The sequence below is a fragment of the Talpa europaea genome, assembly GCF_964194135.1.
Source record: "Talpa europaea genome assembly, chromosome: 1".
Classification (NCBI taxonomy): Eukaryota; Metazoa; Chordata; class Mammalia; order Eulipotyphla; family Talpidae; genus Talpa; species Talpa europaea.
This window is the reverse complement of record NC_140073.1, coordinates 2,929,763-3,061,624: the sequence shown is the minus strand read 5'-3', so window position 1 is coordinate 3,061,624 and position 131,862 is coordinate 2,929,763. Positions and strand designations below refer to the sequence as shown.

Sequence of the window (131,862 nt, the reverse complement as noted above, 5' to 3'; positions counted from 1 at the left end):
CTGTGAGCCCCAGTGACCCGCTCTCCCCACAGGGCTCAGGAGGTGAAGGAGAGCCCCTTCTTCCGCTCCCTGGACTGGCAGATGGTTTTCTTGCAGAAGGTAAAAGCTGGGGTCAGGGCTGGGGGTGAGGGTGTGGCCTGTAGGCGGCCCCGTGCTGATGCCCAGTCCCCACTCTGCTGCAGTACCCTCCCCCGCTCATCCCCCCACGAGGGGAGGTGAACGCGGCCGACGCCTTCGACATCGGCTCCTTTGATGAGGAGGACACCAAAGGAATCAAGGTACTGGACCCGCCTGGCCTCTTGCACCAGAGCCCCGAGCTCTGCCCTGCGGCCTCCTCAGCCTCCGGGACCACCCCCAGCCCGGTGCGCCAGCCTGTTGGGCCTTAGGTGGCTTCTCTGTATCCCCTGGAGGTGGGGGGTGGGCCTGCCTGCCCTGCCCCGGGCCTCCTCTGGCTGGGCCTGCCCGGGGCTGATGGACATCGCTGCCCCGTCCACTCGGCAGTTACTGGACAGTGACCAGGAGCTCTACCGCAACTTCCCCCTCACCATCTCGGAGCGGTGGCAGCAGGAGGTGGCCGAGACCGTGTTCGACGCCATCAACACTGAGACGGACCGGCTAGAGACGCGAAAGAAAACCAAAAATAAGCAGCTGGGCCACGAGGAAGGTGAGGCGTCCGGGCTGCGGGGCAGGTGCCGCCTGCTCTAGAGACGGGAAACGGGGTGGGGGGGGGGGTTTCAGGACCCCGCCCCAGATGACGGTGCGGAGCCCGGACCCCAGCCTGGGCGGCGGGCGCTAAGCCCCCCTCCGCTCTCTCGCCGCAGACTATGCCCTGGGCAAGGACTGCATCATGCACGGCTACATGTCCAAGATGGGCAACCCCTTCCTGACGCAGTGGCAGCGGCGCTACTTCTACCTGTTCCCCAACCGGCTGGAGTGGCGGGGCGAGGGCGAGGCCCCGGTAAGGAGTGTTGCTGGGGCCAGGCGTGGGGGCCGGGCGGCCGCCCTCCCGTGGCTCACGGCCCCCCCGCCCCTCCCGCCCGCAGCAGAGCCTGCTGACCATGGAGGAGATCCAGTCAGTGGAGGAGACGCAGATCAAGGAGCGCAAGTGCCTCCTGCTCAAGATCCGCGGCGGGAAGCAGTTCGTCCTGCAGTGCGACGTGAGTTGGGGCCGGGGGCCCGCTGGTCGGGGTGGGCTGGCCACAGCGGCCGACTGACCGCCCCGGGGCGTGCGCAGAGCGACCCCGAGCTGGTGCAGTGGAAGAAGGAGCTGCGCGACGCCTACCGGGAGGCCCAGCAGCTGGTGCAGAGGGTGCCCAAGATGAAGAACAAGCCCCGCTCGCCCGTGGTGGAACTGAGCAAGGTGCCGCTGATCCAGCGAGGCAGTGCCAACGGCCTCTGACCCCGCCTGCCGCCGCCCACCGCCGCCTTTTATAAACCTCTAATTTATTTTGTCGGATTTTTATTATTTGTTTTCCCGCCAAGCGGAAAAAGTTTTATTTTGTAATTATTGTGATCTCCTGTGGCCCCAGCCTGGCCCAGCCCCAAGGGAGGGGTCTGCTTGCCTTGGCTCCCGCTGCCGCCCCCCCAGCCACCACCCAGCACCCTCAGCCCCGACCCCGGGAGCCGGCCGCTCCCAGCGTCTTCCTGTGGGGGAGCAGCAGCCCCGGCCGCCCTCCGCCCTGCCCGGGGGATGCTGCCCCAGCTGTGCCACCTCAGGCTGCGTGGGCGGCGTCCCTGCCCACGGCGCCGCGGGCCACCAGCGTCCCCTGCCCCAGGGGAGGCCGCAGCCCAGGGAGACCACTTGAATTTCCCCACCGCGGCCCACCTGCCACAGGGACCAGCCCTGCACTGTCCCGCCCCCGCCAGTGGGGTGGAGGGAGCCGCTGTCTCCCGGGTCACTGGCCATCTCCCTTCCCACCTGCCCTGACGCCACGGGCTCCACAGGGAAGGCGGCTCAGTGGCGGGTGCTGCTGCCCTCGCTGTCGCCCCTCCTCCCAGTACCGGGTTCAGGGCCCACGGAGAGGAGACGGGGGACGCCACACTGGCCTCCCGGGTCTGAGGTCCCCAGGCCTCCCCGGGGGGTGAGGCCTCCTCTGCCCTGGGCCACAGGACCCGCCCCAGGCCAGCCAGTGTGTCCGGCTGCCCCACAGCCCACGCCCTGTGGCGCCCCTGCCCGCAGGGCGCCGCCCCACCCGCGCATGCCCCTCGTGCCAGTCGCTGCGTGTGTGGTGTCCGCCCTCTCCCGGCCGGTGGGCGAGCCCTCCCTCCCCTCCACTCACCTCGGGGCGTTTCTTTGCCGATATCTGAATGTGATTTTACAGAGTGGAAAATGAGATTGCATTTTTATAAAAAATGGTGCCTGACTCCTTCGCGTGCCGCTCTTTTCTGCCTGGTGACCCTTCGCAGCCTCCACTGGGCGGCCACCGTAGGGCGAGGGTCTGGGTGGCACCAGGCCCCCCGTACCCCAGGGCAGTCATCCGGGAATGGCGGGGCAGGGGTCTCCCACCCACTCACACACTCAGAAGCCTTGTCTGGCCCCCAGGAGAGAGGAGTGTTCGGTGCCCACCCTCCTGGGAAGCCAGTGCGGGTCCTGCAGATCAGTGGCTGGTGTTGCCGGCTCGCCAGGCCCTGTGTGCCCTCATGACAGCCGGACGCCGCCCTGCACTCTGGGCCCTGGGCCCTCTCCGGCTTTGGCCTCCCCTTTGGCCCCACTGTGCAGCCCCACTAGGGGACCTGAAGCTGTGGGACTCTTAGCACCAGGCCCCTGGTGTACCCAGAGGCTTCTGGTTTACTTCTCTCCCCCATGTCCCCACCCATAGGCCCTGCAGCGATGCCCACTCCCTGTGGGGCTCTGCTGGGCAAAGCTGAGGGGCTTGCAGCCCCAACAGCATGGCAGGTGAGCCAGGAAGGCTGTGGTAATGGGATGTCCTGGGGAGACCACAGAGCCTTGGAGGAAACGAACTTTGGACCTCTGGCATGGGGTGGGGAGGCCGGGCTGGGCCAGGTAGGCAAGCAGGGCGCAGGCTGGGACCCCCAGACACCAGAGAACCTGGCCGGCAGCCTGGCAGGACAAAGCTGGGAATGGACATAGAGCCCCTGAAGGCTCGGGACCAGGCCGGGAGGCGAGGGCTACCGTAGAACCAGCCTCTGACGATGGGGTGCAGGACTGACGTGTGGAGGGAGGTGGACAGGAGGCAGGGGACAAGTCGCGCGCCGGGGAGCGGAGCTGGCCGAGGGGAAGGGAGCTGACACAGCCGGCTCTGCAGAGGGTGTCGCACAGAACAGCTGCCGGAGGTGACCCAGAGGGAGCTGAAACAGGGTCAGGCTTTCACTCCAAGAGGCCCTTTAGAGGCCCTTTTTTCTCTTGGAGAAAAAAGGGCTGCGGAGACAATGGAAGTAGGAATGAAGGGCCAGGGGCAGGAATCGGGACAGGCTGGCCCGGGAGAGTCTTGGGATGTGCGGCGAAGGGGGCTGGTGGAGGCTGGAGGGGGCGCAGCCGTGGGGCGGGGTGTGCTTGAGTTCCGGGCATTCAGAGGCCTTTGAGTTGCTGTAGATCTGAGGGCGTGACAATGACCTGGTGCCACCCACCATAGCGTGGGGGAGCAGAGTGACCCCAGATAGCACAGGAGCCACCTGCCTACACTGACAGCACCGGGTAAGAGTGGCAACCAGGGGCCTCCCAGCCAGAGACAGATCAAACTCATTTTCCAAGCAGCACAGCGGGCCCAGCCGGCCGCCACTGCGCCTAGCGGTTGCCTCACACCAAAACACCAGGACTGAGCCCGGGTTCCAGTTGGGGTGACAACAGCAGAGCTCAGCCCACTGAGGCCTGCACCGGTTCCGGTTCCGGTGTGGGTGGGGGCCCGGCCCTGACTTCCAGGCTCCTTCCTCAGCCGATCCTGACACTAAGAGCAGCCTCTGCAGTGAAGCCCCAGTGGATGGAGGCAGAGAGGGGCTGGGGCTGACGGCGGCTCCCCCAACCCCATTCCTGACTCCAGTACCTGGGGGGGCTGCTTCCCCGAGTCGCCGGGGCCAGTCCGGCCCAGGTCCCGGGGGGCGCAGCCTTCAGCGGCCTCTCCGAGACGGCCGGGCGGGCCGCCAGCACCTCCCGTCTCGCCCGCACACAGCGGCGCGGGGGGCGCGGGGCGGGAAGGGCAGGGCTGCGGGAGAACGCGGGGCGCCCGGGAGCCGCGGCACGGCCAGCGGGGCGCCCGCTCGCGCACCCCCGGGCCCAGCCCCCGCCCCTCGCCGGGCGGCCCCGCCCCGAGGGAGCCCCTCCCGCCGCTTCCGGGCCGCCGGAGGGGGTCCCCTGGCCTGGCGCGCCCCCTGCAGGCCGCTGGCGGAGCTGCAGCCGGGCCTGGCGCGCGCGGGCCCGCGGCGGTTGCCATGGCTGCGGGAGGCGGGGGGGGGCGCGCCCGACGCCCCGCCCCGCGCCGCCCCGCCCTCCGCCGGCCCCCCTCGCCGGCCCCCCTCGCCGCCCGCGCCGCCGCCACTGCAGCCGCCGCCGCGGGGACCGGGGGCTGCGGGGGGCGCAGCGCCGGCGCGGGCGGACCGGAGCCGAGGGGGCTGCGCCAGGCCCAGGCCCAGGCGGGCCGGGCCGCCCCCGCCCGCCCGCCGCCCGCCCGCCCGCCCGGGATGCGGCGCTGAGGCCCAGCATGGCCGGCCCGGGCCCCACCTTCCCGCTGCACCGGCTCGTCTGGGCGAACCGGCACCGCGAACTGGAGGCCGCGCTGCACAGCCACCAGGTAGGGCCCGCCGGGCCCCCGGGCGCGCTCGGGCCTCCTCCCGGAGCTGCGGTGCCCGTCCCGGAGGCCGCGCGCCCCTGCCCGCCTCCGACCCGGAGCCCGGGTCACCTGCAGCTCGCGGACCCCCGGCCTGGGCCCCCTGCGCCGGCCGCGCCCCGGCCATGCAGTCGCGGGGCTCGCGTCTCAGCACCGCTGAGCCGAGCGAGCCCCGTCCTGGGCCCCCAACTCTCGACACGTAGCGCTGCACCCCGGCCTGACCGCCCCCCTTCCTCCCTGCACCTTGCCTGACCAGCCCCCTCCTCCCAGGCCCCTGCTCAGCCCCTGGCAGAGGCAGGAAAGGCGGCCGGGCCCTTCCCACCGGACCCCACCCCTGCTGGGGCTCGCGGCCACCCTCTGCGGCCCCGCCTGCCTGCCCTCCTGACTCCCCGCTGGGACTCCCTGCCCTGTTCCACCCAGCGGCCTTCCTGCCTCTCCTCTCCTGTGCTAAGAGTCCCATCTCCCTCAGCACGATATTGAACAGGAGGACCCCCGGGGGCGCACCCCCCTGGAGCTGGCAGTGTCCCTGGGGAACCTGGAGTCCGTGAGAGTCCTCCTTCGACACAATGCCAATGTGGGCAAAGAGAGCTGCCAGGGCTGGGCAGGTACGGCACACCAGGGGCTCCCCTGAGGCTGGCAGCGGGCTGGGTGGGTGGGACTAAGCAGCCAGGCCCCGGGCCATCAAGAGAGGTCCCTGCAGCAGCCTGGTGTCCCCCAGTCCTGCAGGAGGCAGTCAGCACCGGGGACCCTGAGATGGTGCAGCTGGTGCTGCAGTACCGAGACTACCAGAGGGCCACCCAGAGGCTGGCTGGCATTCCGGAACTGCTGGACAAGCTCCGTCAGGTATAGCAGGGCGCAGAGGGACGGCCGGCCGCGGCGGGTGGGTGGTGCCTTGAGGGGGCTGTGGCGAACTGTGCAGGGTCTCCCTGGTCAGCCATGCCAGGACTGGCCTCAGAAGGCCCCCTCGGCCCGTGCAGCCTGCTTCTCCCACACGTCGGTGAGGTCTGGCTCTCCTGGCCCAGTCCAGGGCCATGTAAGAGGCACTCAGGCCCTCGTGGATGACGTTGGGTCGATCAGCATCGAGGTTCCCCCAGTCCCAGAATTCCCAGCAGAGCTTTTGGCCATGGGCCTCCTAGGGAGTGCAGATTGCCTGAAGGGAGGATTTCACCCTACTGGGTGCATGTGGCCCGGGCCCCGGGAATTCCTGTCCACCCTTCTCAAAGCACACAAGGGCACCTGCTGGGAGAGCACACGACCTTGTGTCCCCTACCCTGGCCACTTGTCCCCTTGGCAGATGAGGACTCCGGGACCTGAAGGGGGACAGGCTGAGACTGGCCCCCAGGCCTTGGGCTTGTAACCCCGTCAGGTGGACCATTTTAGGACCCACTGGGCCTACTCTCTCCTGGGCAGGGTGGCTGGGGTAGGGGTATCGTGGGCCCCAGCAGCATTGGGACTTGCTGAAGGGCTGGGGCCCAGGAGTGGGCTGCAGACAGGAGCTCCTGGCCCACTGGCCCCCAGCTACAGGCCTGTCCCTGATGGGCACTCTGGTCTCTCTCAGGCCCCCGATTTCTATGTGGAGATGAAGTGGGAGTTCACCAGCTGGGGTGAGTGTGGACCCCTGGCTCCCACGTCTGTAGGGTGGGGTCTGTAGGCGGGGCCTTGGGGCAGAGCCCCCATGACCTGGCGCCCCTGCAGTGCCCCTCGTGTCCAAGATGTGCCCGAGTGATGTGTACCGCGTGTGGAAGCGGGGCGAGAGCCTGCGGGTGGACACCAGCCTCCTGGGCTTTGAGCACATGACCTGGCAGCGTGGCCGGCGGAGCTTCATCTTCAAGGGCCAGGGTGAGTGCTGGGGGGCCCGACTGGGCCGTTCTCGCTCCAGACACGCAGCTGGTGGTGAGGACGGAGGGGCACCCCGGGCTGAGGCCACACCCACTTGGCCATGGAGGCCGAGGACGCCTTGATGGCCCCGTCCCTGCTGCCTGGGCCGGGCACCCACTCGTCCCCCTTCCTCCCCGCCGGCAGAGGAAGGCGCCCTGGTCATGGAGGTGGATCACGACCGGCAGGTGGTGCACACGGAGACGCTGGGGCTTGCCCTGCACGAGCCGGAGGCGCTGCTGGCCGCCATGCGGCCCAGTGAGGAGCACGTGGCCAGTCGCCTCACCTCTCCTATTGTCTCCACCCACCTGGACACTCGCAACGTCGCCTTCGAGAGGTCAGTTGGGGCCTGGCCCTGAGGGCCCTTGCGGCTCCTGGTTCCGCCCCCGGGGCCGGCCCCTGTGCTGGTGTGCAGAAGGGGCGGCCGGCTGCAGGCCCAGTGTCTCAGCAAGGCCACTGCGTGAGGGCGGTGTCCCCGCGTAACCTCCGAGCCTCCTGCGCCCATCTGTCCCGGCAGCCGTCTCCCTGGGGAGGGGCTGGGCCAGGTGTCCCGTTTCTTGACTGCTGACGCCGAACGCTTGCCCATAGAAACCAGGATTTAGGCTGTAGTCAGGGCAGCTGTTTGCATCGTGCTGGCTTCTCAGAGTCCTTTAGGGGTGCCCTGGGAGCCTGACCCTGTGGGCTGGGGTGCTGTTTCTCAGATAACACACCCAGCCCCAACAATCGACTTCCAGAGCACGGAAACAGCTTTAACTGAGGTATGGTTCAGCCCGCCGCACAGGCCCGCGGCCACGGTTCGCGGCGCTCCAGCCACTGTGGAACAATCTCGCCCCCCATCCCGGGTGCCCCTGCCCTGAGCAGCCCTAACATGCTTTCTGTCTCTAGATTTCTCTCCTCTGGGCTTTCCCGTGAACCACCTGCTACAGCCCGTGGGCATCTGTTCTCGGCGCCCTCCGAGCAGCGTGCTCAGGGCCCGGGCAGGACCGCCTCCCTCGCGCCAGCCGAGGCTGGATGTTCACGTGTCCACTAGTGGGCATTTGAGGCGTTTCCACCCTTTGACGAGTTGTGCAGTGTTTGTTGCCATACAGCCGGTGGGCTGTGGTGTGTGGACATGTCCGTGCCCGGAAGTGGACTGACCGGCTCTGGTCCCTGGGTGGGGCTATCTGAAGGCCTACCAGGCTGGGCAGCACCAGATGCAGCGTCTTCCATTCTCACTGGCGGTGACGGAGGCTCAGCCTCTCCACCCTGCCCAGCGCCTGCCCGGGAGCCCTTCCCGGCCGCCCTCGCGGGTGTGCAGGGGCGCCCCGCTGTAGCTGGGTTTGCGTTTCCCTCAGGGCTGACAGTGTCTTGTCATTGCTCCTTGGCCGCTGTGGGTATCCTTTGAAGAAATGTCTGTTCATTTAAAAAGTTGGGATTGCTTTTTATTATTGAGTTGTGATAGCTCTTTATATTTTTTAGATATAAGCCCCTTATCAAAGCAGTGATTTGCAAATACTTTCTCCTGCCGTGTAGGTTAGCTTTCACTTTCTTTTTTTTTTTTTTTTAAGGATTTATTTATTTATGATACAAGAACCGGGATACAGGCCAGAGGTAGGGGCAGTGAGAGGACTCACCAGAGACAGAGTGGGGAGCAGAACAGGCAGACGGACTGAAATACACTGCTGAGGGGAGCAGCGGGGAGACAGGAGAGGTCTGCTGCGCCATGTGGGTAACTCCCTGGCCGGGGTTCGAACCCAGGCCATAGAGGTGATAGCCCTGAGACTTAACCCCACTCATACTTTTTTTTTTTTTAATTTTCTAGAGGCATGTCTTATTTATTTATTTGTTTGTTTGTTTGTTTTTTGTTTATACATGCACTGGGTACACTCAGAAGCGCGGGAGGGTGAGAGAATTCACCAGAGCCAGAGCGGGGAGCAGAGCAGGCAGAAGGACCAAAGGACACTGCTGAGGGGAGCAGCGGGCGGCAGGAGAGGTCTGCGCGCCATGTGGGACCCTCCTCTGGTGGCCGGGGAGCAGCCGGGGATCGAACCGGCGCTGCAGAGGCCGCGGGCAGCTTCGCAACCCAGCGCTCAACCGCTGCGCCACCGGGGAGGCCCACCCCACTCATACTTTTATGATGTGATTATCATGGCTAATAATACTTTGCTAAATCCAAGATCATTAGTAGTTTTCCCTGTTTTCTTGGGGAAGTTTCATAGTTTTAGCACCTATATGTTGGTCTTTGATCCCTTTTGAGTTAATGGAGAGAGACAGGACTCCAGCTTCATCCTTCAGCATGTGACTGTCTAGCTGCCCAGCACCATTCATTGAGAAGACTGTTCTTTGCCTGTTGAATGGGCTTAGCTCCCCTGTGGACAGTCAGTTGGCCATAGGTGTATGGGTTTATTTCTGGGCTCTCCATTCGATGGCATTGATTTGTATGTCTGTTTTGGAGCCAGCACTGCACTCCTGATCACTGTTGCTTTGTAGTAAAATTTACAATCAGAAAGTCTGAGTCTTCCTACTTTGTTCTTCTCAGGATTATGCCAGGTCCCTTGTGATTTCATAGGAACTCCAGGTTCAGTTTATCAGTTTCCACAAAGAAGTCAGGAGGGGGATTCACTGACTCAGTAAATCAGTTGGGACGTACTGGCATCTTCCCAGTGCCGACTCCTCCGATCTGCAGGCAGGGCATATTTACTTAGCCTTTTCATTTCTTTCAATGATGGTTGTAGTTTTCAGAGTACAAGGTTGGTAGTACTTCTAAATTCATTCTAAGTGTTATCTGTGATGGTATTACGAATATAATTACTTTCTATTTATACTTTTTAATTGTTCATTGCAAATCTCTAAAAATTCAATTGATTTTTGTGTATTGAACTTAGAGCTGTATCCCTGCTAAATATATTTTTTTCAGTTCTAATTGATTTTAGTGGATTCCTTGTGATTTTTTTCCTAGGTAAGAACATCTGTCACTTGTTAATAGAGATAGTTTTACTTTTACCTTTCCAATCTGGATACCTTTTCTTTCCTTTTCTTGACCAATTGCTCAACTAGAACCTCCCAGTGGAATGGTGATAGCAGTGGTGCACATAGTCATTTTTATCTTGTTTCTGACCTTTGGGGGCAAAGTCAGAAGGCCAGAGGCACAGGAGGGTGAGAGAATTCACCAGAGACAGAGTGGGGAGCAGAACAGGCAGACTGACTGAAATACATTGCTGAGGGGAGCAGCGGGTGAGACAGGAGAGGTCTGCCGCGCCATGTGGGAATCTCCCTGTCTGGCCAGGGATCGAACCCACGCTGCAGAGGCTGCAGACAGCTTCACAGCGCTGCGCTCAACCCGCTGTGCCACTGGGGAGGCCCTTTAGTCTCTTGATGTGTATTGTATCAACTGATTTTCAAATGTTGAACCAACTGTGCATTCCTGGGATAAATTTCACTGGATCGTGATGTATAGTTTTCTTTACATGCTGCTAGATCTGGTTGGCTTGTATTTTTTTTGAGGATTTTGTGTCCATATTCATAAGATATATCAGCCTGTAATTTTCTTTTCCTGTGATTTCTTTGTCTAGTTTTAGTACCTGGCCAGTCCTCTGTAGAATAAAACAAGGCAGTGTCATTTCCTTGACTGAGTTTTGCAAGAGCTTGTGAGTGATTGCTGTGATTTCTATTAATGTTTGGTTGGATTCATTGGTAAAGCCACCTGGGCCTGGGTATTTCTTTGTGTTTTTTTTAAATTACAAATTTAGGGCCTCCCTGGTGGCGCAGGGGTTAAGATGCAAACTATGAAGCAATCCGCAACCACTGCAGCACGAGTTCGATTCCCAGCTGCCCAGGGAGAAACCCACATAACGGGACAGATCTCTCCTGTCTCGCCCGCTGCTCCCCTCAGCAGTGTACCTTGGTCTGTCTGCCTGTTCTGTTCCCCACTCTGTCTCTGGTGAATCCTCTCATCCCCCGCATCTCTGGCCTGTACCCCAATTCTTATATAAAAATAAATCTTTTTAAAAAATTACTAATTTAGTCTCTATATTTGTTACAGGTCTATTCAAATTATTGGTTACTTCTTGAGTTTGTTTTGGTAGTTTGTCCCTCTGGGATTTTTCTATTTCATCTAGTGATCTAATTTGTTGTGATACAATCATTTATCAAAGTCCTTTATAATCCTTTTCATTTGTGTAATATCAGTAATAATACCCCCTCTTTCATTTTTGATTCTAGTAATTTGAACCTTCTCTATTTTCTTGCTAGCCTTTCCGAAGGCTTGTCAATGTTGTTGATTTTTTCCCCAAAGAAACAGCTTTCTTTTTTTTTTTAAAGTGATTTTTGTTTTAATTTACTATGCAATTTTTTTTTAAAGCTTCATTTATTCATTCATACAAGAGCTGGGGTACAGGCCAGAGGCATGGGGGGTGAGAGGATTCACCAGAGACAGAGTGGGGAACAGAACAGGCAGACTGACCAAAATACACTGCTGAGGGGAGCAGCAGGCAAGACAGGAGAAGTCTGCTGCACTATGTGGGTTGCTCCCTGGCCGGCCAGGGATCGAACTCGTGCTGCAGAGTCTGCGGGTTGCTTCATAGCGCCGTGCTTAACCCCTTGCGCCACCAGGGAGGGCCCGGTATTTCTTTTCTTAATATAGTCATTAACACCTATTAAATTCTCTCTGCACACTGCTTTATATATTGCTCAATATTGATATATTGATATATTTTGATATATACGTGTATGTTTTGATATAGTGTTGCTCTTTCCCATTCATCTCAAGTACTTCCTGGCTTCTTTTGCTTTATTCTTGGATGATTGTGTCTTCAGAAGAGTGGTTGACTTTACAGATTTGTGAGTTTCCCAAATCCTTTTTCTGTTACTGATCAATCATTTCATTCCATTGTGGCTGGACAACACACTTGATGCAATTTCTGTCCTTTCGCTTTGCGTGAGGTTACTTTTATGGCCTAGAATACAGTCTGTGTGGAAGAATGTCCGTGTGCACTCGAGAAGAACGTGCATCCTGTTGGGTGGAGTGTTCTGAGGATGTCTGTTAACCCAGTTCATAATGTTGTTCAGGTTCCCGCTTTCCTCGTTGATCCCTACATATTCTTTCTCTCCACTACTGGAAAGTGGAATATGGATGTTTCCAGCTATCGAATCAGACATACTTTTGTTTTCAACCTTTTATTATGGAAAATGTCAAACCTGGCAGAAGAGAGAACAGGCAGAGAGCTGATCACCCAGCTCTAGCAGGCCCCACATTTTCCTTCTCATTGGGACTGTCCTTCCTCAGCCTTTGTCCTTTTGCTTTTTCCCTGGACTAGGCAGACACCGTATCATCCCCACAGCAAACGTGTTTTAAACTCAGGCCAAACACCATTCTCACACCTAACAGCATTAGTGACAGTTCCTCAGTGCCTCCTGGTCCCTGGTCTCGTCCCAGTGTCCCCAGCTGTGCGGGCGTCCTCTCCAGCAGGGGAGGGGTCCTTGGAAGGGAGGTCTTTGGCCAAGGTTCTCACCAGCTCCTCTTTGATCTGTTTCAGGAACAAATGTGGTATCTGGGGCTGGCGGTCTGAGAAGATGGAAACCGTTAGCGGCTACGAGGCCAAGGCAGGAGAGGCTAGTGGTGGGGGTGGGGGAAGGAGACGAGGCCCAGGACTGTACCCCCCTCACCCACCCCACCTCGAGACAGTAGCCTGTGAGCTCCAGAGGCACCGCGGCCATGGGAACCCGGGGGGCCCGAGCACCCAGCCCCTGCCGAGCACATGGGGATCACCCACAGCATGAATCCCCACCCAGGTACCAAGAAGGCACGAGGAGCACTTCCCCCTCACTAGCGACTCCCTGGGGTTCAGACCCCGCCACTCCTGCACTCTGGGGAACACAGCCTCCCCTGTCCCAGCGGTCGGGAGGACTTGGGGCCTGTGCCAGTGAGGCTAAGTATGGGGAACAGGCTCTGAGCCCCCAGCTCCCCCTATCTCCCCCTGTTCCCCAGGTGTACAGTGCCACCAACGTGGAGCTGGTGACACGCACACGCACGGAGCACCTCTCTGATCAGGACAAGTCGAGGAGCAAAGGTAAACCCAGGTGCGCCTGCCTGCTGCCTAGTCACACCTCGCGGGGTCCCTGGTCTGGGGTTGGGCCAGAGTGTCCTGGACCAGCTGGGGGCCCACATCTGACCGGAGGCTCACGGTGGGGGGGGGCGCTCTGGGGGCTGTCTGGGGTAGGCCCCTCATGGCTCCCACCCTTTTCCTCAGGGGGGAAGACTCCATTCCAGTCCTTCCTCGGAATGGCCCAGCAGCACTCCTCCCACAACGGGGTAAGCGGGGCTGGGCTCGGGGCGGCAGCTGGCTGCAGGGGACCCTGGGCCAGGTAGGCAGCGTCCTGAGCACTAAGCCCAGTCCTGCGGCCCACCCAGGTGCCTGCACAGCCGGCAGCCAGCCCCGCCAACCCCATGGCCATCTCCCCTGACGAGTACTTCGACCCCAACTTCAGCCTGGAGTCCCGCAACATCGGCCGTCCCATCGAGATGTCCAGTAAAGTACAGAGGTGAGGTCTGGGGGTCGGCGGGGGGCTCTCCTAGGGAGGGGGAACCCACTCACCCAGTGGAGTCCCTCTGGACGCTGCTCCTGGGGCCAGGAGCCGGGTCTGAACCGTAGTCCTCAGCCCCCAGTACCTGGGGCTGGGCACTCTCCCAGGGTGAACGGTGGGTGGGAGACGGCTGGCGGGGCAGCACCACACGCACATGGCTTTCTAGGAGACCGAACGGGTACCCGCTGGGCCGTGGGGCTGGCTTGTCGCAAGTGGGCAGAGTCCGAAGCGCTGGCGCGGTGATGGGGCACGGCCTTCCCCTCCGGCGTCTGGTCTCCTCGGTCACACTTGGTGCCTGCCCACGAGGCTCCTCATGGACACGGAGCCACCCGGTGTGGGGGCTGGGAGCGGGACCTGGCACACCCCGGCCGCACCGGCCACGGAAGCACGGCGGAGTGGGGGGTGCCGGCCGCGGTGGGCTGCGGAGGAGGCCCGGGCGGAAGCCAGCAGCCCGCCCAAGCCGGCCTGGGCCCACGGTCTGGGGGCGGCTCGGACGGCGGGGCCAGCAGGGGCTGCGTCCTTCACCCACACGCTGCGCTTGGCCCGGCAGGTTCAAGGCGACGCTGTGGCTGAGCGAGGAGCACCCGCTCTCCCTGGGCGACCAGGTGACGCCCATCATCGACCTCATGGCCATCAGCAACGCGCACTTCGCCAAGCTGCGAGACTTCATCACCCTGCGCCTCCCGCCCGGCTTCCCGGTCAAGATCGGTGAGAGGGTGGACCGGGCGGCAGAGGGGCCCCCGGCAGCCCCCGGGACGGCGCAGGTGTGGGGGCCGCGCACGGGTGGGTCTCGCTGGGGTACTCAGGCTCAGCTGTCTCCGCGCAGAGATCCCCCTTTTCCACGTGCTCAACGCCCGCATCACCTTCAGCAACCTGTGTGGCTGTGATGAGCCCCTGAGCTCCGTGTGGGTGCCGGCCCCCGGCTCTGCCATCACGGCTCCGGGTACCCCCGCCGGGGGCAGCCCTTTCCCCTGCGAGGTGGACCCCGCTGTGTTTGAGGTGCCTGAGGGGTACAGCGTGCTGGGTGCGGAGCGCAGCGAGCCCCTTCGTGACGAGGACGACGACCTGCTGCAGTTTGCCATCCAGCAGAGCCTGCTGGAGGCGGGCACGGAGGCCGAGCAGGTGGGGTGCAGGGGCGGGTGCTGGCCCCTGCTGCCATCGGACAGTGGAGGTGACAGGCCCCAACTCCGCCTGCCGCAGGTGACTGTCTGGGAAGCTCTGACCAACTCCCGGCCCGGCACCCACCCTCCTCCCCAGGCCGTGGCTTACGAGGAGCAGCTTCAGCTGGAGCGGTGAGGCCCCGGGCTGGTGTGGGTGGGCAGGCGCTGGTCCCAGGCCCAGACCCTCCGAGGGCTGCCCTTTGTCACCGCCCACCACCGGAGGAGGCATGGGGGGTGGGGGCGGGGCCTTGCTGCTTCTCTCAGGTCTCCCAGGCCCACCTGCCCTGTCTGTCCTCGCCCCTGAAGCCAGGCCCCAGCCGGCTCCTCACCGCTGTGCTCTCCCCTCTCACGCTGTGCCTGGAAGGGCCCTCCAGGAAAGCCTGCGAATATCCACAGAGCCTGGGGGCCCAGGATCCCCTCAGAGGACTCCCCCGGTCCCGGCCCCCCCAAGCTTTGAGGAGCAGCTTCGCCTGGCCCTGGAGTTGTCTTCACGGGAACAGGAGGAGCTGGAGCGGCGGGGGCAGCAGGAGGAGGAGGACTTCCAGCGGATCCTGCGCCTGTCGCTCACAGAGCACTGAGCGGCCCTGGCGGGCTGGGAGGGGGCCACCCCGCACCCACTTTTGTAACTTATTTATTTATAAACTGTCTGCTGCTGAGCTGGGGGCCTGGAGCTCTGGGTGGGGGGGCTTATGACGGAGACCAAGATGGCAATAAAGAGACCTTCGGCAGCAAGCTTGCTCTGCGCAGTGAGCGGGGGTGGCCGGGGCTGTCGGCCGTGACCCCAGACCTGGGTTGGAATCTGGGCCATGGCCCCTCAGCCGGGTCCTCCGCTAGGACAGGAGAGCTGGGCCCTCCGAGCGGGCGGTGCTCTGCCTAGACGGGCCGTCTGGCCTACAGGAGACCGCCTTTCTCCTGGCCCTGCGGCTGGTTTTGGGGAACCACCCCCGCACCTGTTGGGAGGAGAGTCCAGGCCCCCAGACCACTCCCAGGCGGCTGGGAGGAGCCCCGAGCCGCACCCCCAGGTCTGGGTTCAGCCTTGACCCCGCCAACTCACTTCCCGGTGCCACAACTGCCGCCGCCTCGGCCCTGCCCTCGCTGCAGGGTGAGCCGGGATCCCCGGGGCCGCTGGTGGGCTGGTCTCACCCCCGGCTCCCCTGGCGGTTCCCGGCTTCCCGGGGGTTGCTGGGGCGAGGTGGACTCGCAGGGACAGAGAAGTTCGGGGCCGCCCTCCCCCGACCTAAGGCCCACGGCGGCTGCACCTCTCCAACCCCGTCTCCAACCCCGTCTCCGGCCCCGCCTCCCCGCGCCCGGAGTCCGCCCCGACGCGGGTTGAAGCCCAAAGTCGAGCCCGGGCGGCCTGCGGGAGGGGCGGGAGGGGCGGGGCGGGGGGGCCCGGCAGCCACCCCGCCCGCGCTGCGACGACCACCTCGGCGACCGAACCGGCGCGTGCCCCGCGGCCGCCCCACCTGCGGCCCGCCCCGCCCCCCGCGCGCTCGGAGGCGGGGCGCGGCGCGGGGACGCGAAGGGCGGGGGGCGGCCGCGGGGAGCCGGCTCCGCAGGCCGGGCTGGCCGCGTCTGGCCCTTTAAGGGCCGCCCGCGAGGAGGTGCCTGGCGGCGGGCGCCCGGGTCCCCGAGTTTCTCCTTCCTGGTCTGGCGGGCCGGCGGGCAGGCGGGCAGCCGCCGCCGTCGTCCGTGAGGCTGGGGCGGGCGCGCATCCGGTGCCAACCCTGGTGGCCCCGCCTGGCCCCATGGCCCTGGTCACCGTCAGTCGCTCGCCCCCAGCAGCAGCCACGCCGATGGGGCCCTCGGTGAGTCCCGCTTTGCTGTGTCCTGTCCACGCAGTTAGCTGCCAGCTGGGTCTGGGGTGCCAGTCCTGCCCACGGGCAGCCTCCCCTCAGGCCCCGGGGTGTGGGGGGCCGAACCCCAGGGCGGGGAGATCTTGAGGCTCCCAGGAACTGGGACCAAGAAAGAGCCCCGGCTGGACTGTCCAGTCTGTGGAGGCCCCACCCCCTTTCCAGCCCAAATCTGGGGCAACCCTCCAGACACCTGCCGCGCCCCCAGTCACCCTGGCCTGGATGTCCTACCTCACTGCCCCTGGGGCCACTTTTTCGGCAGGATCAGGCGTCCAAGCAGAGAGGCCAACTCCAGCGAAGGTGAGCGCCAGGCTGGACAAGACACCCCACCTGCTGCTGGGCCTGACCCGGTGTTGGTCGTACCCCGCTAGGCCAGCTACTGAATATGCTCATGGGCATGGCTGGCTGGCCGGTTGCCCAGACCTTTTCTTTTCCTGTCCTGCCCCCCGGCCCCCCATGAGCTGCACCCCTCCACTCACTCCCCTGGAGTCTGGCTCAGCCAGGGGTCTCAAGCCAAAGGACAGGATGGGGTGACAGAGCCTGATGACTCCAGGATTCCCACCAAATTTACTGCCTCTCCTGAGTTAGGCAGGTGAATGGGAAAGGAGCAGGGCCTGCCCCCCTCGGGCAAGAATGGGGCCTTGGAGACTCTGAAGCAGGGGTTCTCAAGTATGGCGGCAGTATCCCTGGGAATGGGTTAGAAAAGCCCTCTGTCAGGCGATGCCCTCCGCCGACTCTCCAAGGAGGGGACCTGTTTCAGTCACCCCTCCTGGTCACCCTGACTCAGCCGGGTCCCAGGGCCCGGGAGGGGTCTTAACCATCCCCCCACCCCAGGCAGAGCTTCGCAGTGCTCCGTGGGGCTGTCCTGGGGCTTCAGGACGGAGGGGACAATGGAGATGCAGCTGAGGCCCGCTCAGAGCCGGAGGAGGAGCCGCCCGGTGAGGAGCCGCCTGGTGAGCAGCCGCCCGGTGAGAACAGGACAGATAATGGGCCGCAGAGTAAAGAGGAGCAGAAGCGCCACCTGCAGGTCATGGTGGAGCTGTTGAGGCCGCAGGACGACATCCGCCTGGTGAGTGGAGCTGGAGGGTGGAGCAAAGGCACTAGTGCGTATGAGTGTGCATGTGTGTGTTTGGGAGCAGTGGGGGGCCTGGGGGATGTTTCAGCTAGAGCTGTGTGGCCAGGGCGAGGACGTCTTCAGGTCTCTAGAGGGCTGGGGAGGACGGGGCCCACGGGGTCAGATGAGGCCCCCAGCTGAGGCGTGACACGACACAGCTTTCTGGTCAACCTGCCCTGCCAGGCGCGTGGTTCTGGCGTGGACTGGTGCCTGGGTGGGTGCTGCAGGAGGGCCCAGAGGCTGTGGAGACATCGCCACTTCTGTAGCAAAAAAGGGGCTAACAAGATGAGGGTCTTTCATAAGGCGGAACTTGCCCTCTGGAAGCAACGTCTTTGTGGTGAGATTGTGCCCCTCAGGCTTCTTTGGTGAGAGACGCTTTTGGCGGTGACAGGAGGAAGGGTCTTTTAAGAACTCCTTCCTAGGCAGAAATACAACATGGGTTGTGTACGTCGGGCCCCTTCCCCCTTTCACCCACTCATGTGCCCTTTCAGAAAAAGCTCTGGAAACACCTTGTGGGATCCTGAATCCCAAAGCTGGCAGCCACCAGCCTGCGAGCGCTGGTCTGGTACTCGGGGGAGGGGCTGGGGCGGAGGAGCGAGCAGTGGTGGGGTCTGATCTGGGCCGGGGTGTGTGCTCGAGGGGTGTGGGGAGTGGGGTCTTCTGGGCCACGGTGACCTGGGCTTCTCCCCTGCCCCTTCCCTAGGCAGCCCAGCTGGAGGCAGCACGGCCCCCCCGGCTCCGCTACCTGCTGGTGGTTTCCACAAGAGACCTTCTGAGCCAGGAGACTGTCCTCCTGGGGGTAGATTTCCCTGATAGCAGGTGGGACGAGGAGGCAGAGGGAGAGGAAGGGAAGGGGCAAGGAAGGGAGGTCCGGGGGGACAGTGACTCTCCTGTCTTCTGCCAGCTCTCCCAGCTGCACCCTGGGCCTGGTCTTGCCTCTCTGGAGCGACACTCAGGTGTACCTCGATGGCGATGGGTAAGCAGTGGCGGGCAGGAGGCTGGAATACCAGCGTGATGTATGGGCACCGGGGCAGGCCCTGGAAGGCAGCAGAACTCAGGCTGGGGCCTGGGTTTATTCAGCTCCACCTCAGGTTTGCTGTGTGATCCTGGGCGAGTGTCCTAACTTCTCTGGACCTCACTCCCCCCCATATCTAGCAAACAGGACTTATTTGAGCTCAGGTGATAGGTGCACATTCTGAGGTGCGGCCTCAGGAGGGGCTGGTGGGTGGGCTCTGTCGCAGAGGCTGGAGTTGGGCTCCACTGCACCGGTCCTCTGCAGGGGCTTCAGTGTGACGTCCGGGGGGCAGAGCCGCATCTTCAAGCCCATCTCCATCCAGAGCATGTGGTAAGGACCAGGGGGGCCCTGTCAGGTGGCCTGGGGTCTGGGTGGGGGGCAGCGGGGAGGACAGTGTGACTCAGCTGCCATTCTCCCCCAGGGCCACGCTCCAGGTGTTGCACCAGGCATGTGAGGCGGCCCTGGGCAGCGGCCTCGTGCCTGGGGGCAGTGCCCTCACCTGGGCCGGCTACTACCAGGGCAGACTGAGCTCTGACCAGAGCTGCCTCAGCGAGTGGATGGCCATGGCTGACCTGGAGTCTCTGCGGCCTCCCAGCCCCGAGCCCGACCGGTCAGTGCAGCGGGGGAGGAAGCGGGGGGTCGTGGTGGAACAGGGAAGGGGCCCCTGGGCTCACGGACTTGGCCCCCAGACCCTCAGAACAGGAGCAGATGGAGCAGGCAATCCGGGATGGGCTGTGGGAGGTGCTGGACACCAGTGACCTGGAGACCGTCACTTCCAAAGAGGTGGGCAGGGGGCGAGGGCTGGGAGGGAGCCGGGTGGGCCCCCCCCCCCCCCGCTGGGGGCTGGCGTTTTTTCCTCTCCCGGAGCCTTCCCACCTGGCTTTCCTCCTGGATGCCTCGCCTCAGCGGGGGTGGGAAGGGCACTGGCCCCACTGGCCCCAAAGGGAAGGGTGGGTGTGGGGCCCTTAGGAGGCGCCCCTGAGCCTCTCAGTGCCGCCCACCTGCAGATCCGCCAGGCCCTGGAGCTGCGCCTGGCGTGCCCCCTCCAGCAGTACCGCGACTTCATCGACAACCAGATGCTGCTGCTCATGGCCCAGCGAGACCGGGCCTCCCTCATCTTCCCGCACCTCTACCTGGTGAGCGCGGGCTGGCGGGTGGGCACCGCTGCCAGCAGGGCAGGCGCTGATGCTTCCCCGTCCACAGGGCTCGGAGTGGAACGCAGCGAACCTGGAGGAGCTGCAGAGAAACGGGTAGGCTTCCCAGCAGCCCTTTCTCTGAGCTCCCCCTCCCCCGCCAGGGACAACCTGGCCAGAAACACCATGCACCTGGCGCCTGGCACGGCCTTGCTTCCGGCTCAGCCGGGGCTGCTCCCCTTGTGGGTCTCAGGTGAGCCCAACCTGGCTGGCCTGCTGGGGCGCCCTGGCCCAGCTTCCCCCCTACCGTGAACCTCAAATCAGGCCCTCGACCTGCTGCAGTGGGCGAACCCCGCAGGTCTGCCCTGGCAGCCAAGCTCCTCTCCTCCTGGCTATAGCCCGGGGAGAAGGAAGTGCCCTCTCCAGAGAGGGACTATGCCCACACCCGTGGCTGCGGATCGCCCACCGTGGGCTTCTGGGAAACCTGCTCTGGCCCTCACCTGGCTGCTGCAGGGCCTCCAAGCTCAGCGCGGCTCAGAAGCTGCTCTCTCCCTAACTTGCGAGACAGCAGAGGGTCGGGGTTGCGCTCACCTCGGCAGCTGCGGGGGGGCCTCGAGCCCCACGGGTGACATGATCCACTCAGGGCCACAGGACAGGCATCTGCCACCGTGCCGCCCCCACCTGACTCGCAGAGGAACAGGACCCCCAGGTGGCCAGGGCTGCTGGAGCCGGGGCGGCACCCCAGCCACGCAGCCGGGCCTTCCCCTCTGCCGCAGGGTCAGCCACATCTTGAACATGGCCCGGGAGATCGACAACTTTTACCCCGAGCACTTCACCTACCACAACGTGCGCCTCTGGGATGAGGAGTCGGCCCAGCTGCTGCCCCACTGGAAGGAGACACACCGCTTCGTGGAGGCGGCCAGGTCCAGCGCCCGCCCCACCGCTCCCAGCGGCCCCGCGCCTCCCAGCCCTCTGCCCGGAGCTCCGGGACCTCTTCTGGCTCTGGGGCCCTGGCCCTCCCCCTTGGCTCTGGGTAGCTCCCCCCTATACTGCAGGGGCCCCGGGGAGGGGGAGCTGACCGGCTGTGCCTCCACAGAGCGCAGGGCACGCGGGTGCTGGTGCACTGCAAGATGGGCGTCAGCCGCTCGGCGGCCACGGTGGTGGCCTACGCCATGAAGCAGTACGGCTGGGGCCTGGAGCAGGCGCTGCGCCATGTGCAGGAGCTGCGGCCCATCGCCCGCCCCAACCCCGGCTTCCTGCGCCAGCTGCAGACCTACCAGGGCATCCTGACGGCCAGGCAAGGCGGCGAGCGAGCGGGGGCGGGCGGGCGTGGGGGTGGCCTGCGGGATACTCAGGCTGACTCAGCCCACCTCTTCACAGCCGGCAGAGCCAGGTCTGGGAGCAGAAAGCAGGGGGGACCTCCCCAGAGGAACCCCTGGCCCTCGAGGCCTCGACGCTGTTGCTGCCTCTTCTGCCGGAGCCAGGGGACAGTGAGGCGGTGGAGGTCACGGGACCGGAGGAGAGCCAGGCAGCCCCCAAGGAGGAGCCTGGGCCGCGGCCTCGCATCAACCTGCGTGGGGTCATGAGATCCATCAGCCTCCTGGAGCCCCCCATGGGGCTGGAAGGTGCCCCAGGGGCCAGTGACCTGCCAGAGGTGAGGGCCATACTCAGGAGGGGACCCAAGTGGAGGCGAGGGTGGGGGGGCGGGAGGGACAGAGAGACGCCAGGACTGGTGCTCCACCTTCAGTCCTGAGCAGGGGGCACCTCGCCTGGGCAGCCCCCTTCGGCCCCTCGGAGTAGCCCAGGAGGGCAGGCGGGGGCCTCGGGTGTGGGGGAGCAGCGCTGGGCCCGAGGCGTCTTCACGGGCTGCAGGCTGAGGGCGCTGGCAGCGCTGGGCCTGAAGGAAGGGTTGGCGGCCCAGCCTGGAGCGAGCATCCTCCCCAGGCCTGCAGCCGGAGCCCCAGCCTGAGTTGGGGTGGATAAGCTCTCTGCGGGGCAACGCTTCCCGGGAGGGGTGGGGGCCACGGTACCAGCCGAGCGGGCAGCATGCGGGAGGACTGGACGCCGGCCCTTGCTTAGGAAGCCAGGCCCTCAGGACGCCAGGCCGAGGCGCTGACCTGGAGGAGGGCGAGCACCGCGCGGAGGGAGAGGCTTTCTGCAGGCGGCGCTGGGCGCAGAGGACGGGAGGAGTGGACGGTGGTGGGTGGGCCTTCCTGAGGCGGGGTGTCCTCACTGGGCACCTGGACAGCCTCCCCCCTGTGGCTCTCGGGACCGAGGGTACAAGGCAAGGGGGCGGGAGGACAAGGAGAGGGCCTCAAGGGTGCAGCCGGCGCAGGGGTGCTCAGGAGGCTGCAGGCAGGTGAGGGCCGAGGAGCAGGGGCGCAGGGCTGAGGCGCTGCCTTCCCTCCTGGGGGAGGAGCCTCTGGAGCAGCTCAGCTTTTCTGTAGTCACCCCACAGACGCCCCGCACCGGCCTTTTCTAGGCTCGTGCTCCACCCCCCCGCCCTGCAAGGACGTGCCCTGACTCCCTCTCTCGATGCTCATCACCAGGTTTTCTCTTCGAGCGAGTCTCCAGGAGAAACCCCCCCACAGCCCTGTCCTCAGCTCTCAAAGGCCAAGGGCCGCAGGAAGGTCCAAAAGGGGCCTTGGCCTGCCCTCAAGTCCCGCCAGTCAGTGGTTGCCCTCAACAGCGCCGCCCTGGTGGCCTGCCGGACCAAGGCCTTCCAGGAGCAGGAGCCGGAGCCGGAGCCGGAGCAGAAGCAGTGGGAGCCGGCGGGCTCTTCCCCCACGCCCAGGACCCGGAAGGTGGTGAGGCAGGCCAGCATCCGTGGCAGTGGGGAGGAGGGTGAGGCCTGAGCCCGCACCCCCCCACCCCAGACACCAGATAGAGGTGCCGGAACCACGCTTCTGGGTCAGCCCCTCACTCCGCCAGCCTGCCGACACCCCACTGCTCCCCAGGAAGCACGACCCCCGCCCCCGCAACCCTACAGCCTCATCTCCTCCAGCCTCGGCCCGTGTCCCCCTGTGCAAGGACTCAACACCTTCTCTGTAAATGGGGCAGGGACACTGGAGATGTCTTTGGGGGCGGCGGCACCCTAGCATCATGCTCAGCTATGGCCGGAGACACTCCCTCCCAGATGCTAAAGGAAAGTGTCCCTGAGAGAAAGGCTCACGCTCCCTCCCCCACTTACTCCTGCCCTGCAGGCCAAAGACCAGTGGCCCCCAAGGCAGAAGGAGGGAACCCCAGTGCTCAGTCTCCGGCTCTCTGGGGCGCTGAGGGGCTGGCAGGGCTGCCCCTCTCAAGCACTCCCCAAAGGGCATGAGTCTGCCTGGGCCCTGTGCCCGGGTCCCCGCACTGCTCACGGCCGCGCGGGGAGTCTTCCTCGCACCCTTCTCCGCCTCGCGCTGGCCAGTTTTTCAGTCTTAGCAGTTTCTGGCTTTGTTCTTGGGAATAAAAACATTTCGTATTATTTTCAGTTCTGTGGTAAAGCTATCTGCCCATCACTCTGTCTTCGGTTACACAAGCGTGGCCTCTCCTCACCCCTCCCCGACTCCTCACCATTCCCAGGAGCCTCGTGACAGGCGTGTTTGAAGGAGTGGAGTGTTTGGGGTGCGGCGGGAGAGCGGGGAAGAGGGGAGGCCAGAGTTTCTCCCCCATCTCCTAGGGCAGGTGCCTCGCACTGCAGGGGCAGCCGGAGGGGGTTCCCCAGGAGGAAGGGGCAGCAGCCGACACCTACCTGGACCGGACCAAACCTGCCCCTGGAGCTAGGGCACCTTGGGGACACTCGATGCTGGTCCTTCAGCACTTTTCTTCCTGCCATGATTCAAGAGAGCCTGACTGCCCGAGCCAGCCCGGGATGGCACAGAGGAAGGCCCTCAGCACCCGCCCGCCGGCCTCAGGTCCTTTCCACTCCATCTGAGTGCTCAGCTGAGCAGGTAGCGCCATCTTTTCCACATCTGTCCCCTGTTCCCAAGATCATATCCTCTGGATCCAAACACATGACACTGTTAGGTTGGGGGAGGGGCCCAACCCCTTCCCCCAAAGCTGGCCTCGAATGTTCTGCCCAGTTTTTTTTGTTTTTTTTTTTTTAAATATTTATTTATTTATTTATTTATACACGCACTGGGTACAGTCAGAAGCGTGGGAGGGTGAGAGAATTCACCAGAGCCAGAGCGGGGAGCAGAGCAGGCAGAAGGACCGAAGGACACTGCTGAGGGGAACAGCGGGCGGCAGGAGGGGTCTGTGCGCCATGCGGGACCCGCCTCCGGTGTCCGGGGAGCAGCCGGGGATCGAACCGGCGCCGCAGAGGCTGCGGGCAGCTTCGCAACCCAGCGCTCAACCGCTGCGCCACCGGGGAGGCCCTCTGCCCAGTTTTTGAAGAACAGCTCTCACGGACCCCTGGTGGGGGTGCCAGCACAGCCCAAGGAGTGCCCATGGCAGGAGACTTGGCTTGCAGCCCAGGCTTAAGCACCTACAAATTCCTTCACCCTGAATCTTTGTTTCTTTCTGTAGCACAAAGGGATTAGACCAAGAAATCCCTAAGCATCCCCCTTTGATGTTTTAACAACACATGTCACCCATACATTGTGAGAATTCAGCCTGTCCATGCTCCCTAGGAAACACTCCTGTCCGTGGGTGATATGCCTAGAGTCACAGCGTCGGGTACTGCTGTGGAGCCACTTGGCTGGCCCGTTCTGCTGAGTAAGCCCGGGGGGCTGCTGCCATCCTACAGCCAGGAGCCCCACCAGACAGCCCTGAGGAGAGTCAGGCTGGGACCAGGGGCTCGTGGGTGACGGTGCAGAAGGGAAGCCAAGGCCAGGGCCTGCCCTCCTGCAGCGGGTGCAGCTGGGCAGGAAGGGTGCAATCATGAGCTCAGAGCTGGGGGTTTAGTGGGACCTGAAAAGAATTCATTTCCGGGGAGAGTGGCTGGGGGACAGATATTGGTGGTGAAACTATTTACAGCAAAAAGGCAGACACACTACTAAGAACGACTTTTTGAATACAAAACTCACACAAATTGGTAAAAGGGCGGTAAAAAAAAAAACACACACACCCCAAACCTTGAAAGATATAAAAAGGCATGTCTCCCTCCCATCCTGCCGCGCCCCTCCTCCACGGGCAGCCTTCCTTACCTGCTCCCTGAGTCCCTCCGAGGACATCCCAAGCTGATGTAATGAAACAGGATGTGTATTCGCGTAAAATAGAAATCGTAGCATAGTGACATACTACTCTGCACTTCGCAAACCATTTCACATCACAGACTTGCACATCAACACAGAACCGCTCTTATTTTAAAATCACTTTTTTAATAGCCTCCACCCGTGAACATAAGGTTGTTTATCTTTTCCCTTGCAAGTAAGCACATTGTGTATACTCTCTGGGGCACTCCCTGGCCACTCACCCTCCAGGACACATTTCTGGAATTGCTGCAGCAGACGGCGCCTTCACTTCTGACAGGCACTGCCTCGAGTCCTCCGGAGAAGCTCCCAGGGCCCGGCCCGCACCCCACGATCCTCCGCCCGCCAGGCACCCCGCGACAGCCAGCGAGGGCGAGAGCAGGCGCCACAGTCCCAGGGCTGTGGAAATAAGGAACCGGGGCGCAGGGGAGTAGCCGAGTCTCTGGGGGAGCCTGAATTCGGGCGGAGGCGTCCAGGTTCTCAGCCCGGGGGCGGATCGCGGGGCGAAGGCGCCCGGCAGGAGGCACTGACCCCACGGCTCTGCCCGGGCCCTTCCACCAACACGTGGCCTCTCAGGAGCCGGAGCGGCGCCCAGGCCCGCCGCGACGAGACACCGTGCGACGAGGCGCCAGGCACGGGGCAGCGGTCCCGCCTGGGCCGCCTCCCGCCTCCGGACGCTCTCGCTCAGTCGGGCCCGGCTCGGCCCGGGGTGGCCCGGGCCACACTGACCGAGCCGAAGAGTCGGCGCCCCCGCGCCGTCACGCGGCAGCCCAGCCGCCTCAGCCGACCTGCCTCCAGAAACTACCTTTCGGGCCTCCACGGCCTCTCCCACGCCGGCAGCGCGGAGAACCCGGCCGCCGGCGGAGCCCACAGACCGCGCCACTCGGGCGCCATCTTGCGTCCACTTCGCAGGCCGGCGGCCGGTGGGCCGGAAACCACATTTCCCAGAATGCCTAGCGCCACCGCGCGTGCGCAACGTGCCTTCTCTGGTTTCCATGGGAACACCCACCAGCACGCCCGCTAGCCCGGGCGGCTGGGCCCTGCCCCCACACCCAGGCGCGTGGAGGGGTGCGCCCGCCGTCGACCCGGCGAGACAGGGGGCTTGAGGAGAAGACGCCGGCGCGCCGGCTCCCCGGACCAGTGCCTCCGCTTCTCTTCGGCGTCCGCGCGCGCCCCGGGCCTCGGCGGTCTGGGGCGGAGGGGCCCAGGGGTGGCGAGACCAGGGGCCTGCCGTGGCCCCCGCGCCGGGTCGTCCCCGCCGAGGGCGGCGCACCGCCGACAGGTACTCCCCGGGCGCGGTGCGAGAGCAGGCCGCGCGGGGCAGGGAACTGGAGCGCCGGGGTCGGATCCGGCCCTGCCTCTGAGGGGGCCGCGACCCTGAGCTCAGCTCCCCGGGGCTCCGGTTCCCGCCTGGGTACGACCGGCTTGGGCCGGGATTCGAATGCCCTTTGCCAGTCCGCGCCAGGGCAGCCGGGTCTGTGTGACCCGGGGCAGTTCTCTTTATCTCTCCGAGTCCAAGTTGCATTCTCCGAGAACTAAGATGAGCCCGTGCACGTGGGAACTGTTGGCAGCGCAAGGAGGAGGGAACCCGGGTGGCCTGAGCCTCAGCAGAGCCAGCGGAACCTCGGGGTGTGACTTTGGGTGACCTGTTTACATCTCTTAAGCCTTAGTTTCCTCATTTGCAAAACCGGGCATGATGAGAGCACCACTTCTGGTTTTAGAAGATTACATGAGATGATGCATGAAAACTTGTAAGCCCGGCAGCCTGCTCATAGGAAGCTCCATGTCAAGACCCTGCCATCATTTCTGATACTTTTTAAAACACTCCTTAGCTACCGTGACACCTATTCCTAATTGCTTGAGTCACCTCCTCTGACACTGAGCAGATCCCTTCTCCTAGGCAGGAGGCTCCGGTGGGGAGGCCTGTGTCTTCTTAATTCCAGGCTGGCGCCTGCTGGCATCTCCTCCCTTCAGCTGTAGTCTGCATTCCCTGCTTGCCACACAGCCCCTAGGCAAGGTGCACAACCCACCATGGGTAGCACAGAAGATACTTCCCCTTCCTTCAGAATCATAGAGGAGACTACTGATTATCAAATTATATTTACATAATAAAACATTTACCTAAGCCTAGACACGCAGTTATAAGAAAGGCACTGGGGTTATTTGCATCCAGTTCAAGCTGTGTTAAGTGGGAAAATCCCAGCAAGGGGTTTTCAATTCATCATAAAAATGTTTTTTGACACCCAGACCTCTCAGTAGCTTCCCTCAGCCAATAGGCTCAAATTCCATGAGTGTTTTTGGAGCACCTGCTCTGTGCACAGTGCCATGTGGGGCACTCTGAGGCTATGACAGGCTAGGAGCTGGTGGCTGTGCTGGCCTGTGTGGAGCCTGACGGTGTGCAGGAGAGCACTGGTCACTGCGCGAACATGCAGAGGCGGGAGAGGCCGCGCCCCAGCAGCTGTGGAGTGGGGCTCAAGGAGACAGTGTTTGAGCTGGGCCTTGGAGGGTGTGGAGAAAGTGGCTATGCAGTAAGTGGGGTGTTCTATTATTTACATAAGCCTGGACATGCACCTCCCCTAGGCCATGAGACATGGAGTGGCAAGATGTCTGTAGCCCCGACTGCAGGGTGAGCCACTGGAAGGCAGGGCCCGGGTTGGTTTTTTTTTAGATTTACTTATTTATGCATACAAGAGCTGGGGTACAGGCCAGAGATGTGGGGGTGACAGGATTCACCAGAGACAGAGTGGGGAACAGAACAGGCAGACTGACTGAAACACACTGCTGAGGGGAGCAGCGGGTGAGACAGGAGAGGTCTGCTGGGCCATGTGGGTTTCTCCCTGGCTGGCCAGGGATCAAACTCGTGCTGCAGAGGCCACAGATTGCTTCATAGTGTGGCGCTTAACCCCTTGAGCCACCAGGGAGGCCCAGGGCCCTGGTTTTGGTCAATGTTTTATTTCTAGCATGGCACATGGTGGCATCCAGGAAAAATTAGTGAGGGAACAGGGGCTGTGCATTTCCTGCAGAGAGGAATGTAATCCTGGGCCACGTGAAGGGCCAGCAGGCCCTCTTCAGGCCGCTCCTCTAGGGAGGAAGGTGCACAGACGACGAGGTGTCCAGGCCAGAGGGCTGGCATATTTTGTGCAGGACTGGCCCAGGGCATGGGGGCTCGTGGGTGGGCAGGTCTGCGAGCCTCCTTCCCCAGAGGTGAGCGGAAGAACCATAGGGCACAGGACGGTGCCACGGTTTGGAGACCAGCAGGGGATCCTCCCTTGGCCCTTGTGGTGTTTATGTCTGTTCTTGGAGCTCCCTCTTCTGTGACCCACTCCTCTCCAGAGACATTTGTCCCCATGTGTTTCCCATGTCCACCCTGTGCCAACAGATGCTGGCATCATCTTCAGGCTGACTTCTGGGGCCCCACCCCGGGCCAGGAGCTAGTACTGATGCAGACCCCTCCAGGCAGGGGGGTGGCAGGATCAGAGATGGGTCTTAGGACCTAGGAAGGCGGTGTCCCTGGGGGAGAGCAACGCAGAGAAGATGGAAAGGATTGTCCTTTGCTCACAGAGAGGAGATGTGGGTCCAGCCAAAGGGACAGGGCGCCGCTGACTGCCTGTTTTGTCCCTAGACGTGGGATGGCCTAGGACTTCTGGGGCGACCACTGCTCCTTTTCCTGGGGCTCAACATACAGTGAGCCATCTTCCTGCGGCCGTGCTTCCCAGGGGCTGCTCACCTCTCATCTGGCCTCCCCGGCTTGCCGTGGATCCATCAGCTGCAGGTAAGTGCAGGCTCCACGTGCCAGGACTCCTGTGCAACTAAGGCCACGTGAAGCCTCAATAACTCAGATCTGGTGTTGGAGAGGGGGTGACAGCGGCCCTCTTCAGGGTGTGGTGATGCTTCCTGGGGTACAGCCTCTGGGAAGTCTTGTGTCATGACTTACACTTTTCCATCAGGGGATCTGAGTTTTTAGGTTGCAAGAACCAGGTGGTGGCCCTCCGGCCAGAGATCTTTCCCCTGGCGGCCTGTCGCTGAGGGTGTCACCTGCCTGCTGTGAGGCCAGCGTCCCGGGCTAACCTGACCTTCCATGTCAGCCACAATTTCCTGCCCACTCTTCCCCATCTGCCAGGCTCACCCAGCTCCTCTGTCATCAGACACGCTTGTCCAAACGCTCCTCCTTGCACGCCCTCGCTAGACACCGACTGGTTCCCAGGTGGCTGGTCACGTTGGAGCTAGTGCTGCTCCCTGACTCTGCCAGGTTATGCCACCCTGGAGAGTTGGCACACTTTAGGAGATTCTTCCTCTGGGCGAGTGGACCAAGAATACGAGAGCTCTCCCCCCACTGGGTGGAGAAGCAAGTTGGCTGGTTTGTCCTGGGATTCCCAGGTCTTGGGAGCAACGCTGCACCCCACCCCACCCCACTAGCGCTCCTGGCCGGGGCCCAGTGAGCTTGGCAGGGAAAGATGGGGAGGTGGGTGTGGCAGGGAGGGGCACCCAGAGCAAGCCCAGACTGAAACAAGGCCCCACGTGCTGGCCTAACTCAAGCCAGACCTAATCATTGGGGTAGGCAACAGGTAGGGTGAGGGAGGGTGCCTGGAGTCTGGGGGAAGCGGGGAGAAGGCCATCTGCACCCTCTTCTCCATGCTGCCGGGCCTGGCAGGAAGACTTGGCACTCCCGGCAGCTGGCTGTGTCCTCAAATGGTGCTGGGCAGACTGACCCCATCTGCTGAAGGCCTCAAGAGACCCTCTGAGCAGGCTCCACCCTGCGAGGCTCAGCTAGTCTAGTTGTCTCGGGTCCAAGGCTCCAGCGTGGCTGCTCTTGGCCTCAGCAGGACGCCTGGCTGCCTGCACGCGTGGGCAACCAGAAGAGAGAGGCCGAGTGCCACGGGGGTAGAGTAAGTGGTGTAGGGGCAACAGGTGGAGTTACTTTGGGGCGAGTGTGATGCCTGAACTGATTAGCACAGCTGATAAGCAGAGACCCCATTCTCTCAGATGCTGAAAGTTTCCAATCTTCTTTGGGCCGGTGAGTGCTCCCGCTAGCCTGCTCCTGGTCCTTTTGGGGTGCTCCCAATCGTCTTTGAGCACTTCATTGCTTGCCAGCACAAAACTGTGTCCAGTTGCACCCTGTATCTTCCCTGCCCCAGGTATGGGACTGGACACTTGTCTAAAGATCTCAAACTTTCTCTCTAAATGGAGGAAGATCTTAGGAAACTCAGATCTCGATTCTGGGTATGCTCATTGCTGCTCGGGTTTCATTGCTTCTAGACCTTTTCAAGACAGAGAGCACAAAATTGCTTTAATGAGTGAGTTCCAGGACTTCTGCTTCTGACCCAGTCAGAGGCCTCCCATTGTAAACAACAGTCAAACTGGGAAATCTATATAGGGCAGCTATTATTAGGCTTTGAGCAGTAAGCAGGACTGCGAGTACTGAGCGGAGGAAAGCACACGAGTCAAACCCCACATTAACCCTGGCCCCTGAGCTCTGCCTGGGGACAGTTGTGCTGAGCACAGCACGGAGGTAGAGCCCAAGCAGAGCATGACAGTTCTGCCGTGCTGGTAAGACAGGGGTTGTATTGGGAGCTGCTGTGGCATCTGGAAATTGTAGGGCAGGGTGCTGGAGAGGTGGCAGCCATGCAGGGGGAGGGTGCCCAGAAGCCCATATGTGGTTTCCTGATGGGTCCCCGGCCGAGGGCTGGGCTGCAAATGTGAAGGGTGAGCCTTTGTGGGTGCTGGCAGAGCTGTGCTCTGGGGCTAGGACAGGGGTGGAAATGCTAGAGATCACGCCTGCTGGAGAATTTGAGTTCTGGCCTAGCCAAGGGGGAGATACTTCATTAATACCCTGGGTATTGGGGTGAGACACCAGAGAGGTCATACCCCCCACCAGAGACAGAGTGGGGAGCAGAACAGGCAGACTGACCAAAGTACACTGCTGAGGGGAGCAGCAGGGAGACAGGAGAGGTCTGCTGCGCCATGTGGGTTGCTCCCTGGCTGGCCCAGGGGATCGGACTCGTGCTGCAGAGGCTGCAGACAGCCTCATAGGTTGTGTCCTAACCCAGTGCCATCAGGGAGGCCCCAAACACTCCAATTAAAAGACAGTTTGTCAGGGCCTCCCTGGTGGCGCAGCGGTTGAGCGCTGGGTTGCGAAGGTGCCCGCAGCCTCTGCAGCGCCGGTTCAATCCCCGGCCACCGGCGAGGGTCCCACATGGCGCGCAGACCTCTCCTGCCGCCCGCTGCTCCCCTCAGCAGTGTATTTCATCAGTCTGCCTGGTCTGCTCCCTACTCTGTCTCTGGTGAATCCTCTCACCCTCCTGTGCTTCTTTCTGACTGTACCCAGTGCATGTATAAATAAATAAAAATCTTTTAATAAATAAATAAATAAGACAGTTAGACAGAATAAAAAAATCAATACCCAACCATCTAATATGTAAAAGACATGTAATTTTGATATACAACAAGGAAGTAACAGGATGATGTAAGGTGAATCGTGCTCTCAGCTGCGGGGACTGTCTGATGCTGCGAGCTCCTCAGCTAGGCCAGTGGGCTGGCCCAGTGCGGGCCTGGGGGCGGCGGCCAAGAGGGGGGCTTCAGAAGGAGGCGCCAGCAGAGGGTCCCTGCCATCGAGACTGCACACTCCCAGGAGAACTGACTTAGACAGGACCTGGATTTCGCTGGCTGAGTTAGCGCTTTGACAGCAGGCTGGGAAATGATGGTCAAAGCTGGACAGTACCCATAGCCCCAGCGGTAGGGGTGAGTGAAGGCGGCAGCTCTGTCGGCCTTCAGTGCTTGGTCTATGTGAGGTCCACACGGCCAGGATGAAGCACCTGCAGCAGACGGTGAGCCGCGCAGAATAATCCAGGAGCATGTTCCTGATGGGCTGTACCCACGCAGGAGCGAGTGCTGGGCAGGGCAGGAGTGCTCAGCCTCTCAGGGAGGCTGTGGGAGGAGCCAGTAGGCGGGCACGGGTGGGGCTGGCAGGACCAGAGCGGAGGTACCTCCCCATGCCAAGGAGGAGGCATCCACCCCAAGGAGGCTTCTAGGAAACACCTTCTCCTTTTCCTTTGAGACCAAGGACCGAAGTCGGGTTCGAGAAGGAGTCGGACCATGTCTGCCCGTGGGGACCCCGCTCACCCTCACGAGCGTGGCCGAGGGCCGTCTTCAGGATGTCTGTGTCCCCACAGGGTCAAGTTCATACCTGTCCGGCTGCAGTGGCTGGAAATCACCTGCTTATCTTTCCTCGTTCTCACTCCAAATTCTTCGCGCCCAGCAGAGGTGTTTCCAGTTTCGAGCCTGGTGGCTGACCTGGGGACCTGCCGCAGAGAAAGCCACGCTCCTGTGGCGGAGCCCTTAAGTCCAGCGTGCGGCAAGCCCAGGTCCACCACCAACTGGCGCTTTGGGGTTTCCCTCTGCTTCTAGACTAATCCATGTTAGTGGATGAAAGTAGCATGTTCCTTTCCCTTGTTTACTTGGGTGTCTTGGTAAATTAGCTGCTCAAGCCTTGACGCTACTAGTATGTTCGCGTGGGTTTGAGGGTGGATAAATGTGGCCACACCTGAGTCGGAGTGAATCAATGTGTCCCTCATGGACTGGGGTGCAGCTAGGAGCTGCTTGGACAGCAGAGGGTGCTAGAGAAGTCCAGAGGGCAGGACACAGGAAATGTGGGGGCAGAATCTGGACAAGCGCCCTCAGCCTCGCTGTCCCTCCCAAAGGCTTCTTCCTGCACACTGCTGACTACCCACCCCCAGACCCCGCCACCCCGTGTGCCCAGCTCCCTGCTGTGCCTCTTTTCCCTTCTAGAGAAAACTTTCTCAAGCGCCATCTTCGCTCCTGTCTTCCCCACCCCTCCCCCCTTCCTGTCTCTTCTCTCGGAGAGCTCATCTCTGCTCTAGGCTCCAGTGTCAGTCAGTCCTGTGCCCGCCAGGTACCATGGCCTCCCTTCCCTCCTGGGGGCTTGGCCTCCAGGTTTCCACTGCCAGGTTTCCAAGTGTGCATCTGCGCATCTTGTCATCCTCCCAAGCTCAAGCATCGAGCCTGTCTTCCCTCCTGTTTTCCCCTCACTGCCTGTGGCCTCTCTCCCAGCCAAACGTGAGCGCCCCAGGCCATCCTTCCCTTCCAAACACAGGTCTCACCAGCTTCCTTTGCACCCTGTCTTCCCTGTAGCTTCCCCCCTCTCCAGTCTTTCTTTCCCACCTGACCAGACAGTCTCCAGAATGATGGTTTTTATTCTGTCTCCTCCTTGCCTGGAAGCCTTTGAGGCTCTCATCACTACAGATAAGTCCAGACTCTCCTGCCCCAGGCTCAAGACTGGTGTTTGGTCCCAGGCCACCCTCTGGCATCACCCCCCTGAAATGAGAAACCTCTGTGCCAGAATTTCCTCTTCAAGAAAAAGAGTAATTATAATAAAGTAAAAATCAAAATTAGGGCCTCCCTGGTGGTGCAAGGGGTTAAGCACCGCACTATGAAGCAATCTGCAGCTTCTGCAGCATGAGTTCGATCCCCAGCCAGCCAGGGAGCAACCCACATGGTGCAGCAGACCTCTCCTGTCTCGCCTGCTGCTCCCCTCAGCAGTGTATTTCAGTCAGTCTGCCTGTTCTGCTCCCCACTCTGTCTCTGGTGAATCCTCTCACCCCCCACATCTCTGGCCTGTACCCCAGCTCTTGTATGCATAAATAAATATTTATATATATAAAATAAAAAATAAAATATATATAAAGAGCTTTATAATCTTGGATTGCTGTGAGGATAGGGGGTGCTTAGTGCAGTGCCAAATACAGTTCACACTAAACTTGTGCTTATTTTCACAGCAGTGCCATCTGCACACCTCTTCCCTGGGCACTCACATCCACCCTCCTTGTTTCTTTCCTCAGCCTGGCAAGGGCTGCTTCCCTCCCAGTTCCTTCCAAGAAATGCTTGTTGGCGCCTTTGCACGGCTGCGTAACCCGAGTTGGGGTCTGGTCTGTGACCCCAGCCCAGGGCACAAGGCCCCAGAGGAATTTTTTTTTTTTTTTAAGATTTATTTATTTATTTATACAAGCACTGAGAAGCGCTGGAGGGTGAGAGAATTCACCAGAGCCAGAGCGGGGAGCAGAGCAGGCAGAAGGACCGAAGGACACTGCTGAGGGGAGCAGCGGGCGGCAGGAGAGGTCTGCGCGCCATGTGGGACCCTCCTCCGGTGGCCGGGGAGCAGCCGGGGATCGAACCGGCGCTGCAGAGGCTGCGGGCAGCTTTGCAACCCAGCGCTCAACCGCTGCGCCGCCGGGGAGGCCCCAGAGGAATGTTTTTAAAACACAGATCAGATTATGTCATCCTTTGGAGGGCTCATTCTACCTGACAAGTAAGTTTATCCCTTTTTATGTCACAGCCACTCCTCCCGGAGTAGGATGCAACACTGATGGAAGATTTGAAGGTGAAACACAAAGCTTCTAAGAATACCCAGAGTAGGGTGCCCTCAGCCCCCCAGAGTCTGCACTCATTCTGCGGCGAGAAAGTCATGGTGAGTAGAAGGCGCTGCCTGCCTCAGAGCTTGGCTCCCGGGTCCCCCTCCTAGTTGCCCGAGGCAGTGATTGCGTCACTGCCTGTACCAGTTGTGCTGACTGAGCTCAGGTGGGTCGGAAGCTTTCAACACCTCGGGCGCCGCCTTTGGTGGGAGGCCTGGTGTGGGCACTGTCCCTGTAGGACTGAGCTCGGCCTTCCCTGTAGCAGCGGAGGTGTTACAGGGCAGCCCCGAGACAAAACAGGGTGCCTGACTGTGGGTCTTGAGACAGATATTACACTGTGAGTCCTGCAGAGCTAGTGCGCTTATGGTGACCAACGCAAGGAATGTTGCTTTGGGCTGGTCCACCGCGGGTGTAACTTGGAAACCACGCTGGGCGCCAAACTGTTGTAGAGCAACCCCGATACAAAACGGGGTGCCTGACTGTGGGTCCTCACCCGCGCTTAAAAGGACTTATCCATGCTCTACTGCAGGCACACGTGAAAGGTTCATAAAAGGTTTATTCACAAGGGAAGGGCAAATGAGGACATGTACCGCTCAGGGAGAAAAGCGGGAGACAAAGTTTTAAATGCGTCCTACCCGATCCGCCGATCTGGAATCCCAAATGGCGCTCTGAGAGCTGGCCGAGGGCCAGGAGCCGTGAAGCCAGGAGGAGAGCGACAGCCAGACCCCCAAGGCCCACGTGTTTGGTTTTTATACCCAACCTGGCTGCCCAACTCCACCCTCGGGTCCCAGCCACCCTCCCTTTGGTGGTGATGGGATTTGTCTTTCCCAATGTCCTGATGGCTTTGGTCTGGAGTGGGGGTGGGGTCCACAAAGCCTGCATGGGATTAGCTCAGGACATCCTCTCCCCCTAACAGAGGGACTCACCTGACAAGGCCCACTCGGAGCACGGAGCACGTCCCTTCGTGGAAACGGCTCTGGTCAAGGTGCCCTCCCCCTAGGCCAGTGCGCGCTATTCCCAGGCTTCTACTTACAGGCCTCGGATGCCCTGAGAGCTTGAACATTCTCCTCCCAGGCCCCCTGATTTCCCCCCAGTCCTGCAGGCCAGTCCCGCCTCCTTTGCTGCATGCCTGCCTGTCTGCCACCAGTGTGCCAGGCCCACGCTGTCCAGGGTGCCCTTGCTCCCCTCCACCCACTCAGTCATCTCCACGCTTCGCAGCTTTCACGCCACTGAGCCACTGCACCACTGCACTGGGATCTTGGGCCCAGAGCTCTCCCCAGAATTCCAGACTTGCAGCACCGCTGTCTGCTCCCCGCCTGCACTCCACGGACTTCACACCCGACTTCACACCCTGGACCTCACACCCGACTTCACACCCTACGTGTCTCAAGCTGTGCCCCTGAGCCCCCACCCCTGCCCTCCCCGCAGTATCTCCCATCTTAGGAATGGGAACGCTGTCCTTCCAGCCCTGCAGCCAAAACCAAGTCATGCTGGGCTCCCCTCCCCTCCCCCACAGCCAGCTCTTGGCGAGCCAGTCCTCCCTTCAAAACAGACGAAGACTGACTGCTCACCACTGCTGTCTCCCTCCCTGCTCCAAGCCACCACCACTCCCCCGAGCCCCCCAAGCCCCCAACTGGCTTTCTGCCCGTGTCTGCCCCCAACCCATGCTGCGTTCCACCGGCCAGAGGAATGTTTTATTCATTTGTTTAAAGATTATTTTTATTTATTTATGCATACAAGAACTAGGGTGCAGGCCACAGGTGTGGGGGTGGGTGATAGGATTCACCAGAGACAGAGTGGGGAACAGAACAGGCAGATCGACTGAAATCCACTGCTGAGGGGAGCAGCGGGAGAGAGGCAAGGTCTGCCGTGCCATGTGGGTCAGCTCCCTGGCCGGGGATCAAACTTGTGCTGCAGTGGCTGCTGATAGCTTGATAGTACTGAGACCCAATCCCTTGTGCCACCAGGGAGGCCCCAGACGAATGTTTTAAAAACACAGATCAGATTATGTCATTTATTGACTTAAAACCCACCAGCATCTGTCCAGCGCCACCAGGTTGGAGAGGCTCCCCAGCCCACCCCTCTGGGGCCTCAGACATCCTCTGGGCTCTGACCCCAATTTCACTTACCACCAGCCATCCCGATACAGTATTTACATGTTGGTTTTTGTCCATCTCTTCACTACTAATGACACCCCAGGAGGATCTCTGACACCCGAACCTAGTGGGCACTCGTGGGCGGGGCTGCTGCTGGTGGGAAGAGCTAATATGCTGCACCTGGTCTCTGGGCCACATGTACTTGCGGGGCCTCTGGGCACGAGGTCCCTGTCAGTAAAATCTGCCTGATGGCTCATTAGGACATTGGGGGAACACATCTGACATACTTGAGGCCTGGTCAGTACTCAACAAAGTGGGGGCTGATAGGATCAGTGGTGCTTAGGCCAGGGAGTTCATGGAGCCGCCTTCCTCTGCCCCCGGATGAATGCACTGGCTGCTGCATAAGGAGACCACCCCACCCTTCTCAACACATACTCTGTGTGTGTGTGTGTGTGTCCACGCCCCACAGAGGGTGGCCATCTTGAAGGAGTTTCTGCAGTTAAGACCCTCCCTTTCTATTTTGGATACAGGTGGCCCCCAACGTGGGGTGCTTGCTGGGAATGGGTAGGTCTGTCTGACTTTATACACCATGGGTCCCCTGGACCTACTTTCAACAAAGGACCTATTTTTGTGAGACGGGCACCGTGGGCAGGAGGCTGCAGGTCAGGTGTGTTTTTCCCTGGCTGCCCAGGAACGAAAATAAAGAGCAAGTTCCCTGTGCACCACCAGGGGGCACCAGAGGCCGCCCTGCTCCTGTGAGGACTGTGGTCTCTTAGCTTTTTCTTCCCTTCAGATAGACATAAGGTGAGGAGGCTGCTGCTGGCCTCCGGGTACCTTGCCGGGTAAAGGGGGCAAGAGGAGGCAGGGTGAGGCTCTCCCACTTGTCAGCTGGCAGGTGCTACCAGCCAAATCAGGGCCACGTTAAGGACTGGAGAGCAAGCTTCCAGGCTCCTTGTTCTTTATTGATAAGCAGTGTGAACCCCTTACCCTGAGTTCAGCTAGTTCTGCCCTCAGACTCCCAGCTGTGGGGGGGGAGGGGGGTAGGTGCGTCTTGGCCCCTTAGATCGTCTGTCCAGTGTGGCTCTGCCAACGGCCATCCTAATCTGCCACACCATCCCTGGAGCCAGGGGCTGCACGGTGGGCACTGGGGCCACGCCCTTGTCCTCAGAGACCACCCTCCGTCTGGGAGGAGCGGGCTTCAGCTGGGAAGGCTCTTGCAGCGCCCCAGGGGAGCGCTGTTGAGTCTTGCAGCCTCCAGGTTCAGCCTTTTCCCCTCCCTCTGAGACCGTCCCGCCGAATGTGCTCCATTTGGAGCTGAGCCGAGGGGCAGCATCCACCTCTTGCTTCTGCAGAGCTGAGCCGAGGGGCAGCATCCACCTCTTGCTTCTGCTGAGGATCTCGGGAGGCGGGCAGGTCTTCGGTGGTGCCTCAAAGGGGATAGAGGTGCCAGAGGCTGTGGCAGGGCAGGTGGGAGAAACCAAAGCGGAAGTCAAGTCCCTTGATGTGATTTCATCAGCTGCAGCTCTTGGTCGTGGCCTCTAGTCCCTGGCACCCCCTTGTTACTAAGTAAATAGTCCCTTGGGCCTGGGTACACCCTCCTCTCACCTCAGCTCAGAGAGATGCAAATATTAAAGCGACCCTCTGCCTTGGAGCCAGAGGATGGAACTTTCCTGCCTGCTCAGCCTGCAGCCATTTCTCCCTGAGGTCAGAGAAGCCCTCTCCCAGGCCAGGAGTGCCCCTGAGCGCCTCCCAGCTGTCTCTGACCTGTGCTGGTAGCGGGGGTCTCCGAGGTGGGTCTGCAGCAGCTGATGCACCTCCAGGGGAGGCTCCAAGCCCATCTGCTGTGCCCGATGCCAGCGCTGCAGCCGCGTGATCCCTGCCAGGGTGAGAAGAAGACCCTGCGGCTTCGTGGAGGGGCAGGGGAGAGTCCCAAGTAGAGAATGTGTGTGGTGGGGTGTCTTGGAACCTCCACGCCCCTCGGTCTCAGGAGACAGTGCCCGAGGGGCAGGCAGGCACTTGGCTTGCTTCAAGAAGATGACAGGGCGGGCTCCGGGTCTGCCCCGGCGGCGGGGCCTCTCACCTGTGCAGGGGCCGTACTGCCCGGCCAGGTCGAACTGCCTCAGCAGCTCCAGCTCCGTCTCGTCCACATCCACGCTCAGGGGCTGGGGCTCTTCCCCTGCAATGACACGCAGCTCCTCAGGCCTGCCCGGGCCTGGGCCCCGCAGGCCGGTCCCCTGCCCCGCCTGCCTCACAGCTGTCCCCGGGCCCGGCCCTCTGCCCGCCCTGCCAGGAAGCAGGGCCAGGCCTCACTTCCCCGGGTGCGGCCCACCTCCGCCCATGCCCTCTCATGGCCCTCGGCGGCCACGGCTCCCGCACCCCCTCGAGACCTAGCTCCGGCGCCAGCTCCCCCTTGCTGCGCCCGGCGGGGTCCTCCCTCCTCTTCACTACAGGGTAGGAGTCAGTGATGAGCCGCTTCCGGCCCATGGCGGCCACCCAGGCAGGCGAAGGAGGCGACGCGGGACAGGAGACGGGCCAGTGGGCACGGGAGACAGCTGCTGAGCGCGGGCGAGGGCTGGGGCCAGCGAGCGCGCGGGGCCAGCGACGGGCCGACGCGCTGACCAGACGGGCCGGGGGAAGCGCGCGGCTTCCAGGCCGCCGCCGCCCCCCACCCCCGCCGGCTCGCCGGCGCGAGGCCCGGCCAATGGCAGGCCGCCTCCGCGGGGCGGGGCCTGGCCCCAGCCAATGGCGGGCGGCGCGGCCGAGGGGGCGGGGCCGCGGCGCAGCTGTGCTCGGGGGCGAGGGGAAGAGGGGGCGAGGCCGGGCGGGGACCTGTCGGGACGCCCCGGCGGCACCACCTCCGGCTGCCCCTCATTGGTCTGCGGCGGGTCTCGGGGGACTCGGAGACGCTTCGCCTCGGCCTCTCACTTCCCGTTTTCCCTGCCTAGGCAAATGTTCTTTCAGCCTCACTAATCCCCGTGGCCGGTTAGTGGCTCCCCAGAGTCCAGCTGGAGCCTCCCCCCCAACCCCCCACCCCCCCTTGGCCCGCGAGCCTTGTGGGGGCAGGTCTGGAGGTCCGGAGCCGGCTGGGCTAATCCATCCCCCTTTCCGGGGAGCGACCCAGGAGACCTGTCTGGAGGTTCCCAAAGCTCCTCTGAGCCTGCCCCCCAAACACTGCCCGCGCTTCGGCGGGCATTTGCCTTGTGGGCTCCCTGGGTCTCGCAGCCCGCGCCTGCCCATCCTACTGGTCAGGAAGGTTCCCTCCTGCGCGGGAGGCCAGCGTGTGCGTGGACTCCTGCTCTTCGGGTAGAGTCGGCCTCTCTCCCCTGTGCAAGTACGTGCAGAAAGTGACCCTGACGCTGGCGTGGCCTTACGGCTGCCCGGGCCGTCCCGAGCACTGTCCGCGGGGGCACTGGACTGCGATGGTGGTGAAGCGTTCTGCAGTTCATCAGGTGCTGGTCACAACACACTGCGGGGCCCCTCCGTGCCCCCCAAGAGCTCATGGGGCAGACGGGACAAGTTGTCAGCAAGAGGATAAAGTCCTAACAAACAGGAGAGGGGGCGGGGGTGGGCCCCAGATGGGCAGGACCACAGGACCGGCTCAGCCCTGGAAGACCTCCTGGAGGAGGCAGGCTATTGTAAACAGTGTCTCTCAATTCTCCACCCATGACCTTTGTCCCTGGGCTCCGGTCATCGCTGACTCACCCCTACTCCCCCCTCCCGCACCAACTTCCTGGCAGCAGGGGAAAGTACTGGCCAGTGGGAGTCTGGGAATCAGACGCAGGACCGGCCCAGAGAATCGCCCTCTCCTGAAGCCTGCTAGTCTTCCTTCCAGGGCGCGAGGGCCTGCTCAGAGGCCTCTGCCTTCTGCCTCTCCCACGGCTCAGGGGTCTGGGGCACAGAGTTAGGAGGCGTCCCTGAAGGGGAGAAAGCCCTGGAGAATCCGCTACCATGGTTGGGGGGCGCGGGTGAAAGGGGGGGGGGGTCTGCTGTGGTGGGGAGGGACGCAGGAAGGCTCTCTCCACCAGTGCCTGACAGACCCCAGGCACTCTGGGGAAGGGGATGGTGTCCAGGCTCTGCGGGGCCGACCACCCCTCCTCATGGGTGTTCCGGAGGTGTGTGGCCACCAGCAACTGGGCCCACAAAGCCTGAGGGAGTAGGGAGCCATGGGTGGGGCAGACCCCTCCTCATTCCTGGTTCCTCCCACCCCTGAAAGCTGATAGCCGTGGGGCCCTGCCACCGCCCAGGGAGCGTGAAATGGGGTGTGCCGCCGGGCAGCCACAGCAGCTCCTGCTGCCACCGGGCCTAGTCCTTCCTTTCCTCTGACACTCTGGCTTGCTCTGTGGGCACTGTCTGGGCCGCCCCTGCCAGCCACCCCAGCTCTGGCTGGCCCAAGCCCTGCTAGCCTCTCCCACCCAACCTGGGAAATGTCTCTGTGGCCTTAAGCCGCCCCAGCCCCAAGGAAGAGAGTCAGGGTGGCAGCTTTAGTGCCGGGACTGGATCCCTGGTCTGGAATTGAGGGTACTCTCCCCAGGCAGCCTTGACCTCCTCCTTGGGCCCCAGGGGTTCGGGACCCGTTCCTGTCTCCTGAGAACCTGCCTGGTCTTTGGTCCCCCTGTCCTCCGGTCTTTTCCTTTTTTGCTCCCCCAACCCTGCCTGGCCCCTCTCACCTTCCTTCCTGAAATTTTGTTCCCGCTCAGGCAGCCTCCTGCCCTGTCCCCCCCAACTACTGTCCCTGGGTCCAGCCCAGTTCAGGCCGCACACTGAACTCTGAGTTGGGCCTAAGTTTTCTCTCCTTCAGGCAATTTCCTGAGACCCGGGTTCCCGAGTTAGCCTGATCCTAAGAGGCTGGTGATGGAACTAGCAGGAGTGGCCTTTACGCCTTGACCTGGTGACACTCAGGCCTTCACTTCATGGCCAAGACCAAATTATTGTCAGAACCAAGAAAAAAGAGCTGGGACAGGAGCCCAGCACCTTCCTGAGAGCAGAGGCCCACCACCAAGGGCTCTAAGGGGAAGGGGGATTAGGCCTGGCTTAGCTCAGACAAAGTGGCAGGATGGGGGGGCCTCAGCTCTGCGCATGCTCCCTAAGAGCCCATTCCCCTCCCCCAGCTCACGATGGGGCTTGTGGGGAGAACCAGCTTGAGCTCGGAAGGTGGGGGCAGGTAGAGGGAGGGAAGCAGCTGCCTGGGCCCCAGCGGGCTGTGGGGCGTAGCCGGCTCTCCTTCCCTCTCCCTCACACCCCCCCTCCTCATCCCTCAGGCCCTGCCACCCACCCTGAGCTGGAGATTCTGGGCAGCCAGACTCACACCCCAGCCCCCACCTACTCACACACCCTGGGCCCCATTCTCACCCTGTGGGCCAAAATTCTTTCAGGCACCTCCTCCTAGTCCCTCACGACCCTCCCAGACACCCCATCTCCCCCAACTCCAGGGTCTTGTGCTTAGTGGGCTTAAGGGGCAGGAGCCTGGTGGAAGGCGGGGTTCCCCTGGGTCTGGATCGCCTGTCACTGGATGTGGCTTCTGCCCAGTCCCACCCTCCTGCCACCACCTCCGGGTTCACCTTGACCATCCTGGCTCCGGGAAGCTGAGACGCGCCATTCTGACCTTGGCCACCAGGTGTCAGACTTTGTCCGGCTGGGAGGAGGCCCTGGTTCCTTTCCACCCTCAGCTAGACCTGGGAGATGGGGGCAAGTCGGGGAAGGGCCTAGCATGACCTCTGGACTGGCTGGGTGAGGCACCCTGAAGGCTGAGAGGAGGAAAGAGCTCAGGCTCTGGTTCTAAAGCCACCGTTACCCCCTCGCTACCCCCACGCACCCACTGACAAGGGCTTTGTCCACTGCTGGGAAATTGGGGAACCAGGCTGAGTCAGGGAGCTTCGCAGTTGAAGGGACAAAGGCAGGGACAGTTGTGGCGCCAGTGAAGAAGGGGGAGCTGAAATGGAGCCTCCCCCAGAGTGTGCCGCCAGGCCTGGCACGCTGGCCCTTGCCCTCTAGGTTATCGTGGAAGGGAGGCCCTGGGCCCTTCCCCTCTGGTGGGGGTGCTGAATGGAGTGTGCGTGTGTGTGCAGGCGTGTGTGTGTGTGTGTGTGTGTGTGTGTGTGTGATGAGTGAATGAGTCTCTCCACGTGCTAAGAGGGCCCCTAAGTCCTGGATATTCATTTAGTCTTTGCAGAGAGGTGGCAAGACATGACTAGCCTCTGCCACCCCCACCACAGCCTCCTCAAGACCTACTCCCCGCCCCCCAAGTTGCCTCCCGGGAGTCAGCTCTTCTCTCACAGGCGCTCTCCAGGTTCCCTAGCTGGTGACAGCCTGACCCGCTCCTCTCTCCTGAGGTGCCTCTTGCCTTCCTGGTAACAGCAACTGGCTAGAATGACCGCCGCCCCCCTCCCCCTCACGGCTCTGCAGGACCCAGGTGTTCCAGGTTCTCAAGTTGACCTCTGACACCTGAGCCCCTGACTGAGGCCATAACGAAGGGGGGAAGCCTGAGGCAACCACCCCAAACTCAGAGCTCTCCTGAAGCAGCTATGGGTGGAGAACCCATGACAGACTCACAGAGACGACTGCCGACCCCTCATTGGCAGGGCTCCCTGCCCCACAGGCCACAGCGGCAAGACCCAGCCATCAGTGGGGAGCTCCTCGGGGGAGAGTTCAAGAACTCGCTCTGAAATGCCTCTGTGACTGCTCTCCCCTGTCACCACCTACCCCACCTTCCTCCTCAGAATGTATCCTCTGTGTCCTTAGTGGGAGTGAACTCCAGCTCCCCACCTCTCCCAGTCACCCCCAGTCCCCGCTGCTGCACAGTCTGGTCCTCTGGAGCCTGTGGCACCGTGACCGGCCGTCGTCCTGCCTTGCTGCCCCCCGCCTCGGAAGGGCCCCCTCTCCACTCTGCCCTGTCCTCTGGCTGCCGAGGACACCACGACCCAGGCAGCGCAGTCCGGACAGAGACTCGTCAGGAGAGCCTGGACGGGCGGGTGTTTCCTGGCACCCAGTGTTTGCTGATGTCCCCTGGGTCCAGGGGCTGCCAGCACCCTTTGGCTCCTTGCTTGTCCCAATTCCACCCCCGGTCTCTCCGTTCCTGTCCTGCGCCACCCCCTCAGCCAGCAATGACAAGTTTAGGCCTCTTCTGTTTAAACCCCACAGCAGCAAACCAACCAGGCAAACGAAGCTCCCCTCGGTGGGGCCACTACTCCCTCTAGCTGACCCCTCGGGCTGCCGTCCACTCTGGGTAATCCATTCACCCTCCGCTCTGCTGAGCCATTAACCTCCCCGTCTGGTGTCTGCCTCTCAACTGTTCACCTCCCTGACCACCGAGGCCAGCAGGTGCTCCCCGTTTCTTTCTCTCAGTTCTACCGGGCACCCTGTTGATCAGCTGCCTTCTTAACAGTCTCCCCGTGACTCTGGTACACTCCTCTTGACGTTCTTTGAATCACTTTCAAGGGAACCACGGAGTACTGGAGTCTGGGCCCAGCGTGTGCTGAGGTGCTGTAGGGGTGTAAACGTGAGGGAGTGGTGGCGCCTGCCCTCAAGATGCTACCCGCTGAGAGGAAGACACACTGTAACTGGCCCGTCCTGCCCACGATGCAGCAGACCCCTCCTCATGCCCTTCCACAGAAGCGCCGGGGTACAAGACCCCGGAAGGCGCCCGGGCCTCAGGCCCCACGGCCACTCATCCTGGCTGCCTTCCTCCTCTGCCGCGGTCCTTCTGCGCTTGGTTGGGTTCTACCTGGCCTTGTAGAATTGGGGGTGGGGGCAGGGATCCCAGTCTTCTGGGTCATTTATTCAATACCTCTATTCTCTGGGCTGGAGTCGAACTGGGGCTGGGACAGAGGAGAGGGAGACTCGGCGTCTGCCCCAGGAAGCTCACGGGGTAGCGCCGTGGCGGCCTTCCTGTCCCTGTATCCGCCTCACCTTCGCTTGGTGCTGAGCACAGGACAGGCAGCGGCTCGTGTTCCGCCCCCCCCATGGAGACGGCCAGTGGTCTCTCCTCCTGTCAGGTGGGTGGCAGCCTGCAGGTGGCCCTGGCCACGCCTGGACTAACACCTCTCAGCCCCTCGGGGCAGGCATGGGCCTCTACCCGGGCCCAGGGACTCAGCTCGTGCCTCCGCCCGCCTCCCCCTTTTCGGCACTCCACACTGCACCTCCCAGCCAGGGCCCACCTGCGCGCCCCAGCCCTCATCACTCAGACAGGCCGGTCTTCTCCCCCCACACATGGCGGGCTGCATGCGGCAGGAGTCAGGTTGGGCTGGGGACGTGTTTGGGCTTTCTGGCACCAGTCAGTGCCACCGTGGGCTGGTCATCAGGCCTTTACTGCCATCTGTTACTTCCTCGCTGAGGCGCCGTCTCCAGCAGCCCCACGTAAACTAGCCGTGTAACGTGCAAACAGCTAGCCTGTCCTTTTACCCAGCGACTCCTCGCCGCGCGGCACGCGAGCCGGCTGGCCTGTCCAGGAGGCTGGGACTACTCCTCACCGCCGAGCCCGGTTTAGTCATCCTCGCCAGCAGGCCCAGGAGAGGATTAAATCGTCCCCACTTTGCAGCTGGGGAGCCTGGAGCGGAGAGGGCTTGGACCAGCGGCTCCCAGGTCACCAGCAGGTAGACCTGAGCTTGGGCCTCCTCCTGGTCGCATCTGTGTGTGTGTGCAGGGGGTGGGGGGGGGGGTGTTGCCATCGGTGGTTGCTCGTCTCCTCCCTCAGTCCACGGCCTCTCGTGGTAGAGAAAGGAGCGGAGGGAGCCTCAGCCCGAGGCCATCTCTCTCCCTGGGAATTGAGAAGGGGCGGGTCCCGCGGGCGGGGGAGGGGGTGGGCTGTCGGCGAGTGGACAGGTGGGGGCCCTGGGGAAGCTGTGAGCTGCCTGCCCAGCGCTGAGGGCACTTGGTGAGCTTTTGGGGAGACCTGTACAGCCCGGGAAGCAATCTAGAGAGGTGAGGTAGACCGGAGAGGTGAGTAAAGGCCGGGGAAGGAAGCCGGCTGAGGACAGGGAGGTGTTGGGAGGGCTGAGGGCGAGCGGCACCGGGGCAGAGCCGATGCAGGCCTCTGCTGTGGGCACATCTTTCTGGTGGATGAGCAGGGAAGCCTCTTCCCCAAGCTTTTGCCTTTTCTGAGAGCCCCGCTCTCACCGCCGGCCACGGGCACCAGGGGAGGGCAAGGCAGGGAGAACGAGGGGGCTGGGCGGGGCCTGGCCAACAAGGAGATGGTGATCTGGGGCAAGCATTTTATTTGTTAATACAAGAATAGAAATTCTGCAATAAATATCATCTAATAAATAACATCTCCAAATAAATAAATATTAATACAACAAACTTAGAGTCATGAGTGGTGGGGCCGGGGAGCAGGGCCTGGGGGAGCTGCCCCCACCCCCCGAAATGCTACTGCAATGTAAACTTTCAGGAAATCCTGTGGCTCCAGTTGCCCCCCCAGCCTAGGCAACCCACAGACACCTGGGAAAGGGGTGGCGAGGAGGCACCGTGATGCCGGCAAGACACTGCAAGGCGGGCGAGAGCCCTTTGGCTGCCCCCTGTGCCACCAGCGGGCTCGGTGGCTGCTGGGTGCGCTGGCCCTGGCCCTCTGCTTTTAGGGTGGTCTCTTCTGCTTTCTAAGCCCCTGCAGACCCCAACTCTCCCATCGGTGACCCTGGTGGGAGGCTCTTCCTGCTGGGACTCGCCACCGTGTTTGTTTCCTAAACAGGACAGGTTATTTTGGGGGCAAGGGGTGACTCCCACCCAGGAGCAGGGCAGCCAGAGGGCTCTACCCCAGCAAGACTCATGCGCTGCGGCAGTCCTCCAGGAATTGCCACTCGAGGGCCGGGGTGGGCCTGGGACACAGGAGGCTCCCTGGGATGTTACTTCCCGTGGAAATGGCCCCTCTTCCCCAGACCTGCAGGGCTTCGGGGAGCGGGGAGGGCGGCCCCATGGCATCGGGCCTCATCCAAGTCCTCAGGAGGCCGGCGGGTCACCGGTTCTGTGTCCTGGCTCAACAGGAGTTGGCACTCCATTCCCCCTCTCAGTGTGGGAGCAGGGGGGGTGGCAAAGGTCGGGGATCAGAAGCCATGGGCCTCCAGCCGCAGGGTGACCGCAGCTGCCGGAGGCTGCATCTTCTTCTTGAGCCGGTTGAAGTCCTTGGCTGAGCGCCACAGCCAGGTCTGCAGTTCCTTCAGCAGCCAGAAGTCGTCCATCTTCTGGAGGAAGTCGCTGTGGGCAGGGCCGGGGGCCCAGGTGGGCTCAGTCCCGGGCTGGGGCTGGGGCAGCGGGTAGCCCAGAGCTGCCATGACGCCCGCGATGCTGCCCAGCAGGCCCTGGAGGCTGGTGCAGAAGTGGCCCAGGCTGCGGCGCAGCTCGGCCGTGGCCGCCTGGCGGTTGAGGCCACGCAGGTAACAGAGAAGGTGACTGTAGGCCTCGTAGTTCTGGGTCAGGCGCAGTTTGTCGTTGAGGCTTCGCCACACATCCAAGTTGACCGTGGCCCTGGGCAGCGTCTCCGCTCCCAGCCGAGGTGGGTTGAAGTCAGGCTCGTTGAAGGGAGGGCCCAGGTAGTTCAGCTGTGAAAAGGAGAGGGTGATGGGAGAAGGGCAGAGCAGCTGGCTGGGCCCCGGAGACACCTGTGCCCGAGCTTCCACTGCGTGTCCCCCGACACCGGCCCCATCTCCAAGCTACAGGCTTCTCTGGGCCCGGCCTTCCCGACAGTTCTCCGAGGATGTCATTTGCGTGGAGGCAACCGCTGACGTAATGGGGGCGGCGAGCTCGCCCATGGAGAGGCGCAGAAAGAGAAGACCCACAGGAGGTACCAGGAAGGACGAGCTGACAGGTGCGGATCTTGGGAGGGCGCCCACGGGGCGGGGCAGAGAGGAAGAGGAGCGTGAGGAGCCAGGCGGCCAGGCTGCAGAGCAGAAGTGGACCAGGAGAGTGCAGAGCCAAGGAGAGGAGCCAAGGAGGCAGCAGTGCTCGACAGCGAGGCTGCAAAACAGAGAGGAACAGCCTCAGAGAGGACTCGGGCTCGGCAGCAGGAGGTGCCTGGCGGCCTTGGAGAGAACCGATGCAGTGGCCTGGAAGCCAGATCGCAGGGGGTTAAGGAGTGAGTGGGTGGAGAGGAAGTGGAGACAGAGGGTGTAGACCACTCCTTCGAGAACTTTGGCAGGAAAAGCCAGGAGGAAGAGGGTCAGGAACTAGAGGGGCAGCAGTCAAGTCCAGGCCTTCAGGAGGGGAGACCCAAGTGAGCAAAGACTCGGGTGTTGAGGCCCAGAGGCCTGCGGGCCTCGGGATCCACTTGCCTCTTTCACAGGCCCCGTCCCACCCTGGTGGCTGTGCTCACCGACTGCCCCTGGAGGGGTTCACAGTCGCAGGAAGAGACTGAGGCAGTCTCCTGAGTGGGGCTAGAGGAAGGGTCTGGAAGACAGGCTGGGGAAGAGGACAGAGCCTTGCCAACCCTCGGGGGAGAGGCCTGGGGCCCAGGGAAAGGGCTGAGGGAGACAGCGCAGCCTGGAGAAACAGGGAGGAGAGGGGCGAGGCCTGGGATAGGCCAGGGCCCAGGGGGAGGTTCACACGCTGACAAGCACAGAGACAAACTAATTTCCTCGGTGTATCCTGGGGCTGGAGCCAGCTCCCCCGCCACCCTCCTCCCCTTTCGTTCCCTGGCTCCAGAGTAGGGTCTGGGATGTGGAAGAGGAACACGGGAAGAGGGGGCCGGTTCCCCACGGTCCTCGGCAACTCCGACCCTCCTTCCTTCTCTCCTGGGCTCCCTGGACACCTCTGGACTGCCCCCAAGTCCTTACGGCATAACTTCCGTCCACACCCCGGCCCCCCCATCACGACTGGCCTGGGTTCCCTGCAGCCCCCTTCCCTCAAGTCCGCCCTAGGAGGCCCAGCCAGGACGGGCGAGACAGACGGAAGGGAGGCCCGTGGGTCCGGAGCTGCAGGGCCCCAGGTCTGGGGCAGAGGCGAGCTGGAACACAGGCACGGGAGGTGGGGCCCCACCACCCCACCCAGCCCCACCCGGGCAAGAGACACCACAACACGGTGTAAACAGAGGAGACTTCCCCGGCCCCCGGGGGGAGGCGGGCGGCTGGGCCGGCAGCCAGTGGGGCAGCGGGCCAAGGCGGGTGCGAGGCCTGCCCACATGCCTAGTCCTGGGGCCAGGCACGGGGAGCAGGGGAGTACCTAAGAGGGAAGGGCAGGAGGTAGGCTAGACTCCGAGACTGCTTGGGGCCAAAGCGCCCCTCCTTATCACCCGGCCATTCACCGGGACTCCTCCACCCTCGTGTCCCTCGCCCCCAGCTCCTCTGGCGCCCCACCCGCTCCCAGCCCCGAGCTGCCCCGATACTCACGTAGGTCCCAGCCAAGCTGCGGAGCTGGTGCTCCAGGTAGCGGGTGAGGTCATAGGTTTTCTGGATGGAGGGGCCAGGCCCCGGGTCCCCTGTGCGGTTGAGGGCTGGCACTGCAGGGAGGTGCCAGAGCACGGTGCACAGACAAGCTAGCATCCCCCACGAGTCCCCTGTGGGCAGGACGGGCGAGAGGGTGAGGGCGGGCCCGCCCGGTCTGAGGAAGCGGCTGGCTGCCCCTTAGGTGCCTGTCCCCACCTTGGGCTGGCGGAGGACACCAGATGGGAGGCGGGGGCCGAGGAGAGAGGCACGGGCCCGGCCTGCGTGAGTGTCTGCAGTTGCAACCGGAACACATGTGAGCGCGCGCCCGCTAAGAGGGTTGCAGCGTGTGTGCCGGCACAGGGTGCGGGGCGGGGAGGGGGCAGGCCTGGGGACTGCAAGCCCATATCCCACAGTTCCAGTCCGACCTCAGACTCCTCACCCCGCCTTCCAGTCCCACTGCAGCCTGGGGGCGGGGGGACGGGGGCGCCAAGGGGTGAGGAGCAGCAGTGCCAGAGCTGGTGGGGTGGTGAGAGAGGCCGCCCCAGAGTCTGAGAGGAGCCACTGAGGCAAGGTGCCCCACAGGGCAGAAGCAAGGTAGAGGGGCAGACCCCCGAGGTCAGGCTAAAGGAGGCAGGAGCGGTGCTTGGAGTCGGGGTGGGTATCACCCCTGGGTGTGGGGACACAGGAAGGCGTTAGATAGAAGGAGATTTCGCTTCACGCTCAGGGATTGGCCACAGGGTGGAAGTCTGCCTCGTTCGTCTATGGTGTTGGATGAATTTGACTAGGATGAGGTCTTTTGATTAGCTTTTGGGGTTAGGGGGGTGTTTAATGTGTTGAAATTGTCACCTTTTGACACTGAACAGTTTGGGCATCCCGGGCTGCCTGGGGCCAGGGCTCAGTGCTGTGAGGTTGGACACAGGCCCCTGGGAAACATGATCGTCCCCACTTTCGGTGAGGCCCAAGGTCAAGAGGACTAGGCCAGGAGCCAGTGGGCACTGAGACCAGTCAAGTCAATCAGGGCTCGAGTCGGGTGAGGACTGATCGTCAGTGAGCTAAAAGACTGTTACTCGAAAGCTCCAGGTTGGTGCAGAGTCGGGACTTGGCTGGCTGGCCGCGGCCGGGGCTGTGGTCAGGAGTGGGCAGGCGGGGCCTGGCTGGGGCTCAGGCTGGCGAATTTGCGGACGGAGCTGTCAGGCGCGTGATGCATGGTGTGTCACTGAGGGCGCGGCCAGTCTGGGTTTTGAACTCGGTAGGTGTGAGAGGGTAAGTGGTTTGTATTTTATATTTTCAGATTTTCCGCAGTGACATTTCGCTTTGATCATTAGAAATAAGTCGGCCGTAGGGTTCGCCTGTGAGTGCACTAGAGGGGAGGTTTGGCGGTGAAGACCTGAGGTGAGGGCAGGCTTGGTGTCCATCACAACCCTGGGTCAGGGCTTCAGAGAGGGTTTCCCATGGGGAGGCGTTTAGGATTAACTTGTGAAAATGTCCCTGACCCCCTGACCAGGAGTGGGGATCAGGTAGGGCTTGCACAGGGGCCCGACTGGTCACTTTTGACTGCTGGTCAGCTTGGCCGGCTGACCTCACTGGCGAGTGGGGGACATGGGAGGGTCACTGGTCTCAGCCTTCTCGAGTGAAAAGAAGTCTCCTGGTTTGAGGGAGTGTGTTCAGGGAAGAGAGAAGGAGCAGGCACCCGCCACTCTGGGGAGGCAGGCAGCCCTCCTCCCATTCCCCATCAGCCCCTGCATTTTCTCTCCTGCACCCCCTTTCTTCCCGCTTCCTTTCCACCCAGAGCTCTCGGTGACTCGCGTCTCCTTCCTTATTCGTCACATTCCCAAGGCAACTCCAGGCCCTTCTCTGCATGGGCCTAGGCCACCCGCAGCCTGGATATCCGGCCGAGTCACCCCCAGGGCCCTATGGGCACCACGCAGGGTGAGTTGGGGAGGCTGGAGGCCGAGGGGCAGCAGCCCTTCCAGCCTCGAGGCAGCTTTCAGAATGAAGCTTGGCCTGGCTCGCAGCTCATGGCAAGGCCCAGGGTCCTGGCTGCAGCAGGAACGGGGAGCTGGGCTGGCCTTTCCCCCACCCCTGCTTCCCTAGATTCTGGAACTGGGCTCTGCCTGCCTGTGCGTGGCAGGGTGGGGGTGGGGTGAGGTTTTCCCTGGCCTCTGGACCCTCTGGGATATCCCTGGGGAAGACTGGCTCCCTGCACAGGGACTGCAGGGGGAGAAGCCTTTGGATAAACAAGAGCTAAGTCATCTGGGCAGAAAAACGGCTCGTGAAATTAACCAGACCAGGCCGGTGTTCCCAGGAATATTTCAGTTCTGAGGTAACTGTGTCACTGCAGGCTGGGGGGGTGTAGGGGGAGAGCAGAAGCGCCCACTGACCCACCCATGAGTAGAACCAGAAAGAGGAACGGAGTCTGAGAGATCCAGAGGGAGGCATGGAGAGGAGGAAGAGGAGGCCAGGGGACAGGCACTGTCCTCCAGTAGGAGAGCCGCCACTCTGGGCCAGGATCCCCCTCTCAGCAAAACTGGAAGTGGTGGGGGGCAGGACACCTGTGGCTCAGTGGGAAGCACTGGAACCTCCCAGCAGCTACCTAGGACGGAGCGTGTGGTGGGCATCTGAGCCCCACATAGCCTCCAGCCTCCTCCAGGCCCTGGTGTGCAGGTGGACCGGCCCAGGGGGCTGCTCCTGCTCTGCTCTGCTCTGCTCCCCTCCCCGGCCCCCAGCCCAGCCCCCCGCCCAGCTCTGCCTCTGGCTGCTGCCCACTGATTGTTTACATCCCGTCTTCCCCTGTGTTTATAAATCCGCTGAGCACGAGGAGCTAATGAGCACAGCTCACGTTTCCTGCTGCGCCCCACCCCATCCTGGCCCCCACCCGGGCCAGCCCCTAATTCCATCCAGATCCCTGGGCCCTGGGAACCGAGGCCCCCTCAGGAACACCCGTGTGTGTGTGTGTGTGTGTGTGTGTGTGTGTGTGTATACACACAGCCTCCACTCACGCAGGCACAGGGCCACCCTGACCCATTGCACAGGCAGGCACACCCGTGGCCCTGTGGCTTTAGCCAGCTGACCCTCAGGGCCAGGCTTGTACCCCCAGCTAGCTCACTCAGGAGGGGGTGCCCGGTGTGCAGATGAGCTGGGCAGGGAGATGCTGCCATGGGTGGGGCTCAGAGGTCAAAGCTGAGGACTGAAGAGCAGGAGGCTTGCAGCTTCAGAGGTGCTAACGCCAGAAGGCAAGGCCCTGCCTTCAGACCATACCAGGACCTGCACCCGGTGACCTTACAAGAGTCTGTTGAGGAACTGGGGGAATGGAAGTGGTTTCAGGGTGCGGTGGTCACTGTGGTGTGAGATCCAGGCATTGAGACCATAGGAACCCTCCTTGGGACTGGTCCCAGGCTGCCCTTCCAGGGAAAGGCCCACAGACTCGGCCCTCTTCCCTCGCCCTCCCTGCCCCTTGGCGCTCTGTGCCCCAGACTTGGAGAAGTGGCTTAGTGAGTGGGCACATGTGGGCCCAGAAGTCAGGCGCCCCTGCTGTGCCCCAGCCCATCCCCGGAAGGAGCTGGAGGGCTGCTCTGCGCTAAGGGTCTCCACCGGGCCTGGGGGGCATCCCCTCTGCTGCCCTCTCCCTGCCCTTCCCCTCCAATCTCCATGAGAGAAGCAGCTGAGGGTCGGGCAAGAAGCCGGCCTCCCGGCCTCCCGAGGCCAGCAGGGGCACAGGAGCGGGTCTTCTGGAGCGGGTTCTGGATGGTGTGGCAGGTAGAGGACCCGGTGTGCGGCGGGCGGCGCGGTGGCCCAGGCTGCCGGCTGAGAGCCGAGGCCAGGGCCCTCGTGGAGGAAACAGCCCCGCCGGCCAGGCCAGCGTGGGGGGAGCTTGAAAGGGTGCGCAGCGGCGGCAGGGGAGGGGCTGCGGGCCGGGTGTGAACAAGCAGGTGGGATTGTGCGGAGGAATGTGAAGTGTCGCTGGAGGCTGGCGGCGGGCGCGCAGTGTGAGCCGGGCGGCGCGGGAGGGGCGCGGGAGCCATTACAGGGTCCCGCGCGGGGGGCTGCCCGCCCCGCTGCCCGGCGCTGCCACCTCGGGCGGCGCTGGCGGAGCGCGCGGTTCCAGGGCCCGAGCGGGCGCGGGGGGACGGGGCCCCGGGGCCCTGGCCGCGGAGGTCGGGAGGGCAGGGCCCGGGCTGGAGCGCCCCAGAGGTGGTGTCCGCGCCCCCAGCCGGCCCGCGCCCCCTCCCCTCCCGGCCGCCCCTCCCGCGGCCGCCCGGCGGGGCGGGCTCCCGGGGCGCAGCGGGCGGAAGGCGGCAGCGCGGGGACGCGGGCGCGGGCTCCCCCGGGCTCGGCCCCAGAAGCCGGCGGCGGCCGCGGGCCCCCCCGCCCCCGGCGCTGACCTCGGCCCGGTGCCCTCCCGCGGCGGCGCCTTCCCCCTGTGTGGCCCCGGCCCCGGCCCCGCCCCCGGCCCGCGCCCGCCCGGGGCTCCCCGCCCGGCGGCGGGGGCGGGGTCCGGGGCGCCGGGCTCGGGGCTCGGCCGGGCCGCTGCCCTTTCCCGCGCGTCCACTCCCCGCCCGGCCGCCCGCCCGCCCGCCGCTGCCCGGCCGCTGACGGACTTTTTCCTGCTCGGTCCGGCCGGGCGGCGCCCGCCCCCCGCGCTAATCACTCCCAGGCCCCGGGCCGCGCCGGGGGGTCGCCGCCGCCGCCCGCCGCCCCTACCTGCCGCCCGCGCGGCCCGGCGCCCCGAGCCCCGGCCCGGCCCGGCCCGGCCCGGCCCGGCGGCTCTGCCCTCCGCCCGCCGCCCCTCCCGGCGGGCCGCGGGGGGAGCGCGGCGCGGCCCGAGGTGTCGGCCTCTCCCCGCCGCCGGCCCGGCGCCCCCGGCCGCGCCCGCCTCCCCGGCCCGGCCCGGCCCGGCCCGGCCCGGCCCGGCCCGCGCCGCTCTCCCCGCCGGGGGCGTCGGACGCCGCCTCGCGGGGCTCCAGGTGGCGCCTCCCAGGTCGGCGCGCGGCCCGGGCCCCCGGCACCCCCGGCTCCCCGGCTCCCCCCGCACCCCTGCACCCCCGGCCCCCGCGGCTCCCCCGGCTCCCCGGCACCCCCAGCTCCCCGGCCCCCCCGGCCCCCGGCTCCCCGGCCCGGCCCCGCTGCCTCCGGGCGCGCCGCGTCCCGCCGGCCCCTCGCGGGCGCCCGGCCCGAGCCCCCGCCCGCCGGGGCCGCCGGGGCGCGCGGGGCCGGGTCTCGGGCGGCGGGGCGGGCGGCCGGCGCCTACCTGCCCGGAGGTCCATGGGGCCGCCCGGCGGCTCCTCTCGCGGAGGCGGCGGAGCGGGAGCGCGAGCCGCGGCGGGCGAGGCTCGAATAACCCCATCCGCCAGGCCCACTCGCAGGTTTTTTTCGCTCGGTTTCGGATTTTTTTTTTCGGTGTGGGACATTCTGCGAACTTTTTTTTTTTCTGACGTGTAAAGCTGTAACCACAAATTGTAGCGGCCCTCCCCGAGGTGGGGGAGGCGGGGCGGCGGAGGGAGGCGGCGGGGCTCGCTCCCTCCCCCGGCCCCGAGGGGGGGCGAGGTGCGGCGGGGCCGCGGCGGCACCCCCGGGGCCCGGGGCGGGGCGGGGGCACCGGCCGGCGGCGCCCCGCGAGCGAGCGGCCCCCGCGCCCGCCCGCCCGCCCGCGCCCACCTCCGCCGCCGGCCCCCCCGCGCCGCGGTGACACATCCATCCCCCCGCGTGCCAGCGGCCGGCCGGCGGGTGATGGTGTTTTTCCTGCTGCCCTTTGTCTGGCCGGCCGCCCCTGCCCATTGTCCCGCCCGGCCGGCCGGCTCCGCGGCCCGGGCAGGTGACTAACCGGGCCCGCGCCCGCCGGGGAGGCGAGGGCTCCGCGGCCCGGGCCGGCCGCTTCCCCCGAGGTCACGGGGTTCCCGGCTCTTCCCCGCGGGGCGGGGGCGGGGGCGGGGGGCCTGGCCATTCATTAATCCGCACGCGGCCGGCGCCCGACCAGCGTGGACACCAGAGGCTTGGGGGTGACTCAGCCCAGCGCTGAGTCCCTTTGGAGGCGACCGACGGCCGCGACCCCTTTGTGGAAAGCGCCCCGAAACAGCCGGTGTGGTGGCTGCGCCCGCCTTTGGGGTTGGGGGAGGCCGTGTTCCCGGGCGGGGGCCGCTGGGCCGGGGTGTCTCTCCCTGCGGCCTCCCCAAGGGCCCGGGGCGGGAGCTGCTGTTCTGGCTTCCTGGAGGACCCCAAGCCCAGAGCCCCCCGAGGGTCTCCCTTTCCTCTGGCTACTGCGGTGCCAGGAGACCCAAGAAAACACCTCCCGCTCCCGGAGCGCGGCCGCCCCGCCGGGTGGTTCTCTTGGGGGACAGTCATTTGGGCTCCAGGGCCCCAGCGCCCTGGAACCAGACCCCCAACCCCATCCCTTGGTGATCAGCTGCTTTTGTTGCCGTGGATGTTGCCTCAAAGGGCTGGGCCAGCCGGGGAAGGTGACCCCGCGCTCGGGCTGGTCTGTACCCCCGCTGCCCCTCGGCCGCACAGACAGGAGGGCACCCTGCCAGCGTCCCTCCTGCGGGTCAGAGCAGGCGGCCTGGTCCTGCCCAGCGCCGTCCCGGGCAGCTCTCCCCTTCCCTGTGCTGTGAGGATGGGGTGGGGGGGCAAGGGGGTGGGGGAGAAGTTTGTTTCCAATTACCTCACTGGAGTGGGACAGACTTTGTTGTTGGGTTTGGTTTTTTTTCTCTTTCTTTCTTTCGTTCCTTTTTCTTTCTTTCTTTCTTTCTTTCTTTCTTTCTTTCTTTCCTAAACAAGGAGAAAAGAGCTGGGCAGGAGAGCTGGCCCGGGCTGGGGGCCGGGGACTTTCTGGGCCATCAGTGGCGGTTCTGAGAAAACCTGCCTCGGAAGGCCCTTCTGGAAAGTGCCGGGGCCCCTCCACCCCCACCCCCACGCCCCCCCCACCCCCCCACCCCCGCCAGAACTGGAGTTTCAATGACATTCTTGGCGGATGAGCCCTAGACCTTTTGATGCCCATGCCAAGGTCAAGAAGGCAGATGCCCAGAGTGTGACTGGCACTGAGGCCGGCCTGGAGGCCTCCTAGCAGCCACCCCTTCAGCCAGAGGGAGTCAGGAGGGAGGCCGGGGGAGCGGCCTGGTCGCTCCCCGCTCCAGCCCGCGCCTGCTGGAGAGCCTGCTCAGGCAATGTGGTTTGGATTTGGCGGAGCCCCCTCAGCACCTTATAAAGCACCTTGCTGAGTCAGGGAGAAAGCAGCCCCACCGAGGGAGGAGGAGGGGGCCAGGGGAAAGAGGGAGAGGGAGCCGGAGGAAGAGGGTGGGGGCCGAGGGGAGAGGAGGGGGAAAGAGAAGGGCCGGGCAGGAAAGAGGAGACACAGCACAGAACGGTGGAGAAATGGGTGGGAGTGGGCGAGGGAAAGAGCTCAGCTGGGGGAGGGAGGGGCCGGAGGGAAGCCCACCGTGTCCCCCACACCCGGCAGACGCTCACCTGGGAGCCTAGAAAGCATAGATTTGCTGGGATCCAGGGCTGCAGCTCTAAAGTGGGAACCCAGGACTGCCCCCCCCCCACGCCCCCAGGCATAATGTCATGACCCCAGGAGCTGGGAAAGTCGTGTAATCATGTTCTCCCTCTGCCTCTTGTCTGGACTTGCATCCCTGCCCTCTCCCCTCACCCAGTGGGGGCCAAGCCTCTCCCCTCCCCCCTCTGCCCCACTGCCAAAGGGAAAATCAACTCCATCTCCAAGCTGCCAGTGCCCCTCTGCCATGTCTGGGCAAAGGCAGCAGGCTAGGAGCTGCCAGTTGGGTTGGGGTGGGGGCTGGAATAAAGACTGTGTCTGTATTCTGCCAAGTCCCAAATGGGGGTGGGCTGCTGGAGTTGGGGTGGGGGACAGAGAAAGGTGAGGCAGAGCAGGTTCAGCCCTGCAGGGCTTCTTGGGGTGTCTTGGGACAGGTGACTGACCTCTGATCTTCTGCTGGGGACCCAGCAAAGTCCCTGCTTCCCTGGAACTCTCAGAAAGGGGTCCTCTTCCAGCTCCAGCAGTCTGGGATGGCGGTGGGAGCAGTGCAGAGGTTAGAGGGGTACCTGCCCCTTGAGCTCTAGATCCATCTGTCCCGTAGTGTGTGGTACAGGCATTTCCTGAGGCCTGCTGGGAGCTAGGCCCTGGGAAGGACAGAGAGGTTGACGGGCACTCCCTCCTGCCTTCAAGATGTCAGCCCACGACAAGGGACACTCATTACCTCATCTGACCTGAGAAGATGGTGAGAGAAGGAGCTCTGGGGGGCGGTAGAGCTTCCAGTGGAAGCCGACTGGATGGCGCCCCCGGGCGGAGGCTCCCAGGTGGCACTGGGCACGGCCCACACAGCCCCTGCAGTGGGCATAGGGCCAGACTGGGGATGAGGACACCAGGCTCCCAGTTAGCCAGGGTGGCCTGGGGAGAGGCCCTTCCTCTTTCTGGAGAGTGGGCCATGTCCCCTTCCCCCAGGAGGGGGAGGACCACGCGCGGGCAGGGGAGGACACCGCTCTCTGCTTTACCATCCATCCGGTTAGGCCCCAAGGGTGTGGCTGGGTGGGGGCAGGGCTGGCACCAGGTGTGACTGAGCTACCCTCCAAGGAGGGTGGAGGTGAGTCAGTGTGGGCTCAGGGACGGGCCAGGGTCCCACCCACCCACCCACCTCATCACTGGCATCCTTAGGGCAGGCTCTCCAGATGCCCAAAAGCACCATGTCCCACGCAGCTGCAGAATCCGGTACGGAAGGTGTCCCGGCTCCCAGGTGTCCCGGGGGCCTGAATTAGGGGCCTCTCCTGGTGGCTGGGCAGGGGCCTGGGGTTGGAGAGGCCCGAGGGGAACCTTCCCTAATTCCTTCACTCATTCACCCAGCGTTCTCTGAGCGCCTGCTGCGTGCCAGGCGCCCGAGGGGCCCCGGGTCGAGGCTGGAGGCTGACCTGTGTGCGGGCAGGAGGGCAGGGCCGTGACGCATCGCTCCTTCGCACGGAATGATGGCCTCAGCGCGCTGTGCTCTCCCAGGCATCAGCGGCGCGCCGAGGCTCTGCGTGAGCGGCTCCATTTCATTCTTACAATAACACCACGAGATAAGAACTGTTCGTTCCCCATTTTATACCTTAGGAAACCGAGGCTTGGTAAGGCGAAGTCACCTGTCTAAGGTCCAACAAGTGGTTGAACCAGAACTGGGCCCCAGGCCCACCTGCCTCCAGCACCTTTCAACTGCACCGTGGGGCGCAGATCCGGGGGCAACCTCTGGGCCCGAGACTCTCGAAATGGGGAGAGGCCAGGTGCTGAGAGCCTCTCAAGACAGTAGGACGTGCCTAGCGCCTGGCTCTGAGCTTTCAAACTGGGGGTGCAGCGGGTTTCCTCAGGACTCTAAGGAAGGCCGCTGGTGTCACATGAGAGTCCCCGTGTGCCCGGGGCAGGGGAGCTGGGCCCTCCTGCCTGCCACCCACCCCCCACAGACAGGCCCTGCCGGCGTGAGGCTGGGCAGGCACCACAGTCGCAGCTGCCCTTCACCCTGGGCCCGCTCAGGGCGCCCCCAGCTACAACTGTCGACTCCTGGCCGGAGTTTGGACGGTGGGTGAGCGCCGCGCTGGGAGTCAGGCAGCCACGAGCCACCCGTGCCAGGACTCCCTGGGTTCCCGGGCCCTGACCACAGGCTGCCAAGCGGGGCGGCTGGGCAGACTTGAGTCCGCCTGGGCTGCTAGGGCCTGCCAGGGCCGGGGATCAGCCTCTCCCCCTGTGGGGATGTGCAGGGGCCACGGAGGGCAGGCGGGGGGTGGGGGGAGGCCGCGGGGTGTGCACTTTCCCTTTCCCTTCAGTGGGCAGGCACCCAGCGGCCCTGGCTCACCCTGAGCTGGCCATGATGTCAGCGGAAACCCCGGGGCCTCCTCCTACCTCATCCACGGCCCTGCCCTGCCCCGCGTCCCCCACCCACACCTGGACCAGCCCAGCCCTCCTGAGGACACCGCGCCCACTCGCGCCCTGCTCCCCTGCGAAGCTGAGAGGAGCCTGGCCCCGCTGCCTACTTCTCCCGGCCCAGCCCGGGCCCCGTTTCCCTGTCTGCAAGGATGTCTGGGTGATGGGGTGTGAGGAGGGCAGGGCCAGAAGGGATACCCCCAGGGGCTCAGCTCTGCCCTTGCCCGCCAGGAGCTCTCCCTGCCATCCTCTCAGGATGTTCCATGGCCCTGGCCAACCCATGCCGCAGGCTCCGTGACTCCGTCTCCCCTGGCAGAGGAGTGGGGTTACCTCTCCCTGGGCTGCAAGATCCTTATCCTGCCCTGCTGAGTCACTGCCGGCTCCTCCCGCCCTGTGCCCGCCCTCCACACCGGCCTCCCTCCTTGGGCCGCTCACCACTTTCTCCAGACTGTCTGGGCTCCTCCGCTGGGGCCTGGGGCCAGAGCACAGACGGCGCCTTCCCGGGGCCACCCCACGCACCTGCCGCGGGCGCTGTTGGGAGGTGACCTGCTGCCGCGGTTACCCGCTGTGTGACCTCGGGCAAGTCCCCTGGCCTGACCCCCGGAGCGGGCAGGGCCGGTGGTCTCGGTGCCTTCCCGAGAGTCCGGGCCAACTGAGGAGCACGAGTCAGCTCCACGGTGTTGACTGTTCTCTGCCACGGCCGAGCCTCCCGTGTGCTGGTGCTGTCCCCCGGGAGCGCCGCCTCCCCTGCCGGCACCCGCGGCCACACGGCCGTACCGCCCCGTCTTTCATTCTGCCCCCGCCCCCGTTTGTCCTCCACCACAGGCAAGCAGAACTCTTAGGCTTTTGCTCATCTCTACCCCCACCATAAACAGACTCCCCGGGATTTGACTTGATGTCCAGATGACTGGCCTGAGTGGGGTGAGGGGAAGGGACCCGGATGCAAGCAACTGGGATGAGAGGAGCCGGTGGAGAGAGCAGGGCGGCCCCCTCTGCCTGGTTTCGGCCGTCTAGTGGTGAGAATCAGCTGGTTGGGTCTGCGAGGGGCTCTCCCTCCTCGGCCCCCCAGCATCTTCCTGAGGTCCACCTCGGGGTCCTCCTCAGAGCAGAGGTACTCCACAGAGGCCAGCCTCGAGGACTCAGGAAGGCCCCCAGGGCTGCGGTGCTGGGGATGGAGGCTCAGAGGAGCCAGATGCCAGCAAGACTTGAGAGGGGCTGAGCAAACTGCGAGTGGCCCAGCGGGGAACACGTACCTGGCCTGGCACCGGGGCTGGGAGGAGCCGCCACTCAGGCTGGGGGCGGCCCAGTCACCCCCAAGCTTCTGAAGCACCTCCTGTACGTGCAGACCGCCCCGAGGAGCCGTGTGGACCTACAGGGTCTCGGGGCCTGGTGGGGCAGAGGGCAAGATGGCTCCAGAGCCGGCCTGCTCTTAATTAGTGGCCTCCTCCCGGCCTGCCCCAGTTCCCTGAAGTTTCTTCCCCTTCCCCCTCCACTGCAGTAAGCCCATCTGGGGCCAGGGAGGAGGGCTTCCCAGCCCTTCCCTCCTCGGGTGCCTAGCGCAGCGCTGGGTACCCAGCTGCAACGTGTGCGTGCGTGCATGCCTGTGTGTGTGTGCGTGCATGTGTGTGTGTGCATGCGCGTGTGCGTGTGTAGGTCTGGAGGCGTGGAGGGGTGGGCTGGCTTGCCCTGCCCAAGGCCGAGCAGTCTGGCCTGTGTTCTGGGAGCTGGGACTGGACATGGTGTCTGTCTCCCTCTGCTGGTCCCTGAGGGGACAGCTGGGCCCGGAAGCTTTCTCCAAGAGTTGGGGTTGCCCGCGTCTTCACACAGCGGAAGGTGAGTATTGGAGGGGGGCTGAGGAAAGGGCCAGGGCCTCGGGCTGGCTCGGCTGCAGGAACACCAGCACTGCCGCCGGAAGCAGCCCACCGACAGGGCCCCGAGGGGTGGTCTAGAGGAGGCCAGGCTGCGCCCTGATGCCTCCCCCAGGGGCCAGGGGCCCCAAGAGCCCCTTCCCCTTCTAGCCCGTGAACGCGCTGTCATCTGTGGATTTATCTAAACCTCTTGTGAAGCTATTTCTGTTTCCAGCCGAGACCACATCTTGGGGTAATGAGCTGCATGGTTGTCTCCCCTGCTGGGGAAGCACGCCGCCTTTGATTTGTCTTACACTTACCTCACTTGTGCTCCGAGGGGGCCCTGTAACTCCAGCATGCCAGGTGTGGGTGAACAAGCCCCAGCTTCCCCTCGCCATCCCCCCGTTAAAACATTCCATCCCCCTCCCGCCACCTCCAGCCCCGCGGGGGGGCAGGCCTGTGCGCTGGTCCAGCGCAGGGCAGTGTGGGCACAGCTGTTTCCCCAGCCCAGCCCCAGCAGCAGGCGGAGCAGCTAGCACCAGGCAATCCTGGCCGGGCAGGGGGTACCCAGGGCCCAGAACGGGGGCAGGGCCCCCGCGCCTCCTCCCCTGGCTGACTTCTGCCCCCGCCTCCGGGACTTTGCTCCGTCCTGTTTCTCAGGGCGCCTTGCTCCCAGGCTGCTGGTGTGGGCTCACCCTGGCTTCTCCCACGTGTGCTGCTTCTGCCCCTCGTCCCGACCCCGATCCCGAGAGACAGAGGGGGCAGACACAGCGGGCACAGTCGTGACAATGCCGAGAGCGTGTTGCCGGGCTTCGGAAGCTGCCTGAGCGCATCCTCACAACAGCCCTGGGAGGCAGGGCCCGTAATGACCTCGTCCCCAGTTTGCTCACGAGGAAACTGAGGCAGGGAGAGTATCGGCGACAGGCCCCGTTGCCTGTAGCCTGGAAGGGCCGGGGCCAGGATGCAGAGCCAGCCTGGCTGGTGCCCGGGGCCCACTGTCCACCTCGACAGACATGCTGGGGTCAAGTCTGGCAACTTCTCAGAATCCCATACTGTTCTGTGGCTCCACACATTCTTATTAATCCCCTGCCATGTGCCAAGCTTGTTCTGTTTGCTGGGAGAAATGCCGGGGAGTGGGAGAGGCTTGGGCGGGCGCTGGAGGCAACTGGCCTGCACAGAGGGGAGTAGGGGTGCGGGACGGGTCCGCCAGCTCAGCACCCCCAAAGCTCAGCTGCAGTGTCCACCTGTGACCCCAGGGACCACACGCTACCATTTTCTGTGTGTGGTACCCTAGAGCAAAACAGCAGAGCGAACTCCCAAGCCCTAACCGCTGCCAGGAGAAGTTATCCCAGTTTGGCAAAACCCTGCCCACACGGGGGCCGTTGCTTTGCGAGTCCGAGGAGGCCTAGTCCCCTGGAGCAGACTGGTGCCTGGAAGATCATCCCCTCAGTGGCCCCTCAGTGAATGCACTTTTCTAGGCCACTTGCTCATCATGCCACACTCCCCTCAGACGGCTGCTTCCTCCAGGAAGCCCTCCTTGACGCCCCTGACCGGGTGTACTTGCCGGCATGCTCTCCCCCAGGCTGTCATCCTTCCTGGTCTTCCTCTGGGTGTAGTTTCATATTTATGTTGGTGATTCTCTGACTGATATCAGTTTCCCGCCCTGGGCTGTGCCCTCCCTCCCTGCCCAGTGCCCCTTTTGCAGTTGCTCCAACAGCCCAGCCAGACTTCAGACAGGCAGTTGCCTCTGCCTGGACGCCCTTCCCAGGTGTCCATGGGCTCAGCCCCTGACCTTCTTCAGGCCCTTGCTCACATCCATTTAGTGACGCAACCTCACTGTGCTGCTGCTGTTGAGAATTGCACCCCTCTCCCCAGCACCCCAGTCGCCTCCTCTGTACATTTCCCTGTTGCACTGCCACCTTCTCGCATGTTGTGTGACTGACTCTCTTATTGTCATCTCTCCCCACTCCAAGGCAGCCCACGAGAGTGGGTTTTTTTCCTGTTCGCTCCCTTCCTAGATACGTGCGACTACGTGTGTTAAGTGAATGAGCAACAGTCCCTGGCCTACAATAGCTCCACTTGGGGTTTTTCAGCAAAAACAACACAAAAGCTACTTGCGTTCAGTAGGACTGTCCTCGAAATTGGCCTGTTGCTCCTTCCTAGCCTCAGTCCCTGGCGCAGAGGCAGTGAGTGCACCAGGTCACCCCGCTGTCACAAGGGGAGACCACCAGTGCTCAACAGATGACTGTGTTGCCAGCATTTTCAACTTAGAATTGTTTCATTTTATGATGGGTTTGTCAGGCCATCACCCTACCCTCAGTCAAGGGAGATCTGCACTGAGGTCTGGGGAATCCTATGACTTCAGACCTCCCCTTGGCTGAGAAGTGATGACTGAAGCAAGAAATTTCCAGAAAGTTCTTTTTAAAATTTGCAATGGGGCCTCCCCGGTGGCACAGTGGGCTGAGTGCAGCGCTGTGACACCTTCCGCAGCCTCTGCAGCACCAGTTCGATTCCCAGCTGGACAGGGAGATTCCCACATGGCGTGGCAGACCTCTCCTGTCTCGCCCGCTGCTCCCCTCAGCAGTGTATTTCATCAGTCTGCCTGTTCTGTTCCCTGCCCTGTCTCTGGTGAATCCTCTCACCCTCCCACACCATCTGACCTGTACCCCAGTTCTTGTATGCATGGATAAATAAATCTTTTTTTTTTTTTTAAAGCCCTAAATTGGAGTTTACATCTCCCTCTCCCTCGGGCCTGGTCCAGCCACCTCAAGACCACGGAACCCCAGCCCACAGGTGCCTGGGGTTAGGGGGAGCAGCACTGTGACTGTTCACATCTCTCCCCTCTAGCCTTCTGGGCATGGGTGGTAGTTCACGCTCCAGGCAACAGCATGGGGCCCAGGGGAAGGGGCCCAGGGAAAGGCCTAGCTGGTTCACACTTCGAAAGAGGAAGAAAAGGTAAGAAACTAAAGTCTGTCCTATTGTTTTTTTGCCAGAGAATGTGGGGGGCACAATGAAGGGAGGGGCATGGCGGGAGAGGGTTGAATATGCCTCTCACCTCAGCCCCACGCTGAGAGTGACACAGAGACACAGGCTTCACCTGGCTCACACCTGTCTGCACTCACACATTTACAGATTGTCTGAAGGCCAGGCATTGTGTGAGGCGCAGGGAGAGAGCTGCAAACAGAACAGCCTGGTCCCTGCCCTCAGGGGCTGACTGACTTGAGGGGCAGAGATGAGATAAATAAATAAGCCCTCATATGAGATAACAATGCTGTCTGTGGACAAGGGCTTGACTGGGGGTCGGGAAGGGAGACCCTGTGAGGACAGCAGCCGAAGAGGAGGTAGCATGTGAGAAACGGGGGTGAGGTGGATTCCAGGAGGTGGGAGCAGCACATGCAAAGACCACAGGGTGGAAGAGGCGGGAGGCACGTCTGGGGTAAGAAGTTTGGTTGCGACTAATGGAGCTGGCAGCCGCTGGAAGGTCCACACAAGGGTGCGTTGTGACTCGATGGACATTTGGGGCAAGTCACACTGCTGCTGTGTGGTGACCGGCAGGAGGCACGAGCCCCTTGGGATGTCCCTGTAGTTGTTCATTGTTCAGCAAGGTGATGACAGGGGCCACGGCCGCATCCGTCTGGGAGGTAGAGGGGTCAGGACGTGGCAAAGGACAGCAGCGTGTGGGGTGAGGGAGGAGCTGTCCAGAGTGACTCCCAGTTTACCGACCTAAATGCCAGGTGGTCCCATCCACACCAGTCCCCTTGGGAGGGGCAGGAGTAACTGCCACCAGTGCTCTGGCCCAGAGGTGAGGCTGGTGAGGGAGGGAAGCTAAGGACAAGGAGAGGGACAAAGCGGAGCCCAGAACTGCAGGCCTGGAGCAGCTGGCAAGGAGCTCTGCCAGGACTGGAGGGGCCAGGCCAGGCCTAAAGGACAATAGGAAGCCCCCAGTTCTTGGCAGTGCCATGGAAACTTGGTGCCCAGGAAATGGGTCAGCGAGACCTAAACACGGCCTACATACGTGGCCCCCTCCTTTTGCGACCCTCCATCCTCCTGAAAATGGCCACATAAGCAAGATTCTACCAGGAACGGGACCCAGCACCTCCCGGTGTGCGCCTCCATCCCCCAGGGACCCACTTCCCGCCCCAGAAGCTGGGACTGAGCTGTGACTCTCACTTCCCCCACCCAGGGGCATGTTTCTTCCCTTTTCTTTCTTTTTTTTTTCTGCCCTTTTCTGCCAGAAGACTCTTCTGCTTTCTAAGAATCAACAAGGGCCCTCCCTGGTGGCGCAAGGGGTTAAGCACAGCACTATGAGGCTGTCCGCAGCCTCTGCAGCACGAGTTCGATCCCCGGCCGGCCAGGGAGCTACCCACATGGCACAGCAGACCTCTCCTGCCTCCCCCGCCGCTCCCCTCAGCAGTGTATTTCGCTCAGTCTACTTGTTTTGTTCCCCACTCTGTCTCTGGCGAATCCTCTCACCCTCCTGCACCTCTGGCCTGTACCCCAGCTCTTATATGCATAAATAAATATTTTTAAAAAATCAATGATTGACCATGAATCAATCAATCAATCAATGAACGAACATGGAAGCGAGAGAACCACCCACCCCGCGGCCCTGCAGCTGGGCCTCTCATCTCTATCTTTTTAAAAAAGATTTATTTATTTATTTATGCATACAAGAACTGGGGTACAGGAAAGAGATGGGGGGGGAGAGGATTCACCAGAGACAGGGCGGGGAGCAGAACAGGCAGACTGAAGAAATCCACGGCTGAGGGGAGCAGCGGGGAGCCAGGAGAGGTCTGCCGCGCCATGTGGGTAGCTCCCAGGCCGGGGCGCGATCTCGCGCTGCAGAGGCTGCGGACAGCTTCACAGGATGCGCCTCAACCCCTCGCGCCACCAGGGAGGCGCCTATCATCTCGTTGTGACCCCGGAGCGTCTGGGTGCGGCCGGGAACCCGCACTCCGCTCGCGGCGCGGGCGCACGTCTCGGGGCTCACGCTCCGCCGCGCGCGGATCCCGGGAGGGGGGCCGGCCTGGGCGGCGCGACGCCCACAGCGCGACCCGCGCCGGCGCCCCGACCCGCGGGCCCAGGCCCGCCCGGGCGGCGGTCACGTGACGGCGGCGCGGGCGGCGGTCACGTGACGGCGGCGCGGGCGGCGGCCAATGAGGCGGCGGCGCGGGCGGGGCCCCGGGCGGCGCGCGAAGGGCCGGGCGGCGGGGACCGCGGGCGGCGGGGCCCCTCCGGGCGCGGGGCGGCCGGCATGCGGTGCGAGGTCGCCGGCGGCCACGTGAAGGGTGAGCGGGGCCGGCCGGGGCCGCGGGCGCGCGGGGGGCCGGCGGCGGCGCTAACGCGGTTCTGCTCTCCCCGCAGTGCTCGGCAAGGCCGTCCACTCCCTGTCGCGCATGGGGGACGAGCTCTACCTGGAGCCCCTGGAAGACGGGGTGAGGGGCCGGGGTCGGGGCGTTCCAGCGGGGACCCCTCACCGGGCCTCGAGTCCCGCGTCCGCCGGCAGGAGGCCCGCGGGCAGACTTGGCCGCGGGGCGGGTGTCTGGCCTTGGGTGGGGGTGTGTGTCCCTTGGCCCCGGGCAGCTCCCCAGAGGCGCTGGCAGCTGCGGGCAGTGGCCTCTCTGACGTGCTCGGTGGAGCAGTGCTGAGGCGGGGGGCAGGCCCGGTGGAGCAGGCCCCTCCGACAGGGAGCAGAGGGAGGGGTCACCAGGTGGAGCCCGCGCATCAGCCAAAGCCCCGGCGCTGCCCCTGCCCCTCACCGCATCCCTCTCCTGCTTTTCCTGGCCCAGCTCTCCCTCCGGACCGTGAACTCCTCCCGCTCGGCCTATGCTTGCTTCCTCTTCGCCCCGCTGTTCTTCCAGCAGTACCAGGCGGCCACCTCTGGGCAAGACCCCTTGCGCTGCAAGATCCTGATGAAGGTGAGGGGGCCCCTCAGAGGCGGCTCTGCGCGCTCCAGGAACCTCCTCTCTCAGGGTCTGCCCCAGGCCGCTGGGTAGATGTTAACTGGGGAGCTGTGTGCAGGCGTGACCCAGGGCAGGCTGCAGGGAGAGGCGGAGGGAAGACAGCAGGGGCTTGTCGTGGAGCTCTGGAGAGGCTGATGGGTTCTGCGGGTACTGCGAAGCATAGGGACAGGCAAGCTGGTCCTGGGAAGCTGAGCAGGCCCTGGACGCCTAGCTGCAGGGACGGTAAGAGCAAGAGCCTGGAGGCATCAATATTGGGCATGTGGCCGGGCCTTTCCTGGGTGATGGGGCTGAGCCCATGAGGCCGGGGCCCACGTGGACCAGGAGGCACGCGCTTCCAGCTGCCATCTCCCCCGCAGTCCTTCCTGTCTGTCTTCCGCTCGCTGGCCTTGCTGGAGAAGACCGTGGAGAAGTGCTGCATCTCCCTGAATGGCAGGGCCAGCCGCCTGGTGGTCCAGCTGCACTGCAAGTATGGTGAGTGGGCAGCTGGCTAGTTCAGGAGCTCTGGGGCGTGGGGTGGAGGTCCTGAGGCCCACCGAGACTGTCTGTCCATCCAGGGGTGAAGAAGACTCACAACCTGTCTTTCCAAGACTGTGAGTCCCTGCAGGCTGTTTTCGATCCCGCCTTGTGCCCCCACGTGCTCCGTGCCCCAGCCAGGTGAGCACAGCCCTGGCCCCAAGTGGAGCCCTGGGCCTCTGGGTCTTCTTTGGGCCTCAGGCATCAACTCGAGAAGGTACCGCCTTTGCTTTCCTGCAGGGTTTTTTTTTTTTTTTAAGATTTACTTATTTATACATACAAGAACTGGAGTACAGGCCAGAGATGTGGGGGGAGGGAGTGGGAGGATTCACCAGATAGAGCGGGGAATAGAACAGGCAGATCGACTGAAATACACTGCTGAGAAGAGCAGTGCTCGAGTCAGGAGAGGTCTGCTGCGCCATATGGGTAGCTCCCTGGCCGGGGATTGAACTCTTGCTACAGTGGCTGTGGATAGCTTCATAGGTTGCGTTTTAACCCCTTGCACCACCAGGGAAGCCCTCCTGCAGGGTTTTGAACTTCAGTTCGCCCAGCCCAGTGGGCTCTCAGGGCAGAGGCCGAAGTGGAGGGGCTGGGTGCACCTCTGCCCTGTTCCCGTCACTGTCTTCACCAGCCTGTCTTCTCCGCTCCAGAGTGTCAGCTCCACCTCCGGCCACTCAGGCCTTTTTCTTTTTCTTTTTCTTTTTTTTTTTTAAACACTTTATTTATTTATTTATACAAGCACTGGGTACAGTCAGAAGCACGGAAGGGTGAGAGAATTCACCAGAGCCAGAGCGGGAGCAGAGCAGGCAGACTGGCGAAGTACACTGCTGAGGGGAGCAGCGGGTGGCTGGAGAGGTCTGTCGCACCATGTGGGACCCTCACCCGGAGGCTGGGGATTGAACCGAGCTGCAGAGGCTGCGGGCAGCCTTGCAACCCGGTGCTCAACTGCTGTGCCACTGGGGAAGCCCTCAGGCCTTTTTCTGATGCCCAGAGGGCAGGTCCCTGGCCTGCCTTCAAATTTCCTTGCACCTACATGGCCTTGATGCTCCCTCTTTAGTCTTTGTGGGTTAGGTACAAAAACCCTCCCCTGGCTCATCCTTCTGGGAATGCTCCCCTCCAAGGGCAGCCTCTCCCACCTCCTGAACTCCACCTTTGAGGAACCCCGGCCAGGGCAGGAGGTCCTGGTCCAGAAGGGCTGTGCAAACAAGCACCTGCTGGGATGAAGCCATTTGGGGCAGGCGGGGCACTAAGGGGGCCAGATGGCAGCAGGGGCAGAGGTTCCAGGCCTAGGCCAGCAGAGGAAGGCTCTCCTGCCGCCCCCCCTGCCCCATGCAGCCCTCGGGTAGGCTGGGGCTTGCTCAGTTTTTAGGATGTAGTAACTGGAAGGGCCCAGTCCTCTCTAGTTCTTCTGGGGCAGTAGTGGGTAGAGGAGGGAGACTGTCACCCCCAGTCTGGACTTGGAGGTCTCTCTTTCTGCTTTACGAGCAATTTTTCCTTTTTCTTATAGGCAGTTTCACTTACATGTAAAAGCAGATGCCAGCTCTGCTCCATTTGTCTTGAGGCAGATTCCAGCTGACATTTCATCTGTAAATATTTATCACTGTGCTTCCCTACAAGGATAGAAGGGCTTTTTCCAAGGCAGCATCCAGAGGGGCTGTGGATGTGGCTCCGCACCCCTGAAGGGTCTGGTGCAAACAGCCACCTCCCTGCTGGCGTCCCAGGGACCGGCCCAGCCCTGGCTGTGGACTTCTCTCCCATTGCAGCCTGGGAGCTTTGCTGGGGCAGGGCCTGTCCTGCTTACCCGGGCCTCCTTCCTGGGGCACCAGGCCTGCCCACGACCATTCTCCCAGGACGTCACCCATGTCACCGCCCTGCCACCGAACCTGAGAGCAAAGCCACGGGGCAGGGCTGGTCTCGGGTGTGACACTGGCCCTCCTCATAGGGTCCTGGCCGAGGCTGTTCTGCCCTTTCCCCCTACACTGGCTGAGGTGACACTGGGCATCGGCCGTGGCCGCAGGGTCATCCTGCGCAGCTACCAGGAGGAGGAGGCAGGTGAGGGAGCCAGACTTGGCTGGGACAGGGAGCAGAGCTGGGGTGGGAGGTGGGGCCCCGGGGCCACCTGGTTCTGCTTCCCAGACAGCACCGTCAAAGCCATGGTGACCGAACTGAGCCTCGGGGAGGAGGATTTCCAGCAGCTGCAGGCCCAAGAAGGGGTGGCCATTACTTTCTGCCTTAAGGAATTCCGGGTGAGGCTCCCCCTCCCCCGGCGCCCCCCCCCCCCATCTTCCCTCCCCTGCTCGGGGCCTCACCCCTCTGCCTCTCCTGCAGGGACTCCTGAGCTTTGCAGAGTCAGCAAACTTGCCTCTCAGCATTCACTTTGACACTCCGGGCAGGTAATTCCCAGCAGGGGTTGGGGGAGTTCCAAGTGCCTGAAGCCAAAGGGCTCTGACCTTGCCCTTGCCTGTCATCCATCCAGGCCAGCCATCTTCACCATCACAGACTCTTTGCTGGATGGCCACTTTGTCCTGGCCACCCTCTCAGAGCTGGACCCACCGTCCCAGAACTTGCACTCTCCTGAGCTCCGCAGGCCAGCGCCTCAGCTCCCTGCTCACAGGTGAGTGCTGCCCCCCACCCCCCAGCCTGCCGGCTTCCAGTCCCACCACCCCCCAGCACATACTTCCTGTCGGCCCCAGCCCCTTGGGTACTCACAGCTTCCAGCCCCATAGGCTCAGCCTTCCCTGTCAGCTGTGCTCAGAGAACCCTCCCACCCAGGGAAGTGTCCCCAAGGTGGGGCTGGCTTCCTTCTCTGGCAGAGGCCTGAGGCCTCCCCTCTGAGCCTCCTCCCAGGCCAAGGAGAGAAAGGGCTGCCGGGGGGTGGGGGGAAGCAGGTGGCTGGAAGGGCAGGTGGGTTGGGGAGGATAGGCCCAGCCTAGTTGAATCAGAGGAAGTTGGGTCTGGCCCCCCGCCCAGCATGTCCCTGGGCCCCAGTGCTCTCCAATTCCTGTGCCCTGGGGAGGTGGGGCTTGGACCCCAGGCGGCCCAGCTCTGGACTTACTGCTCTCCTCCCCCTGCTGAGGGAAAACCGGCCCCCTCAGCTCCTCCCTCCGGCCCCTACCTGAACTCCCATCAAAGGATTCCAGGCCCACCCCCTCCAGGAAGCCACCACTTAACCCCCCCCCCCCTGCTCTCCAACCAAACCAGGAAGTAATAAAATCCAGAAATCACTGGTGGTCACGAGGCCCCCTCTCCGTCCTCCAAGGTGGGGGCTTGCCTTCGTACCCTTCCTCCTCCTCCTCACTTCCCTGACACCACCTCCGCCTGCAGCGCGCCCCCCGTGGACGACTTTGTTAATGATGACATCGACTCTTACATGATTGCCATGGAAACCACTCTGGGCAGTGAGGGCGCGCGGGCTCTGCCCTCCATCGCTCCCTCAGCCGGCCTCCAGTTCCCTGGTAGCCCCGACCCCCTCTCGGAGGCGGAGGAGGAAGACGACACCGAGCCCAGTACAGTGCCTGGGACTCCTCCGCCCAAGAAGGTAGGGGCTGGAGGGGGGCGGCAGGGATGGGCGGCAGGCAGCGACCTCCGGAACTCACTCAGCCTTTGTTCTTCCAGTTCCGCTCCCTGTTCTTTGGCTCGATCCTGGCCCCAGCGCTTTCCCCCCAGGGCCCCAGCCCAGTGCTGGCCGAAGACAGTGAGGGCGAAGGCTGAGCTGAGAGCCGCACGTGTGTCTGCAGGCCCTGGCCTAGGTGGAACTGCAGCCACCCCTCCCCCCAGCACCAGCACTCTGCCCTGGTGAGGTAGAGGCGCGCTGGACTGGCGCCGAGCCGGCTGGCCTTGCTGGCCTCCCTCCACCCCCCCCCCAGCTATCTGTGACTGGCCTGGGTCCTGTCACCTCCCAGTTCCCAACTAATCATGTCTGAACAGGGATCCTCGCCTTGTGGCCAGGGCTGGACCCTGCTTCCTCTCAGTCCACCTCCCTAAGGAAAAAAAAAATCAGTGATTCACCTCCTTTACCAATAGTGACCTGACCCTCCTTCAAACCCCAGGCGCACCTCTGTAGCCTGCATGGCACAGACAGCTCTTGCTTTCCTGGTGATTGTAGGCCCTGGCTCAGATTCTGAGCCTCCGTGGACCCGAGGCTGCCTTTCCCCAGTGGCTGTGGGTGGAGGGGCTGCCAAACCCAGTGTCTGCGACAAGGGAGACAGAGGCATGGCAAGAATCCAGCTTTGACCTTTATTCAAGAGACCAGATGGGTTGCCCCAGGAGCCGGCTGCCAGCCCTGAGGACAAGCAAGGCTGGAGACCCACAATCTGGCCCTGCTTAGCCCTGAGCTGCAGCCTCAGCCCCAGGATCCTGCTTGCAGCCACCACTGGCGCAGGCAGAGAGCGCCCTGGGGGACTGGATGCTGCTAGTGATTCATTAAAAAAAGAAAAAATACACCAAGGTTCCATGTTCCCCGTGACAGGTGGGCCTGGGGGCCAGCATAGGCGGCCCTGATAGCCGCATGATTCTGTACAATCCGCCACCTGGGGCAGAGGGCGGACCCACAGAGGCTACTTCTTGGCTTTGGCAGAGTTGCGGGGTGGGGTGATAGGCCGGCCTCCAGGGTTCAGGCCACTGAACTGCCCGTATTTCCCCTTGTTCTTGTCGGCGGGCTTGAGAATCTGAAAGAGACAAGGCTGGTCAGGGTCTCCGAGCAGCATGGAGAGGAAGGCCTGCCGGCCCAGCCCTGCCCTGCCGCCCCACCTGGAAGGAACACATCAGCGTCTCATCCACACTCATCATGGCGCCTGCGTTGTCAAATTCGCCACAGTAGTTGGGAGCCGAGAAGAGTGTCACCAGCTGCCGCTTGGCAAAGAACTCGTAGCCGTCCTCGACCACCTGGACCAGGACAGGCCGTCAGCACAACCGGGGCCGGCCCTGGGCCCCACCTCACCTCACAGGCCAGCACTGCCAGCCCACCTGGTGTGCCCGGCAGATGAGGTCCAAGTCGTGCTTGTGCAGGAACTTGGCCACCACCTCAGCCCCGAAGGTAAAGGAGACGCCACGGTCATTCTCGCCCCAGCCCTGCACATCCTTGTCGGGGTCCGACCACAGCAGATCACACAGCAGCCCCTGGTCAGGTACATCTGTGGGCCTCATGATACGCCGAATCTGTTCCATCGACTGCAGGTCTGGGGACAGGCCTGGGTGACAAGGACCAGGTCACCACCTCAAACAGGCCTCAGAACAAGCCCGCCCCAACTCCTCAAATGCCCAGCTGGCAGAAGGCATCCCCTGTCTTCTCAAGGCCCTGCCCTCCAGGCAGAGCTCCTACAGCCGAGTGAACCCTCTGCACAAGGACCAGGCTCAACAGAGGACCAGGCAGTGGGCGGCAGGGGGCCACCTGGAAGAAATGACTGCCAAGCCCAAGCCCAGGCAGAGCTGTTACAGGCAGCTGGGAACAGCCCCAGCTGGCCCCGGGCTCGGGACCATGCCCCGGCTCCCACCTCGCACGGGCCCAGAGCCCCTCACCTCCGTGGCAGCAGAAGATCTTCTCATCCACGATGGCGGCGATGGGCAGGCAGTTGAAGCAGTCGGTGAACGTTTTCCACAGCTTAATATTGTAGCGTCTCTTGCCTGTCCAGAGAAAGGAGGTGGCTCGGGAGGAGGCCGTGCGCCCCACCCCTCAACCTGGGGAACTTGACCATTTGGACACGTCTGAGAGAGGGGCTGCTGCCTCCCAGGAGACATCCTCAAGCAGCAGTGTCCACAGGAACCCCCTCGGGGTTGTCTCCCTCCCCCATCCACCAGGCAGGACCAGGTCTGGCTTATCTCCACTTGCAGGCAGCGGAATCCAGTCCAGAGGGGCATCCTCAATGCTTAAATAATGGAGGTACTGGAGGGAGTGCCCTGCCTTCGAACACGGGCAGCCATTCTCAAATCCCTCCCGGAGCCCAGCCCGGTGCCAGGAGGGCAGGGCGGAGAGATGAGAACTGAGGCGGCCTCCACGCGGCTCCTGGTCTGTGAGACACCCTACGCCAGGCCAGAGGGAGGGTCCACTCACTAGCGCGGGGCCCCTTTGGGAGCTGGGCCGCCCCAGGCACTGCCCACTCACACTCATCGTAGAAGCCGTAGATGCGGTTGATGCTGGCACACTCGTGGTTCCCCCGGAGCAGGAAGAAGTTCTCCGGGTACTTGATCTTATAGGCCAGCAGCAGGCAGATGGTCTCCAAGGACTGCTTGCCCCGGTCCACGTAGTCCCCCAGGAAGAGGTAGTTGCTCTCCGGAGGGAAGCCGCCGTACTCGAACAGGCGCAGAAGGTCGTAGTACTGGCCGTGGATGTCGCCTGTGACCCAGGGAACAGTCAGCACAGGCTGCAGGCTCTGGAATTGACCCAGAGTTGAGCTCAAGGAAAAAAAGGGAGGGGTGCCATCTCAGGAAGCCAAGAGGCCTGGGGAGGGTCTCACCGCAGATCTTGAGGGGGGCCTCCAACTCCAGAAGGATGGGCTGGCTCAGGAAAATCTCCCTGGATTTCAGGCACAGGCCGCGGATCTCATTCTCTGTCAGCTGCACATTCTTTCCAGGCCTCGAGCCCTGCACTGGGGGCAGCAGGGAGCGTCAGGACCCTGGTCCGTCGGGCAGGAGGGGGAGCGGGCCATAAGGGTGGTCCCAAGGGCATATCTGGGGGCGCGTGGGCCTCCTGGGCCCCTCCTGGCCCAGGGGCAGCTGTTGCTGCTGCGTGTCGGGGAACCTCCGCCTCAAGCCTCCCAGGACGGGGCCGAACTACCCACAGGACACTCCCGAGGGGACTGCTGTGCGCAGGGGCCTGCCGCCCACGCCTCGAGGCGCAGGACCCCTTCCCGAGGACCGGGCTTCGAAGGTTTCTCCCGCGCCCCAGGAGCCCCCGGCCCTGGAGCCCCGCGCCCCCCGCCGGAACTGGCCCGACCTCCCGGGTGCGCCCGGGCGGGGGGGGGCCGGGTGGCGGCCGCGAGACCTCGCGGCCCGTCCCCGCCCAGAGCAAGCTGGCCCTGGGGGAGCGGCGCGCGCGACGGCCGGGCCGGGCCGAGACGCGCGGCCGCGACCCCTCCCGGCCAACCTTCCAGCAGGCGCCCGATGATAGAGTCCAGGTTGAGCTTCTCGCTGTCGGACATGGCGGCTCCGCCGCTCCGGCCCAGCAGCTCCGGGCCCGCGCCTGCCTCCCGCCCTCCGGCCGCCTCCTTCCGGCCTTGCGCTCCTTCCGCCGCCCCGGCCGCCCCGCCCCGGCGCCCCGCCCCGCCCCGCCGCCCCCCGCGCTCTCGAGCGCCCCCGCCGGCCGCCGGGTGCACGGCCGCCGGGGCGGGGCGGGGCGGGGCGGGGCCACGCTCAGCCCCGCCCCCGGCTCCCCCGCGGCTCGGGGCCCGGAAGTGCCGGGAAGTTGTTTTCGTCCCGCGGAGGCCGCGCGGTCCTTCCCCCGGGGCGAGCGCGCCGGTGCCGGCCCCGAAACAGGCGGGTCAAGTGCCCAGGGCAGAGCAGGCCCAGGCCGGGCGCTGGCCAGAGGCCGCCCGCGCGTCGGGCCGCGAGGCTGCCGCGGCCTCCAGCGCCGCCTGGCCCCGGGCTCGTTGCCTGCGGGGCCCGCGGGGTCGCGCGGCGCTGAACCCTGGCGCGCCTGCCGGGCGGCGCGGCCGCGCTGCGCGCGTGTTCGAAGCAGTGCCCCGCCGAGGGCCGCACATCATAACCCTTGCTAGGCCCGTGAGCTGAGGCCTCGTGCGCCGTACCTGGAGGTGGCCCCTCGCACCCCGCGGGCGCCGAGCCTATAGCCACATGGGTGGGAGGGGCCCAGGCTCAGGGGCACAGGGGCAGGGCGGAAGAGGAAGGGGTGACCCCCCCCAGCTTGGGAGGGGCCCCCCAGTGGTTGTTGCTGAAGCCGTGGCTGAAGAGGAAGCGAGAGGAGGAGGTAGGTAGGTGCAGCAGGGAGGTAAGCGGGGCTGGTGGGGACAGGGGACAGTGACCCGCTGAGATAGGTGTGGCCTTTCTGCCAGTCAGGGCCTGGCCCTTTCCCCCCACACACATCCCTGAAGGGCAGAGGGGGCTTGGTGAGATAACCTGAAACCTGAAACCTCCCTCTCTGACCCTGAAACCAGGCCCTGGAGCTGGGGACTCCCGCATATGGGGCCCACGCCCTGAGCTACTAGAAGCTTCTCTCTCACTGACTCTCCCCACACCTTGCAGCCTGGAGCGGCAGGGGTCTGGGGTGCCATGGCCCAGACCCTGGGGGAGGACCTGGTACAGCCTTTGGAGCTGCAGGATGACTCCAGCTCTTTGGGCTCCGATTCTGAGCTGAATGGGCCCGGCCCTTATCGCCAGGCAGATCGCTATGGCTTCATTGGGGGCAGCTCTGCTGAGCCAGGGTAAGTGGGAAAGGGACGGGAGGTAGAAGGGTGTTGGGATTGCGGGTGGGGCTACAGTGAGGCACCCAACCTCAGGGTCCTGGGCAGGTCTGGGGCTTCAGCCAGTGTCAGCCCTCCACAGGGTGGAATCCTAAACTGGCAGGGCTAGGGGTGGGGTATCCTTATACATCTCTTTCATTCCCAGTTTCCAAGGGTTTGTACCTGCCCTTGGGGGCTGAACATCGTTCCCCTTTCAGTCTCAGATCCTGGCCCAGGATCCCAGATCCAAATCAGAGAACCTACACCGCTCCCCCGCCCTCCCCTTTCCCAGTGTAGACACAGGACAAGCCAAAAGACAGCGGACCAGAAACGGACCTGGCTGCTAGGCCAGGGCTCCAGTTCAATGAGTTGCCCATGCCCTGTCCCTGGATGACAGCCAACCAGCCCTTCCCCCAAAACACACCTACACACCCCCTTCAGTCTCTCCTGCTTCCGCCCACAACCCAGCCACATCCTTTCCTGTCCCCATGACAACTGGCAAGCTGGCAACTCCTGGGTGACAGGTCGCCCCTCCCCCAGGGCACCCCAGACGTCCCAGGGCTAGGAGGTCCGGCAGCGTGGAGGGTCGCATAGGTGAGCCCCAATACCTGGACGCCTGTGTCCTGTGTCCCTAGGTTGGGTCACCCTCCTGCAGACCTCATACGCCAGCGGGAGATGAAGTGGGTGGAGATGACTTCGCACTGGGAGAAAACCATGTCTCGGCGGTACAAGAAGGTGAGGGGAGTGTGGCCCGCCTGCCTCCTTGGCCCCTCTCCCTCTGCGTCAATCCACGCACTGACAAAATTACCCTCTGGTGCCTGGCACCTCCTGCCTTCTCCTGCCCCCCAAAGTGGCCCTCTGCTCCAGAACAAGCTTGGGGCTTGTTCCCACGATGCAGGGGAGGCTGGCCAATTGGCCTGACGCTTTCCCTGGCACCCGCAGGTTAAGATGCAGTGCCGGAAGGGCATCCCCTCCGCCCTGCGGGCCCGGTGCTGGCCCCTGTTGTGTGGCGCCCACGTTTGTCGGGTGAATAGCCCTGTAAGCTATGAGGTAAGGGAATTGGCTGTCCCTGGCTGTTCCCCTCGCCCCTCGCTATTCTGAGCCCGCACACCCACCTGCCTGCCCTCCCACAGACCCTGGCCAAGACCCCTGGAGACCCGCAGTGGATGGAGACCATCGGCAGGGACCTGCACCGCCAGTTCCCTTTGCATGAGATGTTTGTGTCGCCCCAGGGTCATGGGTACGAGGCCGGCAGTGCCCAGGGGCCCCAGCCCCTCCAACCCTAGGCGCGTTGGTGCATTCCCCTGCCCTAGCTTTATGTGCTTACATTTCAGGGGACTCAGCCCAGCCCAGGGCCTGGGGCCTGGACAGAGCACACCAGAGGGTAGGGAAGGGAGGCCTGAGGACTGATTGCTAACGGGGTCTTCTGGCACAGGCAGCAGGGGCTCCTGCAGGTACTGAAGGCCTACACGGTGTATCGGCCTGAACAGGGCTACTGCCAGGCCCAGGGCCCTGTGGCGGCCGTGCTGCTCATGCACCTGCTCCCAGAGGTGAGTGCCCTTAACCCTGCTCCAGAGGCCAGAGACCCAAGGCCCCAAGCCCCAGTGACCCATGATCCTCAACCCTAATGGTCTAGGGTCCTAGTAATCCTGTGCTGGGACCCGTGACACCCGACCTCAGGAATGCTCAGGGGCCGGGGATCCTTGACTCCCAGATCCGAAGGGCCCAGGGACTCACGACTGCCAACGTCAGTGACCTTGAAGCCCCATGATCTTGACTTCCTGAACCTGGGACCTTGACCCCTGACCCTTACCCCAGGTACTTAAGAGTTAGGATGTTGTCACTTGGACTTCATGACTCTTAATTCTGAACATGTCACTCCTGACTGCACAACCCCAGGAACCCAGGACTTGAACCCCACCCTGCAACCCTCAAATTCCATGCCCTGAGCCCAGTGACTTCCAGCCCCCTAAACACATTGATGGACCTCCATCTGGGCAAAGGGGAGACTCTGGATAAGAATAACTGCAGATAGTGTCAGCCCTCTGCTGAGCCCCAGCCCCCTGCCCTGCGCTTCCCCCGTGGTCCACTCTGCTGGGCACTCAGACCCCGTGCCCACCCCCCAGGAGGCCTTCTGGTGCCTGGTACAGATCTGCGAGGCCTACCTCCCTGGCTACTACGGGCCCCACATGGTGAGTGGCTGGCATGGGGCTAGAGGGTTTGGGGGAGGGCTGGGCTGGCAGGTGGGGACCGCGGGGGCAGAGCCAGGGCTCGACAGTGGAGGTGCTGATGGACATGGCTGCAGGAGGCCGTGCGACTGGATGCCGAGGTGTTCACGGCCCTGCTGCGGCGGCTGCTCCCTCGCGTGCACAAGCACCTGCAGCAGGTGGGCGTTGGGCCCCTGCTCTACCTGCCTGAGTGGTTCCTGTGCCTCTTCGCGCGCTCCCTGCCCTTCCCCACAGTGCTGCGCATCTGGGACGCCTTCCTCAGTGAGGGTGAGTGGGGAGGTGGGGGCCTGGGGGACGCAGTGTGCAAGGGAGGGGGCACCCCCACTCTGCCGCCCTGCTGGCCTGCGCCTACCCTGGCCTGGACCGGGGTGCATGGGGTGCTGTGGGCAATGGCGCTGAGCCAGTCCCTCACACATGTACTGCACGGCAGCCTCGTCCCCTGGGCTGAGACCAGCAGAAGGTGGGTGTGCTGGGAGAGTGCCTGGGAGAGGATGGGGGGACCCCAGGGGTGGAGCAGCTCTAGGGCTGTGCAGTGGGGCATGGCCCAGAGCAGGGCACTCACCCCTGGGGAGCCCTCACTGGGGCCAGGCGCTGCTCTGGAACTGATGGGGTGATGGGAGGCAACGATAACCAGGTTAACGGGATAGATACAGATGATCGAAAGTGCCACCAAGGAAATAAAACAAGCTGTGGCAGAGCATCAGGGCAGTGGCGGGAGGAAAGGGCTGTTTTCAAAGATGCTCTGGTTGCTCCGTAGAGGAGGGCAACCTGCGGGCAGGGTGGCGGCCGGGAGGCCTCGAGGGCACTGGCCCAGGATCCAGCTCCAGACGACTGGACAGGGTAGGGTGAGGGAAGGGAGAAGCTGTGGCCAGGCCAAGAGTGGGGGCACCTGGGCAGAGCTAAGCTGGACTCTGGTGCTTGGGGGCTTGGTCCTAGTGCCTGCCTCCCCGCCCCCAGTAACTCATTTGCATCCTTGTCGATGTGGGATGTGTACAGTTGCACCTGAAAATGGTAGGAGTCAGTGTATTTACTGAGCACCTGCTGTGTGCCCACCTGACTAGTCTGGCTTTGAGCTCTGGCCCTCACGGTCCAAGTCACCTACCATGTGCCACCTGCCCTCCAGCCCTGCATCTCGAGAGCGGCCGGGCCGGGGCCCTGTCAGTGGGGCTGAACTGCCCTCGTCCTGTCAACCCTGGACCAGCACCGCCAGATTTCCCTTCCCGAAAATGAGAACGTTAATAGTTGCTGTTGTCTCTTTACAAGTCACAGTTGTCACAGGGCCTTGAGGTTCCCTAACCACTCTGCTCGGCAGAACGGAGGCTGCCAGGAGGGAGTTCAGTGGCACCTGGAAGGGCCCAAGGTCACCCCAAGAGCCGGCCCAGGAGCGTGCATGCACGCCCGTGTGTGAGCGGGCGTGGTTACACGTACATGTGTGAACTCTGTGCTCCTGGTTTAGGGGTGAGGAGCTGTGTGTGGAATCCAGAATCAGAAAGTCACAGAGCTGAGCTGGAAAGGCCCTGCAGGTTCCGCCTGCCCCTTCCTTGTGGGAACGAAATGAGGCCCGAGAGGGTTTGGCATGAAGCCCCCGTTATCTGTAGCCCCTGGCTCCTGGCAGATGCTCAGCCGGGAAGGGACGGCAGCTGCTGAGACTGACCCTCCAGTGCCTCAGTCGCTCCTCCCGGCTCAGGAGGCACCAGAGTGACAGCAGGGTGGAAGGCATCTGGCGGGGGGCAGGGTCAGATGCAGAACTGGGGTGCTGGCCCCCTGCTGAGCGAGCCCTTGTCCCGCAGGTGTGAAGGTGCTGTTCCGTGTGGGGCTGACGCTAGTGCGTCTGGCACTGGGCACCTCAGAACAGCGCCTGGCCTGCCCCGGGCTCCTGGAGACGCTCGGGGCCCTTCGAACCATCCCGCCTGCACAGCTGCAGGAGGAGGTCTTCATGTCCCAGGTGTGTGCCCCTGCCCGCCCTCCCGGTGCCCGGCCCCTGCTGCACCATTGGGGAAACTGAGCCCCAGCACAGGAAGTCAGAATGTGGACCCCTCTCGGTTCCTGTCCCGAGAGCAGCAGTGAGCAAACCCCAGGCCTCAAGTGACTTTCGATGGCCCCCTAGCCAGGCTGTCAGGGCCTCAGCCCTCAGCCACTTCCTGGGTTTGTGTGCTGCCCGCCCCGTGGGGACTTCACAGTTTCCTGCCCCCGCCCCCACCCCCACCCCCAGGCAGGGCAAACTCAACAGCAACTGCCCCCTCCCAGGTGCACAGCGTGGCCCTGTCCGAGCAGGACCTGCAGCGGGAGATCAGGACCCAGCTGGCACAGCTTCCCGCATCGGCGTCCGGGCCACCACCGCGGCCCCAGGCCCGCCTGCCCGGGGCACAGGCCATCTTTGAGGCCCAGCAGCTGGCTGTGGTTCAGGGAAGCGCCAAACCTGAGACACCCCTCATCGTGGTGCAGCCCCCTGAGGAGCCCAAGCGCAAGCCTCAGACCCGTGGCAAGACTTTCCATGGGTTGCTGACTCGGGCCCGGGGTCCCCCGCTCCAGGGCCCCCCCAGGTCTCATCGAGGCTCCACCTCCTTCCTGGACACCCGATTCTGAGGACACTGCACTCAGTGCGCCCAGGTCTCAATCGCCTGAACGATGGACACGAGCCCTGAAAACGGATGCCACACTTCAAGGCCCCGATCTGGGGGCTCAGCTTCCTTCCTGTGGACTGTGGCATGAACATTGTCGGGGGCCGGGGACCCTGACCCACATCAGCCCACAAAGCTGTCCTGGCACCTGGGCCCCTGCGAGCATCGCAGCTGGTGCTGATAGCGTGTGGGGCTAAGGCCGCAGGCTGGACTTGGGGACCCCAAAGGGCTTCCTGGAATAAAGTCTGACTGTGCAGAAGCCTGGATGGAGTTGAATTAAATGCCCTAGACAGGATGACCCTGGCCCTCACTCCATTGCTGCCTCTCCCCAAGTCCTAGCTCCCGTAATCTGCCTAGGGGCACGCCCAGCTGCCTGCTGGCTGCCAAGAAGGTGTTGACCAACATCAGGAGCCCATGTGAGCCCTGGCCCAGCCTCTTGGGAGCAGGTAGGCTCCCACATCGGTGGGAGGAGGGCCCCCACAGGGAGGCTGGCCGAGGAGTGGGGCTCTAGTCCCTATTTTGCCCTTCCCCTGGGCTGGTTCAGGACCCCGGGGGTCGGGATGGGGAGGGCCTCTAACCCAAGTCTGCCCCCCACCCATGGTCCTGGTTCTGGCCTCAGAGAGAACCAGGCAGACAAAGACCCAGTGTGCCCGGGACAAAGGAGAAAGGTCCCTCCGGCCCTGCCTCCTCCCGCGCCAGCAGCACCCCTCAGGACTGCCTCCATGGAAACCTCCTACACTTGCTAATTGCTCCTGTGGGTGCCTGGGGTGCCTGGGCCCCGCGCCATCGCCAGGACAACGGGGCTGGTCCCAGCGCGGCTGGCCTCCCCGCTGTGCCCGTCCTGGGTGCTGGGCCTCCCTGGGCGTCTCCATGGCAGGATGGAGGGTGGGCGGCTAGGCAGGGTGGGAGCCGCTGAATGGTGCCGTGTTTGGTCAGCAGTCCCAGTGGTCGAGCTGAAACACAGGCCCGGCCACACTTCAGAACCCAAGTCCAGAAGCTTCTCGTGCCCGGCCCACAGGTTGTAGGCTGCCTGTGTTTATGTGGGGCTCGCTCTGCCGACCATCCCACCCCTGAAGCCTGGAGATGGGGATCGCAGGGCTCAGCCCCAGCTCTGCCATTTCCCTGGGGAAACTGAGGCTCAGAAAGGGGGCAAACTCGGCCAAGATCTTGCTGCCATGGCCAAGCCAAGATTGCCCCTGCCCCCACCACCCATCCGTAGCTATGAACCTTCGCTCTCTGCTCAGCACCCAGCCTGGTCTGCCGGTCTGGGGTTGCCTTTCTCCTGCCCACGCACTCCCTCAGCCCTCGTCCCCCGAGTGGGAGGCAGCAGCTGGGGACCTGTGGCGGGGTAGAGAGCTTCCCAAGCCCTCCCCTTCTCTTCCCCACTGCACAAAGGCACCTGCAGGTCACAGAATCTTTTTTCAGACCTGCCGCCTCCAGGCACCCTCTCTCTGCAAGTGGTGTTGCTAACCTCTTCAGAGAAAGGGGGGTAGTGCTCAGTGAGGGGGCGTGCCCAGCCCAAGATGATGCGGAGGGGCAGAGCCAGCCTGAGCGCAGACTCCTGTGCCTTCTAGACATTGCCTTGGCCCTTGAGTGGGGAGTCTAATGGAATCTCGGCACCACAGCAGGTGGGGGGCCTATAGCTGCATTCTACCTATCAACTCCCGCCCCCCATGGGCTCAGCTATTTTGCTGGAAGAATAGAGGTGCAGCGGCCTTGGCCCCAGCCCCAGAATCTGTCACAAGGCTGGGAGGGGAGCACGGTGGCAGTGGGTCCCCCTGAAGATAGGCCATGGGCAGAGGGTCTCCAGCTGAGGCTGAGCCAACACCTTGCTGCCCTCATGAGCATTTTCTGGGCAGCTCTCTGCAAGGCCATTATCAACGCATTGCACGAGGAGTGAGCTGGGGGTTCAGAGCAGAGGAGGACCAGCAGCTCCTACCACATCTCTGCACTGGGCAGGAAAAATGTCCTTCCTCCAACCACATGTCCTTCCTCCAACCTTCCTCCAACCTCCCCCCTCAGCCCTGGGGGGCAGAGGGACAGGACCACTCAGCGGGGCACCCTTGTGCAGTGAGCAACCTGCACAACTGTACTGAGCGACACTGGCAGCCCCAGTTCCTGATGATCTGCCTGCAAAGGACTCAGAGAAGACAAGTCATGCACTTGGGAGCCACCCAGCCTGTGGGGATTGGAGCTGAGATGACCCCACAGGTTAGGCTCCACCCCACCCCCCCCCCAGATATTCAGAATGGACTTTTTCCAAATGTATCACCTTGGCATAGGTAGCTAAGGTCGAGCGAAGCCCCACAGGTTTCACTACCTTAACTACCTCAATGTTTAATGATTACCCAGGTTTAGGGCCATCTGCAGAATAACCTTCTTTTGGAGACACCTATCTCGTGGCAGGGCATCTGGTCTTTGTCCCAGAAGCCCCCAGGAGTCCCCCCTTCCTTGTCACGTGAGACCCCTCCTCCTCTTTGGTGCCCCAGGCCCTCATCCCGTTTATAGTTCAAGAATAAAAAGCTCTTGTTCTGCCCCATTACAGCCATGTAAATTCTCCATATGTGTGTAATTAAATTGGTTCTTTTTCTCCTACTAACCTGCCTGATACTAATTTGCTTAACCAGCATGAGAAGAACTAGAAGGGTGGGTAAAATTTCCCCAGCACCCCTACGACTTGTCGTTGGCCTGGGTCAGTCCTGGGCACGGGAGTGGGTGGGGGGAGCAAAAAAGTGGAAGGGCAAATGGACCCGGGCCTTGGCCTGAGGAGGGAGGGTCCATGGGCTCCATCTCCCACTGCCACCCACCCCAGAGATCCCCACCCCCACCCCCACTGACCCAGTTCTTCATCCCATCCCTACCCGACTCAACTCACCTCTCCCCAGCTCGTGACCTCGGGCTTGCCCCCGCGGTGCCTTGAGACTTACTTTCCTCCTCTGTAACAGGCAGACGTGTAAGTGCCACCTCAGAGGATTCCGTGAGATCCTGAATACAAAACCCACCCCCGGCACCCAGGACGTGGGCGGGACGCGGGCAGCACCACCACTGAGCGCTCCCCTCTTGCCCGGCAGCCCCTGCCCGCCAGAGCCCAGGCGAAAGCTGGCATTGCCCTCCCGCCGAGGCGAGGACACGGAGTCCGGGCAGCTGCACAGATTGTGTTCGAAACACCAGGACCTAAATGGAGCGAGTTGCTTCCCTTAAAAGCCCCACGTCTCGAAACTGAGACTTAATGACAGTTTCGGCCTTCCCAGAAATGGAGTCATTCTTGTGGTGGCTGTTAAGAGATCTAGTTGGCTTTATTAGACAATTCGGGGAGCTGGGCAGCCTCCCGCCCCCGGGGCTGCCAGGCTTCCCCAGAAAGAGGCTCTCCCAGCAGCTCAACAGGACTGTTCGCTCAGCACCAGTCAGGCGGCCCGGCGGCCCCGCCGCCCCAGTGACCAGGCCATCATCGACTCGCTTTTCTTGTCTCCTGCTGTCAGGGGGAAGGATGTGCTGTAGCGCCAGTTTCCTCGTTTCTGCTCCTTCTGCCTTTGAAAGCCTTGCAGCCCCTAGCTGCCCGCCTGGCTGCGGCCCGATGGGTGAATCATTGAATAAAGACAATGAGAACTTTACATTTGCTCAGTTGAATTTTGCTTTGTTTTGTCGCACGTTAAAGGCTTATTAGGGAAACGAGATGTCTGTGTAGACACGGTGGGCAGTCTTCAAGGGCAAGAGCTGCTGCTTTTTATTTTTTAGCACTTGCCAGGCGTCAAAGCTCAAGCTCATTGGTGACACCCGTGCCCCGCCCCTTCCCCCCGCCAGTGGGGTGGCACTGGCACTCAGGTTACCCAGGCAGCAAAGAGAATGGATCTTCTGGAGGGTCCACGGCTCATCCCAGGGCCACGGGGCAAGCCGCTGTAGAGCTGGAGCTGGCGGGCCAAGCGGCTCTGGAGAGCCACATGGGGAATGTGGGCTAGGCTGGGCTGGAGGACCCTGAACCCCCGAACGAGGCCCTTCTCCCCTCTGAGTCCCTCCCGTGGTTGGGTCCTTACAGAATGCTCTGTATACAGCTGCAGAAGGGGCCCCCACAATTGTCATGGGCCCCTTGATCCCTCCCCCAGCCCTGGAGGCTCCTGGGGACTGAGTGAGGGGTGTCTCCGATACCTCCTTCCCCAAGGCAATCAGGGAGATTGGAGGCATGAGGTGGAGGAGTTAAACAACAGCTTGCCTTTGCGGGGTGCGTGGTCCCGCAGCTTTGTGAGATGGGAAGGAACCCCATTTTGGGCAGGAGAAATGGAGTTTCAGACCAGAGTGGGGAGGTGCCAGGCTCTATCACCAGAGCTAGGCGTCTTCTCCAGGAAAGGGTCAGTTTTGGGGTTTGTTTCTTGGGGTGATTTAGTGACAGTGAGACAACTCTCTTAGGGTGTGATTCTGTGGGTGTTTGGGTGGGTGCCCCTGGGTCTAAGAATTTTTGTCTTTGGGAGATTATGGGTATAACTGTGGGTGACTGGCTGCCCCAGGGCACGTTGGATGGAGTAGACACCCCCTTTCCTGTGCTCACACCCACTGGAACCCCTAGCGTGGTCACTCCCTTCCCTCTTGGCCTCCTGGGGGCGGAGGGTATCTCAGAGAACTACCCCTGTGGGGGCATCTTGCTGAGTGGCCACTACTCTCTCAGGACCAGAGAGGCGAGAAGGGGCCCCTCCTCCTGCACACCTGAGGAGGTGTGCAAGAACCCGGCTCCAACTTGGCTTCCTGGGGAGGTCGGCCTCTGGGCCGAGGGCTCTGGGCTGGGCGGGACAGCTGCCCGGGTGTGCTGGGGAGCTCAGCACTGACCAAGGGCCGGCTCCGCCTGAGCCCCAGCCGCTCTCCTGGCCACCCACCCTCAAGGGCGGGCCCTAGTACCAGCCTCTGCCGGCTCCGGTTCTCCCCTCCCCCCAACTCGCCCGTCCGCTCTTTCCATGTCTCCTCCATGGCGGGTCTGTCCCTGCCCCTGTGCCCACCTCCTCTTAGTTCCCAGGACCAATGTCCAGCGCCGTCTGGGCGGCTCCGGCCCGGGGCTACCTGGCCCCCTGTTCCGACGCAGCGGTCTCTGGGCGCCCCCGTCCCCCGTCTGTCTGTCCCTCCCCGACCCGCCCGGCGCCCGCCTCCGGCCCCGGCCCCCGGCCCAGGCCCCCTCGCGCGCCCCAGGCGGGACCCCCTGGCGGGCCGCGGCGGCGGGCGGGAGGGGCGGGGGCGCCCGCGTGCAGGTCCCGCCCGCCCCGCCCACCCCGGCGCCCCGGTCTCTATATAAAGCGGCGCGCCCAGCCCAAGGCCCGCCGCCGCCCAGCCGCCCGGTCCGCGCCGCCCGCCACCAGCCGCCGCCAGGTACCCCGGCTCCTGCCCGCGCCCCGGGGAGAGCCAGGGAGGGGGGCTGCGGGGCCGGGCCGCGCGGCCGGGGGCCTTGAGCGCCCGCGCCCCCAGAGGGACCCTCGACGCTCGCCCCGCGCCCCGCTGGGCCCCGCACGCCCCCCGCCGGAGGGACTGTCAGGACCCCGCGTCGGCCCAGCCCTGGCTGCGCGAGCTCAGGGCGGCGGGACCCACGGGGGTCCCGGAGGCAGAAATCTCTCTGCACCTGCCTCCTTGGGGTGGGGGTGGGGCAACCTTGGCCGCCTCTGGCACGGGCGGCGCAGAGGGGTGGGGCCTGTCAGCCCAGAGGCGGGGGGCTGTGGGTGTGACCGCCTCCTCTGTCCCTCTCCCTGTGTCTCTGCCATCAGCCTCTCAGCCTCTCCACCTGTAAGATGGTGAGTTGCCTCGGGTCCCTCACTGCCCCCACCCCAGACCCAGCCTCTGGCCCCTGCCCTATCCCCAGACCCCAACCCCAGGCAGAGGGAGCATCCAGAGGGTGGTGGTTGGCACCCAGAAGCCTCGCCCCAGCAATTCCCTTGCACAGTTGAGACCATAGCCAGCTCACACCCGCTGGACTCCCCACACTGGCCCGGGGAGGTGGGCAGACTTGGGCCCCTTTCATTCATTCTGCAGCATTTATTGAGCACCTACTAGGTACCTACCACCATCCTGCAGTTGGGGATATAGGAGTGAACCCATAGACTGGGCTTTCAGGAAGCTCGACTTTTAAGAAAGGGTCCCCGGACCCAAGGTTTGGCACTGGCGAGCCAGGACTCAAGCCCAGGTCTGGGGCCCAGACATCTCCTGGCCATAGCACACTGTCTCCCATTGACCAAAGTCCAAGCCTCATCAACACCCCAGGGTGGGACAGGGCAAGCACCAGGCACCCACAGGCCCTCTGTGTCCCCACCTATTTTTCCACCAAGCCTCTGAGCCCCCTCGCCAGCCTGAGCAAGGGCAGGGTATGGGGGAGTCATCCAAAGAAAACCTCTCGGAAGTCAGAGTGTCTGAAAAGGACAGGTGCCTAGCACAGGGCTGGGCTCAAGACCCCTGGGGGCGGCAACAGAACAGATACACCCACAGATTTAGGTCTCAGCAGGACCCCACCTCGGTAGCTGGGTCACTGGCCCCAAGGAGAATGAGCAACCTTGGTTCGTTTGTTTATTCTTCTGTCAACAAACATTAAGGGCAGCCACAGTGTGCCAGGCACTGTTTTAGCTGCCTGGGCTGCTCCAGTGAATAAAACAGGCAAACATTTTCACCCCTGTGAGTCAAAGTAGGGCAGACCTGGCACGGGGTGGGGTGGGGGCTGCAGGGGACCATCATCCAGCCAGCTATACGCTGCCTTCTGCCTCCACCCCCAGAGCCCCCACCATTTACAAAGCACTGCCGCCTACGCGTGCCCGATGGCTGACAGGCCTTCACCCCCAGCCCACCCCGAACTCTCCTGGCTCCCGGGACGCCTGTCCAGAGCAGGAGGGGGGTAGCTTATACCCTTGGGTGACTTAACATGCCCCTTGCCCACCCTGCCCGAGACCCACCACTTCTGCCCCCTCAGCTCTCCCTGGATCCGCTGGGTCCCAAGCGGGACTGCCCCCTGGCCTCCAAGGAGGAAGAGGAGGGCCTGTGGGGAGGGGGCTCTGGCCTCCCTCCCACAGGCTACTTCCCTGGCTCCTGGTGCCACGACGTGGGCCTGGACTGCAGGGGCGCCCCGGAAGGGGCAGAGGCCCGGGCCTGGACTGTCTACTACTACAGCCTCCTGCAGAGCTGTCTGCAGCAAGCTGGCCTTCCGGAGACCCAGGACCGCAGCCAGGTGCCCCGCACAGGTGCCGGAGGGCTCCACGGAGGGGGGCCCTGTGGAGGGGGGAGGTGCCTAGCCCAACCTGCTTCCCATCCCCGTCAAGGCTGGCCCCTTCCCCCAGGCTCTGGCTGGGTCTGAAGCCAAGGATGCCAGGCCAGTCGACCTGTCCAGGCCGGTGTTGCTCCCAGGGCCGTCTAGCACCAGTAAGGTCAGGGACCAAGGTCCTGTCCCCGTCCCTCCTCCGCAAGATCCACCTTGGCAATCCACGTCCTTCCATGGAGCTGAAGCTTCTAGAGAGATGTCTTGGAAGCTGCTGTGAAGGCAGCTGATCAGGAGGGCCTGAAGACTCCTCTGCTTCAGCTGTTTTATATGTCATGAGGCCACCAAAGATTTTGTGTCAGAGGGACATGGCTAGAAGACGGGAATGTCACGGCCTGGGTCCCAATGTACAGACTGGGAAACTGAGGTGCAGCGATGCCTCCCCGCGCTGCACTGGGACCAAGGGTCACAGAGAATCAGTGGCAGAGCCCAGGTCGGGCCACCCAGCCTCCAGGGCCGTAGGAGCAGCAGGAGGAGCAGGGAAGCAGCCCGTTGCCGCTCCAGCTTCCTCTCCCATAGGAAACCAGAAGCACTTGGAGACCCCAGGGTAGAGGGTGGGGATTGGAGGGATGGGGAAGGGCTCGATAGACAGCCAGGGGGCCCCCCGGTGAACTGGGAAATGTTCTCTTTCCCGAGGCTGCCCTGGGGCGGAGGTGACCTTGTGCGTTCTGGGATCCCCCAGCACCTTTCTGTCTGTGCTGCTGGAGGGTGGGGTGCAGAGTCCGGGTGAGTGTGTCCCTAGGTTCCCTACCCCCTCCTACAGAAAGGTCAGTTCTGACCTGGCCCGGCCACATCCCAAAATACCCGCTGACCCTGGCATCTGCCTGAATTTCGCTGGCCCAGCTGCCATGCTCCCAGTGGGGGTGGGTCCTGGGAGCAGCTGCCCCCACCACACAGGATGCAGGCTGGCAGTAGAGGGCAGGGACAATATGCCTTCCTGGCCAGCAGCCCTCCTCCCTCTGCCCACAGGAAACATGCTTCTTTGCCTGTCCCCTGCCTGGTTGACCAAGGTGCCAGCACCCGGGCGACCAGGGGAGGCGGCCCTGCTGGTCTCCAAGGCCGTGAGCTTCCACCCGGGGGGCCTGACGTTTCTGGATGACTTTGATCCCCCACGCTGCGCCACCTATTTCCTGGCGGGGCTGGGGCTGGGGCCTGGCTGGGGTCGAGAGGCCGCAGAGCTAGCCCGAGACCTGACCTGCCCCACCGGAGCCTCAGCCGAGCTGGCCCAGCTGCTGGAGGACCGGCTGCTGACAAGGCAACTGCTGGCCAAGCAGGGTGGTGTGGCAGTGCCAGCTACCTTGGCTTTCACCTACAAGCCGCCAGCACTGCTGCAGGGAGGGGATGCCAGCCCAGCGCTCCGGGTGGTGCAGCTGAATGGCAAAGAGGGCCAGGAGACCCTGGTGAAGGAGGAAGTGAGGGTCTTTCTGCACTCCCAGGCCCTGGGGGATGCCCTGCAGGTAACAGGCCCCTGATGCCCAGGTCTTGCTGACGCCAGCTGGAGGGGACCAATGGGTGGTTACCAAGTCCCGCTGGGAGGCTGTCCCCAACTTTTAGCTGTTGCCCCACCTTTCTGGCAATCCTCTGCCCTAGTTCCTCATGGGTTCCTAGGTGTATGCACCCCACCCTTCAGGTACAGGGGGTGGTGAGGACTCCCCCTACCCCTTCCTGCTGCAGGTGGCTGTGAAGCCCAGTGGCTGGCGCTGGCGGGGGCGGCAGGCATTGCGCCTGCATCCTCGGGCAGAGCTGGGCCCAGTGGTGGACACAGTGCTGACCTTGCTGGAAAAACTGGAGGAGGAGGAGAGTGTCCTGGTGGAGGCTGTGTGCCCACCTGCCCGGCTGCCCTTCCCAGGTGAGAGCCGCCTGAGCTGGCCCCGGGCGGAAGCTGGGCTCCGCCCCCTGTGCTGGGCTTAGGTCTCACCATCTCCCCCAGGCAGCCCCCCGCCAGGCCCCGAGCTGGCGGTGCGGATCTGTGCCGTAGTGTGTCGAACACAGTGCGACAGGCCCCTGCTGAGCAAGGTGGGTGCGGCCCAGGTTTAGGTAGTGACTCTGCTGCCACACCCCAGCCCGGCCTCACCGACCTGAAGAGGCCCCTGGACAGAAAGAGGACGACATCTTTGGGGGGGAGGGGATCTTGGTTGCTTCTGGAGGGATTCCTGGGCCCAATACTTTCCCTCCCTCCCCAATCCTGCTGGCACCCCTCCCGCTTCAGGAGCCTGCCTGGCGGCCTCAGAGCTGAACCCCCTTCCCAGAGCGCTCTTGCCCACAGAACAGCCAACCAAGGTCCTGAGACCCACCCAGGCCTGGAGCTCTTTAGGGGCCTCCAAGCTGGGGAGCTCAGGGAGGCTTTGGGGACCCTCCTGAGTATATCGCTCTGGGCCAAGATGAGAGGTGGACCCTTCACCCTGCCCGGCGCTGGGGCACAACAGGGCGGCACCTGCTGCCAGAGTTCCAGGAGCTCTGCTGGGAGCCCTGGGGAGCAGGGCAGCCCAAGCAGTACCCCCCCCCCCAAGGGAGTAGGGACCAGGTGGGCAGAGCAGGGGAGAGCTGTTTGTGCCGTGTAAGTCACCGTGGGGCATGGGGCTCCCGAGTGTCCGCCCGCCTGAGTCCCGGCAGGAGTAGGGGTGTGGGGGCAGCGGAGGGGAGCTGCTCCCGGGCTGGTCCCGAGTTGCGCCCTGCCCAGGTGGTGTGCAGCGTGGGCCGCGGGGACCAGCCTCTGCGGCACCGGAGCTCCCTGCCGCGCACGCTGGAGGCGGCCCTGGCCCAGTGCGGCCTGGGGGAGGCTGCGCAGGTGGCGGCCGTGCGAGGGCGCGTCAAGGCGGCGGCCGAGGCCGCGCTGGCCGCCGTGCTGAGCCTGGAGGCCGGTCTGAGCGCGGAGCAGCGCGGAGGGCCCCGGGCCCGCACCGACGTCGTGGGTGAGTGCGGGCGGCCCGGGCCGGGGCGCGGGGCCGAGGGGCCGAGGGGGGCGCGCACTGAGCCCGCGCCCCGCGCCCCGCGCCCGGCCAGGCGTGGACTTCGCGCTGACGGCGGCCGGCCGCTCGCTGGTGCCCGTGGCCCTGGGGCTCAACTGCGGCCTGTGCCTGGAGGCGAGCGGCGCGCTCGAGGGGCTGTGGGCCGCGCGCCGGGGGCCGGCCGAGGAGGCTGCGGCCGCGCCGCTCGTGGAGACGATGCTCCGGCGCTCGGCGCGCCGCCTCATGGAGGGCAAGCGGCTGCTGCTGGTCGGCGCGGGCGGCGTCAGCAAGAAGTTCGTGTGGGAGGCGGCCCGCGACTACGGGCTCCAGGTGCGCGGCCCGCGCGGCGGGCGGGGCCTGGGCGGGGCCGGCGGGGGGCGGGGGGCACCCCTGGGCGTGCGGCCCTGCGAGGCTCTGGAGCCCCGACCAAGAGGCGTGTCTGCGCCCGGCCCAGGTTGGAGGGGTGAACTTTTTAGCCCCTAACCGAATTCTGTCCAGCGCCCCGGGAGAGCACCTTGCCCCCCAGGAGAAGAGGAAGCGGGGGTCGATGGCCGGGAGGGGCCAGGCGGGCCTGCAGGGTTAGCGCCAGAACCCGGCTTGAATGCCAGGCTCGGGACCCTAAAGGGCATGCCTTTAGGTTGAATTCCTGAGCTCCAGAGGAGGGTGCTGGGGAGCAGCTGACAGACCCTGAGGCAAGTTCACAGGGGGTAGGGGCTGCTCAGGGTTCAGAATCTGCAGCCTCAGGGGCAGCCTAGACTTCTTATCCCTACTGAACAGCTCCAGAATGGAGCCCGAATGTCTCGGCCCTTCCTGGCCCCAGCCTACCACAGGGACCTCTTCACCACCACCCCACCCCCCGCAGCGCACACCCGTCTCCTGTCCCTGCCGGCCACACCGTGTGCCCCACTGTACCCTCCACCGAAGGTCTCCACTCCTGCTGAGTGTTACAGTGCACCCCCTCTTTAGGGGCTGCCTCTGCCCTGGGTACCAGCCGTGTCTGTGTACCCCGAGCATGCAGGGAGCGCAGGGTCTCACTGGATTCCTCTGTGACACCGGCCCTCACCTCCCAGCCCCCGCGTCAGAACAAGTCAGGTGAATGACAAACAAGAGCCCAAGCCCCAGGACACCAGCCCTCCTGTCTGGAGCCCCAGCCCTGGTGGTTTCCGGGCCAGAGTGAGGCTGTAGGCCTGTCACTGGCCCCCACAACTCCCTGCTCCAGGCCCTGCCCCCACGTTCACACTCTCCCTCCTGCAGCATCTTTCTTCTGACTGACCCTTATCAGCCTTCAGCTCAGGCACTGCCTCCTCTGGGAAGCCAGCCCGCCCTGGGGCTGGGTGACGTGGCCCCACTTCTGCACCTTCCAGTTATTCAGTCACCAGCAAATGTCATTCCAGCACCCAGTGGTTAACCCGGCTCTCCCGAAGGCCGAGACCACGTCCCTCTCTCCCCAGCACCCCTGCACTGACCTTATCGTGTTGTCCTCTGGTTTTCGCAGCTACACTTGGTAGAGTCGAACCCCAACCACTTTGCATCCCAGCTGGTGCAAAGCTTCATCCACTTTGACGTGACAGAGCACCGGAAGGATGAGGAGAATGCTCGGCTGCTGGCGGAGCTTGTGCGGGCCCGTGGCCTGCAGCTCGACGGCTGCTTTTCCTACTGGGACGACTGCCTGGTGCTCACCGCCTTGCTCTGCCAGGAGCTAGGGCTGCCCTGCAGCCCCCCGGCTGCCATGCGCCTGGCCAAGCAAAAGAGCCGCACTCAGTTGCACCTGCTACGCCACCACGGCCCGCCCTGGCCTGCGCCCTCCCTCCACGCCGTGCCCTGCTGCCCGCTGGAGAGTGAGGCTGATGTGGAAAGGGCTGTCCGTCAGGTGCCCCTGCCGGGAGTCATGAAGCTGGAGTTCGGGGCGGGCGCGGTGGGTGTGCGGCTGGTGGAGGATGCACCGCAGTGCCTCGAGCACTTTTCCCGGATTGCCCATGACCTGCAGGGTGAGGCTGACCACCCGGGCATTGGGCTGGGCTGGGGCAATGCCATGCTGCTGATGGAGTTCGTGGAGGGCACCGAGCACGATGTGGACCTGGTGTTGTTTGGCGGGCGACTGCTGGCTGCCTTCGTCTCGGACAACGGCCCCACCCGGCTGCCCGGTTTCACTGAGACGGCAGCCTGCATGCCCACTGGGCTGGCACCGGAGCAGGAGGCACAGCTGGTGCAGGCAGCCTTCCGCTGCTGCCTGGGCTGTGGGCTGCTGGATGGGGTCTTTAATGTGGAGCTCAAGCTGACCGGGGCTGGGCCGAAGCTCATCGAGATCAACCCCCGTATGGGTGGCTTCTACCTGCGTGACTGGATCCTGGAGCTGTATGGGGTAGACCTGCTGCTGGCTGCTGCCATGGTGGCCTGCGGCCTGCAGCCGGCCCTGCCTGCCCACCCCCGCGCCCGGGGGCACCTGGTGGGTGTCATGTGCCTGGTGTCCCAGCACCTGCAGGCGCTGAGTTCCACCGCCAGCCGTGAGACCCTGCAAGCGCTTCATGACCGGGGCCTGCTGCGCCTCAATCTGCTGGAGGAGGCCCTGGTGCCTGGCGAATATGAGGAACCCTACTGCAGTGTGGCCTGTGCCGGGCCCAGCCCAGCAGAAGCCCGGCTCCGCTTGCTGGGCCTCTGCCAGGGCCTGGGCATCGACGGGCCCCACTACCCTGTGGCCCACTTCCTGTCCCACTTTAAATAGCACTGGGGCCTAGGGGCAGGGCAACGGGCGGGAGTGGGCACAGTGGTGCCTTTCGCTCCCTGATGCTCTCCCTGCCTCTCTCCCCTTGGCCCTGCCCCAGCCCCTTCCCAGCCTGCTCCAAGGCCTCACGACTGATCCAGAGCAGCAGGGCCATTTTGACCCCTAAGTCTCCTGGACTTGTGGGCCACAGAAGAAAGTATCTGGGGTTGCTGGGCGCACTTGCCCTTCCAAACCCCACCCATCCCAGAACAGCCCCAGGACCGCAGACCGCCCCCCCCCCCACACTCATCCCCTGAATTTCCAGGGAGGTGGGAGCAGGCTCCAACCCAGCCCATTCTCTCACCCCTCTGGATCTGCCTCTCTCCCTGCCATCTACAGGAGGAGAGAACATGGCTGGCCCTTGGCCTTGAACAAATCCCTACCTAACCTGAGACTAAACCCCTTGTATTCTTACTCTCATTTAACAAATTTCAGCCTAGTTCAAGAGCCCACTGGCGACTTCTGGCAGTGCCCCTCCTGCCTCATTTGACCTGAGCAGCAGAAGCAGGGGATCTGGGGTCATCGGCAGACACTGTTGCCCCATTCTGCAGATGAGGAGACTGGCTCAGAGAGGGAAAACAGCCACTTCACGGTCATATTCCAGGGGCCAGAGGGCTGAGGCACAGAGGCAAGGTCCAGGTTTCAGCTCTTGCTAAGTCTTACATGCCTGCTCAGCTTCTAGGCCCTCTCATCTCCCTGCCCTCACTCACGTGGTCCTGAGCCTTATGAACCTTCTTTCCCATGCACCACCAAGCTTCAGAGCTGCAGCCTCTGGCCCACTAACTAGCATTGGCAGAGCAGAGTCTACGTCCCAGGTTCAGGGGAGGGTGCTTTCGGAACCCTTCCTCTGAACAGCACAGGGGCTGTGGCCAGCTCCATGAGCACCCCACTCCAAATAAAGGCTTATGGACTAGTGAAATGTCTGGAGTCTGGATGGATTCTTGTGACTTGTCCCTCAGGCTCATGTGAATGGGGGTGGGGGTGGGGAAGGGAGGAGGGAGAAGTGACCAGGGGAAACCTGCAGCCCCTGGAGCTGAGGGTAAACTGCTGCGCCACTCAGAACGTGGGCTCGCCTTTGGCAGGCATCTGCAGAGGCTATCCCACCAGCACCAAACCTGTGGGTCTCCTTTGGTGAAATTCCCACCAGAGGGCCAAGTCCAGTTAAGTTCACAGCAAGCCTCCTCCTGCCAACTGGATGCACATCCAGACAGCTGCCAACAATCAGAATTCACTATCAAGGCTTGGTCAGGCCCAAATTCACTTCCCCCATCCCCGGGCCCCATTCAACAAGAACCAATGCCCATATCTAAAGTCACAGAGCAGGGGCCTCCCTGGTGGTACAAGGGGATAAGTCTCAGCACTATGAAGCTATTGGCAGCCACTGCAGTACGAGTTCTATCCCCAGCCAGGGAGGTGACCCACATGGCACAGCAAGTCTCCTGTCTTGCCCGCTGCTCCCCTCAGCAGTGTGTTTCAGCCAATCCACCTGCTCTGTTCCCCACTCTGTCTCTGGTGAATCCTCTCACCCCCACACCCCAGTTCTTGTTTACATAAATAAATCTTAAAAAAAATAAAGTCACAGAGCAAATTTGGTGTGTTCATTCATTCTCTTCAGGACATTTTATTAAGCACGTTATAGGGTAAATGAAGCGAATCGGGCTTTTTCACACCCCACCACCTCTAGCCTCTACAGCTACCACCTGCGGCCTTGGCCTCCTAGGTTGTGTAGATGCCTGGAGCTGAGAGGTGAGAGGCGCATGATTATGGACACCTGGTCCCAGAGATCAGGGCCTGTGCAGAGCGCCTTGAGGGGAGGGACAAAGGGTGGAGTCTACGAGCCAACACATACCGAGGGAGAAAGCCAGAGAGAGGTGAGAGGAGTCTGCCTGCTCAGCCCCCTGTCCAGTCTCCCAGCCTGGTGTGCCTGTGTGCCTGTGTACCTGGTTTTCTGAGTCAGAGAATCCCGTGGCCGCAGTTCCCCAAGCACTAGGTCTGGCTTTGGGAGTGCAGCCTTGAACACAGTGGAGGAATCGGTTCCTGGTTTGTTGATTTGTTGCTAACAGTGATGGATATAATTTTGCACTAACATTAGAGGCCTGTAAAATCCTGAGGGCTCCAAACTCTTTATCCAGATGCCTGAATCAAAAGTGAACCTCCCTGCTGGCCTGCTTGCCCACTGCACAACTATTTTGTATCAACCAGCCAAATTGCTCAATTTTCTCAAATTGACAAAGGAGCCAACTCCAGCACCAGCCTCTATCAATGCATCCACGAGACCCACTCTTTCTGGCTCAGAATGTAGCAGCAAGACACAGGAGGGAGCTGAGCATGGGACTTTGACCTGCAGGGTCCTGGACGTGAAGTGCGTTAGGAAGACCCTGATGCAGCCACTTTCCTTTCAGAGAAGAACAGAGATGCGACCTTCCTCCTCCACTCAGCCAGCCTGACAGCGCCCGGTTCCAACAAGGGGAGGAATTCAATTTGCACGCACACACCAAGCACTGCGGAGTCTGCCGATCCAAACTCAAGCTCTCTCTAGAGCCAAGATGGGCGCATTCCAGGCCGTCCCTAGTCAATGCCGCCCGGAGGTGGCTGTGTTGGGACGACCGAGGGTCCGGCCGAGAGGATTTCAAAGTTTGGCTCCCCGACCCTTTGGAACTACAACTCCCAGGAGGCCTTGCGGCGGACGCCATCTTTTCTCTCCATCGGACAAATGGGCTTGAAGGTGGGAGCGCACAGCCTCTTGCGTCATCGGCGCGCGGCGGTCGGGGGATGATAGCGTTCGAACCCGATCCTGGGCTGCCAGTCAGAGTGCCTGGTACGGGCCGAGTGGCCCGCGGGCCGGCGCCGCTATGGCGGCGGTGTTTGACCTGGACCTGGAGACGGAGGAAGGCAGCGAGGGAGAGGGCGAGCCAGATTTCAGCCCCTCGGTGAGTGGTTCCCATCACCCAGGCGCGCCTCAGACCCGGGTCTTTCTCAGATCCCGGCCTCTGTTCCAAGCTCTGACCCCGCTCCCGCCCCGACCTGTCTTCCAGACCCCCAGCTCTTCTCTGCGTCTCCCCCTGCTGTCCTCGGCCTCCTCTCCACTGCCCCCGACCCGCCGCCTGCCACCTCCCCTTCCTGACCCCCCTCCTCTCTGGGCCGAGCAGTCCTGCCTGGGGGGGAGGTATCCTGGCACCTCCCTTGGCGCTTACCCCTCCGTTTCTCACAGGACGTGTGTCCCCTTGCCGAGTGGAGGGCGGCTGGCCTGGAGTGAGTGAGGGCGCCGCTGGGGGAGGAGGGAGAGGACTGGGGAGGGGACCTGGGGGGTCTGGAGCCTGTCCCTTAACGTCTTGTATCCGTAGGGCTGGGGGACACTATGAGGAGGTGGAGCTGACGGAAAACAGTGTGAACCTGGGCCCGGAGCGCATTGGGCCTCACTGCTTTGAGCTGCTGCGTGTGCTGGGCAAAGGCGGCTATGGCAAGGTACGACCTTCCTGCCTCACAGGGCTGCCTCCTGGCTCACTCCCCTCCTGTCTCACCAGGCTGCTGCCGGGCTCACCCACCAATGCACTTGGGACCCATTAGACTTGTGAATCAGCAAAACTCCCACCAGCACCCAGAGGAGGGAAGGGCATGTCCTCTCAGAATCGGACCTGAGATCTTTACAGCCCCACCCTTGGGTGGGCCTAGGCCTCTTGGTCCCCAGGACAGAGCTTCAGGGTGGGGCTGTTTGAAGATGGGATGTGGAGAGGGAAGCTGATCCTGTCTCCCCTGCCCTACAGGTGTTCCAGGTTCGAAAGGTGCAGGGCACCAACTCAGGCAAGATATATGCCATGAAAGTGCTGAGGAAGGTGAGTCAGGCAGTCAGTCAACACACCCTTCCCCGTGGCTGCCGTTCCCCAAGCACTAGGCCTGGCTTTGCGAGTGCAGCCGTGAACATGGCGGAGGAGATGGTCCCTGTTTTTGGTTTGCTGATTTGTTGCTAATGGTGATGGATATAATTTTGCAACAATTCCCAGCCAGGGGAAGTTTTGCCTCCCTGGGGACATTTGGCTGTGTGTGCAGATGTTGTCCAGCCAAGACTAGAGGGGGTACTGCTGCCATCCAGTGGCATTCAGATGCTGCTAACCACCCTCGGTGCACAGGATAGTACCCCCGACAAAGAATTATCTGGCTCCAGATGTCACTGGTGCCGAGGTTGAGGAACACTTGGGAAAGAATGTTACTTAGAGCGGTGGAATTATGAAGTACAGTGGAGGGAGGAGCATAGCAGAAGGTCTTGGTGGGAGGTCTGAGGTAGCCCTCGGTGCCCACTTTCTAACTGAACCCCCTTTCCAGGCCAAAATTGTGCGCAATGCCAAGGACACAGCACACACTCAGGCTGAGCGGAACATTCTTGAGTCAGTGAAGCATCCCTTCATTGTGGAACTGGCCTATGCCTTCCAGACTGGTGGCAAACTCTACCTCATCCTTGAGTGCCTCAGTGGTATGAGTGGGGGCCCAGCCAGGGTGGGGGGCTACGGCTGGGACCAACATAGGAAACACAGTGGGGGAAAAGATGGAGAACAGCTAGGGGGCCCCACATCCATCTGTCTGTCCCTTTAGTCACTTTGTTCATTCACTCACTCCATTCATTCATTCATTCATTCATTCAGCAAATGTCTTTCTAGTGCCTATTGTGTCCCTCACCTGCGTTGGGGGTGCATGGGAATGGTGGGCATTGTACAGCAGGCCCTAGGGCTGTTGGTCCATTCCCGCTGCCTTCGTGTTCCCTGCGTCGCCTGCACGCCCTGCATTCAGTCAGGTCCAAGTTCGCTTGGTTGTTCTCTACCTCGTCCTCCCTCCTCCCCACACTCTCCCTGGAGAGTGGGAGGCACATTTGTTTCTTAACTGACTTGAGGGCCCGAGTCACCCTCTTCCTGCTCTCTCTTCCACTGACTTTCAGGGCCTGGGTTTGACCCCACACTCCAGTCTCTAACTGCCCAGAAAAGCCTGGCTCCGCCCCACCCCCAGGAGGCACGCTTTCCCACCTGCCCCCGCCATGCACAAGCTCTGTGAGCTTCATTCCTACGCGCTCCATCTCCACAGCCCGCTCCCCAGACTTCCTCTGTCTCCTCATGTTTGGCCTCCTCATTCTCCTCCGTGAGACTTCTCGGGTTCAAGTCTTGGTGCTGTTGCCTCAGTCTGGCCTACTAGAGCAGCGATGTGCATGTATGTCTCCCCCTCAGACTGAGCACCTGAGGGCAATGGCTGGGTCTCTTCATCTCTGTCCCCAGCTTCACCCAGCACAGGGCCAGGCACCGAGTAGGCGTCCGTAGATGTTTGCTGAATTGAATTGAACCCCCACGGCAGCTCTGTGAGGCAGGTAGGGCGGGAAACGCCAGCCCCACTCTCCCCGAGGAGAAACCGAGACAGAGCAGAGGAGCCGGGGCCGCACACGGCTGCTCACGTGTTTGTGTCGCAGGCGGCGAGCTCTTCACACACCTGGAGCGAGAGGGCATCTTCCTGGAAGACACCGCCTGGTGGGTGTCACCTGCGGCCTCTCGCCTGAAGGACTCTGGGGACTCTGCCCCCTGGCCTGGCCCCATCCTGGCCTTCATCCTGTCCTGTCTCCGCAGTTTCTACCTGGCAGAGATCACACTGGCCCTGGGCCACCTCCACTCGCAAGGCATCATCTACCGGGACCTCAAGCCTGAGAACATTATGCTTAATAGCCAGGGTGCGTTGGGGAGGGGGCGGGCTGAGGAGCGCACGGGCTGGCCAGGCCTTGACCACCTTGACCACCCCTCCATCTTCAGGCCACATCAAGTTGACTGACTTCGGACTCTGCAAGGAGTCCATTCACGAGGGCGCCGTCACCCACACCTTCTGTGGCACCATCGAGTACATGTAAGTGACGGCCGCTGGCCTGGGGCTCGGAAGGACAGGCAGGGAGGGCCCGGCCTGACTGCCGGTCCCCCCGGCCCCCAGGGCCCCTGAGATTCTGGTGCGCAGTGGCCACAACAGGGCAGTGGACTGGTGGAGCCTGGGAGCCCTGATGTATGACATGCTCACTGGATCGGCAAGTCCCACGTCCCGGGACGGGAGTGGGGGGGACTGCGGGTTGAGGCGGGAGATCCCCTTGGGCAGGTGAGAGCTGGTGGGAAGCCCATAAGGCCCCCCTCACCCTCGGCCTTCTCCAGCCTCCCTTCACTGCAGAGAACCGGAAGAAAACCATGGACAAGATCATCAAAGGGAAGCTGGCACTGCCCCCCTACCTCACCCCAGATGCCCGTGACCTCATCAAAAAGGTGGGTTCCCTCCTGCCTGTACTCCTGCCCCCCATCTCTCCTCTCGGGGGCTGTGGGGAGCTAGAGCCACCCTTCCTGTGCAGTGAGCCTGTGGGTGGAGGAGCAACAGCTTTGGGGTTCACAGAGCTGAGCGTCTGTTCTGATGCAGACCCACTGCCCCCGGGCATGTCCCTAGTGTGAGCCCTAAAACAGCTCACCCCCATCACGAGCTGGCTGCTCTTCCATCAAAATAGACTGGGGGGGGGCACACTGCCAGTGGGGAGGCACCCTTCCAGACATGGAGTTGGAAGTGCCCTGGCACCTTGGTAAGCTCCAGGGGGGAGGGTCAAGCCAAACCTTGAAAGTCTGAGTCAGTAGGTGAAGGCCACACTCCAGAGGCAGCCCCCCGCCAGCCTCTGGGACGTAGGCATGGTCCTCACCCTCCGCCCTCACCCTACAGTTTCTGAAACGGAACCCCAGCCAACGGATGGGGGGTGGCCCAGGGGATGCCGCCGATGTGCAGGTGCGTCTGGGGCCACCACAAGGGTTGGGTTGAGGCCCCCAGGGTGCAGGGCCAGAGGGCAGACTGCCTCTTGGAGGGTGAACTGTGGACCTTTTGGGTTATGCCACCCGCAGAGGCACCCCTTTTTCCGGCACGTTAATTGGGACGACCTCCTGGCCCGTCGTGTGGACCCCCCGTTCAGGCCCTGTCTGGTGAGTGGGGGTCTCCTGGGCACGGGGGCAGTGGGGGCGGCCCCTGTCCTGGGCACCCCCTGACCCTCCCCACCCCCTGCGTCCACCCACAGCAGTCAGAGGAAGACGTGAGCCAGTTTGATGCCCGCTTCACCCGGCAGACGCCAGTGGACAGTCCCGACGACACGGCCCTGAGTGAGAGCGCCAACCAGGCCTTCCTGGTGAGGCTCCAGGGCCTGGGGGTCGCTGGCGGGGCTGGCACGGGGGAGGAGGGCACTGAGTTCGCTTGGCCGCCTCTGCCCCCAGGGCTTCACGTACGTGGCGCCCTCCGTCCTGGACAGCATCAAGGAGGGCTTCTCTTTCCAGCCCAAGCTGCGCTCCCCGAGGCGTCTCAACAGCAGCCCGCGGACCCCCATCAGGTACTGCAGGGGCAGGTCTCTGGGGGCCCGCGCACACTCCCAGCTTGCCTAGCGTGGGCCCCCTTTCTCTGCCACGGGGGCCTCTTGTGGGGAAGCTGCTTGGAAGGGCACTGGTGGGCCTCACATCCTGTGCCCCTGCGGAGGGGAAGTCAGCCCCTGCTTCCCCCCAGCCCCCGCCCCATGCAGTAGCTGACTCCACCTCGGTTTCCCCTGCAGTCCCCTGAAGTTCTCACCCTTCGAGGGGTTCCGGCCCAGCCCCGGCCCACCGGAGCCCATGGAGCCCACTCTACCTTTGCCACCGCCGCCACCACCGCTACCCCCCTCGAGCACTGCCCCCCTCCCCATCCGTCCCCCCTCAGGAACCAAGAAGTCCAAGAGGGGCCGGGGGCGCTCCGGGCACTAGGACTGGGGAGCACGAGGTGACTGTTGAGACTCCGCCCCGTGAGGGCAGTGGACCTGGGGATGTCTGGGGAACAGGAACGAGTGTGAGTGTGTTTTCCCATCAGAGTGGCTGCGCCCCTGAATCGTGGCTCGGAGGGCTGCAGGCTCCAGCTGCCAGTGGGGGTCCTGCGGCCCACTGTCCCCCGGTCAGGCCTGCCCTTGGAGAATTAAAGGATTGAATCATGGTGCTGACCTGGCTCTTCCCAAGGACCCGAGGTGGGCGTGGGGGGCTCACGCCAGGAGCCGCTGCGCAGGGCTGGGCGGGGTCACCACAGGACAGCAAGACCACTAGCTGGAGGGTTTATTTCCGATGGCCGCCCGATGGCTCCAGGGACAGGTGGGCTGGCTGGGGGCGGTGGGGCTGTCCAGGTGTGGGGAAGGATCTAGTGGTAAAGTGACAGTCTGAGCACTCCAGGTGGGGGTGATGGGCCCTGGGGTGCTTGTGTCATGCCATGGCCGCAAAGAGGCCCAGGCGGTGACAGGGGTGTGACCCCAGGTCTGGGGTCTGTGACCCCTAAAGTGCTGTGACATGGAGTTCCTGGCCCCCCGCTACCCCCGCACTGTCGTCCCAGGCTGCGCTGCCGGCAAATGCGTGCAGGTCGCTCAGCAGGGCCTCGGCACTGCCCCTCGAGCCCTCGGGCCCCTGCGCACCAAGGCCCAGGCTCTCTTCAGCAGCCGCCTCGTGCGCTTCCTCAGCTGACTCTGTAAGCTCCACCCTCGGGCTGGGCCCGTCTTTGTACGGCTGCTCCTCCTCCCCGCCTTCGGCCTCCTTCAGGCCACCATCCAGGTTGTAGTCTTCCAGGTCCTCCTCTTCCTGACATTCGGGGTCCTGGTCTGGTGGGTCTAGCTCAGCCCGAGCCTGGAGCCACCGGCCTGGCGGGCTGGCCCAGAACAGGCGGCAGGTGCGGCCCCACAGTGCGGCGCCCAGGCGGGCGGGGTGGTAGTAGCCCCCCGAGTCTCGGCTGAGGCGGCGCCAGGCCAGCACCAGGCCAGCGACCAGCAGCAGGAGGAGCAGCAACAGGAGCACGACAGTGACCAAGCCTGAGTGCCCGCTGTCCTTGGCACTGCCACCTGAGCCCAGGACCCCGGGCAGGGTCAGCAGAGTCCCGAGCCCCAGGACGCAGGGCAGGTCCTGTGGGGAAACAGGTGGGGGTGTCACCTGGGCTGGGGCCTTTGGGTGCCTCTGGGGCATTATGGGGACAGTGAAACTGTAAAGCCCACGTCCTCGCTGACTCCACAAGGCCCTGCCCTGAGATCTGCCAACACTCGACTCCCCCTTCTTCCTACGGCACCTGAGAAGCTGCTAGAAGCAGCTCCTGCCAAGCCCTGTGTTGTGACTTGTCTGGGCAGCCTAGCCCCTGAGAGCCACAAGGTTTCCTGTGAGGTGCCCTGATCTGGACACCGTCCTGCATGCATGCTGTGGCCCCGCCGCCCAGCCCTCGGTGCCAGGGTCTGCTTCCCTCTCCTGCCCTCCTTGCTCAGTAGGTAACTTCATGATGCTTGTGGGTCTCGTGTCCCCATGGGAATAAGCGGCGACAGGACGGGGATCATTTTGGCTCAAGCACCTAAGTCATTCTGGCAACAGCAGGTACTCCACAGAGCTGGCTGGCCTGGTCAAGGCTGCCCACCTGGGGTGGGGGAGTGGGAGGGAGACTGGCATTGGAGCTGGAGCTCTGGACCAGCCAAAGCAGCAGTTCAACCTCCACTTGGCCAGGTCCCAGGATGGGGGTCCCCGAGACCCTCTTCCCGCCCAGGGACAGGCCCAGCTGCAGTGTTTCCGTTTTAACTCCTGTCCCTGGGGGCCCTCAGGCGGCCCTGGCCGGGGCCCAGGGCTGGGGCTGGCGGCGGGTGCAGCTGCCAGAGGAAGCCTGCGGTTGGAACAGCAGGTGGGGGCGGGGGAGTGCTGAGGTTCAAGCGAGCCTCCCCCACTCCAGCCTGTCTGCCCAGATTCTCGCACTCAAGTAGGGTCGCGCCTCGGGCCCACTCACAGAGGAGCAGGTGGGAGAGGTCTATTTGGCTTTCTGTTGGGGCCCCTGCCTAGAGCAGGGTGCTGGGGTCACACCCTGAGTTCCAGGAGGCCAAGCTCTGATGTGAGGGGAGACAGAGGCCTGGGCTCTGCCTCGTGCTCCCCTCTGCCTGACTAGCTTCCCTCTGCTCCTGGGCCCTGGCTGGGTGGGGGGGGGGGTGCGGGGGGTGCGGAGTTCTTCCTTAGCTCCCAGGACCCAGACATTCCAGCTCCGAGCTGTCGCCCCCGCCCCAAGGACCCAGCAGGCTCGTCTCACCATTGGTCTGCCGGCTGCTCAGTGCTGGGCGCCCACCTCCGACTCTGGCTGTGTTGAGCGAGAAGTGAGCTGGCGCGCTCACTGCGCTAGGGGTGACCCGAGGCTTCCGCTTCCTGCCCACAAAACCCCTCCCAGCCTTCTCCGCCGGGACCCTGGTGGCAGCCTTGGGCCTCAGGACCACCTGTGCTACACAGACCTTCCCGTTTCATGGGGTCAGGATGGGCTTCGGCCTGTGACCACGCCCCGAGGAGGACAAAGGGCACGCAGCTCCAGCTGACCCTGCGGGTGTCCCCAGGGCTTCTGCCTGTCTCCGCCTGGCCGACATCAGGGAAGCCAAGGCGGGGGATGCTCCTGGCCCAGGCCCTCCTCCCATCGACACCCCACCGGTCCCGGGTCCCCAGGTCTGCCTTTCCCGGCCCCGCCTCTGCAGCAGCAGGACGAAACTAGCTTTTACAAAGAGGATTTTATTTGGAATGAAAATATAGAGCCCGCCTCGGCCCTCTCCCCGGGGAGAGCAGGGCCTGGGCGGGTGGGGGTGGTCCCTCAGAGTACAAGCTTGCCTTGCTTCAAGAACCTTCACAGTAACTGCCAAACCAGCTCCAGCCTGGGCGCCTGGAGGGTCAGGGTGCGGACGGGCCCGAGTCCGCCCCACAGGCCCTCGGCAGGGGCAGCCAGCCGGTGGTGTGACGCTGCAGAGGCTGAGCAACAGTGGGGTCGAGCAGGAGGTGAGGGGGCAGTGGTGTCGGAGGGGTCTGTGGTCCTATGCGTCCCCGTTCTCCATGCGGCCCAGCTGCTCCTCCAGGCGGCTGAGGCGCTCCCCCTGCTCCTTGACTAGGGCTCGCAGGGCCCGCAGCTCCTGCATCACCTCCTCCAGCTTCCCGGCCTCCTGTGGTACAGCAGGGGGGTCAAGGCCTGGCGCCCACCGCCCCGAGACGGGCAGTGTGTGTTCAGGCACACCCGCAGACCGGGGCAATACCCCACCCCACCAGGGGTCACGTACCCCAGCTCCTCCAGAGAGGCTCCCGCTGAGGGCACCGGAGGAGGCCCCTGGGCGGGCAGAGCCAGCGGTCGGGGGGGGCCGGCTGTCGGACAATACGTTGCGCCGGCTGACCTTCAGGTCCCGCTGCTTGGTGGGCACGTAGGCCCCCCGCAGGGAGATGAGCATGGGGTCAGCATCACGGCCGCTCACCCACTCCTCTGCCTCCAGGGCCGCCTCGGGCCCCGCCGTGTCGGGGTACAGATCTTCCTGGAAGAGGTCCGACTGGGCAGGGGAAGGGGGAGAGCAGGATCAGTGGGGTCCTCTCGCCTAGACCCTGGATGGCCACATCATCCAGGCCTCTGGGCTTGCTTGCCATCACCCCATCCACCCGTGACCTGGCCCGGAGTGACCTTTCTAAAGGTCGGGTCTGCCCTTCCACTTCCTCTGAGCACCACCGACAGCTCCCCTGAAACCTTCCCCAAGCTTCCCCAGCAGGGGCCGGCGTGTGGCTTTGTGGGCTGCTGGAAGCCACATCCGTGCCTCTGGACGGCAAGCCTCAGGTAGACACTGCCAGCCTCTGCTCCTGGGCCGTGCCTGGCGTGCTGCGAGGGCAGCCCAGGCGCTGGGCTGGGCATCAAGGCCAAGCCGTGCAAGGTCTTATCCCCTTCCTCACAAGTGCCTCCACTGCAGCTAGACTCCCGGATCTCCCAGCCTGTGTCTATCCAGAGAGGGTCCCCGCCCCAGGCCTGCTGCCCATCCTGCCTCCTACAGGAAGACTGCCAGGGCTGCCAGACATGTCTCCTCAGCTCACCCTGGGTCTCATCCCTGCTTATTCCCTGTCCGGCACGGCCCGACACCTGGTGGGCAAAAGGGCCTGCTGGCCTCTGTCCAGCCTTCTGACCACTCCTACATGGGGCCGGCCTGCTGCAGAGGGCCCGGGTGGTGGGGACCAGGCGGCCTCACCTTCCTTGGCACGGTCATGACAATGGGCTCGCACTTGCGCTCATGCAGTTTGTAGAACCTGGGGGAGCCACAGGTAGAACCCCCACATCAGCTCTCCTGATGGCCTCCTTCCAGTCCTCACCCTGGCCCCTCTCACAGACTGGCTGCCTCCCACAGGCTGACCCCTGACCACTTCCCCCTCCTCCCAGGCAGCTTCCTGCTCCAGGGCAGCCTCCTAAGATCTGACCTCTCACCCTAGATGCCCAGGGCAGGCCCACGACTACCGGCACCACCCCAGGCCGACCCCCCTCCCTATATCCGGCCCCTCTTACCGGGCGATCTCGCACTTGTTGACCTCCAGGCCTCTCTTGGGCATGCTGCCCATGCCCCTCTGGGGCTCTTTGCTGCTGAACGTGTTCAGGAAGTGGATGTAGGGGGACTCATCTGTGATCTCAAAGTACCGGATGCTGGAGTCGCCCTGCGGGGTGGGCAGGGGCAGGGGTCAGCCGCAGGCACCCCTCTTCCCTGCCCCCCAGCCCTGCCCCAGCCTGCCCCACCTTGCCGCAGACGTAGACCACACTGGTGTCGGCGTCGTAGAAGGGCAGCAGGGCCCCGTTGCTGGAGTCCAGCTCCTGCAGGGCCATGGGCTCTTCGAGATTTTCCTGGTACGCAGGAGGGGTGCGGTCAGGCCTGGCCAGAGCCTCCCTTTCCCGTGTCCCAACCCCACAGCAGAGCCTGCCCTGGCCAGCCTCGCCTGCTTGCTGGTGCTGCCCCCTCCCACGCCAGGTGGCTTCTCCCCCACCTCTAGGCCTTTGCAGACCCTGCCGGGCTCTCTGGACCCCCTCCACCCTAGGAGGTCTATTCCAGGCCTGTAGACTCTTCCCAGGCCACTGAGCAAGTGCTGAGAAAGAGCCCCCCGTAAGGGAGCCAGGGTGGCAGGCAGCGGCAGCCCCCGTCGCAGAGGGGCCCCAGAGCGCTTCAGGGGAAGGGCTGGGAGGCTCCCAGAGGACAGGGCTCGGGAGGGCAGCCAGGCGGGCCTAGGCAGGCAAAGGAGGCAGCAGGGGCCGGGCAGGGAGGAAGGCAGTGGGCAGCCAGAGCGCGGGGTGGGGGGGCACGGGTGGGGCACTGGTAGGATTCCAGAGCCACAAGAGCCTCTGCGGCAGGCTGAGAACCCGGAGCCCCAGCCTCCAGGGACACCCCTGCCCTCCTCGTCCCGGGTGGGACCCACGTCTCGAGCCGCCCCTCACCGGGTCCCAGAGCGCCAGCTGCCGCTCGCTCATGCGGCTGAAGCCCGTGGTGAACACCTTGCCGTCCGCCAGGAAGATGGCCCGCATGGGCCGGGCCCCCTCGTGAGCCTTCTCCCGCTCCTGCGGGGAGACGGGGTGTCAGGGCAGCGCCCCCGGAGGCCCCCGGCCTGTCCACCGTCCTCTTCACCCTCCACGGCCACGTACCGCCACCAGGACCCCGCGGCGGGGGTCGACGATGCGCACGCTCTTGTCCTTGCAGGCGGAGCAGAAGAGGCTGCCGTTGCGGTTCCAGCTGACGTTGTAGATGAGGTCGGGGTGCAGGCTGTCCAGGCGGTACAGCTCCTCCGCCGTGCCCACGTTCCAGATGAGTACCATGTTGTCACAGCCTGCGGGCGGGGACCACCGGCTCAGGGGCGGCGGCACCAGCCCACTGATGGCCCCCAGGACCAGCCCCAGCCCCTCGACCTCTGTGGGCCTCAGCGCTCCCCTCTGGCAGATGGCCTGGGAGAGGCAGCGGAGAGGGTCCAGAGCTGTGCATGGAGGTTGGGGGCGGGGGGCTGCAGCCCGGACCTGCGCTGAGTAGCACGTTGCGGGCGGTGGGGTGCCAGGTGACGATGCCCACTCGTTTGGTGTGGCCCTCCAGCACGACTACCGGCTCCGTCAGCGGGGAGGTCAGCCCGTTCTCCGGGATCTGCCACACCTGGGGGAGGGGTGGAGCCACGCTGAGGCCCCTGCTCGGCCCTGCGGGCAGCAGCCGGGAGCTGTACCTGTGACCGCCCCGCCCGGCCACAGCCCCGGCCTCACCATGACCGTGCAGTCCTCCGAGCCGCTGGCGATGACCTCGTCGTTGTGGGGACACCAGTCGATGTCCAGGACGGGTCCCGTGTGGCCACACACCGTCGGGTAGGCCTTGTCGACTCGGCCCGTCTGCGGACACGGAGGCAGTCAAAGAGAAGGCCCGGGCTCTGTCCCCCCCACAGCCTCCGTCTTCCCCTCTGCGGAGTGGGGATGATGGGCCTGGCTGTGCCCTTCGCTCTGCCTCTCCCTGGCACCTCTCTTCCTCCTTGGCATTATCAGGGGAGCAGGAAATGCTTGTTGTCTCTGACCGTAACTCTGGGCAATAAAGTACTTAACTATCTGACCTGTGCTGACAGCTCACGAGCGGGAAGTCTGGATGATGACACCAGTCCAGAAGGTGGGGACGCGCAAGATAAGGGATGAGGTGAGCGACAGGTTGGGCCAAACGGGCCCCCCAGCCCCGCAGGAGCCCACCTTGCTCAGGGGGAGCACCAGGAAGGCGCCGCCGCCGCTGGCCTCCACGATCACCGCCAGGAACTTGGGGTTGACAGCGCAGAAGGTGCTGTCCCAGGTGACGCGGGACACTCGAATGTCCTCGTAGCATTGGTCGTTCTTGACTGGCTGCCCGAACACATGCCGGAACTTGCTCTGCCGCACCACTTTGCGGCCCAACATGTCTGCGCAGCGGAGAAGCCTGGGTCAGCCCCCCCCCCACTCAGGCAACCCCCCCGGTCCGCCCGGGGCCTGCAGCCCGGCTCTCCTCTCCCCAGTTGCAGAATGGGGTCACAGGGCAGATCCAGGCTGTCCACCCCGGTCAGCGAGCGCTGGGAAGGGGAAATGCACTGGGCTCCGGCTGACACCGGAGTCCTGAGGGGCTTCACAGGACCCTGCCTGGGCCCTCCTGGGAAGTGAAACCAGAGCAAGCTTAGTCCCGCGGTGGCTCCCAGGCGGTTCCCAGGCAGTCCCCGCAGGGTCCCTTCTGCCCAGCGGCTGCAGGCTGGGCGATGGCGACGACCAGAGAGAGGACCCGAGCGGTCATCTGCGCCAGGCCCTAGCTCTGGCCCCCTGGGATGCTCTCGCCCCGCAGGCATGTGTAGGGGCTGGAAGGCGGCCCAGGCCGGCCCAGGGGTCCTGGCAGTACCGAGCCGGGCTCGGGAGCTCCCAGAACGGCCTTGGAGCGGGACCAGATGAACCGGGAGCCCGACTTCGAGGGGCCCCGGCCCAAGAGGGGAGAGGCCGAGCGGCCAAGGGGGGTTGGAGCTGAGGGTGAGCCCAGCGGAGGAGAAGCCCCTCGGGCTTGCGCCCCCCGCCCCGGCCCCAGACCCCCGAGGCTCCGCCCGCCGCCCGCCCAGCTCCCCGCCCGCGGCCCGGCCCCGCTCACCGGAGCACCGGGGCTGCGGCTCCGGCCTCGGGCAGCTCGGGATCCCAGGCTCTGGGAAGCAGGAAGCGGGAATCAGGAAGTGACCGAGGAGCCGGGCGGGGCGGGGCGGGCCCGCGGGGGGCGGGGCGGGGCGGGGCGGGGGCCCGCGGGGGGCGGGGCCCGCGGGGGGTGGGGCGGGGGCCGCGGGGGGTCCCGGGGGGCGGGGGTCCCGGGCGGCCCGGCGTGGACCCCGAGCGCCTCCCTTCGCGGCATCCTCAGGAGGCGCCGGGCTTGGGTGGTTATTTCGTCACTTAAAAGAGGCTCGTGGACGGGTCGCCTGCCCCACGGCGAGTGCTTTGCGGAGTGGGGCGCCTTGGGGGGCTCTGGCTGCGCGCGCTGGGGTGGGGATCCGAAGGGCGGCGCTTTCGGTTAACAACTATGAAAAGTTGGTGTTTCAAGGCGCCAGCGGGGGACCCCAGCCCCCCTCCCCCCCCCCCCCCCCCCCCCCCCCCCGTCTGAGGAGCACTCCTGGGTCCTGCCGGGCCTTTCTTGAAAAACCAGAAACGGCCGAGCCCCACAGATCCTTCGCTCCCGCCTCTCTCTCCTGACCCTCACCAGGCCTGGCGGTCGGGCGCACGCCCCCCCTCACTGTGACCTCAGCTCCCCCCATCTCCATCCCCCCCCGGGGAGCTCGGGTGGCCCTCAGCACCGGCCACTTCCATCCCTTCCCTGAGCATCTGCTGCCCTCGGTGATGCTTGCGTGAGGGGCCTGACAGCGGGGTGGAGGGTGGAGGGTGGAGGGGGAGCCAGCGGGAGCCTTGTCTGGGGCTGCAGGGACCTCCACCTGGGCTGAGGCTCCTCCAGCTCTCACTCCTCACCCTGCTGGGGAAACAGCTGAGAGGACAGGTGCCCCCCCCTTCCCCTGCGGGAGGTGGTTCCCTCTGTTTTGCACCAATGTCCTTGCTTTTCTCCTGCGCTGTAAACCTGGGGGTCGGCTGACCCTCCCAGCAGGCCTGGGATCTGAGGGGCTGGGAAGAGGGCATGAGGCGTCCGCTGTGCCCTCCAGGAGGGATCAGGGATCTGTCAAAGCCCAGACCAGATCCTCTGCCCAGTCCTCCCGTCGCCCCTCATCACCACACCTGAAGTGAATCGGTGGCCGGTCCTGCGCACCTGCTGCTGACCCTCCCGGCCCCGAAACCCACCGGCTTCCTTCCTGCCCCAGCCCCTCCGTGGGGAAGCTCTTCCTCCGGCCTGTTTGAGGCTGGCGTCCCTTTCTCCCTCCATGCCCAGGCGTCGGTGCCGCGTGCCCGGGACCCTCCCTGGCTAGCCCCATCACCCGGTGGCTCTCCTGTATCCTTCTTAATCACCGCTGGTGTTACATCATGTAATTATTTGTGTGGTTGCCGTGGGTTCTGCCTCCCCAGCTAGGATGTCAGCTAATGGAGGGTGGCGCTTTGTCTTGGTCCCCACTGTACCCCCAGCACCCCAAACAAGACCGAGCTCGCAGCTTGTGTTCCTCCCACGTGTGTTGAAGGAATGGTCAGACGCTCTGAACGTACAATTGAAAAAAATGTTCATATTCACAAATCTCGAATCAATGCCTGGCGCCTCTGAGCGAGAGCAGGGGTGCTCCTCACCCGGAAGGGGCGAGTCTCCCCGGGCAGCAGGGGCTGAGCTCTGGGCACAGGGTGAAGGGGCTGGGACTGTCTCGGTGTGAACAGTTCCTCCAGCACAGGGCCTCCTCTGTGGCCGCAGGGGACTCCTGGGCCACAAGCCCATGTGGCGCCGTCTTTCTCCAGATTGGAATGACCCAGGTGGGTGAGTTTCCTGGGGCCGTGGACATGGGGCTGGCTGGCCCTCCAGAGGCGGGGCTTGGGGTGCACCCCAGCTTAGTAGACAGGTGTCTGGCCCTGAGCTGTCCTACTTGTTCAAAGCTTTGGGGCTCTGGCCTGAGAGAAGGTGGGGTACGGTGAAGTGCCCCAGGGGCCATAAGTCTGCACCTTGCCTTCAGGGAGCCCCCTGTGGGGTGAGGGAGTGTGAAAGCGTTTCTTGAAGAGGAAGAAGCTGGGTGGCAGCAGGGATGATCCCTGGTGGGCAGGATGCCTACCTGGGGGTCAGTGCTGGCTCCAGCCTGTTTGAGGCTGGGGTGGCCTGCTGTAGGCTGACTGTTGGTGATCCCCCACCCCTTGCCAGGATCCATGCACTTCACAGTGACAACAGGCCTAAGAAGTGGCACCATTATGTTTCCCGTGATACAACTGACGAAACTGAGCCTCAAAGAGGTCAAGAACCCTCCTGAAGGCCGCACAGCCGGTGAGTAGTAGAGCCAGGACCCAAACAACCCCTTGGGGAGGGGTTGCCCCCTCACACACCCCCGACTCCAAAATGCTGGGCTGGCTGAAAGGCCCTTGGCAAGGGTAATTCACTCAGTAAATGAATGAATTCAACAAACTCGTGCTTGTCCAGAGACCTCTCTCTACCTGCCTCGGTTGCCCACAGTGCCCACGAAGGTCACTGTCACAGCTACTGGGAGGGGCCGCCGCTGGCTAAGTCACAGTGCAGAGCTAATGGGGAAGGATGGGAGTCGGTGAAGTGGGGAAAGAGAACTGGACTTGGGGATGCTGGGATCAGGAGAAAGCTGGAGGGAGGCCAGGAGAAGGGGCTGGAGGGGAAGGGAAGTGGGTGCAGATTGAAAATGGGCCTTCAGCACTTCCTCTTTTTTCTCGCAGCGCCTGCAGCTTGAGAGGGGGGAGGTTGACTACCCCAGAGATTCCTGCGACCTGGTGGGGGTGGCGTCTGCCCTTTGGGGAGGGTCTGCCCTTTCTGGAGCTGCTGGGCCCCAGAACCCTCTTCGACTTCCTCCCAGCCCTGAACCCTTTCACGGAGCTGACCTTGACCTGCCAGCTGCCCCAGCACAGAGGCAGCCCTGCATGCTCTCAGGCCACCTGGGTGTCATAGCCCCGAACCCGGCACAGCTGACCTGTCCCCAAGCTCACAGGGCCCCAGATGCTCAGGCCAGATGGGGCCTCTCCCGCCTGCCCTTCCCATCCAGACCCGGCCCCCGCAGGGACATCCCTGTGCTCCAGGAAGGAAGAACATCTGGCCCTACCATGTGCCAGGCTCTTGCTGGGTGCCTCACACACTTATTCGTTTAATCCTCACCACAGCAGCTGAAACCAGAGCTCAGAGGGCAAAGCTGCTTGTCCAGAGCCTCCAACGCAGTATTTTAATCCAGCTCCCCAACCCCCTCCTTGCTGAGGGAGCGCCTCCCCCAGTCCTGTCCCACTGCCTGTGGGTCCGGAGGGGCTGGGGAGAGGACTTGACCATGCAGGCCAGCTGTGGGCCCCCAGGCCTGCGCCATTGCAGGGCCAGCCTCCTTATGCCAGGTTAGAGGGGGTGGCAGGGAGGTGGGAGACGCAGCGGGGCCGCGCTGCAGGGCAGAGTTCAGCAGGACACAGTCAGCTGTGACAGCGCAGGGGCAGGTGGGCCCCTGCAAGTGTGGTGGCGGCGGGCCCGGAAGAGGCCTGGGGGGGCCAGGGACCGAGCAGCGCTTGCAAACTGGGGGTTTTGGCTGCTTCATTTTCACTTCCCCCAAGTCCTCCTGTCAGGCCTGGGGGCCTTGGTAGGGTTTTCCATGACTGCTTCCTCCTCGGCCCCTCCTTCGTACTGGGCTGGTTCCTGTCTCCCTCTGTCTCTTCTGAGGCCTGAGCTTTCCTGCTCCTCACGTGGGGCTTGTGCCCGTGGCCGCCTCTGGGGGGCCACTACCAGGGCTTTCTTCTTCCGCTGCAGCAGACGTGTCTGGGTTCTCAGAGGCCTCTGGGGTGGGTTCTGTGGATGGGTTGCAGGGGCCTTCATCATGGGGGCTGGCAGTGGGTTCGGGAGTCTGGGCCTCAGGGCTTGCCTGCGGTCGGGCCATAGAGTCCAGCTGGGCTACAGAATCTGCCTGTGGCTGGGCGTTGGGGTTCGCCTCTGGCTGGGCGGTGGGGGTCTCCTGTGGTTGGGCTGTGGGGTTCACCTCTGGCTGGATGGTGGGGGTTGCCTGTGATGGGACCATGGGGGTTGCCTGTGGCTGGGCCTCAGACATTGGCGCTGGCAGAGACTGGCCCCCAGAGTCTGCTTGGGTCTGCGGCTCCGCTAGCGTGATGCCACCAGGCCGTTCCTCACAGAGAGCCGCCGCAAAGGAGGAGAGGACGGTGTGCAGCAGGGCCCGGAGGTCGGCGCTGGCCAGGAGGCATAGGAAGGGGCTGAGGCAGCTGTTGAGCAGGATCAGGTAGTCAGAGTAGACCAGGGCCTCCCAGAGCAGGTAGCCGGGGTAGACGTCCCACAGGAAGGCCAGGTACAGCAGCTGCGCCAACTGGTAGGGCAGCCGCAGGACCACGTAGGCTGACAAGATGGTCTTGGCCACACGGGCAAAGCCACGGCAGGCCAGAGGCCTGGGCCGGCCGCAGCGGCAAGCCTTGCAGGCAGCAGCTTGTGTGAGCACGTGGCAGACGAGCAGCAGAAGGAATGGCAGGAAGCCCCCCAGGATCTCAAGCATCCGCAGCGGCAGCTCCTCGCTCTCCCAGAAGTCCAGGCAGATGACCAGGTCATACCACCAGACGGCAGCCTCGGGGAATACCAGCCAGGGCACACTGAAGAGTGTGGCCAGCACCCAGACCCCAGCACAGACCCAGAGGGGCAGGCGGGCCGGGCGGCGCCTGGGGTACCAGCCTGGACACAGCGCCAGCAGGCAGCAGTCCAGGCTCAGGGCTGCCAGCAGGAAGAGGCCAGAGGAGTAGGACACGCCCCACAAAAAGTAGTAGAAGCGGCAGGCAGCTGTCCCCAGGGGCCAGTGCCCTCCATGCTGGATCTCCAGAATCTGGAAGGCTGCTGCTGCCAGGAACAGAAAGTCAGAGAGGGCCAGGCTGAGCAGCAGCAGGGCCAGCCGAGTACCCGCTCCCTCCCGGGCCTGTGAGCCGGCCAGCCACGCCATAAGCCCGTTGGCTGGCAGCCCCAGAATCAGCAGGGCCACCAAGAAGACCATATCCCAGCCACCCTGGGGGTAAGAGTCCTCATCATCAAGTTCTGTGCGGGGCTTGTGGCCAGCAGCACCCAGGCTGGCCTCCATGGCAGTGTCCATCTGCGGTCCCCAGGTTACCAGTGGGCACAGGGTGGGCACCTGTGAACCAAGGAAAGGATGACTGAGTTTGAGAGAGGGCGCTGTGTGTCTCCAAGCAAGTCACCGTCCCTCTCTGAGCCATTATTAGCGCCTCCTGGTGGGTTAGCGTAAGCAGGGACCTTAGTAAGTGACCTTGCCAGTCTGTTTTACAGGTGCAGGGAGGCGGGTTCAGAGGATCAGCGCGAGGTCAGAGGTGGGAAGAGGGCGCCGGCCCTCTGCTGCCAGCGGAGTCCTGCGTGTCCGGGGAGACTAAACCAGAGCCTGTCGAACATATTTTTTAAAAACTGGTGAGTATTTTCTTTAAATAAATAAAATACAGCTGTGGAACGATGTATAAACTAAAGGGGAGTTCAGATTAAAGGAGGGGGAGAGCGCCCCTAGGGCTCCTGGGAGCACGGTTTGAAGACCATGTGGAGAAAAATATAAGAAATACATTTTTTAAAGAGAGGAAAAGAAAAGCAACAAGAACAGCAGAAGACAAAAGAATGCAGAAAAGAAAAACACTTGGTGTGACCCCATCGCGGGCTCTTTTCTGTCTGGCCCCCTGGGGTTCAAGTGTTTGAGCTTCCGGGAGGGGAGGGCCCAGGGTGCCCGGCCCCAGGGGTCAAGGCTGGGCAGGGCCTTGGGCGTGGAGATCCCTTCCGCCTGGCCGCGCAGACGAACTCCAGGCGAGGGCTGAGCCCAGAGGCTCCCAGGCAGCAGCTTCCTCGTCCTCCCCCCCCCCCCACTGGGGGCGCCTCCCCGAGCCGCGGCTCAGGGCTCAGGCTGGAGCTGGCGCCTTTCCCCCGGGTCTACCGAGAAGTGGACTCAGCAGGATGAGGGCTGCTGGTTCCGAGGACTTGCTCCCCGCCCCGCCCCAGATGGCCCGAGGGTCTCCCTCTGAGGATGGAGAAGCCCCGGGTGGCACCTGGAGTTAGCAGAGGAGCCAGAGGCCCCAGAAAGGCTGACCCTGCCTGTGGCCTGCGACTCCATCTGCTTGGCCTTCAGCCTGGTGGCCACCCCGCCCCAGGCCAACCACACTCTGCAAGCTCCGGGTCAGAGCCTTGGCCACCCCACGCTGAGCGGGGAGGCCTGGCTTACCAGTGAAGCGCGGGCTGCCGGCCGGAAGGAGCAGGCGCGCCTGGCTGCAGGGAGGTCCCGCCGTCCACATGGCCCCACGCCGGGCCTGCTCATGGCCTGCAGCGCCGAGGCGCCGGCGTGAAACCCAAGCTGAGATGACATCAATCATTCATGGACTGCTCTCCGGGAAACCCTAACCCCGGCCCAGGAGGCCGAGTGACCAGCCAGGCCCCCTGCTCCCCGAAATCCCCTCCCCCAGGTCCCCTCTAGCTCAGGACTGGCTCTGGGTCCCCAAGGGGTCACCTCCTCTGATGTCAACGCTCTGCCCTTTGATCTGGCATCCAGGGCCTCTGTGCCCTGGCCTCTCTTCCAGCCAGATGTTGCCCCCCGAGGGGCTGCTCAGGTGGGCAATGCCTTCCTCCTGCCAGCTCCGGCCCCCACTCCTCCCGCCTGAGATGACCTCCGATGCTCTGCCTAGCTGAGTCTTGTCCACATCACACAACGGGGTCGCATCCTTGACTCTTCGGGAATACCGACCCCATATTATAGAGGAGGCAGTGGAGGCTTTAGAGAGGCCAGTCTGCTGGGTCTCCCAGCTCAGCTGGCAGAGCTGGAATCCGAACTGAAGACAGGTCTCTTGCCCCATCTGGCTGGCCCTGGCCACCCCCAGGCAGAGGACATGGATTAGGGCCTGGGCTGCCAGCCTCACTTACCCTAATCCCACTCGGGGCCTGACCTCAGGCCACCAGCTCTCACGGTGGGGGTGCATAAGCAGCTTTGTGGGCCCCGAGGGCCAACAACACTCCGTGGTGCCGTCTGTCTCTGAGTCCCATCGACCCCTCCACATGGCCACAGAGCAGACAAGGGGGCTGCATGGCTCAGGCCTGGCCCTTGGCCCCCAGGAGCCCCCCGTGGGGCTTGTGGCTCCCAAGAGTGGTGAGGGGCTCCCCTTGACCAGGAGGAGGAGCAAGAAGGAGAAGGGGCTACGAGGATCCTGGAAGGGCACTGGCAGCTCTGGGGTACAGACCCCTAGTCAGGGCCCCCAAGCCCCGGGGAGCGGCAAGAACGTATCTAGGACCAGAGAAGGGCAGGGGGGGTCAGCCTCTGTAGCCCAGGGGCCGGCCTCTCGCCACCAGTCCCCCCGCCGGCATTGTCCCGGGCCCCGGCTTGATGCTCAGAAGACCTACGGGCCCCTTCTCAGCCGCGTCTTCGGGAAGGTCAGCTGGGGCCTGGGCAGGCTGGGCCGCGGGGCGGGGTGGGCCTCAGCCCTCAAGCTCAGCACCCTGCCCCTAGTACCCAGGCCTCCTGCCTCTTGTGCTCGACTCGGGGTCCGGGCAGGACTTGCTGCAGTCAGGCAAGGCAGGCCTTGGACTGACCTTGGCCTTGGCAGAGTCAGAGCTCAGACCGAGTTCTGCGAGAGCTCAGGCCTCGGGAGCAGGAGCAGGAAGCGGGGCTCGTCTGTTTCTGAGGCCCGCGGGACTACAGCTCCTTCTGCCCTCGGGGTCTGGGCCGGGCTGCAGGGGGAGCGTGGCCCGGGACAAGCTGGCCTGTGTCCCTGCAGGATCGCGCGCTGGGCCCCGGGGAGCTGCATGGTGAGTGGCCCTGGCTGCCGGTGGCGGGTGGCGGGGTCCCAGACCCGGCCCCTGGCCTGACCCCCCTCCCCGGCAGAGCTGCAGGCCGCCTTCCAGGAGTTCGACACTGACGGTGACGGCTACATCGGCCACCGGGAGCTGGGTGCCTGCATGCGCACGCTGGGCTACATGCCCACCGAGATGGAGCTCCTCGAGGTCTCCCAGCACGTCAAGATGCGAAGTCAGTGCTGGGGAGCCGGGCGGGGCGGGGCGGGGCGGGGCGGCCCTAGCCCAGGCCGAGCCTCGAGGTCAGAGTCAGTGAGGTGGGGTACCAGGTGACCCGGGAGGCTGGAGGGGTGCGCAGGCCCACAATGACACCGTCAGAGGCAGAGACATGGGGGGTGGGCAAGAGAGGTATTGGGGCTCAGGTGGAGAGCCCACTGGGTGTCCTCTGGCCACTCCAAGCTTGGCCTTCCACCTGAGCCCCACTGGCCCCCGGCCAGTGCTCCCTGCTGGTGCTCGCCACTGCTTGCTTCTCTCTCCCTTTTGGGAAAAGCCGCCCCGGAACTTTGGAGGCCGGCATGTTGCGGCCTGGCCAGGCCTGGCGATTAAATGTCAAGCGGGCGGGCACCTGTGTGATTATCAGGAGCAAATTTGTTCTCCGACAGAGATCAGGTTCCTTTCATTCCCGAACACCCACGTTTGTTTTTCCCTTTACAGCTTCCCAAATGGGGATGTGATTTACACCCATAGGTGCTTCCCAAGCTGTTTTTGGACATCTGGGTGGCGTCTTAGAACCCAGGGCTAGAGGGGTCGGCTTCCCCAGGGGTGCTATTTGCTGCCTACAGGGTTCCAGCACTCAGAGCCCCCAGAGGTTCAAGGAGAAGGAAGGAGGGTTAGCAAGTCACGCAAGGCCACCCCCACAGGCAGCAAAGGCCGGTTTGAACCCTCGGCTGTGTGTTCCTCGGCCTGGCTTTCTCCCCCACACTTGGGGGTTCCCTTGACCGTGCCCATGCCCTCTCCCCAGTTGGCTCCCCTCAGCAGAGAATGGGGCTCCAGTCCTCCTGCCTGAGGGCATGGACCCGGGTTCTTCCTCCTGGGTGGGGGAGGGGCTGGCACAAGGTCCCCAAGGCCTGGCCCTCACCCTGTGACGCTCCCCTGGCCTGCAGTGGGTGGCTGCGTGGACTTCGAGGAATTTGTGGAATTGATAGGCCCAAAGCTGAAGGAGGAGACGGCACACATGTTGGGGGTTCGGGAACTGCGCATCGCCTTCCGAGAGGTTTGGAGCTGGGGTGGGGGCTGCATGGCACCCTGGCTGGCTGCCCACCCAGGCCAGAGGAGGCTGGTGGCCTCAGCCCTGCACACAGTGGGACAAGGGGCAGGGAGGGGCCGGAGGGTTTCTGCTCACTTCTAGCTAGGGGGAGCCCCCTAGGGAGACTTCCGGAGGAGGGAGACCATGGGGGGGGGGGTGGGCAGAGCAGCTTTGGGGAGTGACTGCGCCCTGCCTGGGCCCCAGTTCGACAGGGACAGGGACGGACGAATCACAGGGGCAGAGCTTCGGCAGGCGGCACCCGCTCTGCTGGGGGAGCCGCTGGTGAGCCCTGAGCTGGACGAGATGCTCCGAGATGTGGACCTCAATGGGGACGGCTCTGTGGACTTTGATGGTCAGTCTGCTTCCCTCATGACCCCCAGACCGCCAGCTCCCAGGCTGAGCACAGCGCCTCCCGTGACTCCTGGCCTGGCTGGGCTAAGTCCTGCCCCATCTCCCCTGCAGAGTTTGTGATGATGCTTTCCACTCACTGAGGCTTCAGGAGGGGGATAAGCTGTCCTTTGGCCCCAGATTCCAGCAGGGACCTGCCGTAACCCTCCCCACAAGACTCCTGATGCAAGACCCTGGAGCCCCCAGGCTTCTGCCCCTGATGATACCTGACCAGAGGGTCCTCTCCCTCCTGATGTCACCTGCCCATGCCATCTCACCTGCCTCCCACCGAACTGCCTGGAGGGAAATTGAAAGAAGAAAGGGGTGAGCCCAGGTGCCAGAGATGGAGAGAAAACGCAAAGGTGGTGGTGGCAGGGAGCGAACACCATGGGGGCTTCAGACCCAGAGAGCTCTAGGGCCCTGGGCCGTGGAACCCAGGAGTGATGATGCTGTGAGACCCAAAGAGGCTGGGGAGTGAGCACGGCCCTGACCGTGTTCAGGGACTCAAAGGGTCATGCTGTTCTTGAAAGGGCGACTCCAGTGCATTTCCACTTACCAGCCTGAGACGGGCACAGATGCTGAGGCCCGCACACCAAGCCTGAGTGTGGTCCATCTCCATGGTGAGAAGAACTGAAGTAACTGGAAAAACTCCTGGGGCACTGTCTCAGCCCCAGGCACACAGGACATGCAACCTGTCACTTCTGAGGATGAGTTGACGTAAATCACGTAAGGAAACAAATCATCCTAGGGAGACCAGGCAGATGCAACAAACAAAAGTAGAGATAGTAAAATAATCTAAAAGAGACCCTAAAATAGCTGCAAACACTTCTTGAGATAAAAGAAGGAAGAGAAACCAATAGTTACAAGATGGTATAAAAATAAAAGAGGAAGATTAAAAATAGGATGAAAAAATCAACAATTGGTTAAACAGCATATTAGACACCGTTAAAGAGTCCCGAACTAAAAGCTCCCTCTGTGAGATCACTCAGAAATGCTGAGTGAAAGTGGGAAATAAAAAGGGAGTTGACACTCATCAGGTATCTCAGGAGAAAATACAGAGAATGGGCATGTGGCAATGTTCAAAGAGATGATGGCTGAATATTTTCCATAATTATGTCCACAAAGATGGGCGCGCAACTGGAAGATGCATATTAGAACCAGAGCAGGAGAAATAAAAATAAATGTATATCTCGATGCATCCCAATGACACAGATGGCAAAAAGAAAAATCTTACAAACAGCTCAGATTACTTTCTGAGGAACAACAACTAGATTCTCCGAAGACTTTTCATGGAGAGGGTCCGGGCTGAGGAGCTGCAGCGGGAGTTGGGTGTATTCCTAACTCTGGCTGCTGTCCACTGCCTGCCCTTGGGCAATATGGCTCTCTGGGCCTCAGTTTGTTCATCTGCAAAATGGGCCAAGGCAATCAGGATTGCCAGAAACAAACCGTGTTAAGTGTTTAGTATAAAACTTGGTGACTTATGAGAGTTTAAGAGATGGTAACTAATGGGATCTCAGATTTTAGGGTTCTGAAACATTCTTTTTCTTGGAAAGGGGGGGCTGAGCGTTGGCTCAAGAGGTTTGGTGATGAGTGAAGCATATGCATATATGGAGGTGTGAAGATTTAGCCCAGAATTATATCTACTTATATGTAAATGACTGACAGATAAAATTGAAGGAAAAAGATTGCTTTTTGGTTCTTAAGATTCTGAGATACTCAGATTTTCAAAACTCTGAGATGGTCTGTTTCCAACATTCTGAGATTCTAAGAGTCTTTGGTCACTAAGGTTGTCAATATGGGCTGTGCTTTCTGTTGCCTCTACTGTTCCCAAATGCTGGGCCTGGGAAGTAGGCCAGTGGGTGGAGGGGGCTGGGCACTACCTTGTCGTGGCCTACATTTGGGGTTGGCCGCACAGCCCAGAGCCCCAGAGCCACGCAGAACCAGGATACCAGCCTCCAGGTCCCAGGCCTGCATCATCTGTAAGTGCCCTTGGCCAGGGCCACCAGAGGTGCCACCTGCTAGCAGATGCCCTCCAGGTAGAGGGGGCAGGGTCAGCTCTGCTGGGAGCAGGGGGAATAGGGAGACTGGAAGAGGCTCCTTGAAGTCGCAGGGCGTCAAAGTCCCAGACCTGGCTCGGCCAGTAAGGCGCTGTGTGCCCCTGAGCAAGTCATGGAGCATCAGGTGTGTCCTGTGCACGAGCAGCTGAGTGCAAGGCCCAGGGTCAGTCCTTCCCCAGCTTTTGCAGGAGGGCGTGTGGCTGGTGGGAAGGAAAGAGGGAAATCTCTGCTGGCACCAACCCCTTTATTAATACAAAACGCCAACCCGCAGCCCCGGGCCAGAGAATAAGTTAAGGCACACAGCAGGCAAGGGGCGACTTTCTCAGGTTCAGGGGGCCTGAACACCCCAAACTTCCTGAGCAAACCGAGGGGGCTGGGGGCTCGCACGCCCTGGAGCAGCAGGGGTGGCGTGGAGGCTTTTCCCTGGAGATGCGAGGGCGCCCCGGGCCGCTCGGGGCCACGCTGGATGTCAGCTGTCCTCCGCGGCTCGAGGCTCACTTCTCGAAGTAGGGCAGGTAGAAGAACTGGAAGCCCCGGTGGCCCCGGACGGCGCAGTAGATGAAGATCACGTGGTAGACTGTGGGGCGGGGCCTGTCAGCCTCCAGGCCCCGCCCCGGGCGCCCCGCCCCGCCCCGCCCCGGGCGCCCCGCCGCACCTCCCGGGACCAGGAGCAGGAAGCCCGGCACGAAGAAGATGGCGCTGGAGACACCTGCGGGCGAGAGGCGGGGCTGTCGGCGCGGGGCGGGCGTGCCGGGAGGTGGCGGGGCCGGCCACGGACCCCTGGGCGCTCCCGCGGAGGTCGGAGGGGCGCTCACCTGGGGCGGGGGCCACCTCCAGTCCCACGCCGGTCAGGATCAGCACTGCGGAGGGAGCCGCGCGGGTGAGGGGGGCGCAGAGGGCAAGGGTCACCTCCACCCGCACCCCCCAACTTGAGCGAGGCCCGAGGAGCGCGCCCCGCCCTGGAGCTGCAGGTCCCCCCAGGGAGGGGCGCCCTAGGAAGCTCCCAAGCTGTTTTCCGAGCAGGGTCTTCGGCAGTGAAGCCAGAGAGTTTCGTCTGCTGCTTTCGGTCACTCAACAAGCATTGCGGGGGCACCTGCGCTGAGCCTGGTACTGGGAATCCTGAGTGAAAGGTGATGAGGTCCTCACCCCACCCTCGTGGCCTTTCCTAGTGCGGCTTCACTGAGGGCACGGCCGGCAGAGGGGTCCAGGCGGGCTCCGGGGCCTGGCTGAGCCGGGAGCAGCAGCATCAGCAGTTAATTAATGTGCAGTGACCACTTACCAGGCCAGGGCTTGGGGCTGGGCGTGATACGCGCACTGCCCATTTGTCACCCTGACCCAGTGACACAGAATTATCATCCCCGTTTCACTGAAGATAAAACGGACACAGGAAAAGTGACCCGCCTGCAGCTACCTCCGGGAGGTGGAGGTGCTGGAGTCCAGATGGTGTGTGAGGCCCGGGTGCGGGCGGCTACTCCACACATGCTGAGGAGCGTGGCAAAGGGACCTACTGCGGCTTCTGGGCGCTTCTAGCTCTGAGTGGGCAGAGCCCACAGCCCACATCACAGCAGGTGTGCAGAGTGAGTTTCAGCCCCATCACACCCTTTTTTGAGGAGCACAGTAGCCTGCCCCCTGCCTATGAGACCACCTACCCACCTTCCCCCTCCTGCCTCTCGCCACAGACCCAGGTCTGAACAGTTGAGTGAACCATGACCCCGGGTCTGTGGTCCCCAAGTTTGGGCCATGCTCCCAATCAGAGGAGGCAGCTGTTTCTAATTCCCACCAGGGCCCTTGCCAGGCCTGCGGGGCCCTCAGGCCCTGTGGTGCCCCTGAGGGGGGTCAGTCCTTGTGCATCCGCTCTCTGCTGTGACCTGAGAAGTCCCCTCATCTGCCAGCCTGTGTCCTGGCTTCTGGAAATGGATGGTAGCAATGCTCGTCCCACTGGGTCAGAGAGAAGGGTGAGTGGCAAGGCAGGTGGCCAGTGTACCAGTGCCTTGCACGGGGGAAGCCCCCTGGCCCACCGCAACACATAGCGCTCAGGCAAGGACCAAGGACACACTTGCCTGGTTTTGTGGTCAGGGGAGCTGTTGGCTGGGGGACTCTGGCCTTTTGGGGAGTGGGGGAGGCCAGCAGCACCGTTGTGCCCTCTTTGTGGGCCCTTCTTGATCCCAGCCCTAAATCCCTTCTAGGGACTCTGACTCCTCGGCCCCCTAGAACGAGCAGTGTGGGAGTCAGATCTGCCCGCTGTGTGCCTCAGTTTCCCTGTCTGAGCCCTGGGGAAGGGAGAGAGATCCCTGTCAGCACTAGATTCCAGAGGAGGGGAGGTGACACTTGCCCTGGGGATCGGGCTGGCAGGCACTCAGCACCTCTGCCACAGGCCAGGCTTTCTGCGAGCACCCACCCCTACACACAGGTCTGGGGTAAGGCCCTAGCCCTTGCTTGCTGGGACTGGAAGGCGGGACTGGAAGGAACAAGCCTGCCTTGTTCCTGGCTCCAAGTAGACACAGAGTAAAGGGAGTGATCAGGCTTCTGTCCCTGAGGTTAATCAGGCTACGTTAAAGTGAAGACAAGCTTGGGCCACTGAACCAGGTGCCATCGTCAGCGTGTGCCAGGCCCGGGCTGCTGCTCTCAGGCCTTGTTCCTCCCCTGCTGAATGGGGGTGGGCGATGGCAGCCAGTGGGGGCCTTGGGAACTGGGAGGCTTGCTGTGCTCAGAGAACTGTGGAGTCTATACAACGGCTCTCCCCGGGGGTACCGGGGAAGTGGGGGGCCTCGGCACTCACCCAGCCCCAGCAGCAGGAGCAGGAAGGAGGCCAGCACTATGCGACGGTTCTTCTGGATCAAAGGGTGTTGGGTCCAGCTGGGAGGGAGGAGAGGGGGTGAGTGTGAGCCAGGGGAGGGGTGGTGTGGGGGCACCGGGCTGCCAGTGTGCTCGAGCCAGGAAGGCCTTACCTGCAGCAGGCCCTGTAGGAGCGCTGGGTGCCATTGCTGATGGTGCTGAAGGACCACTGCGAGCTGCGGATGGAGCTGCCTCGGGAGTCCCTGCAGGACAGGTGCAGGAGGGGCAGGGGAGGTGAGGAAGAGGGTCCCTTGGGACTGGTGGCAGGGGATGGTGCAGGGCCGGGGCTGTGCATTTGTGCGGGGTAGGGCCTGGGGTGGAGGAGGCTGGGCTGAGAGCTGGGAGGAGCAGGTGACGGGTAGGAAGGTGGGGGCCAGACCAGATAGGGGTTAAAGAGCCTGGTGGGGGTGGGTGGGTGCGGCTGGTACGAGGGCAGGGTAACCCTGCAGGACAGGATACCCCATCTGAAGAATGGGGGTGAGCTGAGAAGCCTTTTGTAGGATAGGATGTGAGAGAGTGGGTGAAGTGAGGTGGAAGACTGGGTAGGGTTCTGGGGTCAGAAGCCAGAGGCTTCGGGGCTAGGGTTGCAGGGTGGGTCCCCACCTGGCCCTGACCTGGTGCTGACTCCCCCATCCGGCTCTGGAGAGGCCTGGGCTCCATCCTCATCGTTCTCCAGGTTCTATTCCAGAACACAGGGCTCAGGTTCTGCCTCCCCTCCCAAGGACAGGTGGAAAGCAGGCCCCGCAGCTACCTGCCCGCCCAGCCCAGCTGGGCAGCCTGACAGCTGCTTACCTGGCCCTCCGCCCTCCCAGCAGAACAGGTTTGATGATTCACAGAAACCGAAACCCCGGGGAGAAGTGGGTGCTGGGAGTTTTGGGGGGCAAGAGGTGGTAGAGGCTAGCTGAAGGCACTCAGCATGGGTCCAGGGTCCAGTGCTCTCCCGTTTGAGAGTTAGGGTGGCGCGCTCAGGATATTTCAGGGGCCCAGCACGGAGGTTCTGGATTTGGGGTGCCAAGGGAAAGGCAGGCCCAGAATTTCCAGGCTTGGAGCACAGGAATCTGGTCCAGGATTCCAAGAAAAAGACCCTAGACTTGGTGGAGGTTTCTCATGTGAGTGAGGGCTGCCAGCTTGGGGTGGGGAGGATGGAGTGGGGGCTTCCAGAACGGAAAGGGGGCAGGTTTCAATAAGATCGGCCCGCTCGGGCAAGGTCTGGCTCAGGTACTGAGCGCTCCAGCCCAGCGGGGACCCTAGGGCAGGGGCAGTACCCAGGGCGCGAGGGGATTCCAGGCGGGGTCTCCAGCGGCAGGAGCGGGCTGAGATGCCCGGTCCCGGCTCTGGGTGCCACCGTGGCCGGTGGGGACCGACATCTGAGCTGGGAGGGTCTGGGCAAAGGTCTGGGTCGGAGGCCTCGCCCGAGGGGAGGTTCCCGCTCGAGCGGGGGCTCTGGGCAGATGTCCCTGCGCGAGCCTCTCCAGGGGCCTCCCCGGGCCCGGGCGGGGGCGAGCTGGGCCGGCCGTTCACCTGGTAGCGCAGTCGCGACTGCTTTTCCTCGTCGGTCACCTCGAACCGGGCCCGGCGCTCGAAGTGCAGCGGCCCGAAGCGGGCGACCCCGCTGGAATCGGGCCCGGGGCCCGCATCCTCCAGGGACAGCTCGAATGCGTCATCGATGCTGAACTGGGGGCGGGCGGCGCTCATGGCCCGGGCCCGCTCAGGCGCCCAGCGCCGCCGCCATCCGCGCCCGCCTGCCCGTGTCGCCGCGGCCCCGCCCCGCGCAGGCCCCGCCCCGCCCCGCGCAGGCCCCGCCCTCCCGCCCGGCCCCGCCCCCGGGCTCGCCGTCTAGGAAGCTCGACGGGTCCGGCTGTGGTCGAGGCCCCGCCCCGCCCGCGCTCCTCAGGCCAGAGCTGCCGAGCGCCGAGCGGCCCAGTGGGCGGGGCGTCCTGTCCGGACCGCGCCCGCCCGGGGGCGCCGCCTGGCGGTGGTCTGGGTGAGCGACAGCTGTGCCGCGGGCGGACCCAGCTCAGGTCTGTGCTGCGAGCTCGGAGCGGCTGCTGCGGGGACCCGGAGGGCACCTCTGCCTGCCGCGCCCTCATGCACCAGGGGTGCTCCTGGGAGCTCGTTCCTCACCCCGACCCACCACGCCATGCGCGGGAGGGGTGTTCGCGCCACTTTGCAGATGTGGACCCTGAGGTCAGAGCGCGCTCTTGGCTTCCACTCCGCCCACGCAGGCTCCACGCGGCCGCCAAAGTGATCTTTAAAAGCGTCTCTGATCCTTCCTTCTGTGTTCTTCTTAAACACTGGCTTTAAGACGGTGTGCTAAGTCACTCTGTTTTCCATTGTGGTTAGACTAAAATAGGAACTCTTGTGCCCCGTGACCTGCCGTCCCGAGCTCCTCAGGTCCCCTCTGACCCACTCCACGACGCAGGCCGAGCTCATTCCCATCCCAGGGCTTTTGCGTGCGCTGGTCCCCATCCTGAAAATCACTCGAGCTTGCTGCCTCCCAGGGCCCTTCCATCATCCTAGTCCCTGCTCAGATGTCCCCTCTTGGGAAACCTCCCCGACTATGCCATGTGTGGCCAATTTCACATCATGCTGCGCTCTCCTGAGATGATCTTATTTGACACTGTTTAACTCACCTCTGTGCCTAGTGCCCAGCATGTTTGCACTAAGTAGGTGCTCAGTAAATATTTGTGGGCGAAATGAATGAGAACTTCACCAAAACTCCAGCAGCTTGCAAGTACAGACGTGGGATTCGAACCCAGGCACTTACCTCCCATGAAAGAAGAGGGCTTACCCTCCCCCACCTGCCCACCCCCACTTCATTTTATGATTTGTTGGACAGAGTTGGCCAATCCCATTTCTGTGTGTGACACAGTATGGTTATGAACAAGTGCCGGCTCGAGTTACATTAGTTCATTTCCCTTCTCTTTTCTTCCCTTCTCTGCCTCCACCGGACCCCACTCCACACACCCGCACAGTGGCTTCCTCCAACACGGCCTGGCCCTCCAGCACACGGCAATGGCTCCTGTGGGGATGTGTTTCAGTTTATAAAATGTCTGCTCTTTTTTTTTTTTTTAAAGATTTATTTTTGTTTATTTATACAAGCACTGGGTACAGTCAGAAGCGCGGAAGGGTGAGAGAATTCACCAGAGCCAGAGCGGGGAGCAGAGCAGGCAGACTGACGAAGTACACTGCTGAGGGGAGCAGCGGGCGGCAGGAGAGGTCTGCGCGCCATGCGGGACCCTCCTCCAGTGGCCGGGGAGCAGCCGGGGATCGAACCGGCGTTATAGAGGCTGCGGGCAGCTTCGCAACCCAGCGCTCAACCGCTGCGCCACCGGGGAGGCCCTAAAATGTCTGCTCTTTACATTTGTCCACTCAATGCTGATGTTCTCCACATGCATCTTATGAGTTGCTTCCATGAACTGCGTGCACAGTATACCATGTGGGGATCCAGCCCTTTATTAGCCACCACACCCCCGGTGATGCACACTTAGCTTGTCCCCAATGCCCCCATTAAAGCAGTACTAAGGGGCCTCCCCGGTGGCACAGCGGTTGAGCGCTGGGTTGCGAAGCTGCCTGCGGCCTCTGCAGCGCCAGTTCAATCCCCGGCTGCTCCCCGGCCACCGGAGGAGGGTCCCACATGGCGCGCAGACCTCTCCTGCCGCCCGCTGCTCCCCTCAGCAGTGTACTTTGGTCCTTCTGCCTGCTCTGCTCCCCTCTCTGGCTCTGGTGAATTCTCTCACCCTCCCGCGCTTCTGACTGTACCCAGTGCATGTATAAACAAAACAAACAAACAAACAAATAAATAAATAAAACATGCCTCTATTTAAAAAAAAAAAAAAAACAAAAAAAAAATGAACTTATAAAAAAATAAATAAATAAATAAAGCAGTACTAAAATTGTACCTAAACAGTGCCAAAGACAGTGCCAAAGGTGGGGGACAGGTCACTCTATATGGGTTCTCACCCACATGCTGACTCAGTGGGTGAGGCTCAGGGAACAACAGGGAGAGGTTACTTTAATGAAGAGTAGATTGGGGAAACAAAGGGTTTCAAAGACCACTAGTGGCCACTATCTCACCCAGAGAGTGTCCGGAGTGTCCAGTAGTCCCAAAGACTGCTGCTGCAAGACAGTGCTGTCCCATCAGTGAGGGCCTGGAGCTGTGGCAGATCAGGATCCAAATTACAGTGGTAGCTGGAGGCGCTCACAGGTGGGGCCACTGAGGTGCCACTGCAATGGCCTGCGGCAGCAGTCTGAAGGCCACTTGGACAGCACTGGATGTGGACGGACAGCAACAGAGGCAACAGCTCTGGGAGGCAGTGCTAGATGATCAGAAGTGGTGGACAGCTTTCAAAGATGGCTAGACACAGAGTGCCAGTCATCTGTCAGCAGTGCTGCTCAGCACCAGGGCTGGTCACCACCGCTCACCACCTCCGGGCAGAGATACCAGTGGTACAGCTCTTTGTGAGCTAGTGGGATGAGCCAAGAGCTACCAGGTCTTCGAGACACCTGGCCAAGGCGATGGGGCTCTTCGCAGGTGCTCTCAGAGGCAGGGCGGGGCATGGCCACAGCTGGGTCTCTGCAAGGGTCAGCTGAGGTCTGGAGGTCTCCAGGGGCCTCAGAGTTTGCGGAGGTCTTGGCGTCTGTGGAGGTCTGTTGAACTCCTTGGAAGTTGTCTGCTCCATGCTTCTTCGGAGTGAATCAAGCCGGCTCCTTTGTCTTACATGCTCTTCAGGGTCCCCTCCCCCACAAGCCTAATTAGACCATTTTCCATCCTAAGCATTTGATTGATGAGCTCAAGCCCTTGACTGACAGCTGGCGAGCTTGAACCTGATTGGTCTATTTGCGATCCTGGTGTCAGATTTAAAAAGAAAAACCCTGGCACCTGCATTGAGGTCAGGTCAGCCTCTCTGCCAACAGTCTCCAGGGAGCCACAGATGAAACAGGCCTGGGGGGGTGGGGGGCCAGAGGCACTTTGCACCGGGTGCAGGTGTAACAATGCAATGGGGGTGCTGCAGCAGCACAGGGACATGGGGCCCAGAGCTGCCGCAGAGGGGGTTCTGCTGGGAGCCTGCCATGTTGGCCTGGCAGTCTGTGGGCCTCCACTGTGGGAGCCCCAGGGCTAGCTTGCTTTGGGGTCAGGAAACTGCCGCTATAGCCTCGAGGGTGCTGCATGCCTTGGAGCAGTGGGGTGGGGAGACCAGCACCACTGCTGCCTGCCAGGCACTTTCACTGTGTCCGGGCCAACCCTCTAGGCACGACGGGGCCCATCACAGCATCACAGGCAGCACCGCTGTAGGCAGCTCCACACTGTCCCCTTATGGACAGTCAAAGAAGTCTTCCTGGAGTAGGACTTCCAGGTCACAGGTTACAGGCAACCTTGACTTCACACGGTACCGTGCAGCTCTCCTAGCTATACTCATCCACGCACACAATGCAGGGGTTCCAGATTTCCCTCAACACATAGGACACCAGCTTTCCAAAGGCTCACTTCCACCTGGAGTCTCTGGCTACTGAGAATTTGAGCAACTCTTCGTACACTTGTCATGGGGGTGCCCTCTTCTGTGAATTGTCTGCTATCTTTTTTTTTTTTTTTTTTTAAGATTTATTTATTTATTTATTTATACAAGAACCAGGGTACAGGCCAGATGCATGGGAGGGTGAGAGGATTCACCAGAGACAGAGCCGGGAACAGAACAGGCAGACTGACTGAAATACACTGCTGAGGGGAGCAGCGGGCGAGACAGGAAGGAGAGGGCTGCTGCTCCATGGGGGATTCTCGCTGCCTGGTGGGATCAAGCCAGCGCTGCAGAGGCTGTGGACAGCTTCACAGCGTTGCGCTCAACCGCCTGCGCCCCCAGGGGAGGCCCTGCTCCCATCCTTTGTCCACCTTTTTTCCTGTTGTTTTTTGTTGCGGGTTTGCATGTCTGTACCTTTCTAAGTATTCCTCTTTTGCTGGTTTCGATGTTGCCTCAAGCTCCTCCCTGTCTTTGCCTCCTTGCTTTGACTGAGGTGTCAGGAAGCAACCCTGGTTTTTATACAGCAAGTCCATCCCATTTGTGCTCCTTGAGTCTTGTTTGAAGTTCAAGGTTACAAAGACACTCTGTTCTACTTACCACCTTGTTTTATTGGCCTTATGGTTTTACTATCTAGAGAAATGTTGCAACAATATAGTTAACTCTGGAGCCAAGCTGCTTGCCCTGGATTTCCAGCTCTTATCCTTCCTAACTCTGGGACCTTGGAGGCCAGGACTAGAGTAAGGAGAGTCAGGCATTCCGTTGGATGAAAAATTAAGGCACACTCAGAAACTCAGTAAGCAACATTAGTGATGTTTAAAAAAATCAAATTAAAAAACTCCATGAACAGGGCCTCCCCGGTGGCGCAGCGGTTGAGCGCTGGGTTGCGAAGCTGCCCGTGGCCACTGCGGTGCCGGTTCGATCCCCGGCTGCTCCCCGGCCACTGGAGGAGGGTCCCGCATGGCGCGCAGACCTCTCCTGCCGCCCGCTGCTCCCCTCAGCAGTGTACTTCGGTCCTTCTGCCTGCTCTGCTCCCTGCTCTGGCTCTGGTGAATTCTCTCACCCTCCCATGCTTCTGACTGTACCCAGTGCATGTATAAACCAAACAAACAAACAAATAAATAAATAAATAAGACATGCCTCTAGAAAATTAAAAAAAAAAAAAAAAAAAAAAAAAAACTCCATGAACAAATGTCAAAATCTTAAAGACAGGACTCAATCTGGCATGACTTACTCGCCTCACCCTGGTCCTGGTCTTGCCTTGAACAAATGACGTCATATCTTTGTGCCTCTGTTTCCTCACTTGCCAGATGGAGATAATATGTCCTTCTTAGCATTCGTTTAGGAGTAAGTGAGTTAGCACCTATGTACCTCCTAAACAATCAGTCTTTCTATGTCTGAATAGTGGTGCCACTTTTATCATATATCAAGCTTATAGCTATTAACATATATTTTAGGGTTTTTTTGGTTCCTTTGATCTGTTTAACTATTTCTCAGTCAATATCATGTCCTCCTTACAGGGGAAGAACTGTGGTTTACTATCGCAGGGGGAGTCCCCACTTCTGATCATCACTTTTTCAATTTTGACCTAGTGTTTTATGGACCTTTATTATTTTTTTTTTAAAAAAAACTAATTTTTAAAAAAGATTTATTTATTTATTTATTTATTTATTTATTTATTTATTTATACAAGAACCAGGGTACAGGCCAGATGCGCGGGAGGATGAGAGGATTCACCGGACACAGAGCGGGGAACAGAACAGGCAGACTGATGAAATACACTGCTGAGGAGAGCAGCAGGCACAACAGGAGAGGTCTGCCGCACCATGTGGGTATCTCCCAGGCCCAGCCAGGCTCAAACCTGCACTGTGGAGGCTGTGCACAGCCTCACAGCGCAGCACTCAACCGCCTGCGCCACCAGAGAGGCCCTTGACCTTTATTCTTCTATAGAAATGTTGTGCAAATGTTTTCAAGTTCTTCAAAAATCCACCCCCCAGGGCATCCCTGGTGTCGCAGGTGGTTGAGTGCTGTGCAGTGAAGCTGTCCTCAGCCTTTGCAGCACTGTTCGTTACCAGCTGGCCGGGGAGATAACCCACATGGCACGGCAGACCTCTACGGTTCTCGCCCACTGCTCCCCTCAGCGGTGTATTTCAGTCAGTCTGCCTGTTCTGTTCCCCACTCTGTGTCTGGTGAATCCTCTCACCCTCCCGCACATCTGGCCTGTACTCCAGTTCTTGTATGCATAAATAAATAAATCTTAAAAAAAAATCCTCCCCCGATTTTTTCATTGGTATTTCACTGAATTTATTAATTTCAGGAAAAAGCACAGCTTTCGGCCTCCCCGGTGGCGCAGCGGGTTGAGCACAGCACTGTGAAGCTGTCTGCAGCCTCTGCAGTGCCGGTTCGATTCCCAGCCAGCCAGGGAGATTCCCACATGGTGTGGCAGACCTCTCCTGTCTCACCTGCTGCTCCCCTCAGCAGTTTACTTCCGCGGTCCTTCTGCTTGTTCTGCTCCCTGCTCTGTCTTTGGTGAATTCTCTCACTCTCCTGCGCCTCTGGCCTATACCCCAGTGCCTGTATAAACAAATAAATCTTAAAAAAAAAAAAAAAAACCTTATATAAAAAAAAAAGCACAGCTTTCAATGTTAAGTTGTTCTATTCTTTAACAAGGTATGTCACTTAGGTTCTTCATGTCTGTATTTATGTATTTAATGTTTCCCCCCTATAATTGAAGTCCTGAAATTTTATTTCCTAAATGCCTCATCAATTTTACTGCTGTTCTGTGTGGTACCTATGTTCTCTTACATTTTTTAGTAGACTGTCAGTGCTGTGAAGAGTATTATTAACTTTTGTTTATTTATAGCTCTGTAAACTGCTGAACTAATTTGTTTCAATCATCTTTCTGTAGATTCTGTTGAATTTTCTGTGTAGATATAATCATCTTCATTTATTTTTGTTTATTGCTTTGGCGTGGACTTCTATGCTACTACTATTGCTAAGCAGCACCACTGATTAGACAGTATTTCTTGTTTTGTTCCTGATCTTGAAGGGAATGGCTTTTATTTCCATTTGGCTTTTATCAACCTGAGAAAGTTCCTTTGTTCGTTCTATGATGTTTTATCATAGTTACAGAACTTCATCAAATGCTTTTTTGTACATTTTGAGATAACAATATGAGTTTTCGCCTTTAGTCCATGGATGCAGTAAATCACAGTAAAACATGTTTCTAATGTCAAATCGTTCCTGGAATAAACCCTACTTGATCTTGATGTGTTTTCTTTTGAAAAAGAAATTTTAGTTTTTAATTGTGATGAAATACATATAACATGAATCTCACCATCTTTACCATTTTTAAGTGCACAGTTCAGTAGCATTAAGTAAATTCACACGGTTGTGCAACCAAGCTCCAGACTTTTCATTTTGCAAAACTGCAATTCTATATTCATTTAACAACTGCTCATTTCCTCTTCCTTCCCCCGGCCCCTGGCAACCATTCAGCTTTCTGTTTGTATGATTTGACTACTCTAGATACCTTATATAAGTGGATACAGTATTTTGTAAATGACATACGATGCATTTTTATGTTAGTTG

At 62.6% G+C, this 131,862-nt stretch overlaps 15 protein-coding genes across 22 annotated transcripts in view; 8 read left to right on the top strand and 7 right to left on the bottom strand.

Moving 5' to 3' along the window:
* Positions 1-1,399, top strand: part of GRK2 (G protein-coupled receptor kinase 2) — a gene marked incomplete at both ends in the record, with an annotated part of 16,195 nt that extends 14,796 nt beyond the window's left edge. The window contains 6 exons of one of the 2 annotated variants that reach the window (XM_084240718.1): positions 33-99; positions 183-278; positions 502-664; positions 822-958; positions 1,044-1,157; positions 1,235-1,399. In XM_084240718.1, coding sequence (XP_084096844.1) covers positions 33-99; positions 183-278; positions 502-664; positions 822-958; positions 1,044-1,157; positions 1,235-1,399 — 742 coding nt within the window. The remainder of the gene's footprint in view (positions 1-32; positions 100-182; positions 279-501; positions 665-821; positions 959-1,043; positions 1,158-1,234) is intronic. The other variant, XM_084240719.1, reaches the window with a different exon arrangement.
* A 3,256-nt stretch (positions 1,400-4,655) lies between these two features.
* On the top strand, positions 4,656-14,955 carry ANKRD13D (ankyrin repeat domain 13D; the record flags this gene model as incomplete). Its single annotated transcript, XM_084239212.1, has 14 exons — positions 4,656-4,745; positions 5,251-5,386; positions 5,500-5,624; positions 6,340-6,385; positions 6,477-6,620; positions 6,804-6,993; positions 12,170-12,236; positions 12,622-12,703; positions 12,884-12,945; positions 13,045-13,175; positions 13,768-13,925; positions 14,044-14,339; positions 14,418-14,509; positions 14,742-14,955. 14 exons carry the CDS (start codon positions 4,656-4,658, stop codon positions 14,953-14,955), a joined length of 1,833 nt encoding a protein of 610 aa, XP_084095338.1.
* Positions 14,956-16,125: 1,170 nt separating this feature from the next.
* On the top strand, positions 16,126-22,347 carry SSH3 (slingshot protein phosphatase 3; the record flags this gene model as incomplete). Its single annotated transcript, XM_084241030.1, has 14 exons — positions 16,126-16,185; positions 16,493-16,530; positions 17,065-17,299; positions 18,048-18,163; positions 18,249-18,320; positions 18,624-18,689; positions 18,781-18,969; positions 19,049-19,142; positions 19,367-19,495; positions 19,563-19,609; positions 20,269-20,415; positions 20,589-20,789; positions 20,873-21,146; positions 22,042-22,347. The coding sequence occupies 14 exons, from the start codon at positions 16,126-16,128 to the stop codon at positions 22,345-22,347; spliced, it is 1,974 nt and encodes a 657-aa protein (XP_084097156.1).
* A 14,836-nt stretch (positions 22,348-37,183) lies between these two features.
* Positions 37,184-38,674, bottom strand: POLD4 (DNA polymerase delta 4, accessory subunit; the record flags this gene model as incomplete). Its single annotated transcript, XM_084256038.1, has 4 exons — positions 37,184-37,643; positions 37,955-38,066; positions 38,271-38,366; positions 38,578-38,674. 4 exons carry the CDS (start codon positions 38,672-38,674, stop codon positions 37,619-37,621), a joined length of 330 nt encoding a protein of 109 aa, XP_084112164.1. The 3' UTR covers positions 37,184-37,618.
* A 7,547-nt stretch (positions 38,675-46,221) lies between these two features.
* Positions 46,222-48,660, bottom strand: CLCF1 (cardiotrophin like cytokine factor 1; the record flags this gene model as incomplete). The annotated part of the gene is made up of 2 exons (XM_084242943.1): positions 48,499-48,660; positions 46,222-46,716 (listed from the first exon to the last, which is right to left on the bottom strand). Exons 1-2 carry the CDS (start codon positions 48,649-48,651, stop codon positions 46,222-46,224), a joined length of 648 nt encoding a protein of 215 aa, XP_084099069.1. The 5' UTR covers positions 48,652-48,660.
* Positions 48,661-65,463: 16,803 nt separating this feature from the next.
* Positions 65,464-70,485, top strand: RAD9A (RAD9 checkpoint clamp component A). The gene is made up of 11 exons (XM_084248997.1): positions 65,464-65,564; positions 65,641-65,711; positions 66,066-66,194; positions 66,596-66,710; positions 66,794-66,893; positions 68,695-68,804; positions 68,889-68,998; positions 69,081-69,145; positions 69,229-69,366; positions 70,077-70,290; positions 70,368-70,485. Exons 1-11 carry the CDS (start codon positions 65,531-65,533, stop codon positions 70,461-70,463), a joined length of 1,182 nt encoding a protein of 393 aa, XP_084105123.1. The 5' UTR covers positions 65,464-65,530; the 3' UTR covers positions 70,464-70,485.
* Positions 70,486-70,969: 484 nt separating this feature from the next.
* Positions 70,970-73,888, bottom strand: PPP1CA (protein phosphatase 1 catalytic subunit alpha; the record flags this gene model as incomplete). 4 transcript variants are annotated; one of them, XM_084238270.1, is made up of 7 exons in its annotated part: positions 70,970-71,419; positions 71,502-71,636; positions 71,718-71,941; positions 72,270-72,367; positions 72,849-73,083; positions 73,205-73,336; positions 73,834-73,888. In XM_084238270.1, the coding sequence occupies 7 exons, from the start codon at positions 73,886-73,888 to the stop codon at positions 71,309-71,311; spliced, it is 990 nt and encodes a 329-aa protein (XP_084094396.1). In that variant the 3' UTR covers positions 70,970-71,308. The 4 variants fall into 4 exon arrangements, with proteins under 4 accessions (XP_084094396.1, XP_084094395.1, XP_084094397.1 ...); XM_084238269.1 differs by having other exon boundaries at positions 72,270-72,374; positions 72,853-73,083; XM_084238271.1 differs by having other exon boundaries at positions 71,718-71,929; positions 72,270-72,374; positions 72,853-73,083.
* A 935-nt stretch (positions 73,889-74,823) lies between these two features.
* Positions 74,824-80,150, top strand: TBC1D10C (TBC1 domain family member 10C). Of its 2 annotated transcripts, XM_084245446.1 has the most exons (9): positions 74,934-75,124; positions 75,778-75,877; positions 76,085-76,192; positions 76,276-76,382; positions 76,578-76,692; positions 77,269-77,334; positions 77,448-77,637; positions 79,161-79,315; positions 79,618-80,150. In XM_084245446.1, the coding sequence occupies exons 1-9, from the start codon at positions 74,973-74,975 to the stop codon at positions 79,954-79,956; spliced, it is 1,332 nt and encodes a 443-aa protein (XP_084101572.1). In that variant the 5' UTR covers positions 74,934-74,972; the 3' UTR covers positions 79,957-80,150. The 2 variants fall into 2 exon arrangements, with proteins under 2 accessions (XP_084101571.1, XP_084101572.1); XM_084245445.1 differs by lacking the exons at positions 76,578-76,692; positions 77,448-77,637 and having other exon boundaries at positions 74,824-75,124; positions 79,618-79,874.
* Positions 80,151-88,227: 8,077 nt separating this feature from the next.
* Positions 88,228-92,928, top strand: CARNS1 (carnosine synthase 1; the record flags this gene model as incomplete). The annotated part of the gene is made up of 6 exons (XM_084242523.1): positions 88,228-88,715; positions 88,933-89,107; positions 89,189-89,274; positions 89,939-90,170; positions 90,262-90,536; positions 91,702-92,928. The coding sequence occupies exons 1-6, from the start codon at positions 88,233-88,235 to the stop codon at positions 92,926-92,928; spliced, it is 2,478 nt and encodes an 825-aa protein (XP_084098649.1). The 5' UTR covers positions 88,228-88,232.
* Positions 92,929-95,819: 2,891 nt separating this feature from the next.
* On the top strand, positions 95,820-100,854 carry RPS6KB2 (ribosomal protein S6 kinase B2; the record flags this gene model as incomplete). Its single annotated transcript, XM_084230342.1, has 15 exons — positions 95,820-95,897; positions 96,179-96,219; positions 96,312-96,432; positions 96,732-96,800; positions 97,288-97,435; positions 98,414-98,471; positions 98,568-98,668; positions 98,748-98,838; positions 98,920-99,010; positions 99,132-99,239; positions 99,679-99,741; positions 99,855-99,932; positions 100,025-100,132; positions 100,218-100,330; positions 100,547-100,854. The coding sequence occupies 15 exons, from the start codon at positions 95,820-95,822 to the stop codon at positions 100,731-100,733; spliced, it is 1,455 nt and encodes a 484-aa protein (XP_084086468.1). The 3' UTR covers positions 100,734-100,854.
* A 431-nt stretch (positions 100,855-101,285) lies between these two features.
* PTPRCAP (protein tyrosine phosphatase receptor type C associated protein) lies at positions 101,286-101,963 on the bottom strand (the record flags this gene model as incomplete). Its single annotated transcript, XM_084252110.1, has 1 exon — positions 101,286-101,963. One exon carries the CDS (start codon positions 101,961-101,963, stop codon positions 101,286-101,288), a length of 678 nt encoding a protein of 225 aa, XP_084108236.1.
* Positions 101,964-103,724: 1,761 nt separating this feature from the next.
* On the bottom strand, positions 103,725-107,694 carry CORO1B (coronin 1B; the record flags this gene model as incomplete). The annotated part of the gene is made up of 10 exons (XM_084245897.1): positions 103,725-103,939; positions 104,054-104,314; positions 104,996-105,053; positions 105,307-105,452; positions 105,532-105,636; positions 106,222-106,341; positions 106,426-106,607; positions 106,792-106,921; positions 107,026-107,148; positions 107,494-107,694. 10 exons carry the CDS (start codon positions 107,692-107,694, stop codon positions 103,814-103,816), a joined length of 1,452 nt encoding a protein of 483 aa, XP_084102023.1. The 3' UTR covers positions 103,725-103,813.
* Positions 107,695-112,100: 4,406 nt separating this feature from the next.
* GPR152 (G protein-coupled receptor 152) lies at positions 112,101-113,617 on the bottom strand (the record flags this gene model as incomplete). The annotated part of the gene is made up of 1 exon (XM_084252098.1): positions 112,101-113,617. Exon 1 carries the CDS (start codon positions 113,496-113,498, stop codon positions 112,101-112,103), a length of 1,398 nt encoding a protein of 465 aa, XP_084108224.1. The 5' UTR covers positions 113,499-113,617.
* Positions 113,618-115,441: 1,824 nt separating this feature from the next.
* Positions 115,442-118,030, top strand: LOC311182934 (calcium-binding protein 4-like; the record flags this gene model as incomplete). The annotated part of the gene is made up of 6 exons (XM_084252089.1): positions 115,442-115,813; positions 116,158-116,188; positions 116,265-116,408; positions 117,337-117,446; positions 117,684-117,831; positions 118,008-118,030. 6 exons carry the CDS (start codon positions 115,442-115,444, stop codon positions 118,028-118,030), a joined length of 828 nt encoding a protein of 275 aa, XP_084108215.1.
* Positions 118,031-120,417: 2,387 nt separating this feature from the next.
* Positions 120,418-124,453, bottom strand: TMEM134 (transmembrane protein 134; the record flags this gene model as incomplete). 3 transcript variants are annotated; one of them, XM_084247035.1, is made up of 7 exons in its annotated part: positions 120,418-120,500; positions 120,579-120,632; positions 120,739-120,783; positions 122,703-122,779; positions 122,872-122,961; positions 123,373-123,437; positions 124,280-124,453. In XM_084247035.1, the coding sequence occupies 7 exons, from the start codon at positions 124,451-124,453 to the stop codon at positions 120,418-120,420; spliced, it is 588 nt and encodes a 195-aa protein (XP_084103161.1). The 3 variants fall into 3 exon arrangements, with proteins under 3 accessions (XP_084103161.1, XP_084103162.1, XP_084103163.1); XM_084247036.1 differs by having other exon boundaries at positions 122,872-122,934; XM_084247037.1 differs by lacking the exon at positions 120,739-120,783.
* Positions 124,454-131,862: the final 7,409 nt, after the last annotated feature.

What these genes read in the sequence shown, in the direction of transcription:
- RAD9A (XM_084248997.1), top strand. Translation starts at nt 65,531, where the DNA reads ATGCGGTGCGAGGTCGCCGGCGGCCACGTGAAGG. An exon ending in CCAGCTGCACTGCAAGTATG is followed by an intron (nt 66,711 to 66,793) that starts GTGAGTGGGCAG and finishes CTGTCCATCCAG; the next exon opens with GGGTGAAGAAGACTCACAAC. An exon ending in GGACTCCTCCGCCCAAGAAG is followed by an intron (nt 70,291 to 70,367) that starts GTAGGGGCTGGA and finishes TTGTTCTTCCAG; the next exon opens with TTCCGCTCCCTGTTCTTTGG.
- TBC1D10C (XM_084245446.1), top strand. Translation starts at nt 74,973, where the DNA reads ATGGCCCAGACCCTGGGGGAGGACCTGGTACAGCCTTTGGAGCTGCAG. An exon ending in TGTCTCGGCGGTACAAGAAG is followed by an intron (nt 75,878 to 76,084) that starts GTGAGGGGAGTG and finishes TGGCACCCGCAG; the next exon opens with GTTAAGATGCAGTGCCGGAA. An exon ending in GTGTCGCCCCAGGGTCATGG is followed by an intron (nt 76,383 to 76,577) that starts GTACGAGGCCGG and finishes CTTCTGGCACAG; the next exon opens with GCAGCAGGGGCTCCTGCAGG.